This window comes from Rhinolophus sinicus, chromosome X, assembly GCF_036562045.2.
Source record: "Rhinolophus sinicus isolate RSC01 chromosome X, ASM3656204v1, whole genome shotgun sequence".
Taxonomy (NCBI): Eukaryota; Metazoa; Chordata; class Mammalia; order Chiroptera; family Rhinolophidae; genus Rhinolophus; species Rhinolophus sinicus.
This window is the reverse complement of record NC_133768.1, coordinates 114267254-114409613: the sequence shown is the minus strand read 5'-3', so window position 1 is coordinate 114409613 and position 142360 is coordinate 114267254. Positions and strand designations below refer to the sequence as shown.

Genomic DNA, 142360 nt, shown 5'->3' with positions numbered 1-142360 from the left:
TTGCCCACCTTCCACCGTCACAGGGTACCTTGGGCAACTCAATCAGGTAATATGTGTTAAATGATTGTTTAAAAGGGCAGGGACTGTCCAGGTGAAGGACGTGATGCCACAAGGGGTGACTGAGCACCACTGTGTGGCCAGCACGGGGCGGGCACTGGGCTCTAACCAGAACCAGCCATGGCACCCAGGCCAGGGCCAGTGGGGACAGCTAGTCTCCAGCCTGGGCTTTTGGAGACACTGCCACACATGACTCCACAGCACGACAGCTACTCCTCAGGGGCCCCCGGGAACTCCATCCCCCACCAGCACCACCAGGAGGGTGAGGGCTGCTGGTATCCTGGGCTGGGCTGGGGACCACCCAAGGACACTCCGATGGAGAAGTGTGGGAAGGGCTCACCCAAGCCGGGTCAGGCCCCACATCAGTTAGAGACATCAGTGTGGCCTGAAGCAGCCCTGGCTGGAGACCCCCGGCCCAGGCCGGGCCCCACTCTGGGCAGGCAGTCAAGCAACACAGGCCCCATCTGATCCAGGCACTTCCTTTGGTTAATGAGAAACCAAATAAACAGCCTCTGCCCTGGCTGGCTCCCGGAGCACCCCAGCCTCCCCCACGCCCGCCCCGCCCTGCAGGTCCCTGGCTCTCCAAGCGCTTCCACTTCGCTCACAGCCCAGGCTGCTCCTTGGCTGGCTCACTGGGGCTTCCTGCTCTGGATCACTAACCCTCCCCTTCCTTCCTCCTCCTCCTTTCCTCTAGTGCCTTCTTACCCATTTTTAGCTGATGGGATCTCACTTGTCCCCCTCTCCTGACATCTGCCTTAGCCATCTCCACAGGGAGGCCCCCCCACAAGACCTGCAGGCTGTTCTAGGCCGGAACGGGAAGGCCCAGGCCCTGCCAGTCTGCACCTCTGCTGTGCAGCTGAGGCCAAACCCTCTTCGCGGCCCTCACCACACTCTCAGAGCACCAGTCTGTGGGAAGGAGACCCGGTGCTTGGGGCTGCTCTAGCTCAGGGACTTCAGCTGCCAGCCAGAGCCCCGAAGTATGCCTTGGTGAGGTCTCTGAAGACAGGAGATGGAAGATTCTTCTGGGTAAGAAGTGAACTGGGCAGCCTGCAGCAGCCCCAGGACCCAGTGGGCTGCAGCTGACAGCGAGCTCTTAGGAAGTTATTTCTATCCACCTCCGGGCGTCCTGAGGCAGGGCAGGGCTGGGCCTGCCAGCAGGTCCCAGATCTAGCCCCAGCCAGGTGGTGGCAGTACCATGGGCACACCCAGGGCCCCATGGGAACCTCCCCGCGCCCCATTCACCCTGTCTAGTTGAGTCTACTGCCAGACCGGGCAGATGCCCATGAGCTATGCTACAGAGGTGTCAGGATGGAGAAGGGGGAATGGCTGCAGGCTCCAGCAGAACAAGAGGACAGAGAAACTTGGCAGGAGAGCAGGAGGGGCATAGGGCACTTGAAACACCTTGCTGCATTAGGACCGCCACCCTCTTCCCATACCTGCCCAGCTCACTGTGTGTGGGACACAGGAAATTTCTCTCTCTCTCTCTCTCTCTCTCTCTCTCTCTCTCTCTCTCTCTCTCTCTCACACACACACACACACACACACACACACACACACACACTCACTCATACACCCACACTTCAATCCCCAACATCACGACACCATTTTACACCCATTTCTCCTTGTGGTTAATTTTTTTTTTTTTTAGTTCTCATTTTTTCTAAGAAAAAAGCAACAAGAAAATAATTCAGAGTTTATACAAAACATCTTTACATTATTTTTTTCCAAAAAAGACTAGTATTTACACAAATGGCAACAGAAACAAAAACAAAAAACCCTTCCGACTGCCACCTGGAAGGGCTGGCTGTTCTGCTTCCCTCTTCCACCTGGCACTGGGGTAGGCAGCTGGCCAGGCGGCAGCGTGAAGGTGGATGGTGTAAGGCCCAGCTCCTTCCATGACCACTGTGGGAGCGCCTGCAAGGCACACTCAAGTGGCAGTCTGTTAGCAGCCGTGCTGGCAAGGAGCCGGGGTCAAAGTGCACGGCCTCTTCCTCTTTCCAGGCCCCAGCCCAAGACTGGGGGGGGGAGCGAGAGCTGGGTTGTGGGGCACCCACCTGTGCTGGAGCCCAGAAGAGAAGGAGGCCACCTGGCCTTATACCCGCTTAGGTCTCTGCCCTGGGCCTCTGTCTCCCCACCAGGCCAAAGGGGGCCAAAGGTGAGGAGAGAACAGGGTGGAGGGGGAGGGGGGAGCTCCCAGCTCTGCAGGGCAAATAGCCACCTGGGCACTTACCTCCCTCCACCCCCCATGAGGTCATCTGCCTGCAGCAGCTCTCCTGTTCCCCAGGCAACAGCCAATTAAGACGTTAATTACCGTGAGAGTGAGGGAGGCAGGAGATGCCCAAGAATCCCAGAAGGAAGGGGTTTTTTTTTTTTTTTTTGGTGGAAGGGTGGCAGCCACTACCCCACTGCCAAGATCAGCTCTGTAGCAGGAGGGTCAGGAGGGGAGGGTGAGACACCTTGCCCAATGGCACTCTCGTCTTCCCTCATGGGCAAGAACAACCCAGGCCTGCCCTCCCCTCCGCCAAATACCAAGGAGTTTATAAAAGAAATGCCATCCTATGCTTCCCGGCTGGCCACATCCTGCCCCCAGCCCCTTATACTGGGCTCAGCTGGGCTCAGAAAGCCTGGGGAGGGGCTGCCTTTTCCATTTTTCTTCAAAAAACAGATGAAAATGAGTGGACAGCTAAAAAATGAACACAAAAACATTAAAAACAGTGATGATAGCGGACAAGCAGTCCTGGGAAGGGGGAAGGAGACACGGGGGGCAGGGCCAGGGCGACACCTCCCTGCCCACTGTCCATCAGCGTCCAACCCTGCCCTCCAAGAAGGGGCGCCCCCGCAGAGCCCAGAGGCCTGGCCAGAGGGGGAAGGCACAAGAGCATGGGGGCTGGGGGCACAAGCACCCCCTACGAAGCCCAGGGGCAGGGCAAAAGGGGGATTATAAAAGCCAAGAAACTACAAAACTAAATACAAAGGTGGGCACAACTGGCAAGGGGAGGGGCGTGGGGAGAAAGGAGAGGTGCGGTCCCGGCCGATGTCCCTCAGGCCCGAGGCCGCGCCGGGCTCTCAGACCTTGTAGTAGATGTTCGCTGGGCTCTGGGGTGGCATCTCCTGGACGATGTAGACGGGGTGCCCGTAGTCCCCACTCACCTTCTCATAGTGGGGGCAGTAGTTATTCTCTGTAGTCCGTAAGGGGATGATGATGTCGCTGGGCTCGGTGCCCGCTGTACCACTGCCCCCCTTGGGACTGGCCAGGGTACTGAGTGAGAGGGCGGGTGCCCGCTGCTGCGTGTGCTTGCGGTGCCGCTTTCGCAGCTTTAGTAGCAGAACCGTCAGGAAGATGATGATAAGCAGGAAGATGACGCAGCCAGCACCAACAGCCGCGAACAACGCCACCTTGGAGTTGAAGAAGCTGTCTGGGTCCCCACTGCTGCCTCCGCTCCCACCTGGGCCACTCTTCTCTTCCTGGTTCACAGTGTCTGGGGAAGGGAGAGGGAAGGAATAGTCAGCCAGGGGTCTCAGGGACGCATGGCGGATCTCAGGCTGGGCCCCGTCCCGCCTTTTTTCAGACAGAAGCCCCATACACTCACCATGCTTGCCGTCGGAGTCACCCAGAGAGCCCCGACCGCCAGGGGCCTGCGTAGCCATCTTGATAGTATTGTCTGCCTCCTTGCTGGGCCGGCTGGTAGTCAGCTGTTCAGGTGTCACAGCATTGGGGTCTGCGTGTGGGAGACGACAGGTGAGGGGGAGGGACCCCACCAGCATCGGTGCCTCAGTCATCTAGTCTGGGCCAAGAATGGCTTATATACCGGGCCGATATAGAGATACTGTAACCCTGTCGCCCCCTCCTCTGCTCCCAATACACCCACACCCAGTCAGGGACATCTGTTGAAAGGCCTAACTGGGGGCGCCCTCAGGCTGGGCACTCACCTTGCCCGACCTTCATGACAATCTTCATGGTGCGCGTGCGGCACACACCTCCCTCCCGATTCTCCAGTCCCTCCAGGCTCCCATTGGATGTAGCTGCAGCAAGAGGCCAGAGCAGTCAGAGGGAGAGAAAGGCCTTCCCACATTACCCAGAACCCCTACTGCTGCCTTAGCTCATCAGGACAGAACTGGGAGGCGGGGAGTGGCAAGAAGCCCCCACCTACTTCTCTCCTTCCCATGGGAACAGAGTAGCCAGCAGGGCCAGCAACTAGCCCCTCCCCCAAAGATGCCGCTTCTCTCTGTCATGACCAGGCCCTGGCCCTTCTTTCTGAGTGGACATCACATGTGTCTTCTCATTGGGCGATGTTGCTGAGGCAGAACAATCAGAACCTACAGAGACTAGAAGGAATCCTAGACTGGGGGTCAGGAGAACTGGCTTGGAACCCCAATCCTCTCACTGACTCCCTGTGTGATGTAGGCCAAGAAGCCCCTTCCCCTCTTGGGACCACAGAGTCCCAGGAAGACAAAGGCCAAACAGCTGGCTGCTCCCAAAGGTCTCTGCTAACTGCCGTCCCCAAGATTAGATCTTAGGTGGGCAAAGAAAATAAAGAGAGGGAGCATCACACATTGGGGTCCTCTCCCACCCAACTCCCAGAGCCAAGGCAAGCTGTGGCAGCCCCCCCCCGCCCCCCCCCCCCCCGGTGAATGTCAGGGCAGAACTGCAAGGCCAGGCTGGGAGGGGAGTGGATCAGGCAGAGCCTTGGCTGTGTGTGGTCTCCTTGCAGTACTTCGAAGCTGCCGCCTCAGCTACAGGCTAGGAGACAAGCACGTAACGGGCAGGGACTCACAGGTAATGTAGTAATCGTGGTGCTTCTTGAACTCCAGGCCCATGTAGTTGGGGCTGAACTCCTGGAACTTGATGGTGAAGCGGATTTCCTGCTCGGGCCTATTGCAGGTGACCAGCACATTGGGGTCAAGCACGGTGCTGCAGGCAGCTGCCTGCTCAGGCCGCACCAGGTACAGCTTGTAGTACTCGTAGGGCCGCCCTGCTTCTGCTCGGGGACAGATGATGTCCAGCTTGTCTCCAATCTTTGGGTAGATGACCAGGCCCTTCCCACTCAGGAACCTGCCCAGAAGTGAAGTGAGGGTCAGCCTCAGAGCTGGGCTCCCAGGCCATGCCCGCAGCCAGGGGACCAGACAATGAGGGCCAGGCTGGGCCTCCAGAGTGGAGATGGCAAAAACAGGAATTCCATCCTTCCTCTATCTTTGAGTTGGGGGTGGGGAGACAGAAGCACACTGCCAGCAGGGTGTGGAAGGGGTGGCCCCTGGGCAAGGCTGCCAGGCTTTGACTGCTCAGCAGGGTGGGGCACTGCCTAGCTGGGGGAGCCCTTTGTCCTAATGTGGCATTTCCGCAGGGGGCTGACGTGGCGATGGGCTGGGTACCAAGGTGTCAGGCCTGTGCTGCCTGGAGGTGGAAGCCCTGTCCTCCTCCCACCGCCATCACATTCACATTCCTTCACGGCCATTGCTACTACCTCCTCTGTACACATGCGTGTATGCGCGCACGCGCGGACACATACACACACACAAGCCCACACATGCCTTAGCCACCACCTCCGCAGCTCCCAGCCAATGGCTAGGGGAGCTCAACCTGCCTGGGACCCATGCCTTCTCCCCCATCCCGGCTAATCTCAGACATGGAGGAGGAGATAGGAACAAGCATCGCCTAGAGCCCAGGAGTAATGGGCACAGTCTCTGGCTAGCTGCTGCTCCACACATCTCTGCCCACTCTCCTCTCCCACTGTCCGGTGTCCTACCGGGACCTTTCTCAGCCCCTCCATGCAACAGCCTGAATCCCCAAGGCTGACCAGTCTCACTCTTAAGAACAGAATGGGGAGAAGGGGCCAAAGTAGAGACAATAGATCATATAACATATTGCCCCAGAAACCTCCGTCATCTGTGTTCTAATCCCCCCACCGCCACACTGCCTCTGCTCCAGCTCGTGAGAAGGGATGGACAAATGCCTTCTGAGCTGGGGTTGTCTTCCATGCGAGAAGGCCAGGCACTGCGGAAGAGCAGGTGGAGGGCAGCTGCCCAAGGCCATCTATTCATATCACGGTGTCCTTGCCTAGGCACACAGTAAGAAAGTGGTGCTCTCTTGGCCAACCACATCTGAGCCTGGAAGGGCTGGAGCTGGGAGCAAGGCAGTACCATGTAGGAGAAAGCAGAAAGACTTTGGAGTCACACAGGGCCCTTACTAGGTCTGTGACCTTGGATAAGCTGCCTGGTCTCCCTGAGCTTCCACTTCCTCCCGTATAAACTGGGGGGTGATAAGAGCCCTCCCCACCCCTGCATGTACAGCGGAGACGCAGTGGCACATGCAGAACACCTAGCACACAGTAGGCACTCAACATGTTTGATTCCTGCTTAGAAATCGTCTAGTCTGCCAAGAGGCAGGAGACCAGATACTGATACCAAGTACGCATGAGCCCAGTCTTGGAAATAGGAAGAAAAGATGCAGCCCCATCTGCCTGGGGTGGGTCAGAACAGTGAGTGGTCCACGCTCTAGCAATAGACAGCACCAGGATAGCTGTAGGTTATGCGCAGGAGCATGTTTAAAACAGCAAGGCCTGGAGGCAGTGAGAGGAAGCAGTTCATGTGACAGAATGGTCAGAGATGGCTCAACAGAAAGAGTGGGATGAAAGTGGGTCCTGGGTGAGGAATGAGAAGATGACACACAGCAAGAGTGGACAGCAGTGGCTGGGACACAAACTCCAGCCAAACTCCAGTGACAGGCCTGGCAATTGGTAGACTCAGAAGAGGTGGATAAGCTCAGCCAGGGCCAGGCTGAAAGGCCTCGAGGGTCACAACCCGCGCTGTGGGTTTCCTCCCACTGGGGACAGACCTTGTAGCAGAAAGGACAATGAAGGGCTGAAGACAGTGCTTCAAGAGAACAAAGCCGAGAGTGGAAGAGCGTGGCTCCACTTCTGGAGAGACCCTCCCACAGTGGGAACTACTAGGTACGAGGGCCTACTGGGAGCTCAGTGTCCTCATCCAAGGGAGGGAAATGACAGCCCCGAAGGAGGCAAGTTGGGGAACTAGACCAAGTAAAGGACAGCCATGAGGAAAGGCAGCCCTCTTTTCATGTCGAGTGAGATTCCCCAAAGCTGGGGCTTATCACCCTACTGTGCAAGAGGTTAACAGCCACAGTGAGATCCTTTGCTGCCTAACTTGACCACAGCCCGGAGGGCTGGAAAGGAAGCAGACATAGGATGGAGGCCCACATGAACATCTAAGAGGCAATGTCCCCTCCCCATGTACCATAAAAAGCCCAGAAGTTTCAGCAAAGCCTGTATAATTCCAAGGCATTTTCTACCTTCCAATCCTCACACTGGGTCCATCCAGATCAAAGGATTAGACAACTTCTAACATCTTAGAACCAGAAGTAAGCTTCATGAGCCACTGCATCCAGGCTCCTCATGTGAGGGAATGAATAATCAGATAGATGTTTCCATTGAAGAGCGGTGCTTAGAGCCAACCCAAGGACCCTAAACTCACCCAGGATGTTAACCCCTCATGGTCTAAGGTGACCTAAGTCTTTGTACAGCTGCACCTCAACAGGACCGTCTCTGGAGGTGACAGCAGACACATAGAGGGCATACAAGGGGGTATAGGCCAGCTCAGATTTCTAACCACCTGGCCCTGGCTTACTCACCAGGGTGTCCTTCTGCCCTGAGCACAGTCTCCCATTGCCACTCAGGCTCTGGAGCCCTGGAACTGGAACACAGGGCTTTAAGCTACTTGGGATTCTACCTGGAACCCAGAGACATGGAGGAAACAGAGGTCTACATGGTGGGTGGGGATGGGGGAAGGAGAGGACTATTGCCCCCACCACCCCTCAGAATCTCATCAACCTCAGTGAACAGACACATAAATATTCATCAGTTCATTTGCATAGCAGCTGGCAGAGGGAAACTCACCTTCCCCTAAAGTCAGAAGAGAGAGGAGCCTGCCGAGGCCTGCCTTCCTTGACCCTGACCCCCATAATGGCGCCTTCTCAGTGCCTTCCCCTCCACTGGAAAAACTGCTTCTTGGCCTGTAAGAAGCCCAAGAAAGTGGCAAGGGGCCACGAGGGGTGGGTATGCAGCCAGTGAGCGCGAGGCCACTAGTCATACAGGGGACGCTGCAGGTCTGCCTCGCACTCACCAGGTTAAGATAGTGGCAGGCGAGGAGGAGGAAGACATTGCCCCCAACTTAAACTCTTGATCCCCCACTTTTCAAAAACTAATACTGCCCCCATTATCAAGCCAAGCTTTCCTGCCTGGGGTCACCCCCAGACAAAGCCCTTTTCTGGAAACTAAGGGGATTGACATGGCCCAGCAGGAAGCCTGAAGCAGGTCGCCATGGTAACCCCTGAGGCCTTCCCTCCTTAGCCTGGTATTGCCTGGGGACCCCAGCGAGCCACCCCAGGGAGTCAAAAGACTCGGGGGAGGCAGCCTGAGCAGTCCAACGCCTGCCTTGGGGCCTGCCTTTTCCATGCACCCTCACCCAGTGTCTCCCTCAGCCTTCCCACTGAGCTTAGAAGTACCACCATGACTGTCACAAAGAGTCCTGGGATAGGACAAGCCTGAAGGTCTGGGCAGTAGCCTCCAAGGCCCTGAACTGGTCAGAAGCCAAGTGCCCCCTGCTTCTTCGTCCAGCTGAGCCCCTCTCCACCCATACATGCACAATCTCCAGCAGGGAGAGCCTGCAGGGTGGGGGTCATGCCCAGAGAGCTGCCCACATTTGACCAGGTCTACACTTCCTTTCTTCTCACGCTTCCCCCAAGCTCTAGGAACTTGTTGTCGGAGTGGCCAAAGGGAGACCCTGGTCCCAGGCCATACTAGTCCCAAGTTGGTAGAAGACTCTAGCCACAGCCTTGATTGGGTGAGCCCAGCACCACTGTGCCTGCACCCCCAGGGTGGCTGGACCAGTGGAGGATAGACCCTAAGCCAGAGCTCAAGTCTGCTCTCATCCCAGCAAGGGTGGGGAGTCCCCAAATTAAAGGCTCCTCTTTCACTGCCCCAGCTCCACCCAGCCCCGGAGGCAGCAGGAGCAGGCCTGGCGTGTCCCAGCAGTGCCCGCCCAGGCGTGGGTGGGCAGGAACAGCAGCTGGGTCCTGGCACACACACAGCACTGTTGGAGGCAGGGAAGCCAGGAGAGTCCAAGAGGAAGTCACCCTTCCCACCTACACTGGACTAGGTCCTCCCGTCTGTGACACCTGGCCAATGCTAGGACCCACCGGGGCTATAACACTCCCCTCCTCATTGTCTGCTTTCCGTGGGGTCCCCAAGAGGGACATCACTAGCCCAGAGACGAAGGTCGGCAGGGACAGTACCAGGTAGCGAGCAGCCTGCCGCACAGGTAGGCCTAGCAACGTCAAGTGAGGAAGTCAGCACTGCTCATCCCAGGCAGGCAGGGCCTGAGTCACAGGACAGATGCACGCACACCTGTGAGGTGAGAGGGGAACCCAGGGGCAGGGAGCCAGCACCTCTTCCCACAGACCACCTTGAATTCCTGTGTCTCCTAGACTCTGAGGCAGCAGGCTTCCTGGCGGGACAAAACAGCACAGCACAGCTCTCCCCCCATGGGCTGACTGACTTTAGACAAGTCACTGCTTCATCTGGGAAAGGGGGGCGATTCCAACCTTGCCAGGGCTGTTGGGAACATCCAGTGAGTTCACACATGAGGTCGCTTTGTGAATAGCAAGGCGCTGCCTGACTGCTAGTACACCAAGCACAGTACCTTTTGGAAGAAAGAAGCTTCCAGTGCTGGCTGCTGGCACCCCCACCCGAAACGATTACCATACCAACACAGCCAGGAGGGGCTGCTGTAGGGCACAGGGCAAGGAACCCCAAATGTAATGTGGCTGCTGAGTATCCCCCGGCCTCAGCACCCCTAATAATCACAGGGTGGACCCTCTCCCAAACCTGGTGTTCCTATGGCAACCAGCAGCCTCCTGGCTGGCCCACCCTTTCCACAGTCCCAAGGGCAGAAAACCGTGGTGCACAGTGGTATCCAGGGCCTGCCCCGTCATCATCCACTGAGCTGTGAGGCAGTGGAGAGCCTGAGGGGAGAAAGGGAACCCTTGATTCAGCCTCCACCCCAGCCTCACAGGCCCTTCTTGCTCTGGCTTGGCTGCCTGGGATGGGGGTGAGGCAGAGGAACAGGGAACTCTAGGAGCTGCTGGGTTCCCATCACGCTCAGGCCCCCACCTGTGGCCAATCAGCCACAGAGTGGAGGAGGTCAGGTCCCTAGCCGCCCCGGAAAGGGGCCCCCTGAGCTGGCCTCCCCAGGACTGTGAGCTGGAACAGCTGTGAGGGGGCTGGGGACAACACTTTGGCTTGTGGCAGGCAAGCCTGGGTTGGGGTCTGCAGCTGCCCCCACCCATGCTGGATGGAGGCAAGGGTCCTGGACGCCACGCTGAAGCCCCCACCCCCACCCGCTTGTAGGGAAGGTGTAATGTGATCTCAGGCACACCCCCACCCCCTGGAGGTGGGGGAACCTGAGTGGGGGGCAAGAAGGGGTCAGAACAGGACTGAGAGACTGAACTGCAGCAGCTGGACTTGGCTGAGGGCTCAAGTGTGAGGCCTGCCGGCTGCCCCAAGCTCTCAGGGGAAGAGGCTGGGGGAGGGGGTGGCCTGGGACCTTCCATCACATCCCCCGACCCAAGCATGCACGCACTCTGCTTCCCCCCATCCTCCAGTGGGACCAAAGCCCGCTCCCCGCCCTGCACTCGTCTGACAAAGCTGACAAGAGGGGCCAAGGAGGCAGACGCTCTTGCACCCGGGGACCACCGCACCGGGAGGCCCCAGCGCCAGTTGGGAAACAGGCTGGGAACCTTGGGCTGGCCCTCCCAGCGCCCCGCTCCCGGTAGGGCTGGGGTGTGCCCCGGAACCTGGAAACGTACCCCCAGCCCCGGCACTTCTTTATTTTGATTTTTTTTCCCAAGGAGGAAGCAATTAAGCAGGGTTTATAAGCGCTGGGAGATTGGGGAGGGGGGTTGCCAGCTCCTGACAGGGCTGAGGAGAGAGACCAAAAGCCGGGAGGAAGAGGGGAGGGAAGAGAGAAAATGAGCCTGTGAGGGAGAGCATGGGCATGTGCGAGAGACAAAAGGACTTGAGAAAAAGAGGCAGAGAGTGAGTGAGAGTGAGAGGGAGTGTGAGACAGAGCAGGCGAGCCTGGCTGGAGCGGGGAGGTGAGCCTGGCTCAGAGGGCGACACAGCCAAACGACACGGACCTGAGAGGGAGAACTCGGCCGGCCGGAGGCAAAGAGGGAGCCCGGCAGAGCGAGACTGTTTATTGGAAAGGCTGTGGCATCCTGAGGGTTGGGTGCGGTGGCAGAGGCAGCCCCCAGAGCTCCAGTGGAGCAGAGGGCAGTGCCTCCCTCCTGCCCTCCTGCCCTCCTGCCGCCCCCCCCCACCCCCGCGGCTGCTTTCCAGACCCCTGAGAGTGGATGGAACTGGGGGGGGGGGGGAGGACCGTGCAGTAGCACCAGCACCAGTCCCCAATAATTCCCAGGATCTGTTCAATTATGGGATGGAATTTGTGCAGGTCCTATTGAGTTCTCAGCCATCACCCCCTACCCAGAGGTTGCCTGCCCTCAGCTTGAAGTGGATGCAGAGGTGGGGGGTGGTCAGACCTAAAAAACCTGCATACTGGTCCAGAGCACTAAACGCTCAAAAAACAAAAGGGGGGAAGCTCAGAGAGATCTTGTTTCTCCCAGCTGCCCCCACCCCTCAACTCTGCAGGAGGGCTCCCTTCCAGCTGTGGAGCTGCATGCTATCTCTGGTTAGAGACCCCAGAGAGCAATTAGGTCACTCCCATGAGCCCCTATGATGGGCTACCCCAGGCGGCTTTCAGCTCTCCTGGCTCAAGAGGGAGCGTTTCCAGCCTCCACTCTCACGGGGGAACTAGGCACTTCACAACCTTCCCCCCTGGGCTCAGCAGCCTAGGGCCCCCAGACCATTTTGAGTCCCTGCTGTTAGAAAAGCACTGCGCCCAGTTTGGCTTCTGGGTCGGGGAGAAATTCTTGCCAATCCCCTTCCTTGTACAGAAGCGGAGCCCTCTATCCCGACCCTGGTTTGGCCACCCCCACCGAACAGTAAATAGGACCCTACCTTAACCCAAGGAGAAGAGAACTAAAGAAGCCACCTTCTCCCACTCCAGGGCCGAGAGGTGCACTGGCCCTGGGAAGTTAGCGGGGAGCCCAGGAGAGTGGACAGGAAGAGATTCCAGATACTGGACTCGGAGAGCAGACAGAGCAGGCCAAATCCCCCAGTTTCCCACTAAGTGGGGTGTCTGCACACTGCTGGGACCTCCAGAAAACAAGAAGGAAGGACAATTTTGACCCTGGGATCCAACCCGAGTCCTGGATGCCAAAAGAGAAAAGGGTCCAGAGGTCACACAGCCCCAGCTACTCCCCACTAACAGCCCAGAAACCAGTGAGCCACCGCCCTGAAAGGTGTGTGAGTTGCTGGGGGGGTGAAGGGGAAGGATCTCCTCTACATAGCTGCCTCCCTAACCCCTTGGGGAAAGCTAAGCACAGCTCCCCAATCTGAGGGACATAGTGTGAGGGCCAGCGGACGCCTGGGCAGGAATCCTCCACTCCCCACCCACCTCCCTCCGCGGCTGGGCCGCCACTCTCCGCCCTGGCGCCCTCGAATCTCTGCCGCCGGCTCCATAGGACCCCCGACGGGCGCTGGATCGAATCTCCCTTCCACAAACCCCTCTCCCACTCCGCCCCTCTCCACCCGCCGCCTTTGTGAGCTGGGAGCAGCGCCCGCCCTTCCAAGGCCCGGCAGGGAGAAAAGGGGGGCTAGAAGAAACGCCAAAGCGAAAAGCTAGGGAGGCAAACAGGAAGAAAGAGAAATGAAAATGGGAGAAGCCCGAATGGGGATACGGACGCTGCCACCCGCTCCAAACGCGGGGTCCCGCGCCGCGGTCCCTTCAAAGCTAAACAAACGAGGAACCTGTGTTCCAGCCTCACCCCCCGCCCAGGTCAAGCTCGCCCCTCAAGAGGCTCTGGGCGAAAACCGCCACGTTCCCAGGGGCCCCAGAAGGGGCTGCGTCCTCCCCCCAGCCAGCTCTCGGGTGCGCTCCCGAGCGCCGGGACTCCCAGCTCCGCCTGGCGCGACCATCTAGCTCTACTTGATCTGGGACGCGAAGGAGAGGGCCGGCAAGCCGCGGGGTCACAACCCAGCCAAGTGCCCCCACCCCACCCCGCCGCACCCTGCCCCGCCCGCCCGCAGGAAAACACTCGAAAAAGCCAGCGACAAAATGGGGTGCCGCTCCTCTTCCGAACACCTCCCTACTCGCACTCGGGGGCGCGCGGCCTCACCCCGAAGGAGTACCTCCCACCCCCAAGGACCTGAGCGGGTAAGTTACTCACTTGGGGTTGAGGGAGCTCCAGGACACGGGCTCCAGGTTCTTGGCCAGCGGCGTGGCAAGCCGGCACAGCGCCAACACGACCACCGCCACAAGCCACTTGCCGAGCCAACGCTGCCCAGGCCGGGCCATCTTCCCGGGGGCAGGCTGCAGTTCGGGATCCCCTGGCGCCTCCTCAGCAAAGCTCTCCTCGTCTTCCCGTGCCGCGCTGCGCTCCGAGCCGCTCAAGCGCCCATCCTCCGCGACCGCCGGCCTTGAAGTGCTCCCCTCCCGCCGGCTTCTGAGTCGCTCTTCTCCTCCCGGCCGGCCAGGAGGACTCACTGGGCAGCCGCCCCCAACCCGGGCATGGGCTGCGGCCTCCGAGGGCTCGCTCCCTTGGCCTTTCCGCCGCACCGGGCACGACGGGGGCTCTGCGCCCCCGGGTGCTCCTGCCGGATTCCGCTTTACTCCCCGAGACTGTTGGGGACTGCGCGCCCTTTACGCGACGGGGTCTCCCCGCTGGGGACTCGGTAGCCGCCCCGACGCCTCGACCGTCCCAGGATCGGCGCCCCTCGGAAGAAGTCGGAATCTCCCTAAAACCTGAGCACGGTCCGGGGGCTCCCGCCTGGGTCGCCCTGGCACGGGTTCCGTTCTTCCAGGCCACACTGGGACTCCGGGCTGCGCGCCCCCCGACAGCTTCTACTTCAGCGCGGGCCCCGCTCAGCGTACTTAGAAGAGCGGGGAGAAGCGGCCGAGCGAGCCAGTCCCATCAGTTTGCGCCTCTGAAGCCTTGGCCGGGTGGCCCGGCAGCCCGGTCCCCGCGTCCTAGCTCTCCGGCGATTGCGCCCGAGGGTCTGCGGCCAGTGCGAGCCTCACACACCTTCCACTGCTGTTCAGCGCGCATAGACTCCCTCCGCCGCCGCTGAGCTGTCTACTCCCCTGCTCAGGCGAACGCAAGGCCAACCCTACTGCTCTTAGCCAATAGCAAGCTCCGTCACGGGGTCCTTGCCCCGTACCACGCCCCCAGAACAGGAAGGGGGCGGGGCGTCAGGGAGCTCTTAAGGACGCCGCGCTCTCGATGGCACCAATCTGAATGTGCGGCTCGTGCGGTTAGGGTTGGGTCCCGCCTAGTCCTGTTCCCAGAGCGCTCACCCCGTGGGAAGTTGGCGCTCCTCTAGAGCTGTCGGCCTGTTCTCCCCGCACGCCGGGTCCACACTCTGGCCCACGGTCGTGGGCCACACAGGCCCCGTCGCAAGTATCCCGGGAAAGTAGTACTTCCACTCTCTTTTTGCACACACGAGCCCTGAAGTCCTGCTCTGTGCTCAGCTCTGTGGTAAGGATAGCTTGTTTGCTCCTGGGCCCGTCTCACGTAGGGCCCTGGTGGCCTTTCCACCTTCTGCCCTCGCAATGCAGTGTCCGCTTGCACATGGACCTGGAGCCCCACGAACGTACAAACAGATAGCGGTGGGTGATGGAGACACAGGCGTTAAATACGGTCCCGGTGGGGAGGGAGCTGAGTTTTTAGCCCCTAGAGACCAGGCCTCCTTCGGAATTTCAGATTTGGGAGAGAGCCTTATGGGACCCCAGGAGCCCAGATTTAGAGTTCTTGTCCTGTCTGAAGGCGCAGGCAAGGCCTTGGGATAGGCCAGCGGGGATAAGAGGACACCTTGATAAAGAAAGACACCTCGAGGGCAAAGAGGAAAAGGCGCAGGGCAGGCGCCTTCTGAGAAAAGCAAAAGCGGGCGTCTCGGCCCGGAGACACCGGACTCCAGCCCTTCCCGACCTCGCCATCTGGGTCTTTGTCTCCCAGCCCTGGCCAATTCTCCCCGCCCCTCCTCGCTTCCTTGCTTATAACTTTGGCTCCATCCCATAGCTCAGACCCTCCCGGTCCGACCCGCTCTCCTTGGTCGGACCCCAGGAGACACACTCACGTGCTAATGTCTCCCCCTACTGGTCTTTTACAGCACTGCGGGCGCCTGAGACAAACGGTGCTGTCACTGAACAGGAGCGTGGCACACACAACCCTGGCACACGCGCTTGAACACAAGACCTGGGACAGGCGTGGAGGCCTTGGCAAGAACCGCGGCCCAGTATGGGGAGGAAGGGAAAGCACAGGAGGAAGCTCTGGGCTTGGGGTTGGCTTTGGGACTGCCAAGGATTTAAAGTCTCCTTGCTGTTTCTTGATGGAGATGATTGAGGAACATTCCCCAAGTGCTCTACCATTTACACAGTTTCATGCCTTTGTCTCTCTTGAGTGGGAGGCTGAGCCACTGAGTTTCTCACTGGATTCTCTCATGATCTCTCTGGCTGTAGAGTGGACTTCTTTTGGGAGGAACTAACAAAGGAGAAGCTGGGCCCCTCCCACTTTCAGGGACAGGGCTTCCAGAGGGAGAGGGATCTGGGTAGACAGGGAAGAGGAGGAGCTGTCTGGGGTCTCTCAGCTCCCAACTGGACCCCTTATCGAGCATGAGCAAGGAGAGATGAGAAGAAGGTGCAAGGGCATCCTGATACACCAGCTTGGAGACTAGGACCCCCCAATGCATGGCGGGACATCAAAACCTGAGTATGAAAGGCAGTCTGCCACTTACTGGGAGCCTACTCCGTGCCAAGAACTGTTAGATGCACTTCCTTTCACAATCCTTTGAGACAAGTTCCACTATCCCCATTTTATATAAAGGGGAAACTGAGGCTCATGGAGGAGAAGTGACTCATCTGAGGTCACCTAGCTGATCAACAATGGAAGTAGGATTTGACCCCAGGGTTATGTGTCTCCAAAGCCCATGCCCATCCCCCTCTACCATCCTGACTTGCCACATTTCCAGCCCCTTCTGGCTTACTTGCTGACTTAATTCATTCCTGGTTAAAAGCACAGACTTGCTGCCTCGACGTGTGTACCCCACCTACAGGGGCCTCAGTAGCAGGGCTGGGACTACTCCCTGCCATAGCCAGGGCTGGTGACTCTGGGTCCCCACCCTTGCAGGACCTCAGATGTAGTGATTCAGGCCCCTGAGAGAGGGAAAAATTACTCCCCAAGGGAGCCTGAGAGGAAGTCAGGATCTGGGGGGGAGGTGGGCCCTCTCTCATCCAAGCCGATATACTTCTCCTCGCCCTGGTTTCAATCTACCCATGTTTCCTGGGCGCCGACCCTGTGCTAGCCTCTGACCTGGGCCTGCCCTGGTGACACACAGAGGAGCCCCCCCGAACCTTGCCTTTGAGGAGCTCCAAGCAGCCAGAAATTAATATGTGGGGCCTCCCGGGCCCAGGGGTGCAGAAGACCAAGTGGCCGCTGCCAGAGACCTCAGGCATCACGCTCCGGGCTCAGCTCCTCACACCCATGGAAAGCAGGGGGATAAACTTCCGAGGCAGATTCCCTGCTTGTCCCATGTGTTTCCTTGAGCAAGTCACGTCACCTCTGTGTGCTTCAGTTAGCTCGCCTGTAACCTGGAGACCATGCCTGCTTCCGAGCTGTGGTGAGGGATGAATGAGATAACACACATGAAGGGTTAGCATCACGCCTGGCCCACCACGGTGCTTACTAAATGGAAACTATTATTCCTCCACAGAGCCTCCTACAGAGACACCCTCATTCCCGGTCACACCCGTTCTTGCCCGTTCACCCCTGCTTTGTGTGCCACATGCACACTTCCCAGCCCGTCTGCTGTGCTCGCACACGTACATATTCATACACGAACTCTCGGTCTTTGTCACCCACCCACTTATGCAGCACCAGGTGGCAGGTCTGGTTCCTACCCTCGTGGAACACAGAGTCTAGCCCCCCACATTGTTTTTGTGTCACTGTCACACACACATGCATGAACATACACACACACCTTCGATGACTGGGACCCTTGTCCTTGATCTCTCCTTGCCTGCCCTGCACTCTGAAATGAGAGATGTGAACTAACTCACCTAAGGCCACACAGCCATGGAGTGGGAGAGTCAGGATTCAAACCTGGGCCATTTGGCTATACAATATGAGCTTCTACTCATGACTCTATGCTGACATCCTTGAGGCCCAGGGCAGTGCCAACCAAGCAGCCCTGTCTCCTAGCTGCAGTCATGTCCGCCTGCCGTAGGTCTCCTGTCTGTCCCCTAGAAGACCCATCGCCTCTGCCTGCGCCCGCCTCACAGGTACACAAACCCATTCCCTACACGGTGAGGGAGAACTTCTTGAAAACTTACTGGTGTGCCAAGCATTGTAGCTGGGTGCTATATTGTCACCTTTGGTGCTCTATTACCATTTTGTAATTCTCACAACAGCCCTGAAAGTTGATATTGATAGGCCTGTTTTACAGATGCAGAAACTGAGGCTCCAGGCTCAATCTGGCTGCACTCGCTGCCCGCCAACCTCATCCGGCAAAGCCCTCTCTTGCCCAGCTGGCTTATTCCCATCACCCCCTTCGCTCCTGTTCTTCCCTCTGCCCTCACCAGCCCCTAGCTGACTGAGACCAGCTGGGGTCTGTGTTGGGCCCCGGCTATCCCCCTTCCCCATGAATATTTTGCTTTTCAAGTCACTCTATCTCTGGGTCAGGCTCAGGGCAAGCCTAGGGTGGGGCCCGAGCCCTCCCACTCTTCCTTCTCCCCTCCCCTGGCTGCACCACACCCCAGGGCTAGGTCAGATTCAGCCCCAGGGGGGTACGCCCTGCACGTCTAGTTTCACTGCTGCCAGGACAAGTCCCATTGGCTGGGGAAGGAGGGGGTGTTCCCAAAGACCCAAGGTTCAACCAGACTCTCAGCCCCCAGCCCCTGTCTGGTCCCTGCCCCAGCTTCACGTCTGGTTTATGGGTGTTTGCACTGAAATCACTTTGATCTTCCAGGTGTCAGCCTGGCCCTGGCTCAGGCTGTTGGCAGGATGACACCAGGAATAGGAGGAGCCCCTCTCTTCCTGAGATGGCCCTGTCCCCTCCCTCCCTCTCTCTTTATCCCCTCCTTGTACCAAATTGCCCAACTCTGGACTCCACAAAATCTGTCCCAAGCCCTCACACCCCCTACAGGCAAACGGCCTGCCCTCTGCCCCTGAAATGAGTGTAGAACAGGGCATCTGAGGGGCAAAGCATGGCTCAGTGTGGCATAGCAGGTGGCACAAGTCTCTGAACTGTAGTCGGGACCCTGGGCTCCTTAGAGGCTTCATCTTTGGACACCCCTGCCTTCCTGTATGTCAGTGCTCTGGGCTCAGCTTCCTCTCGCTGTCCCTCCTGTTCTCTGCTCTCCAGCTCAGCGTAGGGCAGGCTGCTGGAGGAAATCCCGCAGCACTCAGCCCAACACACCTGTTGCTTCCTCACTCCAGTTACCTGGGGAATGTGCACAGAGGGGCTGGGCCATCCATCACTGTCGGGCTCAGGAATTTGGGGGAGGGGAGCAACAGCTGTCCCCACCTGTCACTGACCCCATCCTGGCACCCCATCTCAGAGGGCCAGGAGACCTGGGGCAGGAGGGTGCTGGCTGCAGAAATGGCATCTTTGCCCAGTCCTATTCCTGCCTTGTTAGTGAACACTCTGGACATGTCAGGCCCCATAAACACAGGGAATCAAGTTCCCCTGGAGGAACACCCCTAAGAGAGCAAACATTTGGACAACCTCAGGAGCAGAACGAAGGGGCAGCTGCTTCCTCAGCTCTCCATCCTGCTAACTCGGACCCTCACCAGCCTATGAGCTAGCTTCCTACCTCCCACCCTACTAGGAAGGCTAAAGGGCCAGGCTCTGCGCTTTCTCAACTAATAAACCCAGGCCTACTGATGGAGAGGCGAGGAGCCCCTGGGGGCATCCTGAGGGCAGGTAAGGGGCTGGACCCAGTTGGCCAGATAACCGTGGCAGAAGTCTGGCACCCCGGCACTCCGCCTCCCAGCCTGGATCTCTGATGTGCATCCCCTTCTGACTCACAACTTAGCCCAGCTTGCTTTGGAGACTCCTTTTCACCTTCAGTAAGGAAGGCCCCAGCACCTGGGCTCAGTGCACCTCCCAATGAGGGACCAGTTCCTTTCTAAGCCTTTAGTCTCCCCAGCGAGCCTCTCCCACCCCACCCTTGCTAGACCTCCACATCCCCAGGTGCTGCCCAAGCAGCGGTGGGAGGGAAAACTCAACTGACAAACTACCCAGCATCTTCCTCACGGGGAAGCCAACCCTCAGAGGAACAGAGATCTTCCTCACCTGATTTGTTTTCCCTTCACAGCCCTTCTCTGGGACACAAAGCAGAGCCTCTGGCAGCCCCAATCTCAGCCATGAGGGGTGGGGGCAGGGGTGTGTGTGGGGGGAATTTTCCTCCTTGTATTGGTGTCCTGAGCAGGGGTGGGGAAGGTGGGAAGCTTGGGGGGCTTCTGAGCTAGGGTATTAGGGCTCTAAAGACAGGGGACAGAGGAGGTGGGATTTCAGACGTGAAGAAATGAGGCAATAGGCAGGTTGTTGAATCAAGGGTAGAGTCCCCAAGGAAACCTTTCCCTCTTCGCCTCTGTATTCATCAATCTCTGTCGACCTCTAGTGGCTGGTCTAGTATTTGTATTCCAAATGGTGACCCAGCACTGAGCCTGGTCCCCGACAGTCCAACAGGACATAGGAGACACTGCCAGCTTCAGGTGTCCAACCTGGGCTGAGCTAAGGCAGGAACACCCTGCCTTATCCTCCCCAACGTCCCTCCAAGCACTGCAAATCTAATGTGTCCAGGCTTACCTTAGCACCCGCCTCCTCTGGGCAGCCTTCCTCCTTTGAGCTCCATATCCTGACTCTACTGCTTGTGGTTGTCACTGGGATTTTCATTATTTGTGTACATTTCCGTTCTCCCACTACAGACTAACCTGGGGGCAGGAACCACTCACTACTTCTCCTTCATCTCCCACATCGAGGGCAAGCATAGCAATGGGCATACAGGAGGTGTGCAGTAAACGCTAATGGTGATGGTGATAATGATGGTGACAGTGGTGACAGCTGCCATTTATTCAGCACCTACTACTTTCCAGGTATTTTGTATCCATTCTCTCATTCAAAAGTCATTTTAGATACAGATGACTGGCATTCTTAGCAGTCAAGTCTCCTAAGTAATGTCTCGTGTCTAGTAAAACCCCAAGGTTTGATGCAGGTACCTCCATCTCCTACGGGCCAGCACTGCCTTTATCCCGGGAGGGGACCCAGGATGACTGTGACTTAGTCTCTGACAGCGTGACATGGTATGGGCCACAGTGAAGACCATATGCCCCACAGAGCACGAGGGACCAGCTCTGCATTGTTCCTCCTTCTTCTCCCTCCTTGTCTCAGGGCTGTCCTTCTCTACTTTGCCCAGCCCAGATGCGCAGTCCCCCAGGTTCCGTCACACAAGGAGGCTGTGGCCAACTGGGAGACTTGTACGGACAATGGGCACAGAAAAAGTCAAGAATCCAGGGCCACAGAGGAAGAGTCCATCAGAGATTGCTACCACTAGAATACCCAGAATGTCCCAGAAACCGACACATCTCAGTTCAGTTCACAGACACTGCTGGGTGTCACCTTGGAGTGTGGCAAGTGCTGGAATCTGAGTCTTAAGGAGTTCAGAGAGATGGGTTATTCCCTCTTGCTCCATGTCATGCCCAGTCAGCTAACAGCCCCAGGCCAGTGAGCACCACTGAGCAGAGGACCCACCGACCTGAGCCTTACTCTTGTCTGTAGCTTCCCTCCGCCATTTTGCCTTTCTCTACCCTGGTGGCCTTAGAGGAAATGGAGCCGTCTCACTTTTGCCCTGCTCCTTCCCCAAGTCAGCCACTCACCTGAGACTGTGTCTCAGTAGTCCTTGGTGCGAAGAGTACCTACTGGGACTTAAAAGGAAGAGCTCATGGGGGTCCAAGGTAGTTCAAGACACCCCTCCCTGGCCCGCACCACTAGGATTCTAACAAGGCCCTGGCTTGGAGTTGACAACCTTGGAAAATAGGGTTGGCTTATGCAATTATGGAGCCTGGCATGTCCAAAATCTGCAGAGCCAGTGCCCAGTTCAAGTCTGGGGGTTAGGAGGCTGCTGTAAAACCAGGAAAGGCTGATGTCCCAGTTCAAACACCTTCAGGCAGGAAGAGGTGATTTCTAGTGTTAAGGTTGTTAGGCTGGAAAATGTTCTCTTACTTGGGGTAAGATCAAGCAACCTTGGAGAATCAGCCCTTTATTCTATTTGGGCCTTCAACTGATTGAATGAGACCCACCCACGTGATGGAGAGCAATCTGCTGTACTCAGTCTACAAATTTAAATGTTAATCTCATCCAAAAACACCCTCATAGACACTCCTAGAGTAATGTTTAACCAAGTGTCTGGGCGCCCCATGGCCCAGTCAAGCTGACACATAAAATTAGGTGTCACAAGTCCATCCTTTGTCAACTTGATATCCATATACAACTTCTTTTTTCCCCCCAGTTAATTGGGGTGACAATTGTTAGTAAAATTACATAGATTTCAGGTGTATAATTCTCTATTACATCATCTATAAATCCCATTGTGTGTTCACCACCCAGAGTCAGTTTTTCTTCCATCACCATCATATACAACTTCTTAAGCCATACTTAATCTCCAAATAAAAAAAAAGAATAAGGTCAGAATTTGACCAACATGATACAAGTCTCCTGCGTACAACCCAAAGCACATTGTACTCCTTCCCCGGAGGAGGGGGTAAAGTCCTTCAGTGATATTTACTCTTCCTTTTGATATTCCATAACTTCAATAATATGGTATAAAGTTAACAATACGTAAATACTGGTACTCAAATCTCTCTCTGCCTCTCTTTTATAAGAACATTCGTCAGATAACCCAGGATGATCTCCCGATCTCAGGATAATTAACTTAATCACATCTGTAAAAATAGATCCTGTTTCCAAATAAGATAACATTCACAGGTTCCAGGTGTTAGGGCGTGGGCATATATTTTTGGTGGCCACTATTCGGCCCAGTACAATGGATAAAGGGGTGGAGTGAATGGGATGAGGAACAAGGTGCAGAGAAGATGCTAGAAGGGGCTGTCATGTTGTGCTTGTCTCAGGCACCATCATCATCATCACAAACATTTACTGAGTGATTACCATGTACCAAGCTCCATGCTAAGCCCTTTATGTACATTACCTCATTAAAGGGGCCGCACCCTCTGAGTTGTTACTATTATTACCCCCATTTGCCAATGAGGAAGCTGCGGTTAAGAAACTTGCCCACACTCACACAGCCAGGAAGTGGTGGTGCCTGCTCACTGGCTGTCTTCAGAACCAGTATTTCTAACCACGACACTCGGCTTCCCCCTCAGACAGGCCTGTGGGTGGGATTCAAGGTGCCCCAGTGGTGTTAGAAGCATCCTGATATGACTGTCCGTTGGGAGTCTGGACTCTGAGGTCAAATAGGCTGGTTTCAATTCTGTCTCTGTCTCTTATGAGTTGTGTAACTTTCCAGAGCTTCTGTTTCCCCTGTGATGAACTGAAGAGAAACCATTCATTCTTTAATAAGTGCCTACTATGTGCCAAGAATATAACGATTACCTATCAAGGTGCTGTGCAGATTGGTTGAACTAATGTATGTAAATCCCCTGGCTCATACTATATGCTTAGCATATAGTGGCTATTGGCATTGTTGTGTAGTTGCAGTTTTGAGAGAGAGAGAGAGAGAGAGAGAGAAGGGAAGATAACCAGGAGGTGTTACCTCTGGAATGACACCCGATGGCAGATGGCAACCCTAAGACCTAGGCTGATTCAAAAGCCAGCGAAGCCATAGCACAGGCAGGCAGACAAAGGCTAGGATCCTTGGTCAGGCTGTGGAGAAAGAAGACTCCATCAGCAGGACCAGAGGCTCTAACCTCAGCCTGAATTTACTTGCAGTGAACACACGGGAGCGTGCACTCCTCACAACAGTCTGGTTCAGGGAGTCACAGAGAAGGCCCAGGCTCAGGCTGCCTGCTTTCCACCTGGAGGGCAGACTACGAAAGAGGCTCAGGGAGGGAGAGGAGGCGTAGGAGATTAACAAGATCTTTTCTGGACACGAAAGATCGACCCACCAAAAAGAGTAAGAGGGGGTGGTGTGTGCATAGAACAGGCTCATCAGATTTATGGGTTGAGGCAGGAGGGAAGAGGTCACAATACAGGAGATTGAAATGACCTCTTAGCATGCGGATCAGGCAAGTAAACTACAGTGCCTAGAAAATGCTGCTTTTGCAGCTATATTTAAGGGAGTCTTGAGAACAAACTTCAGTGGGAAATTGTGGGTATGTTGAGGCAGGATGTCCTACTTGGGGGTAGTAGCCCATTGCTCGGAGAAGAAATCTGTTTAGGATTAGACCTGGACTAGATAACCTTTAGGAAACTTGTACCCCTGAGACTCCATGGTCAGTCAGTCAGCAGATACATATGATATTGCAAGACATGGGAGAGACAGAAAGCGATCCAGAACCTTCTCCAACCACTTAGACTAACAACCTGACAGGAATGCTGTGGGGAGTAGCCTACCTAGCACATGGTAGGTACTCAGAACACACTTATTCTCCTGTCTCCCGTTCTCCTTGATATTTTAAAAGATGAAGTGTCTGTTTTTAATAATACATTGTCATCATAGAAGGCATTGTACAGTAGAACAGAAGAATAACAATCACCCTCACAAAATCCCACAACTCAAAGTTAACAACCACTTGTCAACCTTTTGGTGCATTTCCTTCCAGGGTTTTTTCTAGATTTCTTTCTTTTATTTAAACAGCTTTAGTGAGATATAATTTAACTACCATAAAGTTTACCCTTTTAAAGTGTACAATATAATTTTTAAGCATATTTCCAATGTTGTGTGACCATGATCACTATCTAATTTTAGAACATTTGATCGCCCCAAAAGGAAACTTTGTACCCAGTGGTGGTCACTCCCATTCACCCCCACCTTACCTCCAGCCCTAAGTAACCATTAATCTACTTTCTGTCTCTACAGATTTGCCTACTCTGAGCATTTCATAAAAATGAAGTCATACAATATGTGGCCTTTTGTGTCTGGCTTCACTAGCATGATTTTAAGGTTCATCCATGTTGTAGCAATTACGAGTACTTCATTATTTTTTATGGCCAAAATATATTTCATTGTATGGATGGACCACATTTTGTTTATCTGTTCTTCAGCTGATGGACATTTGGGTTATTTCCATTTGGGGCTATTATGAATAATGCTCCTATGACTCTTCATGTACCAGTTTTTGGGTAGACATATGTTTTCATTTCTCTTGGGTATATACCTAGGAGTGGACCTTATGGCTCATATTGTAACTCTGTGTTTAAAATTTTGAGGAACTACCAAACTATCAACATCTCTTTCTTCATAGTTATGGTGATGTTATAATATAATCACTTGTACTAGCTTTCTGAGACTTTCTTGTTTTTCCCTGGTTTCTTAGTAAATTTTATTTTTTTCAAATGTCCTTTAAAAATGTATTTGATTCAAGAAGGCATGGACTAAGCCCTGGGAATACAAACATGAATAAAAGCTGGTCACTGCCATCAAGGAGCCCACAATCCAGCGGGGGAAGCAGACACATCAATTGAAACCCCGTGTGATCTGTGCCATAGCAGAGAGATGTACAAAATGCTGAGAGAACACAGAGGAAAGACGACAAAACTCTCCTGTGGGGTGATAGGGAAGGCTTCTGGGAGGTGGTGACATTTGCAGAGTGTGGTTCATTAGGGAGAGGAGGGGGAGGAGGAGCAAAAGGAGGAAGAGGAGAAAGCCAAGCATAGACAACAAAATGTGCAAAAGCATGGAAACATGAAAAAATGGCACCCAAGATGCCACAAATAAACTGGTGTGGCTAGAGTCTCAGATACTTTAAGGAAAAGGGCAGTCAGTTATGGCGCTGGTAATGTAGGTCGGGGCCAGATTTTGAAGCACTTTGAGTGACATGTAAAGAAGTAATAATTTAGCCTGTATCATTGAGGGCCTTGGATGGATTTAAGGCCAGGAGTGGACATGGTTATAATTACAGAGATTAAAAAGTATTTTTGAAAAAAAATATTATACATATACATGGTTAAAAATCAAAGAGCAGAAGGGTTGCCCCATCCTTTCATATGCCAGACCCTCTCCCCTTTGATCTATTTCTCCTGGTAATTTGTTCCCTTTCATATGGTACATAAGCTGCTACTTCTTGATCTATCAACTTAAGACACAACCTCTCCTGTTCGTATCTTTGCAATATACATGTTATCTTTCTATATTGTACTCCTGTCTTTCCATGGTGGTTACACCAATTTACATGCCCACCGGCAATATATGAGGGCTCAAATTTCTCCCTTGCTTTTCTGGGTTACTTTACGCAATATACTTGTACCTGTGTTTCTTGTTCTATCAATTCTAGACAGTATCTTGACTCTCCATTCTGTGAGGTAAGGATATCAATGGTCCTGCTTTTCCCTACTGCTCTTTTCTCCTTCCCACTCTCCATTTTCTATCACCTGTATTTTAAATTTTGCATTGTCAGGATTAATGACGTTTGCATTCTGCTCCATACGCATAATTAAATCTTCCATGCTTTCTCTACACATTGATTCAAAAAGCTGAAAATAAACAATGGTTGCATTAATTATTGCGACTATGTACACTGTGTTCCTTTCACAGCTAACTACTTTATTATGCCCCCATTTCCCTTTCTTATACAGTTTTTTGTTTTCCTGAAGCTTTTCTTTCTTTTCTTTTTAAAAAAAATTAAGATAAAATACACATAACATAAATTTCCCATTTTAACCATCATTAAGTGTACAATTCATTGGCAATTAGTACATTCATAATTTTGTGCAAGCATTACCACTATCTACTTTCAGAACATTTTCATCTTACCAGATGGAAGATCTGTACCATTCCGCTCTCCCCTGAGCCCCGGGCAACCACTAATCTACTTTCTGTCTGCATGGATCTACCTATTCCCGAATATTTCATATGAATGACATCAGACAATATATGGCCTTTTGTGTATGGCTTCTTTCACTTAGCATAAGGTTTTCAAGGTTCATCCATGTCATAGCATGTATCAGTCAGTACCTCATTTCTTTTCGTGGTTGGGTAATATTCATTGTATGGATGCACCACACTTTCATTATCCATTCATCATCTTTCTGCTATTATGAATAGTGCTGCTATAAATATTCATGTACAAGTTTTTGTTTGAACACATGTTTTCAATTCTTTGGAGTATATACCTGGGGTGGAATTTCTGGGTCATATGGTAACTCTATGTTTAATTTATTGAGGAACCACAAAATTATTTTCCATCAGTTTACATTCTACCAGCAATGTATGAGGATTGCAATTTCTCCACATCCTCTCCAACACTTGTTAAATTATGGCCAACCTATTAGAAATGAAATAATATCACATTGTGGTTTTTATTTGCATGTCCCTACTGGCTAATGACATTGACTATCTTTTTGTGTACTTATTGACTATTTGTATATCTTCTTTCAGAAATTTCTTTTCAAGCTTTTGCCCACATTTTATTGGACTGTTACTCTTTTCCTTGAGTGTAAGAGTCCCTTGTATATTCTGGATACTAGAGTATTATCAGATATATGATTTGCAAGTATGTTCTCCTACTCCGTGGGCTGTAATTTCGCTCTCTTGACAGTGTCCTTCACTGTACTAAAGTTATATATTTTGATGAAGTCCAACTTATCTTTTTCTTTTATTGCTTGTACTTTTAGTATTATATCTAAAAATCCATTGCCAAATCCAAGGTCGTAAATCTTTACCTCAAAGTTTTCTTCTAAGAGTTTTATAGTTTTAGTGCCTATTTATCTTTTGGATCTAATTTTTAGTTAATTTATGCATATGGTGTCAGGTAAAGTCCAACTTCATTCTTTTGCATTTAGATATCTACCTGTCCTAACACCAGTTTTTGAAGACTATTTTTTTTTCATTGAGTGGTCTTTGTACTCTTATCACAATTGGCCGTACATGCATGGGTTTGTTTCTGGAATTTCAATTTTATTCTATTCTTCTACATGTCTGTACCTATACCAGTACCACATTGTTGTGATTACTATAGCTTTGAGTAACTTTTGAAATCTCCCATTATTGAGTATGACATTAGTTGTGGGGTTTTCATTACTGCTCTTTATCATGTTGAGGAAACTCCCTTCTATTCCTAGTTTGTTAAGGTGTTTTGTTTTGTTTTGTTTTTAGCCATGAAAAGAGGTTGGATTTTGTCAAATTATCTTTCAGCATCAATTGAGATAATCATGTGGATTTTTCCTTCATTCTATTAATATGATGTATTACATTGATTGATTTTTATATATTGAAAGATCTTTTCATTCCTGGGATAAACCACCCTTGGTCTTGGTATATAATACTTTTAATATGTTGCTGAATTTGGTTTTCTTGTATTGTGTTGAGAATTTTTGCATCTATACTTAGAAATGATGTTGATCTGCAGTTTTCTTTTAAAGTGATTTATTTGTCTATCTTTAGTAACAGGGTAATGCTGGCCTCACAGAATGAGTTAGGAAATGTTTTTTCGTCTTCTTTGAGAAGACTTTGGGAAGAATTGGTGTCAGTTTATTTTTAGATGTTTGGCAGAATTAATCAGTGAAGCCATTTGGTCATGAGCTTTTTTCCCTTGGGGGGTTTTTGATTACTGATTCAATCTTTTTACTTGTTATTGTTCTATTCAGATAGTCAATAAGATATAACAACTATGAACATATGTGCATCCAACAACAGATACCCAAATACTGGAGGTACCAAAAATATGTATACACATGACTTGTATTCATCTTTTGTTATCAGTATACATTGAGTATTATAATTTTAATACAGTTTTTTTCCCTTTCTTAAAATGTGTATACATTTTTTGGCACCCTTGGTGTATGAAGAAAACATTGACATAAAGGGAGGAATAAAAAATTCTACAGTAATAGTTGGAGACTCCAATATACCACTTTTAATAATGAAGAGAACAACCAGATGGAAGATCAATAATGAGAGAGAGGACTTGAATAATACTATAAACCACGAGAGCTAATACACATATACAGAATCTTCTACTGAACGACAGCAGAATGCACAGGTTTTTTTCAAGGACAGATGAAGCATTCTCTGCAATAGACCATATGTTAGGCCAGAAAGCAAGTCTCAGTAAATTCAAAAAGATTGAAATCATACAAAGGATATTCTCTGAGCACAATCAAATAGAAGTAGAAATCAATAACAGAAGGAGAACTGGAAAATTCCAAATATATGGAAAGTACACAACAGACTTTAAACAACAAGCTAGTAAAATAAAAACCACAGGGCAAATTAGAAAATACTTTGAGATAAATGAAAATAGAAATACAACATGCCAAAGGTCACAAATAAAATGAAGCAATGCTCAGAGGGAATTTTATAGCTGTGAATGCTACAAACTTAAAAAAGAAAGAATTGATACCAATTCATTACAAACTCTTAAAAAACGTAGAAGAAACAATATGTCCCCACTCATTCTTTGAAGCCTGTCTTACCCTGATATCAAAACCAGACAAAGACATCACAAGAAAGCAAACTACAGACTAATATCTTATATGAATATAGAGGCAAAACTCAACAAAACACTAGAAAACGGAAATCTATAGAACATTCCACTCAACAACAGCAGAATATACATTCTTCCCAAGAGCATTGGCACATTCTCCAGGATAGAACATTTGCTAGGCCATAAAACAAAGCATTAGCAAACCAAATTCAACAACATATAAATAATTTATATACCATAACCAAGTGAGATTTATCACAGAAAAGCAAGGATGGTTTAGCATATGAAAATCAATTAATATATCAATAGAATAAGAAACAAAAATCACAGTCATTTCAAAAGACACAGAAAGCATTGACAAAGTCCAAAACACTTTCTCGATATAAACGCTCAGCAAACTAGGAATAGAAAGGAACTTTGTCAACTATATAAAAGGCATCTAAGAAATGCCTACAACTGAAATCCATAAGATCAGGAGCCAACACAAGGATGTCAGTTGTTGCCCTTTCTTTTCAACATCGTACTATAGGTTCTACCTTGGGCAATTAGGCACAAGAAAGCAATAAAAGGCACCTATATTGGAAAAAAGAAGTAGAACCATCTTTATCTACAGATGACAATATCTTATACATAGAAAATCCTAAGAAATCCACTAAATACCTATCAGAACTAATAAAAAAGTTCAGTAAGGTTGCAGGGTATAGGATCAATAAACCAAAAAAGAAATGTATTTATATATACTTGCAATGAACAATCGGAAAATGAAATTAAGAAAACAATTTCATTCACAATAGTATAAAGAAGAATGAAATATGTAGTAATAAATTTAGCAAAAAAAACTGTAAAACATGCCATGTTTCCCCCAAAATAAGACTGAGTCTTATATTAATTTTTGCTCCAAAAGATGCATTAGGGCTTATGTGCAGGGGATGTCATCCTGAAAAATCATGCTAGGGCTTATTTTCCGGTTAGGTCTTATTTTCAGGGAAACATGGTACATACTCTGAAAACTACAAAACTTTGTTGAAAGAAGTTAAAGAAGATCTACATACATTCCTATCGAAATCCCTGCTGCCTTGTTTGCAAAAATTGACAAGCTGATTCTAACATTCATATGGAAATGCAAGGGATCCAGAACAGCCAAAATAGTCTTGAAAAAGAACAAAGTTAGAGGACCCACACTTTCTGATTTCAAAACTTACTATAAAGCTATAGTAATCAAGACCATGTGGTAAATGGCATAAGGATAGACATATAGATTAATGGACTAGAACTGAGAGTCCAGATATGACTCTCTGTGGTCAAGTGGATTTCTACAAAGGTGCCAAGATCATTTAATGAGGAAAAATACTATTTTCAACAAATGGTACCATGACAACTGGAAAGCCACATGCAAAAGAATGAAATTGAACATTTACCTCATACCATATGCAAAATTAACTCAAAATGGATCAAAGACCTAAATGTAAGAACTAAAGCTATAAAACTCTTAGAAGAAAACATGGGGGTAAATCTGCATGACCCCGGATTTGGCAATGGATTCTCATGTATGACACCGAAACACCAGAAACACAATTAAAAATAGATAAATTCGACTTTGTCAAAATGAAAAGCTTCTATGCTTTAAAGGACACTATCAAAAACATGGGAAAACAATCTCCAGGATGGGAGAAATATTTGCAAATCACAGGGGACTTGTATCTACTAAGTATAAACAACTCTCAAAATTTAATAATAAAGAGACAACCTAATTTTAAAAATGGGTAAAGTACTTGAATAGACATCTCTCCAAAGAAGACACACAAATGGCCAATAAGCACATGAAAAGTTTCTTAAGATCACTAGTCAACAAGGGAATGGATATCAAAACCACAATGAGCTACCACTTCACATCTACTAGGATGGTTATAATAAAAAAGTCAGATAATAACAAGCATTGAGGAGAGTGTGGAGAAATCAGAACCCTCATACACTGCTGGAGGGAATGTAAAATGGTGCAGCACTTTGGAAAAGAGTTTGGCAGTTCTTCACGTGGCTAAACATAGAATTACCATATGACCTGGCAATTCCAATCCTAGATATATACCCAAAACAAATGAAAACCGGTTTCTGGTCAAGATGGTGGAGTACGTAAACACTGTGCTGGCTTCCTCCCACAACCACCTCAAAATTACAACTACAGAACAACCATTATTGAGAACCATCTGAAGTCTAGCTGAACAGAAGTCCTATAACGAAGGATACGTGGAGGCTGGTAGGAGGGGCAGAGATGCGGAACGGGCTAGTTCCACACCCATGTGTGGTGGTTAAAAATCGGAAAGGATATCTTGGCTGTGGAGGTTTCCCCCTGAGGAGCGAGGGGTCCCAGCCCCCCACACTAGGCTCCCCAGCCCAGGGTTCCATGGCCGGAAGAGAAGTCACCACAACTTCTGGCTGTGAAAACCAACCCTATCAACTAATGAATAGATAAATTAAATGTGATATACCCATAAAGTAAAAATTTGTTCCACAATAAAAAGAAATGAAGTACTAACGCATGTTACAACATGGATGCACCTTGAAAACAGTACATTAAGTGAAAGAAGCTAGTCACACAAGACCATGTGTTGTATGATCCCAAGTATATGAAATGTCCATAAATAGGCAAATCCACAGACACAGAAAGTTGATTAGTGGTTGCCAGGAGTCAGAGAGATGGCGGAAGGGGAAATGACTGCTAATATAGGTACCCAATTTCTTTTCAATGTGACGAAAATGTTCTAAAGTCAACTGTGGTAATGGTTGCAATATACTAAAAACCATTGAATTGTATAATTTAAACAGATGAATTGTATGGTATGTGAATTACATCTCAATAAAGCTGTTGTTTTGTGTGTGTGTGTTTTAAAAGCTTCACTTAGACCATTAAAAAAAGCAGATATAATCCACTCAGACCAGCTCAATTAGCAGAGGTTTCATGTACAGAGCAGTAGGGAAAGAAATCGAGGACTTGAAGCGACAGAATTTTAGGATGATGTGGCCTCATGCAGGCTGGGACTGGATCTTGAGCTACTCTAGAGGCCTTAGCAGCAGGAGTTTAAATATGCCTCTCTTCATTCTCTCAGATTAAACTTCCAGCGCTAGCTGCTTGATTTTCTCTAGTTCCCAATTTACAGAATTTGGGACAGAATTTGTCACAGAATCCCCTTTGCCACAGAATTTCCTGCCAGACCACATTCAAGGCACCACCAAGTGGACTGCCTTTTGGTCAGACTGCCAACTTGTTCCAAATAGCCATGCCCACCCTTACCCCACCTCGCCGGATTCAATTACTTCCTCTTCTCTCCCTTGCTCCCTCAGAACTCTGAGCCTCTCTCTATTATAGCCCTGAGACTGTTGGATTCTGGCCAGTAAGTATACATTTCTCTTCCAGAAACCTGGCCTAATTCTTCTTTGCTCCCCACGGCATCTGGCACAGCCAGGCCCAATAAGTACTAAGTAAAAATGCATTCAACAATAATGATAATAGTATTTATCAAGTGTTTACAATGCGGCAGGAGCTGAGCCCTTTTCATGCATTAACTCACTTAACCCTCACATCAACCCTATAGGGTAAATACAATTATTATCCCGATAACACTGATGAGGGAACTGTGGTTTTAGAGAAGTTAAGTGGCTTGCCCAAGATCACACAGCTAGTTAAGTGGCAGAGCGCGGATGCCTGGCTCTGGAGAATTTGCAAGTTACATGAAACTGGAGGGCCAGCAGGTACTTAGGATGACAGCGAAGCAAGCTTCAGAGTTCTCTACAGGCTGGAATGAGGAGTTGAAATTGATAAGGTAAAATATAGCACTAAATGTAATGTGTAATTAGTCCCACCCCTCATTCCCAATCCAATTGCGCAAGTCTAGGAATGGGGGAGATGGAGCTTAGCAGCAGCAAACTTTAAAGCCCCTTTGAACTTTCTGCTTTCTCCTCATCCCCTTTAATCCACCATTTGTCAACTGAGGTTGCAGTCACTCCCATGATATTTTCCCCACCCATGCCCTCTTCTCCATTCTCATGGACTCTGCCCTTGTCTCAGACACCAGCATCCCTTCCCTAGACCACAGTAAATTCTCCTATGTGGCCTTGCCTCCATCCACCTCTTTCTCCACACCGAGGGTGATTCTAAAGCCCTACTTGGCATACTTCCTCTGCAAGATTCCCTATCTCTCCCCATGTGTTTAGTGCAGTGCCAGGTATGATGAATGCTTCTTAAATGCCCAGGGCCTACCTATAATACAAGATTTCAATAACTTTACTGACCACCCCCCATGTCCCTGTGCCCCTGGCCTACCACTACCCCAGGCACCTCTCCGTTACCAGCTGATGAGGCAGTATCCTTTCCCTCCTTGCCCTGGGTCATCAGAACTTCTGTATGACAGATACAGACCCATCCGATCACCAATTAAGTGAAAGCATCCAGAGGTTCATCCAAGGGCCAGACACATGGGGACAGCTAGTGGAGCTAGGTTGTTTCCGCATCTCCAAAAAGACTGTACTAGGGTGGCATCCACTGGGGCCTTTATACATAGTTTTCATCCTTAAGTTTCCTGTAAAGGAGGTAGGGTAGGGGCTTTATATTTCCAATGGGGAAACTAAGGCTCAGAGAGGGAACACAAACTGCCCAGAGTCAGTGAGGATGTTCGTGGAATTCCAAGTCCAACACGCACACACAGTGTCTGGAGCACCCTGTGGATACATCAGTGCCAGTGTCTCTCTCACACTCATTCCTGCTACCCTGAGAGGTGCAGGGACCTGAAACAGCAGATGCGGTCTGCATTGGTCAATCACTTGTTAGTCACACCACCAGACTGCCAGTCGCAGCTGACAGGAAGGAGGGTGTGGCCTGACCCAGTAACCACCAAGAAGCTGTTCTGGACTGAGGGCTGATGCACTGTGTGTCTGTGTGGTGTGGGTGGGGGCTGGAGTGGGAAATGGGAAGAGATGGGATTGCAGGTGCAGTGAAATTCCAGGCCCCGCCCATCTCTCTGGTGCTCATTAAGTCACTGGCTCCTGATTGCAGCCTCCACTTGCAGACCTGGTGGGGAGCCCCTTCTCTCTACAATGCCCTGTGCAGGAGAGGCCTGCAGGCCCATGACCTCCCTACTTATCATTGAAGCATACGCCCTTCTGGCAACTTCTTAGTTCCCTTCCCATCTTAATTTTTCTCCATAGATTGATAATTGCCTAATAGTCTACAAATTTTATTTATTTCATTGATTGCCTGTCTCCCTTCACTAGAATGTGAGCTCCATGAGGAAAGGGATTTTTGCATGTTTTTGTCTCACTGCTGCACTCCTCCATGTCTAGAACAGTTCCTGGCACATTGTGGGTGCTCAGTAAATATTTATGGAATGAATGGGGTCTCACAGCCCAAATAGCCCTTTGCCGGCCACCCAGACTGCAAAACACCACAGCTCCCTGCCAATCTACAGTGTGGCAAGGACAGTGCATTAACATAGAAGTGCCTGGTCCATCAGAAAGGCTAATGCTGCTGTTTTTCCTTCACATCTTCATGTCATGACATGCAGCCCACCCCCACCCACCCCTGCAGCCAGGATAGGCTTCCCCTTTGCTCACCTCACCTAGTTCTTCCCAGCAGAAACTTCACCTTCCAGCTGACACTCTGCTCCATGACCTCCAGCTCTTCCCCTGTCCTACCCAGTTTCTTTGCCATCCCCCTCTCCTGCCTCTTTCCTGGATAGGGAGTCAAGACAATAAACACTGGCTTACTGTGTACAAGGTATCAGGCGGTTTCCAGGGTGTTCATTCGACACACAATTGTCAAGCACCTATAAGATGCCGTACAAGAAAAAAAGACGTGGTCCCGGTCCTCAAGGAGCTCCCAGTCGAGTGAGGGAGTCTAGAATGTAATCAGATAAATGCTAGTCAGTCAGTGTGATCAGCTTTGTGACAAAGAGATACCTCGGAGTAGTGGGCGCCCATAAAAGGAACCCTCAACCCAGACTGGCTCCCAGATGTTGTGTAAGCTGAGGCTCGGAGGATGAGGAGTTTTCCAAGTGATGAAGTAGGAAGAAGGAAGATGTTTCAGGCAGAGGAAGCAGGGTGCGCCAGAGTCTGGACATGCGCACAAGTCGTTTGTGAGACAGGAGTGCTGCCATCTACACAGGAAGTGGAAGGTTGAGGCTGGGGAAGAAGGCAGGCGTGAGCACACGTGGCTTTGTGGGCCATGGTGAGGAGTTTGGGATTTATCTAAAGATCAATGGGAGCCCCTGAAGGGTATGTCAGGGTGTTGAAGGACAAGAGTGAACTCAGGGAAAGTTAGGGGGAGCTCTGGTATTCCAGGTGACTGGTGGAAGATGATGGTGCCCTGGGGGTGGCAGTATGGACTTAGAGGAGGGGACAAACTCAAACTGGAGAGGTAGGGAAGAGAGCAAAACCACTGGGCTGGGCACCCCATAGCTCTTCAGTTGAGTTCCATCTCAACTAAATATCCCTAAGTACATCTGAGTACAATTGTATATTTCTAATTAATGCATTATTCTCTTTCCTGTCAGTCAATTTCTTCCCCATAGTGAATTTTAAATTTCAGATGTGCACACCAACTGTTGACATTTGATCATCTGATCAGAGGCTTTGGACCTGTTAAATGGGAAGGCCCTTAACAATGGGAGGGAGGGAAGGAGGGAAGAAGGGAGAGGGAGAGGGAGAGGGAGAGGGAGACGGAGAGGGAGGGGAGAGAGAGAAAGAGATAGAGATAGAGAGAGAGAGAGCACTCAAGGTCACACAGTGAGTTCACAGCTGAGAGGGGACTAGAACCTGGTACTCTTGTACCCCAAGTTGGTGCTCAAGTACATACAGTGGATTCTTCCTAGCACAAAAAGGGCTGGTTGAGATATTGAGCAAACAGAGAGGGTGCCCTGTTGCCATGAAGACATAGAGAGGAGCTATAAACTATCAGAGTCTCTGTTCAGCTGATTCTGGCTTTCCTGCTTCAAGATAGGGGTTGTACTAGGCTGACCTTTGTCCCCTATGCATTCTCATTGAGGTGACTATCACCTAGCAAGTGATAGGTAAGCTATTGGGACCAGCCCTTGGGAGGAGAATGGAGACAGGTCTTCTAGTCCAACAGTATCCCATTCGAGCAGAGACGTGGGTGCCTTATCGTCCAGTTCAGAGATCATTCGGGAAAACACCCTTGTTTAAACAGTGGCTGCTGATAGCTCGGAGCCCAGCAGAGAGAAATAAAGATTAATTATCCACAAGGACCAGGGTTCATCTTTTCCAGATCCTCCCTATGGAGAAGGAAGGCATCATGATTGGGCTGGAGGACCCTCTGGGGCCTCCAACTCACTTGGTGGCATCTCTGAGACCTGGAATCTGTGCCAGGGTTAATCCAACTGACACAGAATCACCCATAATTATTACCCCGGGGCAGGAGACATGGAGTCAAGTCTCTCCTGCACTACTTAGTAGCTGTGTGATCTCGGGCCCATTACTTAACCTCTCTGAGCCTCATTTGCCAATTCTGTAAAATAGAGGTAATTAGTATCCACTTCACAATGTTGTGGGATGCTCAAAGGAGAATGTAAACATGAAAGAGCTCTACAAACTGTAAGCCACCGCACAAATGGGAAGAAGTTTTATTGCCAGGAATTTTTCTTTCTATCTGACCAGCAGTTCCCCCTCTACCATGGACCTCTCTTGCTATAGTTTCAGCCCATACCATCTTGTTAGTCCTCTTCTTCCAAGTGGGACGAGGTGTCCTCCGAATACTACAATTGCTTTTCTGAATCTTCTGAGGTCCCAGTCTGTTTTGATTTAGAAATAGAGACTCCAGGAGACATGGTCTCTGACTTCAGACCTCGGAGGTATTGTCACAAGCAGAAGTTGTAGATGAGGTCTGGGTGGTACCTGGGGTGGGAGCGTAAGGATCTATGCTCAAAATTTGCTCCTTTCTTTCCCTCAGCAGCTCTTCTTCCAATGCAGACAACCAGCCACATGAAGCCACCTCAGAAGTCTTCATTTTTCTGTAGCTCTCCTGGGTTTGTTGCAATTTAACAGAAGGCAATACCATATCCCAAACTGGGTGCGACACTGGTGGCAGTGAGACACTGGGTGACAGGTGCGAGTGACAGCTGGAGTCCAGCCTCGCCACATCTCTCAGATGGTACTTCATTTGTGTCACCACAAGGGCCCATAAGGTGCAAATCTGTTTTGATCTGTTGACAAGTGAGCTTCGTTTGCCCCCAGCCTCTGCTACATACGATCCTTCCTGGAAGTTGGGGGACTGTGACCATTGTAGGAAGCACAGATAATGGAGAGGCAAAGAGCCAATTTTCATGAGTCTGGGAAGAATACACACAGTGGATTGATGGAGGAAGACAACAGAGAGCCCCTTTCAGAAAACACATAAGAGGAAGAAAGGAGATGGAGCAACCGAGGGAAATGGTCAGAGGGGTTCTGAGCCCAGGAAGCAATTTCAGGGAGGTGTATTTGAGGGGAGACCAATGGGAGTATGTGGTAAAGGACTGTGTAGGGGTGCAGGGGTGATAGGATTTCCAAGCAGCTCAAGAGGAAAGTCGCCTGGTTCCTCCCCTCCATGACTATTATCAGTGACAGCAGAAACTGGTGCCCTGCATGGTACCAATCTCACCAGATGCACACCAGACAAGGAGGCAAGAATCCAAGGTCTGAGTGCCACCGCTACTATAGATGCACATGGGGCAGGAAGAAGGAAGGTATCTGTGAACAGGTTCCAGCTCTGCTTTTGCAACCACTGCTAGGACATTCAGAAACATAGACAATTATGTAGCACTCAGCAGGGATGCTGCACAGAAGTCCCCAGCACAAAATCAGAAGATGCTAAAGTCTCCCTCATCCTTAAGTGTCTGTTTCTGTGTGTGTGTGTGTGTGTGTGTGTGTGTGTGTCTGTCTGTCTGTCTGTCTGTCTATCGCTGCTTAATCCAATCAAGTATGAGAAGATTTTCCAGGTGGGAGATAGTAGTAATAAATCTAACATTGAATGAATACATTATTATATGCTCCTAACTGTTCTGAGCCCCTTATGTTTTGACCCATTAATTCCTTATATCCATACAAGGTTGGGATTTTTATGACCCCAGGTTTACAAAAATAAGGAAACTGAGGTACAGAGAGGTTAAGTAACTTGCTGGTGATTCCTGTTTTAGGCAGCACAGGCCAGGTTATGCTATGATAATAAACAGCACCTAAATCTCAGCGAGTTTACTCTCACTCATCTTCTATATCTTTCATGGGTCAGCAGGAGAGTTCTATGTCCCAGGCTGGGGGAGCAGCCACCATCTTACGACAATGGCACCACCATCTCACCATGGGCTTCCACCATGACCAAAACTGTGGAAGAGAAAGGTGGAGAGTTGAGGACCTGCAATTAAATACTTAGGTCCAGATGTGACCCCCGTTACTTCTGCCCTCACCTCTCTGGCCAGAATTAGTCACATGGCCACGTCTCATGACTTCAAAAGACTGGGGACATATAATCCTCTGTGTACTGGAAATGCAGAGGCCCTGATATTGATGAACGTTGGCGGTGCCTATCACAATCCCACAGCTGGCAAAGACTCAACCCCAGGCTGCCTGGCTCCCAGCCTTCACTCTTTATCACTTTAACTGCTCTTTTCCTGTGCTCCTCAGGAGGAATGCCTGACACAGCCTCCTATGAGATAGCTAGAAATTGGCATGGCTTGGGGAGATTGGGGTGGCAGTGGGAGATTGGGGCCTTTCCCTGTCTACTCAGCGTCTCTCCTGTGACTCTTACCACATAAGCTTCCGGTGAGCCTCACTTCACTATGCCCCTGTCACTAGCCCAGGCTCACATAAATACTTTTCTGGTGAGTTTTCAGTGCTGTGGAAACAGAAAAGCCAGAAGGCAATTAGAAATCCTTGGTCCTGGTGAGTAGAGAACATTAGCAGTTCAACCTGATTCCTGACACTCCTACCACAGCCTACCAAACTGATGTCAGGAAACTGAGGGAGGGCTGGTGTGAAGGACACTGAGATGACATCATCCTGGACTGCAGCAGGAAAGAGGAAAGTGAGATGCTGAGGTTAGATTCCTGATGATAAAGGTAATGGTTTCTCTACTCACTGAGGGAGAAACTTGACTGTCAAATTCATCTCCATATCCTCAGCACCCAGCAGAGGCTTGGCACAGAGGGGGCACTCAGCAAATATTTGGGGGAAGGGAACACAAGAAGCAGAAAGTAGGGCTGGCCCGGTGGCTCAGGCGGTTAGAGCTCCATGCTCCTAACTCCGAAGGCTGCCGGTTCGATTCCCACATGGGCCAGTGGGCTCTCAACCACAAGGTTGCTGGTTCAACTCCTTGATTCCCACAAGGGATGGTGGGCTCTGCCCCCAGCAACTAAGATTGAACACGGCACCTTGAGCTGAGCTGCCGCTGAGCTCCCAGATGGCTCAGTTGGTTGGAGTGTGTCCTCTCAATCACAAGGTTGCCGGTTCGACTCCCACAAGGGATGGTGGGCTGTGCCCCCTGCAACTAGAAAACAGCAACTGGACCTGGAGCTGAGCTGCGCCCTCCACAACTAAGATTGAAAGGACAACAACTTGACTTGGAGAAAAAGTCCTGGAAGTACACACAGTTCCCCAATAAAGTCCTGTTCCCTTTCCCCAATAAAATCTTAAAAAAAAAAAAAAAAAAAAAAGCAGCAGCAGCAGATATTTATATTTAAGAACAAGGTGGAGATAGCCAGGCTGGCTTAGGTCCCTTCCAGGTTAAAGAATGCCCCACTAAGCATTCCTATACCATGATCAGTTGCTTGATAAAAGGCAGAGCTGGGCTCCAGTCTGGGAAGCTTGACAGGCTACTACTGTTCCCATGGGAACCGAGCAGCTGGTTTCCAACCCAGGGTCTCACTCCTCCTTTCAAATGGAGCCCACAGTCCCTGGCCCTTGGGTACCTGGAGGGGATTAGGAAGCAACAAACCTGCAGGATAGCTCCATCTCTTTGCTGGAGTCATTCGTCTCCTTTCAATTCTTTAAGAATTCTAATCCCTTCCCTATCCTGAGGCCTGAGCTTGTAGTAGTCTCTGTATTTGGAACACCGTGCCCTTCATTCTGGATTTGGCTAACTCATTCTCATCCTTTAGGTCTCATTTTAGGATCTTTTTCCCATAAAGGATTTCCTTGACACTTCCCTCTGTCCTTCCAAGCTGAATTGGTCTCCCCTTGCTATACATACATTCTCAAATCCTCTTTCTCCTTTTTTCCAGAGCATGGATCACACTTAATAATTCAAGGTCAATTTGGGGAATGGTTTGCTCTATGTATCTCTCCCAGTAGACTACAGTTTCATGAGGTCAGAGACAGTGGTTTTTGACTATTGTATCCCTAGTATGTAACACAATGCCTGACACATAATAAATGTTTGTTAAATAAATGGATAAAATTATGTATGAATGAATGTCTAACTCTAAAGTCTTTGTTCTTTCCATTAATGCGTGCTTCCTTTGGTGCTTAGCACAGTGCCTGGCACATACTGTGTTTCCCCGAAAATAAGACCTAGCCAGATAATCAGCTCTAATGCGTCTTTTGGAGCAAAAATTAATATAAGACCTGGTATTATATTATATTATATTATGACCCAGTCTTATAGTAAAATAAGACCGGATCTCATATTAATTTTTGCTCCAAAAGACACATTAGAGCTGATGGTATGGCTAGGTCTTATTTTCAGGGAAACACGATAGGTGAAGTTAGATGGAAGTTTTCTCCTCCTTCCCTCCCTTCTTCCTTCCTTCCCTCACTAGCCCATTCCCTGGGAAACTCCTGCATAGATATGTATCTTCTACTGAGAACTTCAGACACTAAGACTCCAGATGAGTCAGCAGGAAACAAGGAAAAGGAACCCAAAAAGGCAGTCCAAAGATGCATGGCATGGTGGGTAGAACACTGAGTAAAAGCATCAGTTAGGGGTGGAGGCTACAACTCTGGCCCTTAATAGCTATATAACCATGGAAAATTGAGCTTACTTTTCTGGGCCTCGGTTTCTTCATCTGCCAAATGGGGATAGTCATAGGACCTTTGTGTAGGGATGGTATGAGGATTTGATGAGGTAACACATATAGAGCTCTTAAACTATTATCCAGCTCAAAGTAGACATCTCAATAAAAAGAAATCACTACTACTATTTAATACAAGCGGGAAAGATCAAGTTGGGAAGGTGGGTTGGGGCCAGATCATAGATAATCAAGGATGCCCACTGGCTAAATTTGGACATTCTCCTGTAGGTAACCATTGATGGTTCTTGAGTCAAGTAGTGTCATTGATGGGGAAACTGACCTTAAAATTGTTCCCTGCCTCATGGAACTGAGCTAAAATGGTGGCCCCAGTGGAGAGAGAAGTCCCCAGCCTAAGCCCCAGCCCACTTCCGCATAACCCCCTCCAAGCCACACCTTGAGCCAATCACCAGATGACACCTACCCCTTCCCCAACTCAAGGAAGTTCCCAACCCATAAAAACCTGCTCAAAACCTTGCTGGGGGCTCAGTCTTTTGGGAAGGATCCTGCTGAGCCAGCCGGCGTAATAAAGCTGTGTTCTCCCTGGTCTCTGTGTGCCGCTTGAGTTTCTCGGTCCTTGTCATTTTTCTGCAACATCATGAGCCAGAGCTGTGTTCTAGGAAGATCAGGTTAGCAGAGTCATAGTACAGACTCTCCTAGAGAGGACTGAGAATTCTGGCATTTTCCTGAGGTCCAAAAGTACAATTAGTACTTTGGGGATTTGGTGAGGAGGAAGCAGTAGTAGCCTGAGAATGTGAAACCTCTGCTCTAGGATTTGGTCGCATGGGAATGTGACAGCCTATGAGTGGAGGCTTCTTGGCAGTCTGCACCCTAATCCTGTCACTCCCTCTCTGACCACCAGACATTTAGGGAGGCTCATCCCTGGGAGACAGGTCACTAGAAATGTCCTGATGTTTGGTTGTAGGGAGTTGCAATGACTTTGTCCACCTAGCTAAGGCCACCAGCATTCCTTACCTGAATGGCAATACCAGCACTGATGGAAGACTTGAGGGCAAGAGGAAGCAGGTCTCTCTCTCTCTACCTCTGGTTCTGCCTTGGGTGGTGGCTCTGGCAGCAGCTTTGTCTCCTCTGCATTCCATTTCTCACTAGGCAACCCTCTGTCGTTCTGGCTGCCACTGGATTGACTCAGCTTTTACCAGTAACACAACCTTTTCCCATTGTTTCTCCATCCTCTGGGTGACAATGGCCTCCTGCTGCTCCTAAACCTTGGGCTGCCTCTCCTTTCCCTCGTGTGGCTTCTTAGCTCTTTTGTCTGCTGTGTAACCCAGTCCCCATGGTAAATTCCTTCTGTTTGGAACACATAGAGTGGGTTCTGTTTTCTTAACTGGACTCTGCCTGATAAACCTTCCTTATCGGTCTCTCTGAGTTGATGCTTGCCTTCTTTCAATGCATCCTTCCCACAGAAACCAGAATGACCTAAGACGCAAATCAAACCACGCTAGTTCCATGCACAAAACCCTCCAATGGCTTCCTATTGCCCTTAGAATCAAGTCCAGTCTTCACTATGGCTTCCGCAAGCTCTGACGTCTGCTTGCCTTCTCCCTTGTCAAATGTCAACCCGTACCACTCTCTTCTGCTCTTGCATACTACACCCTAACCACACTGGACTTCTCAAACCCTCCCAAATGTTTCCAGCCTCAGGGCCTTTACCCATGCTGTTTCTACTACTTGAAACACACTTCTCCGTCCACCACCACCACCTTTGCCTAATAAAATCCTATTCATTCTTCAGATCTCAGTTTAATTGTCACTTCCTCAGGAAAGCTTCCCTGAGCCTTTGTGATGCTTTGATTTATAAGAAATATATGTTTAGTCTTTGTCCCCTTTTCTGGCACAGAGCTCTTGGAAATTCCTAAGTGATGAGGGTAATAAAGGTGTCTTTTGTTATGTTAATCAGGCAACTTTTGGAAAAGCTGATACATCCTGTAAGAATGGGGGCTTGTCACCAGAGGAACCAACCATATGATTAGAGGTTTGAGACTTTCAGTACCACCACCCTGACATTCCGGGAGGGGAGAGGGTCTACCGCAGGGGTGTCCAAACTTTTCTCAATGTTTTTCACCAAGGGCCATATGCGGTAAAATACACAAACAGCCGGGCCACTCACTCGAGGTAAAGTACTATTGCCTCACCTGCTTTATTTAAATAAACTAAATATATTTTTGGAATTTGCTGCAGGCCAGTTAACAATGGATCATGGACCGCAGTTGGCCTGTGGGCTGCAGTTTGGACACCCCTGGTCTAGAGGTTGAACAGATTGGCCAAAGGCCAATGATGTCCCAATCATGCCTATGTAATAAAGCCTCCATACAAACCTAAAAGGACAGGCTTTGGAGAACTTCCAGATTGGTGAACATGCAGAGGTGCTGGGAGAATGGTGTCTGGAGAGGGCGTGGATGATCCTCAGCCCTTCCCACATACCTGGCCCTATGCATCTCTTCCATCTGGCTGTTCCTGACTTTATCCCTTAATAATTACCTGGTGATCTGGTAAGTGAAATGTTTCTCTGAGTTCTGGGAGCTGCTCTAGCAAATTAATGGAACCCGAGGAGGAGGTGGTGGGGCCTCAGATTTATAGCCAGTTATCAGAAGCACAAGTGACAACCTGGACTTGCAGCTGGCATCTGAAGGGAGGTGTTGAGCTTGTGAGAATGAGCCCTTAACCTGTGGGATCTGATGCTATCTCCAGGTAGATATTGTCAGAACTGAGTTGACTTAAAGAATTACCAGGTGGTGTCCCAAGAATTGCTTGTTGGTGTGGAAACCCCACCACGCACATTGGAATACGCACCAGAACCTATTTACCTTCCAAAACAGGTTAATTTCCCCATGGATGCTCTCATTATGCCCTTTACTTTCCCATCATACAGCTCATCACAAATCACTGTAATTAATGATTGGTCACAAATTTGCAATCTGTCTCACCCTGTACTGTAAACTTCACAAGGCGGAATGGCCATATCTCTATTGTTCATTACTGTATCCCCTGCACCTAGCACATAATAGACACTCAAAAATATTTGTTGGATGGAAAAAACGATCTCCCACCTCCAACTCCCCTAGTGAGGTACAGATGGGGTGGTGAGGGGAGGGGCCAGCTGTTTGACTGACTGCCCTGCCTGCTGAGGCCTGGGGCAGACAGGGTGAGTGCCTGGCACCTGACAGCAGGAAAGGCTTCTGATACCTCTTCCTCCCTCTTGGAGGGTAACTGCTTCCTGACTCTTGAGGGGACAAAGCTGACAGGGTCCTGGGGCTCAGCTAAGACTTCAGGGTCCTAGCTAGGCTTGGATCCCACGTTCCTCTCCCAGGCTGGGGAGGCATCTTCGAGTACATGGGGAAGGACAAAGAAGAAAGTTGGGCTTTCAGAGCAATTCAGACAGGGCTGCTGAGTGTGTGTGTGTGTGTGTGTGTGTGTGTGTGTGTGTGTGTGTGTGTGTGTGAGAGAGAGAGAGAGAGAGAGAGACCATGTGAGTGTGTGCATGTGTGACTGTCGGGACAGAGCCCCAGAGAGCAGTTTCCAGGCTCTCGGCCTCACATAGAAAGGTGCTGGCTCAGGTAGTAAATGGCCATCAACTGTGATTGCATGGCCATCAGCTGTGGCTACTTGGCCGTCAGCTATAACCAGTGAGCCATTGGCCACTAATATAACTGCTGTGGCTACGCTAGCAGAAAATGGGGGCTAGCAAGAAGATGGTGGCTGAGCTAGCAAGAGCGGATTGCAGACAGGCAGATGCCACCAGCGAGAATGTAGTGGTATGACTCCCCTACCTATGGCTCCGTGGGTGTTCCTTTTTGGCCTCACCATGTCCTGCGTTCTTATGTGGGGAGCGGGAGCTGAGACCCCGCAGGCCGCCCCGCACAACAGTGACTGTGTAAAAAGAGCAAAGGATTAGGGAGGGAGGAGGGTGAAGGAGAAAGGGAAGAAGGGAGAGCTTAGCCTACCCCAGCCAGTTAAGAGACCTGTCGTGCAGGGCGGCCTGCGGGGTCTCAGCTCCTGCTCCCCACACAAGAACGCAGGATGTGGCTAGGCCATAAAGGAACACTGACAGAACCATAGATAGGGGAGTCATACCACTATAGTCTCGCTGGCGACTGGGTTGGAGATACAGGAAGCAGGAACCACACTATCCACAACCTGCCATCCACCTCTCTCTACCAACCAACCTCACTTGCTAGCTGCAATCCGCCGTGCCAACTGCAATCTGCTCCTGCTAGCTCAGCCACCATCCTCTTGCTAGCCCCCATTCGCTGCTAGCATAGCCACAGCAGTTATATTAGTGGCCAATGGCTCACTGGTTACAGCTGACGGCCATTCAATCACAGTTGATGGCCATTTACTACCTGAGCCAGCACCTTTCTATGTGAAGTCGAGAGCCTGGAAACTGCTCTCTGGGGCTCTGTCCCCACAGGCCCTCAGAAATAAGTCAAGTTCCTAGAGATTCCCTTCCCCCTGTGCTTGCACTCCTAATAACAGCATTCCTAATAATGTGTACTCCTAAGAACATCGCCCGCGAGTTCCTAGCCCTCTTCCAAGCTTTTTCCAGTAACTGCCTGCTCAGGGCATTTCTGCTGTCCTGCCCCCAGCCCCAGGGGAACAGCGAGGGTGTGGTTTCTATAGGCCACACCCCCAGAAAGGCGGTACCCAGTAATCAGGTAGATGGGTGTGTGAGTCTGGTCTACTTGCTGTCCCAGAGAATTTGAGTCATGGAAGGGTGGCCACCAACAGGAGGGGTGGTTTTGTCAAAAGAACCTGCTGCCACATGAGAGAAGAGGAGAACAAATATCTTGACCGCTCTACTCCCCGCCCACCCCCTGCAGGTGTCTCTCATTGACTGAATCCAATGAGAAGCCAGAGGGCGAGAGAAACCAGGTGATGTAGTCCTTAGGGGTCAGCTACCCCCCCCCCCCGCCCCCTGAGGTAAAGAGCAGGGAAGAGAAGGGGAAAGGATGAAGCTGCGGGAAGGGGCGAGAAGAAAATGGAGTTCGTTAAGGAAGGCTCTCCGTAAGAAGTGAGCTTCAAGGGAGAGGCGAGGGAGCCCAGCCTCCGAAGGCCTAGCAGGCAGGTTCAAACTAGGTTACCTGGAAGTATAGAGTGCAGGCCTCTAGTCTCGTTCAGGGAAGGATGGCCTGGAGGTCACTAAATGAGACTGTGTAGTCATATCCTTCTTGGGGAAAGTCCTGCTCACTTTGTAGAGTGGGGACATTCAGGACGGCACATGGAGCTGTGAGACTGTGTGGGGCAGCTCGTTCCATCCGGGTGGACTGAGCCTCGATCTTTCCTGAGAAGCCAGCATTCTGGAGTCCTCACACCAGACCATCTGGGGTGCGGACTGCCAAGTTCCACGGGGATTGCTCTCCCTCTGAATAAGAGTGTTCTCAGGAGGGTCTTAGCAAGACCCCTGGAATGCCAGCTAAAGGGGGGCACACAGTTTCTCTTCCTTGCCCTGGCACTGAGATCGCTTCAGGATCACCCCACTTGCCTCCCCACCGCTTCTTCCCTCTGTGCCTTCAGGGAAAACACATGGCCTCACTGGGAAGATATCCTCTGAAACCTCAGGTGCTCTATGGTGACAGGACCAGTGGGGCTGGACTGCACATGACAGCTGCAGGGACTGGGCTCAGACGTTAGAAAAAGACAACAGTTGGTGAGGGGTATTCAGACACTGAGACATCCGCCCATGACAGGGTGTAGAAGACTACCTGGAAAAGGCGGCCTGGTGCCGTGGCGTCCACACAGAACCAGCAGTCAGGGGACCTGGGCTCTAGTACTGCTTTAGCCACTGACTCTGACCTTGAGTCCATTCTGGTATTTGAGCTTCAGTTTCCCCATTTGTAACAGTCAAGTCACTAGGTGTCATGTGGGAGACCCTGCTCACTGCGCCATTTGTCATGCAGGGAGGCCTGCGGGGTCTCTGCTCCCGCTCCCCATACAAGAACGCAGGATATGGTGAGGCCAAAAAGGAACACCCATGGAGCCATAGGTAGGGGAGTCGTACCACTATATTCTCTCTGGCGGCACTATACTCTCACTGGAGGCTGGATCCACACTGTCCGCAAACCGCCATCCACACTTGCCAGCCCAGCCGCCATCTTCTTGCTAGCCCCCATTCTTTCTCCTCTCTCTCCCTTCTAGCATAGCCACAGCAGTTATATTAGCGGCTAATTGGCTAGAGGCCGAGAGCCTGTAAACTACTTTCTGGGGCTCTGTCCCCACACTAGGTCTACCTCAAACAGGCTGTACAAAGAGGAAAAGATAAAATGGCTGAGAAAGCCTTTTCCAAATTTTGAATCACCAAGTAAACATTGTCGTGCGGGGCGGCCTGTGGGGTCTCTGCTCCCTCTCCCCTCATAAGAATGCAGGATATGGTGAGGCCGAAAAGGAACACCCACGGAGCCATAGGTAGGGGAGTCATACCACTATATTCTCTCTGGCGGCACTATACTCTCACTGGAGGCTGGATCCACACTGTCCGCAAACCGCCATCCACGCTTGCCAGCCCAGCCGCCATCTTCCCGCTAGCCGCCATTTTTCTCCTTCTCTCTTCTCCCTTCTCCTCTGCTAGTGTAGCCACAGCAGTTATATTAGTGGCCAATGGCTCACTGGTTACAGCTGACGGCCAACTAGCCACAGCTGATGGCCATGCAATCACAGTTGATGGCCATTTACTACCTGAGCCAGCACCTGTCTATGTGAGGCCGCGAGCCTGGAAACTTCTTTCTGGGGCTCTGCCCCCACAACATGAAGTATGGTGAGGGATAGTAACCATGCTACCAGGGGACCCCAAGGTCTCAAGGCACATATTTGCTGACTGGACGAATGAATGTCTTTATATAGACGCACATTTCCATGTGTACCTAAACCTGCAGTATGGGGCTGCTCTCTGTGCCCCTAGCAGGGCCCTGGGAATGTCCTCATCTTGCCCCGTGAGGGGAGGAAGGCAGCCTGTCTGGGAGACGGAGGGGGCCTGGTGCTGGTCAGCGGGGGCTATGCAGAGGCAGCAGACAGGAAGGCGGTGGTCTCCAGGCTGAAGTGATGTGTTGGCCCAAACGGCTCCCCAGGCCAGGCCTTCTAAGCAAAACACTCCCAGCACAGGGCGAGGGGCATGTGTTCTCCCTTCACTCCGGCAGGCTGGGCCGGGTCAGCTGGGCAGATGAACTCTTCTTCCTGGAGCTCAAATGTCTTCACACAAGACCCTTCCTTCCACAGCCCTTCCTCTCCCACTCAGAGGCCAAGCTGGCTGTGCAGCTGGATGTGACTGGCGTGGTACAGGGCCCTGTCTCACCCCACCCCACTCTCCCAACACGCACCTGCACACACATGCCCTGTCGACCCGATTGGTGGGGCTTACCACGTATGTGACTCAGGCCCAGGCAGGGCTGCAGAAGGTGGTCAGTAGCTGGGCCCAAGCCCGGGTGGCTGATGCTCCTTCAGCTCCCCCAGGTCCTGGACAAGCGGTTCATCCAGTGCCCACATTTTGAAGGGCTGGAAGTGCCTGCGTGTCTCTGCCCTGACCCTGTGAGTGTGAGCCTGTGGTATGACCACCTCACAGCCCGGTGCCAGCAGAGGCTGGGTCACCTGGACACCCCATGCACAACCAATTAATGAGAAGGGGACAGGAGATGTGTAGACACTCCTGTGTGTCTTTGTGCCTGGCTTATCTGTGCCACAGTGTGGGCATATGCCCTGCATCTCCATGCACGACCACAATCAGCACATGTTACCAGAACATTCTGAGGACCACTGTGCTGGAGCCATTGCACATGCTGTACCCAGATGGCTGTGTCACCACATCACAGCAGCGCATTTTTATTGTCAGGTAATGAACGGGCTCCTCCGACCTCCCTCACTCCTCCACCAGTCAGGTCAAGTGGTGAGGTGACCATGTCCTTTCCAGACAACACTTCATAATAGTCTTTTTATTTTTAAGCTGAAAGGTTAATGGCTTAATTTCAGGCCTTGTAAAATTTCCTTGTGTCCAATCCACCCCATTAAAGCAGCAGAACAAAATGTTCCTGGTTTCCAAATGGATGCATCAAAACACCCGTAGCAAAATGTCATGCAGCCTCATGTGTGGGTGTGCGTCTGTGAGTACACAAGGGTCACCGACTATGTGTTTCCTTTTATGAACATTTGGACCAGCCCAGGCACCTATAGGTCCAGCTACCTGTAGGCCCAGGGGCCTTGTTCTGCGTCCATGTGGGAAAGGTGCCCATCAGCATTGCCCACAGAAATAGCCTGTCAGGGTGTTTCAACCTGTGACCTTGACTCCACACTTGGCCAGGATGAGGAAGTGAGGCTGATGCATGGGGAGAAGAGTTCCTATTTGCATCTCCCTTCTCACTCTGTCCGGTCTCTGGGACTGTCCCCACAGGTATCCTTATTGCTAACATGCACCTCCTTTACCCCATCTTTCTCATGGGACATAGTACTCAGCAGAACCAAGTTTGGGAAACACTGGCCTGATGTGGCATGTGTGACTCTCTCAAACTGGGCAGCTAAATGCACATCCAGCACTCTTCTCTTTACTCATGCTGTTCCCTTTCTTGGCCCTTCCCATTGCCTGTATAATTCCTACTTACTTTTCAAGACTTTTAGACTGTGCCTCCTCCAGGAAGCCTACCTGGCTTCCCCCACCCACTGCCCATCATCCGTCACTCTCCAGGCTGTGCCTATCTCTGACTTGTCAGTTAGCATGTATTGAAACAATTTTCATATTTGCTGCCCACATGGGATTTTGAGCTCCTTATAGGCAGGGTTTGGGCCTTATTCAACTCTGGGTCCAGAGCCCAGCACGGGGCATGCCAGTTCTCAGTGAATGCTGGTTGGAGAGAAGGGACAGAAAGACCAGCAAAGAAAGAAATGGAGAGAGTTTAACAAAGAGACGGATGGAAAGAAAGAGGCAATGAGAGTAAAAGCAAGTATATGGACACTTTTGTCAAGAAGCCCTCAGAATGCCCCAAGTTCTATGTGTCAAGCTAATGGACTTGCAATTGAACAGCTGCACATTATATAAGCTGCTCTATGCCACTTCAGTATGAATGGCAAATCGTTCTTGGCTTATGGGCATCCAGTGAAGCTGCAACCCACACACAGCAGTACGTTGGGCCAATCCAGCCTACTAATTCAGCAGTACTCACTAATTTGACTTAAAAATGTCTGCTAAAAAGCTCAGGTGGGCCATCCCCAGGTCAGCTGGACCCCATTTGGCCCTCAGGCAGCAAGCATGACTCAGTGTCAGGTTCTGCCTCCACGGAGGTGAACTGGGAAGAAAGGCCTGAATATTCACCCATGTCCATAGGGGGGCGCTGGTGTGCCCTGGCACCTGGTCTACCTGCACCCTGGTGATGGATGACGTACCTCTCCTCTCTGGGTCTGTTTCCCTCTGAGGCTCAGACTTAGGAAGTGGAGAAAAGAAAGAAACCTGGAAGGAAGGCCCACATTAGGGATTGGATGGGCTTCCTTGAGGGCAGAACCCTGGTATTCTGCCCAGAACCTGGCATAAAATACTTGTTGAATATATGAGCTTGGGGGCTGGAGTGCAACTGAAGGGGTGCCTCCAGCCCCACTTGTTCCAAAAGAGTGGCTCTTTGAACCAGCCTCAGACCTGGAGTTTCCACCACTGCAGGGTCATCCTTGGGGTTACCAGGGGACCCTTTGAAGTATCAACATTTTACCGGGGAGGAGTAACCAGTATTTGATCACCTCATATGTACCTACCAATTTGCCCTAGTGTCTGTTCATCGAACAAACACTGGGCACCCAGGAAGTGCCAGATCCTGTATCAGGTGGGCACAGTCCCTGCCCTGTTGGACTCACAGCCCCATGTTGAAGATTCTCTTACCTGGGCACCAGCCAGAATGAAGAGGGGCATGACAGCATGGGACACAGTGAGGCACCCCAGCCCCTTTCTCTGCTCACAGCTTCCTTTTTTTTTTTTTAATTTTATTAAATTTATTGGGGTGACAATTGTTAGTAAAATTACATAGATTTCAGGTGTACAATTCTGTATTACATCATCTATAAATTTTGACACCTCAGTTCACTCCATCACTCCCAAGGCTTTCAAAGGCTGTCTCAAATGAGAAAGTGGTGAGTGCCAGGTTTCCTGGAAGGAACCTGGGGTGGGTGGTTAGGAAGAAAAGATGGCGCTGAGGCCTTGAGAGCTAAAGAAAGTTGGGAGTGCTCAGCTTTTCAGCTGGGGAGGACATATCGGGCCATTTACCAAAGAACCAATAGATGTTGGTAGAAGAGGCAGCCAACTCAGAGGAAACTTGGGTTTTAGGTGGCCTTGGCATTTTCTTTGGAGCCCATGCCTGCTGGCCAGTGGCCATCGGCCCTGGGTGGGGCGGGAAGGGGGCATATTCAGCCCCGAGTTGTAAATGACCCTGTGTCCTAGAGTTACACTTGTCTGTGATCCTAGGGATCACTGGTCAGGCCTGGAGAGACATCTGTCACCTCTCCCCGCCCCAGATCTTACCAAGTCCTTCCTTAACAAAGATCACCAAGACTTTAGTCTCCACTTTTGATCGAAGGACCAGGACAATGAGTTGTGTGTCCAGCAAGTGTTTGTGCTGCACAGAACCATCGCCACTCTGTCACCTACTCCCTGGCAACCCCGGGCCTTGGTGAGCTGGCTGGCCCCTTTGGAGAAGCTGTTCTTATAAGGAGGGGGTAGGACAAGGCAAAAGGAACCTTTAGAAACATGTATCTTCTACAGAAGGAGTCACCAGAGAAAGAGGTCTGTGCCTTTCACAGCTAACTAGGAGTTTACCATATATTTCGCTTTTAAATCAGTCACTCTTCAGGGCTTGCTTTACCACTCAAGCCAGCCCTCCTGGGCCCTTTAGCACACCCACTGCCCAGGTAAGCCCCTGCTCAGCCCTGCCCAGCCCTGCCCTTGCCCCCAACTCTGCTCTGTCATTTGAGGGGGCTCTCCCCAGCTCTTTCAGGACTTTTTGCCAGAATGTCTGAGTGGTTTCTTTCCTTTTAGGGATGGGAGGATGATGGAGGGCAGTCAGGAAAAGCTCTGTGAGTGATGGGAAGGGCAGTGTCCTGCAGTCTTCCCCCTCCCACTCTCCCCCCACCCCCACAGGGTCATGGACTTGGAACTTGTGCTGGCCTTATGGCCTTGTGAGGGACTGTCTCTCCTTGTTCTTTGGCTTCATGTGAGCTTTGTTCTGCTTAAGCTTGCACAGCAATGGAATGCCTCCAGCTTTCTGTATTTCAGACCCTACAGGGGAGGGGGTGGGGTCCTTCCACTACAGCACCGAGTAGGGTGCCTGCAGTCATGTGGGGAGTTGGCTGGGGAACAGATGTGCTGGCCATGGGGGACTGACACACCATAGGGGCCGGAGATGGTGTATCGTCTTTGTCCTGTCTTGCTATAAGTAAGCACTATAGCCCTTGAACCTGGCAAGTGTGTTGTCTGTTCTCAGTGACCTGGAATCCTACACTTGTCCCTTCCCTGAGTGGCACTCTCTACCTTTTCACCTAGGCCACACAGCCTGACTACCCTTGTGAGCAGTGAAACAGTGAACCGGTTCAGTCAGCGGTAGCTGTGTCACCCCTTGTGTTTGCACAAACAGGGACAACGTGAGGCTGAGGGCCTGGCAAGGCCCACCCTCAGAAGGAGGGTTCACCTCAACTATTCACCAACGTCTTGGCCCCATTGTGGGGGCAACTCTGGGAAACTTTCCTGGAGGCTGACCACAATGAGGGAAATGGGGAGGGGGGGAGAACAGGCAAAGTGGAAGCCCTGCCTCTGGCCTCCTGCCTGGGCAGCACCCATGTGCTGCAGCCCCTTGCTGAGCTTCCCCCCCTGTCGGGATGCTGGACACCAATAACCTCATCCTGCTGCTCCTGGGCGCCTTCCTGGGGCTGAGATCCTTGTATTTTCCGAAAGTTCTTGATTCTGTCCTCCGTGTTCCCCACATTTGCTCCAGCCAGGGAGCAAAGAATCTGGTGTGTGTGTGTGTGTGTGTGTGTGTGTGTGTGTGTGTGTGTGTGTGTGTGTGTGTGAGACGTTTCATGGGACTGGTGGGGGGTGTGGAGCACTGAGCCTGGTGCAGCTCCCTAGACCGTGCCTCCCCTTTACGTGGTGGGCTTGGAGGAAGACCTGGGTTTAGAGGTCTTGCTCAAGGTCACATAGTTGAGAAGCAGCAGAGCTGAGAAGAGACCCCACACACCTGATTCTCAGAGCAGTGTGTTTTCTACTGCCCAGAGCAGAGAGAATTTTTGTTCTGCCAATCCCGTGCAGTATTTGTGGGGCCCGCGGGAGCCAAAGGACAGAGCAATGCTTGGTGGGGTGTAAAGTGCTGTGGGACTGTGACAGGTGACTCTTAAGCATTGTGTCCCCCTGCAGTGTCCGGCACAGTACAGAGCCCCTGAAGGACACTCAGTCCTGTCCACTTACATGCCACCTAGGCACCTGCTGAAGAATTCTGTCTGCTACATGCCCACCCATCTATGTGGACCCAGACACCTATGCTGAGCTGGCTGCGAGGGGCCCTCCTTCAGAGCTGATGGACTCGGTTCCCTATAGCCCTCCTTGTCTTCTGCCCAGTGTATTTTATTGCAGGCAGTGCAGAGACTGACTGGCTCCCCAGACAAGGGAAACCACAAGAAAATGCTCTCGTGCCTCACTCACCCACTACCTCTCCACTGCCACCTGACTGACTTACGCCCCACCCACCCAACACTGAGTCACATCCATCCAATTTGTTCCAATCTAGCTGCCTAGCTGAGTATAGTTGGGCAAGTACCTTCCTTCACCTTTCTGAGCCTCAGTTTCTGCACCTCTAAAATGGAGATAACAATTGTACCTACTGTTAGGGTTTTCTGAGTATCCAATGAGAAACCAGGTGGGTGAGATGTGTCAACCACATTGGGAAGGGGTTGGTTTTTCATTTCCGTGGGTCCTCTTCCTTTCCCTGGGCCCTTCTTAGTACCCTGCCCCCTCACCCTCCATCTCATTTTCCCCCATGTCCTTGGCTTTACCTCCTCATAAAGCTGTCACAGGTCAGGACGTGGCCATTTCCTTGGCCTCCACAAGCAGTATACTTGTTTATGTTGGCCTTTTTCGGTGGCCTGGACAACATGTCCCAGTCCATGCACAAGCTGGAGCCACTGATTCAGCTGCCCCCAGGGGGCTGGTTGGAAGTAGGCCAGCTCAGGCCGGGCCCAGCTCTTCCCCTCCCCTCAGAGGAAAGGAGGCTGGCAACAAGCAAGGAGCTTGTCCACAAGAGGCCATAAGAGCCAAGTGGAGGCCTTGAGAGGAACCTGCTTACCTCTCTGCCCAAGGAAGCATGGCTGGACTGAGCTAGGCGAAGAGAACATGTGTGTGCACCCCAACAAGGGTACACCCGAAGTGTACAGACAGGTGTCCAACTGTCCAGGCCTCAGTCAGTACCTCTCCCCCCGGGGCAGCAATGTTTTCACTGTTTTCTAGACTGTGCTGACCTCTGCCAGGGCCAACTTACTGTTAGGCATAGTAGGCCCAGCACTGAGGGTCCACGAAAATATTTTTATTTTAATTTATTCTAACATCAGAAGAAAGAAAATGCACATAATAGCAAGGAGTGTAAAGTTATTAGTCCAGCCTGCATAATAGTTGTCTTTATACCAATGCACTCATAAAAATACATATTTTAATATTGTTTATGAAGGAAGTACCCATGAAGGCGAAAGGAGCCCATGAAAGCCCAGATGTGGCCCTGCTCTCTACTCAATCCTAGGCCCTCTCCCTCAGCTTGAGGCACCACCATCTTCCTGTCTTAGAGACCACGGCATCCCAGGGCCACCCGAGGGCCCTTCCTTACCACAGCCAGAATCCTGGAGGCAGGCCAACTCCCAGCAAGCTGTGGGGGTGTGCTGGAAGCAGAGGACAGCAGTGTCTACACCACTATGAATGCCTGTATCCCTGCCTCTCTTCCCTCCCTCCTGGTGTCACTTCTCTTCAGCCAGCTTTCCTCAAACGCATTTCCTGCTTTGTTCAACAGGTCTTACACCTACCACTTCCGATTTCCTCCCCACTGTCCCCCTCCTCCCCGCACACACGGAAGCCACCAGTGGGAGGTAGCAGTGTCCTCTTCCTTTGCATAGGGCTACAGTGGAAAGACGGCAGGCTTGGGAGTCTGGGCAGAAGTCCCAGTTCAGCTGCTTACTTGCTCTGTACCCCAGGGCAAGTCTCATTGCCTCTCACACTCTCAGATCTCCATCCTGTAAAAGGGGATGCTAGCACATCACAGGGGACTTTGGAGGTTGAAAGGATATCCTGTGTGGGAAAATGCATGGCATGGTGCCTCGTATACAGTAGGAGCTCCTTACCCACGAGTTCCCTCCTGGGCAGTGGAACAGTTTGATGCTGTCCTCACCTACCCTTCCCCCGGTTCCTTCAAGCTCCAGTGTCTCCTCCCATCACACATACCCTCTTACCTCCCTGCTTTCACACACAAATATTTAACTGAATTCAACACACACTCCCTGAGCTCCCTGCACACTGGCTCTTCTAGACCAGACCCTGTGCTGGACATGGGGCCACAGAGATGACTCTCACCTGGTCCCTGTCCTTGATGTCATGGCCTAGGCAAGGAGACTGGTTTGCATATTTGAGTTTAGTTTTATGTGACAAAAGTCCACTCAAAAAGGGGTTGGTTGGTTAGGAAAGGCTGGCTGAGTCTGGAAGGCCGTGAACAGCTAGAGAGGATAAAGGGGGGCGAGCCCAGTGGAGAGGGACCTTATAGAGCAATGACTTGGCATGAACAAGCCAACACAATACAGGGACACCTTGGAAATATTGTAGATTTGGTACTAAACCACTGTAATAAAGCAAATATTGCAAGTTAGTCACACAAAATTTTTGGTTTCCCAATGCATATAAAAGTTATGTCTACACTACACTGTAGTCTATAAAGTGTGCAATGGCGTTATGTCTCGAAAAAAGCAATATGTATACCTCACTTAAAATACTTTATTGCTGAAAAATCCTAACCATTATCTGAGCCTTCAATGAGTCATAATCTTTTTGGTGGTAGATGGTCTGGTCTGGATGTTGATGAAAATACAGCATCTGTGTTACGCCTGGAAACATTGATGAATCACTCCCTTTGTACCCATGACTCTATTGGGCACTGTGCTGGGTACAAGGGCTCCTCTCAACACCCTAGCAAGACAGGCATTCTTGTACCCATTTTACAGATGACAGAACTGAGGCTCAGAGAGCAAAGTGGTTTGCTCAAGGTCACACTGCTAAGAAGTGGCAGAGCCAGGACTTGAATCCTCCTCTGTGTGTCTCCAGATGTCTTTCACTAGGCCTCCCTCCCTACCTACCAGAACAGGGCACTGTGAAGCACTCAGAGTTGAACCCCACGGGATGCTCCCAGGCTAATGGGGAGACTGATAATATGACTGGTGCCCAAACAACCCTAGAAGGAGGGCAGATGCAAATGGCAATGATGACTCAGAGGGGGGAAAGAGCAAACCTTGCTGGAAACTTCAGGGATGACCTCATCATAGACATATTGGAGTTGAGTGTTGCAAGACTGGTGAGGTTTCAAGGTGACAGCATTTTGTGATAATCAACCTACATTGCTAAGGAATCCACACATCTCTCTGAGCGTCATTTTATAAATGGGAAAACTGGGGCCCCAAATGGTTAAATAACTTGCCCACAGCCCTACACCTAAAAACTGGCAGAGGTGACACTTGAAGCTGGGTCCTTTGTGTCCCAGACAGTCCTATATCCACTCCTAGCAGAGGCAACTAAAGGAGCGTACCTGGGACATGGCTGGAGAAGGGAGGTAAAAGAGAAGAGAAACTTGGGGGACAGGATGAGGCTGCATTGTGGGGTCCTGACTGCCAGTTTGGAAGTCAACTGTAGAGGAGGTAGAGGCATTGACCATTTTTGAGCCAGAAAAACATACGATGATACTTGGCTTTAGAAAGATTCGCCTGGTACCAGGCATAGGTGGAAATAGGCAGGAGGAAAGGACGTGAGAGACCGTTCCCTTACAGGTGAAAAGGAATGCAATATGACCTGGGGTGCCCTGGACACTGGGGTGGGATACAGGAGACGCTGTGAAGGTAGGATAGACAGGACACACTTAGTTCCCTTTCAGGCCCACGTGACCTAGCCCCTATAACCCCATCTCTTCCCACTGTCGCCTGGCTTCCTACACCCCAGCAACTCTGACCAGCTGCTCATCCTGGAAAACACCAACTTTGTCCACACACCAGGGCTGTTGTACTTGCTATTTCCTCTGCTGAGAACTCTTCACCCTAGATCTGTGTGTGGTTCGTTCCTTCTCCTCCCTCAGGTCTTGGCTTCAATGTCACCTCCCCAGAGAGGCTCTCCCTGAGCACCCTATCAAAGTAACTGCCCAGTTACTACCACCTCATCCTGCTTTATTGCCTGCATCACCCTCATCATAGCTGGTTAGCTTGTGTATTTGTCTACCGCCTACTTCCTTCCACTCACCCACCTATCAGAATGTGTGCTGAAGGCAGGTGGGAACCTTGTTGGTTTTGTTCACGCCGTATTCTCTGTGCCTCAACAGTCTGGCATGTAGTAGAGTCTATAACTACTTATTGAATGGCAGAATGAATGAGTGGCTGGGTGGATGGATGGATGGATGCACGGATGGATGGGTGGATGGATGCATGGGTTATGGAGGAAGTTCAGATGGAGGGAGGGGTTATGCTTGATTTGGGGAACTGAACTGGACAGCCAGGATGATAAGAGTGCCACCAACAGAGACAAAACAGGCAGCAGGAAACAGTGTGTGTGGGAAGATGATGAGTGTGACTATGGCCTGTTGAGTTTGACATGCACGTGAGGCCTCTAGGTAGGAAGGTCCACTCACGAAGTAGGAAATAATGGTCTGAGTTCAAGGATAGGGGCCCTGGGTAATGACGAGGGTATAAACTGAAATAATGGATGTCAACGAGGCAAGGAGGAGAAGGATAAGGAAGAACTTGGAGGAATGCTTGAGGTTGGGTGGGGAAGACAGAGGAGAGAGTGGGAGGGGCAAGGAAAGGCCAGGAGCTGTGGTCAAAGAAGTGGGAAGAGATCTCCTTGCCTAGAGGAAGGAGGGCTCAAGAAGGAAGATATGGCCATGGAACCACATTTTCAAGGAGGAGTGGAATGAAAGCCAATCAATCAGTAGTTAAGATGCAAAGAGTTCACTGGGATGTTTTGTCTGGTAAGGAGGTAGGTGTGTCCAGAATGGTGGGAGCTGAAGCTGCGGGGATCTGGGAACCAAGCAGGAAATAATACCCATGCACCCAACCACTCACCCAAGCCCTTCCACAGAGCCTGACTGGTAGGGAGGAGGAGACTACCATTTACTCGTGTCCGCTATCTGCTAGCCACTGCACAGCGACATTCACATTCACTGGCTGATTTAACCTTGATGACAACCTTGCAAGATACAAAGACTTATTATCTTCTGTGAGGAAAAAGGAATCAGAAAGGTCACACAACCAGGCAACGATGCAGCTAGATCTGAACCTGGCTCTGTCTACCTGTTGCAACAGGGCACTGGAGACTAGAAAATAACAGATCAAAACTTGCAGATAGATTGTTCAGTTCCCATGTGGGATTCACCACAGCACAATTTCTTTGAGGTACCAGGTCAGTGGGAGCATAAGAGGAGAAAGAAGAGGTGACGGGGTTGGGAATTTGAGGATGAGAGTTCTCCGACACCAGCGAAAGGAAAAGGCCAACTCAGGGTGGGTGGAGGTATGACTGGGGCTAGAAGTGGCCATGGGACCTGCCCACCATGTTTGTGGGAGTGAGGGCTGGGCCTCAATCCCATGTCCACTGGCCATGGCGGTGCATTCATGGACTGCACGGTGGGCCAGGCAGAGAGGCAGGCTTTATGGGAGCCTCTGCTTTATGCAGGGGGCTGACACTAAGGCTCACAGAAGCTCCCCTGTTTGGACCACGTCTCCCAGAATGCCAGATACAGGGGAACCACACAGGGCAGCTGGCCTGGAGCAGCCGAGTCCAGAGCCGAAGGGCTGAAGGGATCCTCTGGCCTTCCAAGAGCCCCCCTCATACGTCTTTATCTGTCTCCTAGCAACCATCACCTGGGTGGTCATTTTCATACCACCCACTAACAGCTTGCTCAACCCCATCCTCTGTGCCATCAGCCAGAAGGCCCCGTGGCTGCTTGCCTCAAAAACTGCTGGCCCAAGCTTCACACTGCCATGCCTAACACCAGTGCTATTTGAGCCATCTCCCCTCACTGCCACACACACACGTGGGATGCCTCCACTGTTTTCCCAAAGGCAAGGGGCTGACAGGCCCTCTGCTCACCTTGCTCCTCTCCAGGGCTACAAGCCGAGACCCCCAGGCAGCAGCAATGAGGAAAGGCCAAAGCCGTGTAGGGATGGCTGAACCCAGAAGAGACTAGAACAATGTGACAGGGAAGTGGGACTTAACAGACACCCCAGCCTGTTTAGGCTGGGTGGGAGAGCACACTTACTTGTGACGAGGTACCCCTGACTGCTATGCTCCACGCTACTCGACAGCACTGAAAAAATGCAAACACAGACTCGATTGCAAAGCCTGTACTCTCTCTAGCTGCCCCTCAGAGGTTGGGAATTTTCTGGCTACAGTAACAGGGGGAGGCAACCCCCTTCCACCAGGAAGTCAAAATCAGGGGGCCCCTTGAGTCGCCTGGTTTTTGCAGGCCACAGGAGCTGCCATAGAGCACGCAGACTTTTCATAAGCTGACTTATGGGTGCAACAGCTTCTGCAAGCCTCCTGGGGTTAGGTCTCCACTCTTTGTCCTTCAGCTTGGGCTATGTGTATTGTAGCAGGGCAAGAAAGGGCAGTGTAGCCAGGGGCAGCTCCCCTACGGCTGTGTTCAGGATGCCTGAGGTCATGCTTGTGGGCCGCTCAGACGGGGGACCCTGGCCAAGTCAGGCGATGGGGTCTGCAGCTTCTGCCCAAGCCCTGGCTTCTTGGAATCCCACCCTCCCCACCACCAGATCACCTCCCAAAGAGCTGAGGCCTTGCCCCGTTCCTCCTGTGACTTCCGAGTCCTGGGCCAGTAATGCTCACAACCTCTGGACCCCAACACCGAGCCTATGTCGTAACCCACACCCAGTCCTTAGCCCATTACCTCAGCAAAGACAGCCACACAGCATCTCTAGCAATGAGCGCTTTATTGTTCTGCCGATGGGGTCACGTGGCTTCTGCTCACCACCTCCCCCGTCTCATGTTAAGTGCCCTGCCCGCCACCCCACTCCCACCCACAGATTACACTACACTCATGATAGGACATATCTGTGTGTATATAGATGTGTGTATGTATATCTATCTATATATACACAAATACATATACATATTTGGACTGTACAGTATTTATAGGTACAAATAAAATAGGCTTAAAAATTACAATGTTGACTAGGACCCATCCCACGGTCCAGTTTATTTGGTCAACAGAAAGAAGTATGAATTAGCATTTGAATGGAATTGAACTTCCATAGGAACCAAGATGGCCGATGCATGGGCTAGACCAGGTTTGGATCCACACCCAGCTGACCGGCCGGCTGGCCGTCTGAGCCGGGCTCTCTGCTTGAGGAAGGGGTTGTGGTGCTGGCCTGCTACAGCAGGGACGGAAAGTAGAAGGGAAACGGACACAGACATGTGTCTCCTCATCATCATCTGCTTCTGCTTGGCCTGTGTGGTGGGAGCAAGCCTGTTTACTCTCCACACGTGGCCAAAGGCTGATCAAGTGTGCAGATCAAGTGTGCGGCCAAAGCCAGGGGAGACTGGTTCATTGGTCTCTTGAGACCTGAGAAAGAAAGGTCCCCGCCTCCTCTCATGTCCCAAGTTATCCCAACTCATCATGTCACTTACTAGGGGCTCATCAGTGCCCAGTCTTTAAATCAGCCTTATAAAAAGCAGCATCATATTTACACAAATAAAACAGCTCATGGTGGTTGGGACTGCCCTGGGCTCTGCCCCTGTGTCTATCCACTCCAGTCCAATTTCTCCGGAAAAGCCAGTGTAGGGCCAATGTTGGGCCCAAAGGCAGGACCAGAACCTCCTGTCCAACCTCAGAGGGACCCTAGCAGCAAACAGGATGGCTCGGAGTCTGAGAAGGGCACTGAGCTGGGAGCACACACCGCTCTCTCTCCTTCCCCCACAGTTTGGGGGGCCTGGAGGGTAGCAGTGATCTTGCTCCTAAAATGGGAGTGGGGGAGGGGGTGGAGTGGAGACGGGACACCGAAATTCTCTTTTCCTCCCGTGCATGTGTAGAGGAGGTTCAGGCGGTAAGAGGGACAGGCAGCAGGGGTGCACGGGCCTGGCTCTGCCCCTGGCAGCAGCATCCAGGGGCTGCTCTGCTCTCATTCTCCCTTACTCCTCTGGTGCCAAAGGGGCTGGGTGGTGACACCCTGGAACGAGACTGAAGTTCACAACTTTGTCTCAGGACCAGCTGCCCACAAGGTGGGGAAAGAGTCCCGGATCTTTGCCACTTCCATGGCACACAGGTGCCCGAAGACTTTGTTGTACCAGTCAGGAGAACGGCCCCTGGGGAGGAGAAGAAGGCTGGCATGAGCTGTGGCTTCTTCCCAGGAGCCCTTCCCAGGGAAAGGAAGAAAGGACTTGCCCCCACGGAGGGTGCCAGGGTGCAGGGGCCTGGTACCTGAGGTCAGCACGGCAGATGTGGGTGAGCCGGGAGCGGCCCAGGCCGCAAGGCTCCATGAGGTACTGGGAAGTGAGCATCAGGGCCCGGACCCCCGACTCTGGAACGGGCTGCTCAGGGTCCAGGGACTGGGACACAAGCAGGCAACCCCCGCGGGGCAGGTCAGAGCGCCACATCCTGTGCGGAGGGGACACACACCACATTCAGGTTTCTGATGCTGCCTCCCACCCCCTCCCCAGTCCCCTAGGCACAGAAGGGTGACAGCTGGAGCCCCTCACCGAAGCACCACGAAGTCACGGCACGGATGGGGTGCCATGCTGTCGGTGACATAGTGGTACAGCTCCACACCCGGCATCAGGGCCTCTAGCACCTGGGCCCGCAGCAGGTCCTCGTCCCAGAGGGCCCTCTCCCGCAGAATACGGTGTAGCACCACAGCTGGAGGGGCTGCCACCTCCGTGGACGCCTTCCACACACGCAGGGGGTGCCCATCTGGTGCCTGCAAACCATGGCAGTGGGGACAGGAGGCAGCGTCAGGGCTGGAGAACGCCCACTCACCCTCCAGCCCCTGAGGAAGGAAGGCTAACCCTGTGTCCCCTGGACTCTCTCTCCTTGCAGATGTCTGCTTCTGCGCCTGCTCAAGAGCACAAGCAGATGACAGACACATATTGTCTGGGGCCTCCTATGTTCTACCAGGAAATAGGCACAGTGCTTGGAATTTCTGGAAGTGAACAGGAAGAGAAGATGCTGATGGTCCTTTTGTATGTCCCAGGCGCTGTGCTGGCTTCTCACCCCGACCCTATAAGGGAGGTTTCGCTGTGGCCGGTTTATACATGGCAAACCTCAGGGGGTACAGTCTTACTCGTAATAAGAATCCAAGGAAGGACACGGCTAGCGCCAAGACAAGGACAGAAAGAAGTCACCTCTAGCCGGCAGCATGACAGCAGGCTCTGAATGGAGGACGGGCCTGGGGAATGTAGTGCTTGGGGCAGGTCAGTCAGGTAGCGGGACAGCAGGGGCGGAAACACAGCATGACCGTGTTGCAGGGAGCGACGGGATGTGAGGCTCTAAAAGCAGTGACATGTCTGGAGTGGGGCTCTGAGAAGGTAATTGTGGCAGATGATGCCCAAGAGAGATCCTTGGTCTCATTTGGCTCTTGCTCTGCTGGCTGACATTCTCCAAGTATCAGGCTGACACAAAGCAACAGTGGATGGGCAGCTCCTTCCTTTGGGATCCCTGACCCCCTGCCTGTACTATGCCCTCTCCCAGACCCGTGGCAAGCACGGGCAGTGCAGCAGTCACCTTCCTGCATGCCAGCTCCGTGTGCTGGGGCCCCGGCACAGTCATCCAGCCCTTGAAGCGCTCAGCAGCATCGCGCAGCAGCTCCTGCACGCTCTCCTCCATGTAGAGACTCAGGCTCACTCCAGCAGCTTGGGCCTGCCGCAGCTCAGCCAGGGCTGGGCCAGGAGGGCTGAGCTCGGCGGCGCTGTAGGAGCCACACAGTTGCACGACCATATCCTGGGGCACCTGGCACGGCACACATACACACCTGGCTGGGGCAGACCCTCAGTCCCAGAGCCCATGGGGTGTGGCAAGTTCACGTTAAGCAGGTAGACATGCCTGGCTACTGAGGTGGGGTACAGGAGAAAACTGGCCGGGAACAGTTGGAAGTAGGAAGTTGAGATGTATGTGTCAAGTTGGGTCCTATTCCTGACTTGGGGTACAAAGGTCAGGCCTGAGGGTTCCCTAAGGTCTGCAAAGTAGGCACCATGGCCTGGAGTTACTCACCTGGAAAAGTTTCTTGCAGTCACTGATCATATGTGATAAGCCCTGGGTAGCAGCCATGTTGTCACTCAGGTCCCTAGGGCCTGGCCGGCCAACCAGGCTGCGTTTGCTCTTGATCCTGGAGGGAGGGGCCAAGAGGAGAGGATGGCACAAGGGCATGAGACAAGATGGCTGATAGGCTCCCCAGAAGTCAGCTTGCCAGTCCTGAACACAAAACAACCTGCTGTCCTTCAAAAGGCTGGGCTTCACAGCATCCAACCATTCCCTTGGCCCCTGAGGACTCAGGCTGACCCCTTGTGGTGATACCTGATAACTGCAGGGCCAGCCATCAAGGGCCAAAAGTCCAAGGGGGGTGGTTGTTTGGGGGTCGAGGGGTGGGAGGCCAAACCATCCCTGCCTGGCCCAGTCACACGCTACCCTGTTACCCTGTTTCACCTGGGTGAGGGGCTATCCTTCTTGGAGACGTTGAGGTGGAAGATGGAGGGCGCCAGGCACACTGCCAGGTTGCCGGCTGTCATCTGGTTTTCCTCGGCAGAGGCAATGTCACTTAGGAAATAGAGGAGGGTCTGCAGCACCTCTCGGTTCTCATCGGGGAGCAGCAATGTGGCAGCTTGCGCTGCTGCCAACCACTGATCCTTGGGGAGGACTGTGGGGAAGGAATGGCAGAAGGGCTTCCTTATTCCCCTAGAGCCTCCGGCAGGCAGCAAGCCTCCTGCTTGCAGGAACACAGAAGAAACGGGTCCCAAAGGAAGCCAGGGAGACAGAAGGGCAAAGGTGGGCTGAGGGAGGTCTCTGAGTGCTAGATCAAGCTGTGCTCACATGCGCAGTGGAACCTTAGGTAAGGGCCTGGCTTTCCTCGGAGCCTCAGTACATCCTTCCATAGAGTGGATTTGGGGGACTCAAACATGGTTTCTCCCAACTCTACATAGTAACTCTACCAATGAACACTTGGGTGTGGCTCCATTTGCCTGCACCGTGTTTAGCATCCACAAACCCTAGGACCTGGGGCGGCTGAGAACGGGGCAGGTTGTGAGGAGCAGGTAAAGGCAACTCACGCTGGTAGATCTGCAGGAAAGTGGTGGTGAGCTTGCTAGTGAAGATTGGCTCAGGCAGGTCTCGGAAGTACTGCTTCAGCAGGTCAGCCACATCGTAGGCCGACTGGCCCTCATAGCAGACATTGTCAGGGGAGGTCTCGTTCATTTGGCGCAGGTTCTGGATCCTAGACTTCACCCCAGACTTGCGAAAGATGCCCACCTGGCCAGGTCAGGGAGGGACGGAGACATGGAGGGAGGAGACCGTGAGGCCAGGCCTGCGCTGGGAGTCCTGAGGCTAGGGAAGATCTCTGGTGGGCCAGCCTGACCCAAGGGGAAGGAGCAGAGCAGAGCGGCTCCCCACCCCAGTTTCTCAGCGTTGGAGTTCCTCCCCAGGGCCATCTCTCCGCAGGCACCCCGGGAGGGCTCACCTGGTCCAGGCATTGGCTACGTAAGTAACGCATGGCTTGCTGAATGCTCTGGGGCAGTGGTTGGCCTGTGCGCTGCACGTGGATGAGGGGCGGCACCCCAAACACGTGCTGGCCCCGGTAGTCTGGGGTCTTGTTCCTTTTCATGAACTTGGGCACTGACCTGTTTAGAGGAGTGATAAGGAATCAGGAAGGGGTGTGGGATAGGCCAAAACACAGCTGGGAGACTCTGTCGGCACTCTTGGGGGGCTCAGGCAGGGGTGAGCAGGGGTACGAAACACACCATATCCTCAAAGCCAACATTCACTAAACACCTGCTCTGGGTAGGGAGTCACTGGAACACAGGGAACTCTCCGTCTGGTTAAGGACATAATTGTGTCAAGAGGCAGTGACAATACATGTGACCAGGAACTTAGTGGAAGACCCATGAGGGAGGGGAGCTCTTCCCAGGATCTCAGGAAAGGCTTCAGACAGGAGGGGAAAATTCAGCAGGCTCTTGAAGGATAAGTAGGTATTGTCCCAGCAGAGAAATGGGGAAAGGCCTTCCAGGCCAAAAGAACAGCATGGACAAAGGCAAAGAAGCAGGAAAAAGAGCATGGCACATTCAGGGAAGGGCGACTGGTCCACTGGCCTGTATATGAAAGGATCATGATGCAAGAAAACCGGGCCTCGTACTTTGGCAATGGGAGCCACGGAAGGGAAGGGTGCTTATCAGGAGAGTGAGCACCAAAGCTGCATTTTAGGACAGGCTTGCTGGTGCAGCATGGAGGTGAGGGTGGAAAAGGACCTTGGGTCCCCCAGCACCAGCGCCACTCCTCATCACATGCAGCATACATACTCCCATGCATGCCATGTACAGCCCCTGCAGACATACGCAAGCCACCCAGAGCCACGCTGGCCTCTCAGGCCACACCCCTCCAGCCTCCTGTGGGCTCCGCCCATCTGTGTCCGCCGTCTGGGGCTGACGCTCCCCGGTTCCTGGAGCCGGCACAGGGAGGGGCGCAAGCACACTCACCAGCCCCAGCCCTGTTTGTGGGGCACAGTGTACTTCTCCATGAAGGCCGTGAGCCGCAGCAGGGAGCCCTTGTGCAGCAGGTGGATCTGGCTGGCAAACTGCCGGTTGATCTCCAGGGACTCGGAGTTGAGGCTGGGCCGGTGGGAATTCTGGAAACTGTGCCAACGGAGCTTCCTGAGGAGCGGGGAGTGGTGGAGAAGGCCAGAGGAGCAGGTTTGGGTCAACCTTAGAAAGGGTCCTGTTCTCCTGGTCCCGCTTTACTCCCAAAAGAAAGAAAATGCAGGGAGATGGGCTCACTGTCCCCATTATTGCTGGGCTCAAGGGGGAGAAAACAGCCTCTCAGCTTCCAGGGCTTTCCAGTGGCCCAGATGCTGTCAGGGAGGCAGGTGGCACAGACTTCAGGCCCATCTAGTGCCAGCGAGTAGGAGCAGCCCCTACCCTTCCAGGACTGCAGTGGAAGGGCTGCTCTGAGAAACCCAGAATGGCAAAGCTGGGCTCAGAGACAATTTCCTCTAATGCCCTCAATTGACACATGGGGAAAGTAAGGCCCAAAGAGGAGCTGGGATTTCCTCAAGGCCACAGCAGAGGCAGGTCCAGAACCTAACATTCTGGATTGTTGAGTCCTGCACTCGTGCTATTTCCCTCCTGTGACGGGCTGCCTACAGTCAACCACCCAGTCCTCCAAGAACCTGCTCCTGGGCCTCATAACGAAGAAACTGGCTTGGGGTGGGGGCCAAAGATGGAGGGAGGGCGGAGAGGGGAAGAAAGGGGGGAGGAGAAATGACAGAGACAACAGAGCCCCTGCCCCCACCCCTACCCTGAACTCCCACCTGCAGGGTCTGGTAAGTGAGGCCCCAACGCCTGAATCTCGTCGTTCGCGGGGTGCTGATGCCTGCAGTCCAGCCAGGGACCCTGCGGCCTCAGCCTCGTTCATGGAGTTCCCGCTACTGTCCAGTTCGCTGGAGGAGGCCACGGTGTCAGAAATGGACTGTCCTTCTTCCACAGACAGGCTGGACGCAGAGGTGGGTTCCCCGCCTGAAGTCGCCTCTTGCTCATTACCCTGGGCCAGGCCCGGGGCCGTGACCTCAGCGTGTCCCTGGGGCTCAGCTTTGGCTGGGCTCACTGCCTGGACATGAGCCTGGTCCGGGGCTGAGGACTCTCTGTGGGCTGGAGCCTCAGACTGACTTTCGACCTCAATTGTGGCTATTTCTACTGATGAAGCAGCTTCCTCCTCTTCTTCCTCCTCTTCTTCCTCTTCCTTATCTCCAGGCCCCAGGTCTGGGTACATGGCCTGAGACCAAAGCTCTACCCTTTGCTGCAGGCCCCAGACGTGCTGCAGGATGTCGTCTAGGTGAGCATAGCTGCCCCCAGCCTCCTCCTCCTCTTCGGCCTCGGCCTGAGCCAGTACAGGCTCAGCTGAGTACAGCTCGGGCATGTTGTCATAGGTGCTGGCATGGCTGCCTGTGGAGCCACAGGAGCCCCGGCGCCCTTCGCAGCCCCAGCGCCTACCTGGTTGCCAATCGGCCAGACGGTGTCCATCCTGAGGACACAGGCTCTCAATGGACAGGGAGCGAGGGAATGTGCCTGGTTTGTGGTCCCTGGGCACATGCACCAGACAGTCACCCCTGTGTGCCCGTGGAGGATGCCGGAATGTGGCCACAGGCCAGGCTTCCCAGGCCCGCCGAGTCTCAGTGCCACCACCACTGGCTGAGGTGTCTGCCCGGTTCTTGGCCCTGTAGAATCCAGCTGAGAAGAAGGAACGGCGGCTGCGGAAAGATGAGGCTTTGGTGGCCTTCTCCGAACTGGCTGGGCTATGCTCCGGCTCCGCTTGCCGGCTGCCACCCTTTTCCTTCCGCCTCAGAGACTCAAGGTGCTTGAGGAAACTACGGGAACGGTGCTTCTTGGCTTTGTCCTGGGGACCCTCTGGGCCCTGGGTGGGTCTGAGGAGGGACCGGTCACATGGGCTGAGGGTATGGCTTAGCAAGGGCAGGTCCGCTGGCTCGGGTGGTAGGCTCACTGTGATGGCTGGCAGGGAGATGGCACTAAGCTCAGTGAGGACGCTCTCACAACTGGAGGTCACTGGCAGTCCAGGGCTCGGCGGAGCCAGCAGGTCAGAGGAGCCCATGCGAGACCAGTGCTGACTTTCTCGCTGCAAGGCCCAGGGGTTGCTGATGGTACACTGCTCCTCCTCGTCAGAGTCGTCATTCTGGGAAGGATGCCACACGGATGGGTCAGAGAAGTCCACCCACAGCCCTCGCTTGTGCTCCACTCTCTGCCTCCAAACTCTTGTGGGGCTTGGAGGCAAAGAACCCTGCTTTCTGGTTGAGCACATGTCCTAGAGGAGGGAGCTGGCTCTGGGAGTGTCGGAGGAAGAAGCCCAGATGGATGGTAACAGTCATCTGATTCATCTAATCCCTCCCCATTTACAGATAGGGAAACCCTGACCCACAAGTGAGATGCTACTTGCCCAAGGTCATACAATGTCAGACAGGAAGTGAGTGGCAGAGCCAGGCTAGAGTCCAGGCGTCTGGACCTCCTGTCCTCAGCAGCCTCCCAAGTCTAGACTATAGTCTTAGATCAGCATCACAGCATGCCAGAGCTGGCAGCAGGAGATTTTAGATTTTGTCATTTTCTAATTTGCAAGGTGGAAAAACTGAGGTCCAGAGAGGGCAAGAGGCTTGCCCAAGGTCACTGAGCAGTCAGTGGCAGAGCTGTGACCAGGTCCCCGGGGTTTTCTGCTTCTCAGGCCAGGTTTCTGGCAACTTGGCTGATGCACTGAGCTGCAGGCCTCTGGGGGAGAAAGCCCCAGAGGAAACCCACAAAGCCTGACCCCGGGGAGGGATGGGGTAATCAGGTTCACATTCCAGGGCTACATGAAGACCGACAGTCCTTGTGGCTTCCGCAATCCCAGATTGGGAGAGTCAGAAAGAACTTTGGAGGCTATTAATACCCCCCCCGCCCCCGCCACACCATTCATTATAGAAACGAGGATAATGAGGCTCAGAGGGAAAGGACTTTATGTGGTTGGGGTTGAGGACCCTAACTTCTAAAACCATGCAGGCCATGATTTTTCTATCACATTATTCTGTCTCTACCCCCTACTCAAGGAATTTTTGCCATCACAGAGCAGGGAGGAGAGGCAGATGGATTTCCCTGAGGAGGGGCCATCTCTAGGTCAAGTTGTTAGCAAACCCAGGAGGGAGAGGTGGGCTGAGGTGGGCGCGTGAGGCCACGGGCCAGGGTACTTATCACACTTCAGCAACTAGATCAGGCCAAAACCCAGAGGCATCATACAGCCCCCTACACCCCATTCCCAGTCTGGAACAAGGCACTGCTCTGGATGCCCCAGACTCCCAGGACACTGGAGCTACTTTCCAAGTGGTTTGTGCATGTCTTGGGTTCCCCACTGTTGCCATGCCTCACCTGTTTGCATTGAAAATGAACCTCCAGTTTCATCGAGGCACAATTGTTCAAGGTCATCAGCCTCCTGCAAGAAAATGAGGCAGTGTTCACCCAAGCATGCTAACCCCCAAAGCCTGCAGGGCATAGCCTACCAAGACACTCCAAAGGTGTCATCCACTACTTCACACGCGCAGCCATCGAAACTTCTCCCAAGCCCCAGTGTTCAGGAAGGTTTCAGTGCCAGACATGATATTGGGGAGATTGTGGCCGCTGGACTCTGAGAGCTTTTACATGTAGAAAGCAACCACTCCAGAGATGGGACAGGAAGCAAACCACCACACAGCAGGACAGAATGCACAGCAGGCACACAGAGGCTGGGACAAGGCAGTTCCATGACCAGAGGGGGGTATAGTCAGAGAAGGCTTCCTGGAAGACAGAAATGGGATGCTGAGGGAGACAGATACAGGGACTCATGTGCCAGGCTTCCAGAGGAGCCTGGGACAAGGTAGACGGGGAAACAGCCAATAAACACACCAGTGTGAGTATGAGACCAGGGACTGAGGCAGATAAGGTCAGTCAAAACCAGACTGCGAAGGGCCTCAGCTGTCACACTAAAAACACTTTGCATTTTTCCCTTCAGGCACTAACACAGTTTAAGCGGAGGCGTGCCCGCCTGGAAACTGACTCTAGTGGCCGTTGGGAGGCTGGCCCAGGACGAGGAGGAGGATGCAGAGATGGAAGGCAGGAAGGCTAGTTAGGAGGCAGTAATGGATCCAAGAAGTCATGATTTGGCCGCAAACAAGGGCCAAGCTGGTGTAAGTAGAGAGGGAACAGATCAGAGGATGGTCTGGGGGATCTAACTGAAGGGAGAAAAGAACCAAGGCCAGATCCTAGCTTTCCAGCTCGAGTGCCTGGGTGGCTGAGGGTGTCACAGACCCAGAAGACAGTGAGTGGAGTGACTGCCGTAGATGAGCTTTGTTAACAGGCGGGGCCTCTCCTCTGTTAGGGCGAACGGGATTGCTTGTTTTCCACAAGGAAGCCCCAAGCCAGGCCCCGACCTCCCAGACCTGGCCCTCAGCCCCCCTACCTGCAAAGGGCCCCCAAAGAGTCCTCGTCCAGAAAACCGTGGTCCTTCTTCACAGAGCCAAGATCCAGGGGAAACGAACCTTCTGTGTGGCAGAGAAGGCAAGATGAGTTGAGGGCGGTAGGTCAGAATCTCTGCCAGCGGCCCTTGGGCTGGAAGGGGGAAGCTGGGGAAGCAGGGAGGCAGGCCAGGAGAAACAGAGCAGAGGAAGCCTGGAGGAAAGAAGGGCCCAGGGAGCTCAAGTAGGCCGTCAGGGGAAAGGTGGATGAGAGGCCCCATAAGTCACTGAAGCAGATCCATGGGCAACTGCAGACCTGAGGCCCTCGGTGGCTGCATAGAGCCAACATGCCCCCCTCCCAGTCCCTTTTGAAATCTGGGCTGCTCAGACAGGGAACCTCCTCTCTGGTGCAAGGTGAGCTGGGGGAGCAGAGAAAGAGTGAGGACAGAAGAAACACTTCCCACTGCTACCCAGAGCAGGGGGGCCCAGTCCCTGGGATTTCAGGAGGGGAGGGGAGAGAGTAAGGAGCAGGGGAGGAGAAGAGAGCAGCCAGGAATTCTCACACCTCTCTGCCTTATTGGTAAAAAGAGCCGATTTATTCATTTGCTAATGTTCATTGAGCACCTCCTTTGTGCCAGACATGGGACACAACAGTGAATGAAACAGAAATGGTCCCAGCCTTCTGGACTTTTCACTCTCCTGGGGATAACAGACAATAAACAATATGTGACACAAACAAGAGAATGCAGGAATAAATGCTACAAAAGACATCAGCCAAGGTGATGGGGTAAAGAGAGGCTGGGCGGGGGCTCCTCATAGGGAGGCGGTCAGCAGAGGCCTTTGGGGGCAGTGACCTCTGGGCTGACTCCTGAAGAATGAAAAGGGGCCCACGGTGCAAAGAACCTGGAAAGAGTTCGTGGCAGCAGTCACATGAAGCTTCTGAAGATGGAAAGGGCCCGGAGTGAGCTCATGATGGAAAGGAGCCTGGGGCATGGTGAGCACAGGGGAGAGGAGTAAAGGGCCATCTTTCTAAGTGTGACGGAAGCCAGCGGAGAAGGGCCACAGTCAGAGCACAGGAGGGACACAGTGAGGTGCTCCAGCTTCTGTGCATTCACAGCAAGGAGGTGGTACTGTAGGCCAGCCGAGGGGTGACGCACGTCACATTGATGTGGCAGTGAAGGTGGTAGGAAGTGGATCGATTCAAGATATAGTCTGGAGGGAGAAGGAACCTGCTGAAAGGTTAGCTACAGGGGCAAAGGAAAAGAGGAATTGAGGATGATTTCCGGATGTGGGGCTTGCATGGGTGGTGATGCCATCAGGGGTTCAGATTTAGAGCCAACTGACATCTGAGTTGAGATACTTAATTGGCAGTTGAATAGATAAACCTGGACAGACAGACATTTGGGAGTCACCAGAATATAGACGGTGCCTGGACAAGCATCTCCTGGGAAAGAAATGTTGAGAGAGCAGAGGGGCCAGCATATAGCCCTGGGACACCTCAATGTTTGGCTATCATTTAGAGGAATGGCACTCAACTAAGGAGGCTGAGAGCAGCGGCCGGAGAGACAGTCAGAGGGAGGGTCTCTAGAAGCTGAAGTGAGCGGCCAAGTACACTGAACGCTTTTGAGAGAAGTGTAGTGGGGATGTGGGCACAAGAGGGCAAGTGGAGACAAGCAAGTAGGAACGATGCTAAAGAAAAAGGAAGATGAAGAAGGCCGGCGGAGAAATGAGGCCATGGGGGAGGGGAGGTGAGGGCAGGGCCACATCCATGCAACTGGCGCCTGCAGAAGCGGTACGAAGCAGTGGTTGTGGTCAAGACCAGGTATTTTAACACCTGGGAGACGCCAGAGCTTGTGAGAGCTGATGAGAGCCAGCTAGTAGGGACAGTGATGTAGGTGGAACTACAAACAGGGCAGTCAGAGAATCTGGTGTGCCCCATCGTACAGGTGAAAAAACACGGAGGGATGAGGAAAGTTTGGGGGCGGGGGAAGAGAAGCCTTACCCTCAAAAAGCTGAGCATACTGAGAGAATCCTGTTGCTCGGAGCCACTCGCATGCTTTTTTGGCCTCAGCTTCTAAAACAGAACAGGGGGAGAATAAGGTGGAGAAGTGGGGTTAGCGGGGTGATGGGTGCATGCGGTGTCACGTCCAACAGGCAGGCACCTCTAGTTCTCATCATCCGGAAATGGCAAGAGAAGCTCAGAGGGCTGGTGTATTGCCTTCATGCTCCAGCCAGGTAGGACTTACCCTCAGCTCCCCAAGACCCACTTCCCGTCCATACTGAGCCCCCTTTCTGGAGCCTCAGTCCTTGCCTATCCCAAGCCTCTGCCACTCTCCCGCCCCTGCCCAAGAACAGAACCCACCAACAGCAGCAACTGCCAGGACCCTCTGGGGTCAAGGAGTGCTGCTGGGGAGGAAACGCACAACTGTGTCTTCACCCCTGTTCCTCGGGGAGCCATCGCCTTCTGTGATCTGTGTAGACTGACTAGGCCAGCTAGGGACACGAAATGTTCAGCAATTATGGTTCTCTTTCACCCTCATCATACCTAACATTCTCCAGCACTTTGACAACCAAATCGCATTTAATGCACACAACAAGCTCTGAAGAAGGCTTTACTTTCCCCGTTTCACGGATCTCCAAACCGGCTCAGAAAGGAAGGGCTGGTCTATGGTGTCACAGTTGATGATCTCACAGTTGACAGGGTAGCAGTGCTGGGGCCAGTCTGACTCCCGCTCAGGGTTCCTACCCTTCGGACATGGTGGCTGCCCCAGGGCTCTTCCTCCCCTACCACTCATCAAGTTCCCAGCTCCCTTGCCCTGGGAAGCTCCCAGGATGGCCCCAGCTCTCCTCAGTGGCTGGCCTATTTGCAGCATTACCCAGTGCTGCCTGTCATGCTGACACACTGCTGACCTGTGGGCGTCTTGGAGGGCGACGGCTGGGTCAGCCTCCCGCCTCTGCTCTGGGAGTGCCTGCCAGCAGGGCATCCCTGCCAGCCTCAGTGGAGACACGAAGTTGGACTGAAGCACAGAGGAGGCCCTCTTGGCCCAGCGTAAGCTGAGTACCAGCAGCGAAGCCCTGGGACTGCCCAGGCAGCTATTTGTTCCCTACCCAGGTGGTGCCTGGGAGCAGTGGGGCTGGGACCCTGCGGCCTAGCATGGGGGCAGGGCAGCTGCTGGCTCAGCAGAGCTGCTTTGTCACACAGTCTGGGCCCCATTTCCTTCATTTTCTCAGCACATGTGACCAGGCCACTCCAAGGAGACTGGTGGGGTTTTTCCAAGACGGGAAGTGCTCTCTCTTCCCAGTACTCTCCCACAGAGAAATTCAGGATGAGATCCTGGCAGCCGGAACTGGTAACTTAAAGGACAAATCAGTATTTCAGACATGCTGTGTGGGTAGAGGAGGAAGGAAAGTATGTGGGAACGTGGAAGTTGGTCAGAAAAAGTAATAGGCTCCTTAAGGGTCACACACTAATGAGGATTTGACAGGGACAATGGAAGGCTCTGCAGCCACGGGAGCCCAGGAGGGCTTTGGGGGCAGACAGGGATGGGGCGGGGATGCACACCTGTGCATTTCTGGGAGTGTGCCGCCCCAGCATCTGTAGCCATTTCCTTATGTCCACGATCCACATGGCTTGGCATGGGCTCATACACTTGCATACCCTTAAGGAGCCTTCACGCCCACCCAGGGAGCATTTGAGGGACATGGTTTCGCTGGCAGGGCAGCTCAGCTGGCTGCTATGACCACACCCCAGTCTCCTACTCCTGCCACACACCTGGGAGAAGGCCCTTCCCCATCCTCAGAGCTCTTCCCAACAGCCAGCTCTGCTTTCCTATCATTAAGGCAACGTGGAGGTGCCAAAGGAGGGGCCAGATTGAACCTGCCAAAAGGAGGGCACAGAAGGGAACAGTGAGAGCTAAAGACACATGAGCCTGGTATGGCCACCCCAGGCAGGGGAACCCCAGGACGAACAAAGAGGAGGAGAGGGAAGGCGAGAGAAGGCACCTGCCTGTCCATCAGTCCCATGCTCCTTCCTAAGCCTGAGAGGGCTGGGAGAGCACCGTGATGAAGTCCTGTACCTTGCACCATGTGCCCAAGCCACATAGCCTATGGGAGAGTGGCGGGCTGCCTGCTCCCCTAATGCTAGGCGTGAAGGAGACCAGCTCACTCAGGTGGGTGCCACTTTGTTTCATTCCTACCTAGGGCTCTATCACCCCTGCTATTCCGAGTGTGCTCCCTGGACCAGCAGCGGCAGCATCACCTGGGAGCTTGTTAGACACGCAGAGTCCCAGGCCTACTGATCTGAACTACCATTGAACCTGATACTCAGGTGATTTGCATGCAAATGAAAGTTTGAGAAGCGCTGGCCTAAATCACTCAGCTCAAGGATTCTCACCATTGGAAACACGTTACAATCAGCTAAGAAGTTTGTACACCACCAATTCCCCAGGGCCCCATCCCCAGAGGCTGGTTTAATTGGTCTGTGGTAGGACACTCCAAAAGAGTATTTTTAAAACGCTACAGTAGGGGCATACTGAGGCCCAGGGGACTTTTCCAAGCCACACAATTAAGTTTCACAACTGAGACTGAGACCCTGATCTCAAAATTCCATGTCCAGCCCTCTTTTCCATCACATTATGCCCATCCACCCTCAGATGCCAGGTAAACACGGGCTTAGACTCAAAGGAATCAACTCCAGGTCCCCAAACATTTCTTTCTGCCCTTTCTGGTCTAGTGGAGTGACAAGCCTGAGTTCAAATCCTGGGGCCATCACTCACTCGCTCTCTGACTTTGGGCAAGTTGTTTAACCTCTCTAAGACTCAGTTTCCTCCTCTGTAAAATAAGGGCGATGGAATCCACTTCTAATAGCTACTAAGAGCATTCAATAAAATACTGGAGAGACACAAAGACCCTGACACTACTACCAAGCACTCACCAGACGAGTCCCCTCCCCCCTCTGCCCAAAGCCTCCCAAAAGAAAAAAAGGAAATGGGAGAAAGAAGCCCACCTAGCGTCCCCTTCTGGGTCTGGTAAGTGGCCACATCCAAATCCCTTTCACAATTGGAGCCAAATGGCTCAGGGAAGTGGGTTAGGAGGCAGAAGTCTCGGAGGCCACAACAGCTCCAAAAGACAAAAGAGTGGAGGAGCTTACGGCAGGGCTCCAGACTGAATCCCCAGCAGCCCTCATGGCAGGAATCTGGAGAATGTAATAGGTTATTGCCCAACAGGATGTCAGGGACATTGGCTCCGGACAACACACCACCCCATGGAGAGCTGGGAGGCCCCGAGGCTACCTCCCAGATGAAGCAGTCTGGGACATATGTCTTAGTGATTAAGGGCTAAGCTACGGCAAAATGGCATTTTGCCTTCGTCCCTCCCACCCGTCCCAGCCTGCCCAGGCTGGGGCCAGGAGTGACCACCCACCCCCAGAAGAATCAACTCCCCTGGGGCTGGGGCCCAGGCGGCCTGATGAGGATTGCCTTATGTGCCTGGCGGGAGAGTGACACCGGGCAGGCTGAGGCGAGTGATGTAGGAATGTCTGTGGCCCCTGGTCCTGCCTCTGTCCAGATGTGCAGATTCCAACAGTTTCCACTGCCATATTCCACAAGCTGTGCTCTGGCCAAGAACAGGGTGATATGCCAGGACAGGTCAGAGATAGCACTCAGCTGGCACAAGCTGGATTCCACTGAGATTTAAGCCCAGACTCTAGCCCTTGGGAGGGACCCAGCAGATCTGAGCCATAGATTTGGGGGAGAGAGCATAGTAGAGAGCTCTGGAGTCAAATCAGGTCCCAGGGCCACACTCACAGGTCTCCTGAAGGGAGCATGGAAGGACTGGCTGAGCAGTGGACGGTTTCCGAGGTCAGTGATGGTGTCCGCACGTACACTTACACAGGCCATGGCCCAGGGGTCTCTTAGCATGGAGCACTTTGCTACTCAGAGAAGGATGGCATGAGGACAAAAGCAGGGCTTCTGTGCTTGAGCTGCTCTATGTACGTGAGGGTAGAGTTCACATACCCAGGAGAAATGCAGCAACATTCCCCACGGAGGAAATGCAGTCATGGCCAACCGTGATAACTGAGCTGGAGAAAAACCTTTCTCCAATCACGCCGCTCCCTACTTGCTGCCTAAGTCATCTTAGGCAACTTGCTTCATCTGCCGAGCTTTGCTTTCCAAATCTACACAGTGAGGACTAAAACCGTTCCAGCCGACCTTCCTGGTTACTGTCTGGTTTTGCAAATGTCTGTCTGAAAGTTGTCATTACAGAGGGCTGCTTTTGTGAGCACTAGTTGAACTGTGTTCGCAGTCTTTTAGGCTCAGTTCCGATACCATGTCCTAGTTGTGAAGAAGTGAGAAAGAAAGCTAGGAGGAAAAGACAACGCACTAGACAGCTAAGCTTTGGGAAACCAGGACTCCCCCTGCCATTGTCACCAGACCCACTCTCTTCACGTCCCTATTGGGGAACTTGAGTCCTTAAGCCTTGTGGTCGGTCACTCAGTGGGCCGTCATAAGCAATGGGTGGATGTCATGAAGACCCAGATCATAGTGTCTTTCCTAGGGCCACAGTCGTAACCTCTCGATTCAGGCTGGACATTAGAATCCGGGGAGCTTTTAAAAATGCCAGTGCCAGCGCCCCAGTCACGATCGATTAAATTAGAATCTCTAGGGAGAGGATTGCTTCTGTTTGTTTTTGAGAACTCTCCAGGTGATTCTAAAGTGCAGCCAAGATAGAGAACCACTGAGCTAAACAGATGTGGCCTGCTGAAAAGCCACAGCATAGGTCTCTGGAAAGATTCTAGCCAGAGACAAACTCAGGCTGTTCTAATCACTGGCCCACGTTCCCTCCAGGTCCGAGAGCAGGAGCAGGAGAGGGCAATTAGCAGAAATATGAATCCATGTGGTAGGACCAGAGGGCAGGTCTATGGGTGTTTGTGGGAGTAATTGATTCAAACAGCTGACCTGCTCCTTAAGGCAGCTCCCAACCAACGGGTGGGGTTCCTTTACCGTACTTAGCGCCTTATCTGGAAAGGCATCTCATCCGTGGCCCTCACAGCAGGATGACTGTCCCTGAAACAGATCTGGTATCAGCATGGACTCTCCCACCTTCAGTGAGCACAGGCGGAAAGCATTCCAAGGCGGTGGACAAACACCTGCAATACTGCTGTCTATGTACCAACCCAAGTTCTCAAGGTGGGCTCAGCTGGTACCCAAGACAGGCAAAGGGGCCGCCTACCACTCTAGGCCCCGCTGCTGCCCCTGAGAAATGCTACGTCCTGACAGATAGCTCCTCTGACCACTTGTCTTGGTTGATGCAAGGCCTGTTTCCTTTGCCTGCCTCCATTCCTAGAGACGGACCTCCTTGAGGAGATGCTGGCCTTCTGGGAGAGGGCTTACACCTCACTTGGCTGCAAGTGCTTATGACCAGCCCATCTCACCCTCCCATAAGTGGCCTACACCAAAAGAAGTGGGCCCGTCCAGCCTCAAGTCTTGGATCCATCAGTGGTGGAGCTTCATTTGAACTTGCACAAAGGGGCTCTCTGGGTTGGCAGTGACCCTGGTAGAGATGCTGCAACAGGTGATTGCCTGGCTATGCCACATCTCTCTCTGTGGGACCAAGGGACAGGGGCCTTCACAAGGGCCCATACTAAGAGCTGTCATGGGATTCCAGGACGGCTAGGACTTCCCCTCCCAACCCGGGAGCGGACATTCGGGGGGGTCTGCAATATCCCATCCACTGGGAGGTCGGGTACACTCGTGTCCCTGCTCTGGCTGCTCTTGGCTGGAATCACAACTCTGACTAGATACTTACAGGGGAGGGAGGCAGAGGGAGGGAGACAAGCCCAAAATAGCTCTCACCCCACATTCCAAACCTCACAGGAGGCGCACCACAGCAAGGGCCGCCGGGCTTCCAGCGGCCTGGCTTGGCAGTACTAGACACTGGCTGGCCTTCGGCTTGTTAGGTCAGCGGGCAGAACGCGGGGCCCCTACTACATCTGTTCAGAAGCCAAGCTCCTGGGTCCATGTGAGCAACACTTTTGGAGTTTCCCTGTCACAACTGAGGCACAAAGGCAAATGGCCCAGGAGGGTACAAGGCTATGGGACTGGGTGACAATGAATGAAGCCACTGAATCTTCTTGCTGGCCAGTGGCAGGCCTTAACATCTGCATCCAAGGCCACAGGGCCACAGGGATTCTTCAGCCGGGGACAATTTATGCCCCTCTCCCCTCGGGGAGCTTTGGCAATGTGTGGAGACATTTTTGGTTGTCACAACGGGGGAGGGATGCGACTAGCATCTACTGAGTAGATGCCAGGGATGCTGCTAAACATCCTACAATGAGCAGGACAGTCCCCCACTGATTCCAGGCCTGAAGTGTGAGACCTTACCTGAGGGCCTCAGGCACTTCCAGGCAGCTCCACCCCACCTTGGGGATGTCCCGGGGGGTGAGGCGAAGAATGGACACAATATTCAATGGAGATCCCTTGTCTTTAGACACTGCAGACCCCTTGCAGAGTCAGCTAAGGAGACCTGGCAGTTCTAGTTTGGAGTTTTTATAAATATGGAAGTTACACAAGGAACCACCAACCGTGCCCCTCCCCCCATGAAGCTGTGGCCTGAGCTCCAGTACACAGCTGTACGTGAGGGAGGGTCATAAGGGTGTGGTGGCTAAACAGATCCTTGGCCTCCTGGGGCTGCTTGAGAATCTGGGTCCAGGGTTGGCCAGGCCTGTGGTCACCTAGGCTAGCACTAGATACAGCAGGGCCAAAGCAGGCAGCTGACATTCCTGCCTGGCCCAGGGCTTCCCTGTGACAGCGAAGGTCAAAGCTGCCACCTGTTCTGCTGCACGCTCTCCATTAGCTTTCTTGCCCCCAGGGGATCCTGCCCCCAGCCCAGTCCCAGGTGCTCAGACAAGGTCATAGTGACAAGGAAAGACAGGTGTTTTCATAAGCCACATGCTACTTCATTCCCTCCAGTCCCCAGTCTGGAGGCAAGAGATGACAGCCTAACCAGTCTGGGGCAGATGTTAAACCAGTGGGAACTGGTCTCCACTGCGGTATGGAAGAGTAGTGGATAGAAGGTCAGGAGAACCACATTCTGGCCTTAGCTCCACTAGGAACTTGTCAGGTGACCTTGGACAAGCTCCTACCTCTACCTGAGCCTCAGTTTCCCTGTCTTCTAATGGCCATTCACCAAAATCTAGATCCAGAGCAGAGGTAGAGGTGACTGGCAGTGGCTACACATTCTCTTCTGGGAGACTCAAGTTAGGGTCCTCAGTGAGGATCAAGACCAAAGCCATCTTCCCCTCCCAAGCTGGCTCTCCTAATTTCCTGCCTCCAAAGACACCAAACATCTAGGCAGATCTCCAGTCATCCTGGTCTGTCCTCTCTCCACTCATGTATTTAGTCACCAAGTTCTATCCACTTTTCCACTGAATGGTCATGGTTTCCCACACGCAGCCGTGCTCCAGGTTCTCATGCCTGGATTATTTCAGTCCTCCAAGTTCCCAGCCTCAAGTCTCTCCTTTCAACAGGTCGTCCTGCCAGCTTCTCCTTCCAAGAGCCCAGTCCTGACCTGGCCACTTTCCTAGTCTGCGACCTAACAGGCTCCCCACTGCCCACAGCCCATGACAGATATCTTAGACTGCTTTCTACCTGGCACTTAACCCAGCCTGACTTGAAGCTACAAACTCCTATTATGCCTCAGGATGGAGGCCAAACATCCCCTCCCGTGAAGACTTCCTTCCCTGACCTCTCACCACCCCCTAGCACCCAATGGCTGAGTTAAATTAAACGGCCCCCTACACATTTCCACTACCTTCTCAGCAGCACTCGAGTCTGTCTCCCTCATTCAATCAGAGCTCCACTGCATTGGGTCCCACTGGTCTCAGCATCCTCAGTGCAATGTGGTAAGGGCTACTGAATGTTCTGGCAACACCTACACAGGAAGTCCTGCTTCCCAACTAAACAGTGTGTGGGCCTCTGACCCCACGCCCTCCTTTGGTATCCCCACAGCAAGGATGCAGACGTGAGCACACACCTGCAACTCAGCGCACGGCCAGAACACCTTGTTCCAGGGCAGAAAGCACTGCCAGGAACTACAACCCACAGGTGTGAGAAGGGAAGATAAACTCGCCCTGAGGGTGGAGGCACTCTGGCCTCAATAGCACTTCACTTTCCTATCCCAAGCTCCTGCAAGGACATCCCAGCTGACTGGAGAGAAAGGACATGCGCCATCTCCTGCTTCCCTCTCTTGGCCTGCAAAGTCTTGGCGCTCTCCCTGACCCGGTGCCACCACTTCTACATCCCCCGCCCCTTGCCTGCTTCCTTTTCCTTTTTCTGAGGCCAAATATAAACTCCGGGACAGGAAATGCCTTGAAGGAGCCTGTCCCCACCCTGAGATCCAGAGAAAACTGTCTCTGACACAAAGGAAATGGGCTTGAGAGAAGTAGCCTGCTCAGCTGGCGCCCCTTCTCCCTCTGGAAGCCAGTGGACACAAGCTGTCCCCTGAGCCCTGTGGCTGGCCGACCAGACAGCCAAGCAGACCCTGTGACCTGAGCACAAAGGAGAGGGCAGGAGGTGACAACATGCATGCTCAGGCCATGGTGGGGCAAAGGGGAAACATTTATGTGGCTTCTATCATAGACTTCACAACCACCCTGTGAGGCAAGTGCTCTGATAACCTCTCCATTTGGCAGATGAGAAAACTGAGGCCCAGTGACAGCAAGGAACTTGCCCAAGGTCAGCAGCTAAGAAGTGGTGGATCAAGTGCAAAGCCAGGCAGTCTGGCTCCAGACTCAGAACCACCAAGCGAGAATCCTCCTCATTAATGACGAGAAATTGCCTAGGCCATAGACACAAAAACATATGCCGGGCTTTTCCCAGTATGAGCCCTTAGTCTGAAGTAAATTCCCATAGTGGACAAAGCACCTGATCATCCCACATATCATCTGGTCCCCACAATAGCCCTGTCCAAAGCAGGCCTACTGCACAAGGAGGGGGACCTGAGCCTATGGAAGGGTCACGGGGCTTCTGTTGGACACGGATGGGGCCAGGAGCCCGCCAAAATGTTCCCCGCCCTCCTGTTGATCTGTTACCATGTCAGCCTCCCTAGGCCTCCCCTCCGAATCCAGTCCCCCGTGGCTATGCACTTTAGTCAACTAATAGGATTGAGCACCTACTCCGTGCCAGGCCCCACGTTGGCACCAAGGTCTGAAAACTGAATAAAAGCTGAACTCTCCTGGAGTACTTGGCCAGAGCGGCTACCAGGCCCATCCTTGCCAGGGAGGAAGAGGCTAAGACGGACTCCCCTTTGTAGCACCCTCTGGGGCTTGTTTGCAGACAAGATAAAAGCTAATGAGCTCAAAAGCAGTGGAGCTGGCAGATGGTACAGCCCTATAGAAGGAAGCTTGCAGCACTCAAGGGCCCTGAGGCTAGAGCTTCTGGACAAAAGCCCCCCCCGCCCCCCGCCACATGCCCAATTCCAGCATGGACCACAGCAGCTGGAGGAATCACAGAGTGGATGCGGCCTCCTGCCTGCCTCTAACCACCCACACCTTCTAAAAACTGCAGCCTGGTTGTCAAGACAGCTCATTAAAGCGTCTCTTCTTCCCCAATGCCACTCGCACCCTCGTCTGCACCCCACAGTGCTGGAAGGTGCTAATCACATGGGCCTGCTGTCAGAACCACCCCCCAACTCCCTCTTGCAACCCTCCCCCGCACCCCAATGCAGCTGTGCTTTAGAGCATCAATACCTGGCCCTTCCAGTTTTCTTTCCTGTCCCTCTGTCCACCTGGGGGTGCGGGAGAATCTAGAAGAGTTCACTATTCTCATCGGTGTTCTCGTCGTTACTACAGCCTGGAACAGTGTCATAAAGGCCAGTAATGGAGGCTAGAGGACGGGAGCTCTGGAGGTGGGCATAGCCAGGGACAGCTTTTCTGGAGGAGGCGGACGCTGAAGTGACAGAAAAGCGCAGACTTAATACCCAGGAGGTGGCATGCTTGGGCACTGCACATCCCCAGTCAGTGAAAAAGAGCAGTGACAAGGTGGCAGAAAGTACCACTAAACAATATAATAAGAATTCTGTTTGTACTATTGGCTCTAAAACCCAACAACCCCATGAGGTAGGTACATATCTCCATGTTATAGCTGAAAAATGGAGGTTCACAGGGGTTAAGTAATTTGCCCCAAGTCACCCAGCACTGTGTATACCAGACTCCCCTGCTCTTCACCTGACACTCTCTTGCCCCAGGCACCGTGTGTACAGTTCAGCCCCTTCCCACATGCCCCTTTTTGTTCTTCTCATCTCGAAGGCTCTGCTCAGGTGGGGGCCACTCAGGACAGACGTCTGGGGCCAAGGGCTTCCCAAGCTCCCTGCCCCTCCCCCAGCCTGACCTGACCGCAGCCTGGAGCAGAAAAGCTGGCTCCAAGCACCTATTTCACACCTCAGACAGGCCAGCCTTTGGCCAGCCCAGATAAAGGACAGGAAATCCTCAGCCACCTCCGCAGGAGGTCGTTCCCTCAACCATGGGAACCGAGTTGCAGCCTGGGCAGAGGTTGCTCTGTGGTGGGGAAGCTGCCGAGTCAGCCCCAGCTGCCTGAGCTGCCAGCTGTGGTTTGGGGGAAACAGGGAGGGCCGAGCATCAGGAGACCTGGGTTCTGAATGGTCCTGCCCTTCTCCTGCCCGGGTCTCAGGTGGAGGTCCCCAAGGACCACCGTGGAGGCAGCACACTATCTATCTTACCCGGCAGCTCTGAGAACAGAGTGGCATCACGGAAGCGAAAGTGCCTTGGAAACTTGAAAGCAATGGGACGACGCATGGTTGTCATCGCCACTGACGGCTGGAAGAGGAACGGCTGAGTTGGTGTTCCTCCCTGTCTGATTCACCCTTCTAAGCGCCACTGTGGGCATGGCTCATATTCATTTCCGGCTTCAGTGCTCCTTAAAATATCCCCTCCCCCACCCCCACAACTCGAGAGGAAAGCAAGCGGCAGGAAAGCAGGATACATGGCAGCCCCCACATACAACACTGCCGCCAACTCACCAAGGTGAGCGCCTCCTCTTACAATTGCCCTCTGCTGTGGGGGCACAAGAAGGTGGCCCTACCCTCTAAGGGCTCCCCAGTCATGGGAGCTGGCTGGGCCTGAATGCCGAACAAATCAGAGAGAGCTGTGTGAGGGGCTTGGACCCAGGATTCTGGGGTTCCGAATCGACCTGCTGGAATCACCAGAAAAAGATATGGGGGGGGGGGCTCCTCTGGAAAAGCTCAGGACAGAAGTAAACAGGAGAGTGAGGACCTTCTACACAGCCATTTCCCACCCCAAGTGCCGCAAGCAGTAGCATGTGCAGAGGACAGTAATGAGGCTGGGAAGGGAACTGGTCTCAGGTCCCGGGAGCAACACCTGGAGAAGCTGAGGCTATTCGGCCCGGAGAAGACACAGAGGGACTCAGGTTTTCTCCTCAGACCCCAGAAGGTCAGAGAGAGCAGACGGGGTCCAGATGGTCCCCGGAAACAGAGCTGGGGCCCAGAGGTAGAAGTCACAGGGAGACAGAGTTTAGCTCGACGTAAAAAAAAAACTTTGGGGCATTCCATGGATGAAAGCAACTGCCTTGCAGCACTGCTTCAGGTACTGAAGATGGATGCACAGGAAGTGAATGAGTAATTGGCTGGAAGACCCCTGCTTCAGGAGCATTGGACCGCTGAGCAAGGTCTGCTTCCTAACTCCAGGGTATCATGGGAGAAAGCGTAAAGGTGACTGGAGCTGCCTACACTCTTGGCTGGTTCCCACAGAGATCTGGGATCCCAGCAGCACCTTGGGCTGGTACTACCCAGGGGGAGCAGGTCACTCATTAACTTGTGGCTGAATGGGTCAGATGGTGGCCAGCTAGGACAGATGCAAACATGGGGAGGGGCTAGACAGCAAACTGCACAAAAGCCCATGCTCAATGGAAAACCCAAGCTCTGGCAGTACAGGATGCAGCCAGCCCAAACTGACGAGCCAGCTCACAACACTTAGTGAGTGGGTCTGGCAGAATGCGGTGGCAGCTCAGCTTCACCTTGTGGATAAGAAAGAGGCTTTGACTAGGAATGCATACGTTCACAGCTGGAAGGGAACCTGAGAGACCACTGAGTCTGTGACACCTGCCCTGCCCCTTTTAAAGATGTGGAAACTGAGGCCCAGAGAAAGCAAATGTCTTCTCTAAAGTCACTCATGGAGTGGTGGCTATGGAGAGGCCACCTAGAAGCCAGGTTTCCTGACTATAGTAGGGCCCACAGCGTTCACGAAATGTTGGTTCCTTCTTGTCTCACCGAAACTGCAGAAACCTGCTTGTGGTCTAGAGCTTTCTAAATTGGACCTGGGTCTTATCCTGACCCTTCCCAAGTCACACGGCTTGTTAAGATACAGGCTCTCTGAGGAAGGCCTCCTCTTTCAGCCATACACACAGGTAGTGTAACTGGCAGTCACATCCTGGCCTGGGGTGGACGGATCCACAGCTGTGCTGAAAAGACACACACAGCTCCATCCCACCCCAAGGAATGGCACACCCTTTGGGTGGGCCTTTCTTGCTGTTTTAGACTTTCAGATTGAGATCACGGGGTCAACTGCTCCTGGAAACACCCCTACCCCATCTGGCTCTGATGCCTACAAAGACCCTCACCCCACTGGCCATCTGAATCCCTGTCACCTCAGCCCCCTCACCCCCTAAGTTCAACGTGTGCCCTTGAAGCAATGTGAATAACTGCTTCTGTTTGCCGACGTGAAGACAGAGGGGCAGGAGTTTAATTGGCCCCAGAAGTTCCCATGACTGAATGTTAATGTCCCCTTGGGGTAAGGTGAAGGTTCAGGATGGGGTCCCTTTAAGGCCTGAAGTGGACAGGGAGTTAGTTAATGGCCACCACCAAGAGGTGACTTTCCAAGGTGGTTATTATGTGGCTCAATCATTAACCAAGCAGTGGCAGGACCCCAGGCTTGTTGGAAAGGAGCCACTTCTTTCCCAAGGACAGCCCAAGGGTAGGAGGCTGCAGGCAGGGCGATCACTTGTGGGGTCTTTCCCTCCCTCTCACAGCCTGTTCTGGGGCGGTGGGAAGAAGCCTGGATGAGGGTGGGAGGGCTGGCCCGGATATGGAGGAAGTCAGCACACCCTCACTGGAGCTGGAGGGAAAAGCGAGACAGTGAGGGTTTTTATCGTGAATGAGAGAGGAAGCTCCAAGCGGGGCCCTGCGATTAGATGACAAGTTGGGAAAGACGCTCATCCTGAATGCATCCTGTTTTGCTCCAAACTGGCCTCAGGGGCCAGGGCCAGGGCCAGGGGAGGGGCAGGAGGATAGCAGCCTCCCAGGAACTCTCCCAGGCCTGCCCACCCCAGGCTCCTGGGTGGCCCTAGAACTGGAGAGGCCAGTGGGAGAGTTAGAACTCCCCTTTACCTCTAGGGAACCAGGGCATAGGGTTTCCACAAGTGGCCTCAAGCTTCGACTGGGACCTTCCCTGAGCCTCTCTTCCAAGGTTCAGGTCACTGCCTCTGTCATTCATCTTCCCCTTAATCAAAAGCACTTGCTCCCTGGTCAGGCCTCTCAGGGCAAAATGTCCTCTTTAACCACTGGAAATCTGAACAGTGCCAGGATGTCTGGTGATATTAAGGGACTATTTTAGGTGTGATAGTAGCACCGTGGCTATTTTTTATGAGTCCCTATCATTTAGAGCTATATATTGAATTATTTCTAGATAAATTGAGGTCTCTGGGACTCATTTCAAAATAACAAGATGAAGGTGTAACTAGGGAAGGATTGAGTGCCCATTGCCTACTGGTTGTTGGAGTTGGGTGAGGAGCACATGGGGGCTTATTACACTAACCATCTCTACTTTTGTGTGTTTGAGATTCTTCACAGTAATTCGTTTTTAAAAGCCCTCGCTAAGGTAAAGACTTGGTGTGTCATGTATTATTTACGCCACTAACTTCCAAACTAGATGGTAGAGTCGCTGAAGGTGGGGTCACACTCTGTGTCCACCACAAGACCGAGCACTGAACATGCACTTAACCATTTGTGTGGCAATTGGTAGTTTACGAAGCACTTGGCCATGGATCCCCTCGCTTAATCCGGGGAAGTGAAAAAGGTAGGGGAAAACGGAGAGTCTGAGAGGCCAAGGGCACAGGAGAGGCAGAGCCTGGATTTAAACTTCCCTGTGTCCGGCTCCTTCCCAACCCCCTGTTCTTTGCCGAATGCCACCCTGAGCCCCTGAGGAACTTAACATCCAGTTCTACAGTCCCTGCCAGTTGGGGAAACAGGTACAGCAACCAGCAGCATGCCCGTTCCCAAGGTGGAGGGCTGGGCAAGAAGAGACTCAACACAAACACAGCACTTCAGACCGTTGCCTCTAGTCCACTAATTCAAGCTCACCAGGACCAACACACACACACCCCGCCCTCCCACACAAACCAAGACCCCAAGTCACAGATGAATAGAGACTTAAACACTTCACACTGACAACTGTGTACCCAGCCCTCTGTTCAACTACTCTGCTTAGGGCTGTGGGGTGGAGTAGCTCACGCTTCTCATCCTACAGGCCTCACAGATTTCAGATCCCCTACCTGTATTTTACCTGACAACAGCCTCGCAGAGGCTCAGGGCTGTGACACTTGATCCTCCCCAAACTGAGAACCCGAGGAAAAAGTTCTCCCTGTTCTATTCAAGCTAGAGGCAACTCCTTCTTCTAGCCAGAGGCTCCTCACCCCACCTTCCGCTCAAAGGTGGGGGCACAGCCTGCCTTTGGTAAGCCTGCCAGCACTGAACCTGAACTTTCCCTGGCTGCAACAGGGAGCTCCAGAAGTCTCCTGGCAGAAGAGCATTGACAGCTGTGACAGCATCCCGATCAGAGACGCTATCTTCTCTTCCCTTTGGGACCTTCTTGTTTTTGTGTCGCTGCTGTTATGCCTGGCGCCAGGGGTCCTCTGCTCCCTCTCCAATCCGTAGCCCTAAGAATGGAATTTTAAAACTCTAACAAGACAGAAAGTGTCAAAGTTCGGGGCTCTATGTGCCACTTTCTTTGCTCCTCTGCTCAGACTCAGAAGGTGCTTTAATAAGGAAGCCGCGCCCCAACACTCACGCAGGGTACACAGCCCCTCTGCACACCTTTGGCCCCTCTTCTTGCTCTAAACACCTACAGATGTCACTTCCCAACAGCAGCTTCTCTCCAGGTGCGTCTCTCCATGCCGGGGGACGGGACGGGAGCCGCAGATGCTCAGAGAGGTTTCACATACTTCTCTAAGAGTCGCGTGAGGGGAAGAGAGCAGGCGAGCCAACAGGGGAGACTTAGTGAATTCCATCCATGCGGCACTCTCTAGCCCTACCTACAGAGGTCCAGGGAACAGAAATCCCAAACCCCAAATCCAGAACAGAGTTGCACAAAAGCTAAAGCCCAGCAACGAGGGCCAGCCCAGGAGGACCAGCGCTATGGTAGCTGTAGCTTTAGAGTAAGAGGCCCCCGCCCCCATCCTCCTCCCTGCCACATTCTTCCCACTTGCTCCATCAACCACTCAGAAACCACCTGCAACCCCCACCTTCTTTGCGCCCTTGGGCTGCCTGCCCTCTTATCCTCAGACAAGAACTGCCTCTCCTCCATTCCAGGAGGATGAAAGTGAAGGGAAAATTCAGAGAGCAGTAAGACAGATGGTGGGTGGGGACAGCAACCCCTAAAGTGGGGGTGGGAACAGGTCCCACAGTAGGAGTCAGGGTTTGAAAATAGCCCTGGGTGTGATTCATCACCCTCTCCTCTGGATGGAGACAAGCCAGGGCCCTCCAGCCCAACCTCTGGGACCCAGGGTTCTGCATTGGCCCCAGCCCTCCCCACCACCACTACTTTTCCAGCTGGCTTAGCAGCGTAATCACCACAATGCTCTCCATCTGTGTAGCTCCTCTGGTCCCACACGTCTCAGAGAAAACCCTTTACCTGCCAGCCAGGAGCAGCAGGGATCCATGCACCAAGTCACCAAATATCAGGGCGGAAGAGACTGGCCTTTTAGATACTGAAATCCAGCCCACCACCTGAATTGCAGTTGAAAACACTGGGGTTCACAGAAGTCGCATGCCTCTCCTAAAGTCACATGAATTAGTGGCTGAACCTCGGTTTCCTGAGTCATAATTCAGAGTCTTGGGAGAAGAGAAATGGAGAGAACCCCAGACTACTCAATTTGGAAATCCCAAAAATGTCCACTAAAAGCCTCAGAAGTTCTCCAATCCAAAACCATTTTGGACTTCATGGGGAAACTGAGCCCTGAAAGATACAACTTATCCAAAGGTTTTCGCTTGATCCCCACAGCTACCCTAATACCAGGAAAGTCCGGGGCGTTTCTCAGAAGGGAAGGCAGTGGCTGAGGGAAAGCCCACACGGCCCGACCAAGGGCTTCCTGGAAATGCCCTCAAAAACAGAGAAAGGAGAGGGCAGGAGAAGCGGCGTGACCCAGCCACAGAGCCCACAGCCACGCCGCCCCCGCCCAGCTCAGGCCCCCCTCCTAAGCCCCAGAGCTACGGCTCCCGACTCCAGACAGGCCCGGGGATAACGCGCGGGCAGCTGCTTTCCGCCACCTCACTTGCGGGGCTTTCCTGGGAGAAGCACGGCCCCCCGGCGAGCTCACGGATGCCCCTAGCTTAGGCGACTCCGACCCCAAATCACGGTGGCTAAAGTGGCTTAGCTCGCTCCCCCCCGCGTGGGTCCGGGTCTCCCCCTGCTGTCACCCCAACTCCTACCTGGAGGCCGCGTTCACCGCATGGGGTTCGAGACCCCGACACAGCTGCCAGCGGGCAAGAGGCGAGCGCAGGCGGGACTGCTCCGTCCGGGGCACGCGCGGAGCCCGGGGTCGGGTGGGGGTAACGGTGCCAGCCAGAGCAACAGCTGCCGCGGCTGCTTAGCTGTTGTCAACCGGAGGCCACTCTTGGCGCAGGTGGGGAGGGAGAGACGGCGAGCTGGCTGTAGGGACACCCCGCCCACATATAGGTCCCTCGACCAATGAGGAAGCAGTCCGGCCCACCGGACTCCCCAGAAAGTCGCACAAATTGTGCTGGGCGGGGCTCTTGCCTTCTAGTTCCTCCAATCGCTGCGCCGCTGCCTCTCCCCTCAGGTCACACTGCTGGGGGTGGGGGGAGAGAAGGCGAAAGCCAAGAGCCAGGGACCCAGAGTGAAGGAGCGAGTTGGCCAGGGACACAGACTAATATTTATTGAGCGCTGAATGTGTCTGGCACCGTGTGGGGGGTTTGAGTACACGTGCCACGTGCACGGGAAGGTTCAGTGGCTTGCTGAGGATAATTTACCGGGATATACAACTCTGGTGAGATCTCGGGTTAGTAGAGGCAACCAAGAGAGAACCGAAACATTAGATATTTGAGCAGGAGGTTGCCATTCCCAGCATCCTGCAACTTCCCCACTACTCCCAACTCTGCCTCAAGTCCAAATTCTTCTGCAGCGAAATGCATGGAAAACTTGGGGGCATCTCCATTGATCATGGCAGGAGAGCTCCCAAGAGTTGTGACATCATGTACCACCAGAAAGCCCGTTTAAATTCAGTAAGAAACAGTGTTAAGATTTTATTTCTCTCTCGCCTTTCCTCACAAGGGTTCAACACAAGTTCACAACCTTAATTTCTCTGTTGCACTGGGGACTCTATTAGCCTGGGATGGCAGGACCCATGAGCCCATGCGTCCAGCCACCCATCCTCCACATTTACAAGTACAGAAACCGAGAAGAGATGACTCACTCAAGTTTACCCAGGAAATCCATGGCAGGGACAGTATCTGCACACCGGTTACTTTCTCCCTACCTAATAGATGGAGAAGGGAAGCGGAGGTTCCTAGAAAGCAGGGATTGCTTTCATCTAACTTGTTTGCCAGAGTATCCAACACAGATGAGAGCAAAAATGAGTGATTCTTAGAATAGCAACTTTCTTAAGGTCACCCGAGGCAATGGAAGTGGCAGAACCAGAAATGTAGCCCCACGTGCCCCCCTCCTGTCTGGCCTTCAACCCACTAGACCAAACTAGAATTCTCCCACCTTCCTTCCCTGCTGGCCCTGCTGAGTATCAGAGGAGAAAAGATGAAACAAGGCACCGCTCATTCCTTTCAATGGCAAGACTGCAGGTGGCACTTGGTTCAATGTGAGCCATGTCCCTGTGGGTCTTGGATGTGGATGAGGCCTGTACGCCAGAACTCACACCTGGGTACAAAATCCTACCCAGTGTCAGGAACCCTTCTGATGGGTGGGGAGGGAGATGACCTCCTTCCTGAAGCTGGGCTGTTACATCGGTAAGCATCCCTAAGGCTCTCAGTTGGAGCCAAACTTATCTTGCTTCTGGAAAATTCTAGAAGGACATAAAAGGGTGGGTCCTGCAATGATCCTAGAGCTTCCCTAAGGGCAGGAAATCATGTCAGAGCTGATTCCTTCCACCCCACGGCACCAAGCACAGTTCCTACAGCAATTTCTCAAGTGATGTTTGCTGATGGCTGAATGAACGTCAAATGATTTTCAAGGCACAACCGTGAAGAAACTACAATCATATCAATGATAAGCAAACCCAACTTGTCTTTTTGTAGATACCTTTAAGTGAATTAGATACGATGGGCTCTGAGATACTCAGCTCTTAAAACAAAACGAGACAACCCAGAAAACTACAACAGGGAAAACTGCAGAAAGCACAAACACTACAAAAAGAGTACAAAAACTACTAAAAAAGTACAAAAACTGAAAGAAAAAGAGCAATTACCATAAATAACTAGAACAAGAGCTCCACAGTGCCTGGCATGGAGTAAGGTACTCAATAAAAACATCTGTTGAATGACTGAGTGAATACAATAGTCAGGGAAACCTATAATCCTAATATTTGCCATGTGCATTGTGACATTTGAAATGGCCCAAGTGATGTCTGGGCTATTTCTTTGCGTCTTGTTTGATCTCCTTCCCTTACCCCATGAGCTTCAGAAAGGCGAGAAGAGCTCAGCCTCTTCAGAAGGACAAAGATACCGTAGCTCATCTTTTCAATCGCACCACTCTCTCTTGCTCCCCAAGCCACCCCCAGCCCTCATGTAAGCTGACGTCTTGCATAGAACAGATATTCAGTGATGGTGCCTGGATCGGATGAGGAGGTGGTACCTTTTCACAGGCTCCTTTCTGGGCACTGTTCCTTGGCGTCACTTTTCCCACAAGCCCCAGTCTTACCTGTGTCCTATAGTGCTGCCGCTGCTGTCCTGGCTGCCTACTCAGCCAGCAGGCAGGAAAACCTAAGTGCATGAGGGCTGGCTGAGGGCAGGTAAAAGGCCTTGGGGTGCGTGCATGCACCGAGGCACGGGCTTCCCTCACTTTACCACGACCACAGCCCAGCTGCATCGTGCAAAAGGCAGGACAGTAGCTTCTGGAGCCAGACGGCCTGGGTACAAAGTCCAACTTTACCACTAACTAGCTGTGTGACCTTGGGCAAATTACTCTCCAACTTTCTGTGCCTCAGTTTCCTCATCTGTCAAGTGTGGATGATGATCACAGCCCTGACCTTGGATGGCTGTTGAACAGATCCACTGGGCTAAGTCACACTTAGAATGATGGCTGGCACATAGAAAGTGCTTCTATTACACGTGGCGACAGAGGCCCCGAGCAATGGTGGAATGAGCCCTGGATCGGGAAGTGGGGCAGCTGGGCGCCAGTCTCAGCTCTACCACGTTATGGCTGTATTACCCAGGGCAAGTCACTGTGTGAGCCAATCATCGCTTTCTTCACCTGTCAAATGAGGTTAGAGCACAATCTGTAGCAGGTGGAGTAGAGACAACGGATGTGAGGGTAGATTGTCAAGGGCGGTGACAGGAGCAGGACCGCACTAACCACGTTGCAGAGCTAAGCTTTTTTCCAGGGCAGAGAGAAACTCCATACGTACGCTGTTACCCTGAGCCTCACTCCACAACACCTGGGTCCCAATAAGTGCTTATCTGAGGATTTACAGCAGTCCCTACACTTCCCTCCTCCTGCCCCCACCTAGGAATGGGGGTTCTTCAGGCTGTTGTAAGCAGACCCATAAGCCCACTCTGGAATGGCTGCGGGTAACGCCAGGAAGGAACCAGACAGACTCGTCTATGACCCTTTTCTATGGCGCTAAAGGAGCAGCAGCAAATAATTCCAGGAAACTCAGCTGGGGGGAAAGAAAGGGGAGTCGAAGCGTGAGGGGAAAATGAATTACACCCGGACAGGCAGGTCCAGCACATGACCGTGGGTGCCCTCACACACATTCCTGCATGCCTCATCGAAAGCCCACCAGCCAGGCCTGTGAGGGTAAGCGCCTGCTCCCTGGTGCTTTGGGGCCCCCACCCAGCCTCATGAAAGGGGGCTATTGAGCAGGCTCCCACAACGTGGGATACTTAGTTACAGCTCATAAAACAATCCTGAGGAGCTGTGGCCATGGCAGGGGTTTGCACTAAGAGGGGTAGCCAGAGGAGGGCCAGACGTGGGGAGGTGAGGAAGCGGTGGTGAGAGGGGCTTGCAAAGGTGAGGGGCACACAGGCACCTCACTGAGCATTGCTGAGTGGGGGTGGGGCACAGACAGCTAGGTCCTGGGAGGAGTTCAGCTCACAGCCCAGGGGACCACTGTGGCTGTGCTCACCCCATATGCCAGAAACGCTGGAACGGGGAGCCCTGTGCTGGGCTGGAAGTCCTGAGCTGCCTGTGAGGGGGAGTCAGGCACAGGCCAGGGGAGTTTCAGGGATCACCTACCTCTCTGGGCTCCCCCTCAAGCTACAACACACAGACCTTCATTCCCTCCCACCTGCCTCCGGGAGCCATGGAGAAGAAAGCGCTGGGCTGGCTCATGAGGTCTCCAGGCACTTGTACTCGACAGCTGGAGGCAAAGAACCCAGGGCTACTCTGTTCCTATCCCTGGCTCTTCCCCAGACACCCAAAAGCCTGTCCCCTTTTCCCCAACAAACACCAAAGTGTCAGCCTGATGAAGGCTGGCCCCCTCACATCCACATAATAGACCCACCAGGCCATGACAATGAGGTGGGCCCCTGGCCGGGCTTTACTGGCCCATCTCAAAGGGCCAAGAGGTTTTCTGCTGTAGGCAGGTGAGCCCCCAACCCCCGCTCCCTCAGGGAGGTCTGCCTGCCTTTGGCCCAAATGAATAGGTGAGGTCACCCTGGGCAGAGCACTTGGTGACTGCGGCACAGACACCCAGAGCAGGATGTCCACCCTCGGCACCCCACCCATTCCTGTCCTTCACAGGAAGGTCACAGCGTGCTGAGGGCAGATGAGTAAAGGCAAGCCCACCTCCAACACAAGCCCCCTCGCATCCTCCCCGTGTGCACATACAAGCAGCTGAGCCCAGAGGAACCTTCCCTCCTCTCCCTCCCCCACAGTCCCCTGTGCCTGGTTTACTTTAAACCTTTAAGCTTGCTCCTTCCTGGCTAGGCTGTTTCCTCATCTGGAAAAGCAGGGCTGAGCCCTAGTTTCTCGAGTCCCTTCTTTCCAGTGCATTCTCTGCTTCCGTGAGCTTCTCTGTGTGTTCCCGTGTGGGTGGGGCTCCCAGAAAGCCAGCATTAATGGGGCTTCTGCAGAGGAGGGGGGTGGTGGGGTGTGAGGGACTTCTGAGGATGGGGAGTAGCTGGGCTCCAGGCCAGAAAGAGCAGAGGAAAGAGAAAAAGGAAGGGGGTTGCCGAGGCCCAGCCAGCCTAGAAGGCTGGAGATCTGGCCTCTGCCTCCAGCACTGCCCTCAGCTCACCCCACAACAGTGGGTACCCAGAGCCCTTGAGCAGAGCTCAGTATCCTGCTCCCTTGCCTGGGAACCTTCTACATGGCCCTCCCTCTGGGGAAGGAGCTCCCAAGACAAAACCTGGGAGGGTGAGGAGGAGATAGAAAAGGAGGAAAGAGGGAGCTCTTCCTTCCCACCCACAGGCCCCACCATCAATCAGCCTGACCGCATGTGCAACCAGATCCAGTGCCGATGAAGTTGGAGGGCTCCTCGGGCGGGGGTGGAGGGAGTAGCTTTTACAGGCTCTGCACAGAGCCTAGCACAATCCAACCCTGTGATTATGGGTCTCTAGAGCTTGGCAAACTCAATTCAAGCAGACAGAGCGGTCCCCTGGACACCTACCCACCCTGGCTCCTTTCCCCGAAGGACAGCCCTCAGAGGCCTCAGGATGACATCAGAGAGAGCCTAGGATGTGTTGTGAGGCCCGAGGGCTACTCTACAAAGGGTCTGGGCTCTTCCTGGCCCAGGAGTCCCTATCCTTACTCAATGGGCTCTTCTCCAAGTACAGGTCTCCTCCACCACCACCTTCCAATTTTCCCTCTCTCTCACTCTCTCGCGCTCTCTCTCTCTCTAAATAAATAAAAGCTCTGATCTGACCCTCACCCAGGCTGGGGCTTCCCTATGCATATGAGGTGAGACAATTAAGTTCACGAACTCATCCTAGAAAAAGTGCTACATACCTCATTGCTGAATCTCACTAGGGTCACCTTTGAAGTACTCCCCTTGGGAAGCTATGCACTGACACCAGCACCTACTCTACCTTTCAAAGCAATTTTGGGACTCTTTTTCTGGAATGGCCATCAGAGCTGTCGTCATATTACCCTTGATGTCCTGAGTGTCATCAGCATGTCTTCCTTTCAATATTTCCTTTATTTTCAGGTAAAGAAAGAAGTCATTGGGGGCCAGATCAGGTGAGTAGGGAGGGTGTTCCAATCCAGTTATTTGTTTACTGGCTAAAAACTCCCTCACAGACAGTGCCCTGAGAGCTGGTGCATTGTCGTGATACAAGAACCATGAATTGTTGGCGAAAAATTCAGGTTGTTTTCATCTAACTTTTTCACACAGCATTTTCAGCACATCTAAATAGTAAACTTGGTTAACTGTTTGTCCAGTTGGTACAAATTCATAATGAATAATCCCTCTGATATCAAAAAAGTTTAGCAACATTGTTCGAGAACTTAATTGTCAGACCTCGTATGTATCAACCTGTCAGTCAACATGGGCACCTGGGCACCCGCACATGGCTGGGGCAGAGAACACAGCAGATGGGCCTGACAGCTGGGGTCCCTATCTTCGTGGAGCTCCTGTGCCAGTGGGGGAGGCAACAGCAACCCCAGAGGGAGAATGCCCAACTCAGACAGGTGAGCAGTCAGGTGAGGTCCGGAGGACTGGGAGAGAGGGGGGCAGCAAGGCTCCCAGGTTGGACACCTGATGTCTCTGAATCAACAGACCCCTAGGAAACACCAGGGAAGTGAATCCTGGGTCCAACTCCCACCAAGGCTCCTGGATCAGGGGCAGGACACTGCAACTCTGGCTTCTACCCTGCTTCTAGCACAGAGATGCTGTGTGACCTTGCTGAGAGTCTTGCTCTCTCTGGGCCTCGATGTCCACATATGTACAGCCAGAGGGTCTGATCTGAGCATCTCTGCAGGCCCTGTCCTTCAGTGTGTGCATGTTCCATGACAAATCTATGTCGAGAAACCCAATCCAGTTTGCTATTTCCTCCCTGCCATTTGGGTGGGAGCAAGGGAGAATTTACTGGGGAAAACGAATGGGCAGAGCATGGAAAAGTTTTTAAGTGCTCAAAGAAATATATATTTTTTTCAATTTTTCAAAAGACAAAGTGCCAGGAACTCTGAGACCCACTGGAGTGAAAACAGGCCCCGGGATGGAGCTTTTAGTCATTTCGAACTGACTGAAAATGTGCTTGGGGGGGGGGGCTCAGCTGTGTCATGCAACTGGGGAATAGAGTTAGGCAGTAAAGGGCCCTTGGAGGGATGGTGGGGGGGGTGTAGGGAGCTACTGAATAGGTAGTGAGACCTAAGGATACGGAGACAAAAAGAGAGCTAGAAGGGCAGACAATGGAATAAATAGTAAAAATACAGGCCGAGGGTCAGATGTACAGTGGGACAGGAAGACAGACAGGAGGGTGGAAGTGCGACACCAGAGGCAGAGAAACAATGAATAGGAATAAAGGGAAAAGAGCATACTGTTTATTAAGCGCCTACTGTGTGTTGGTAACTAAAATAACGTTCTTTTTGAGCGGAGGCTGAAGGCAGAGGTAGAGAGGTGGGGAGGGACGAAACCAGACGGACAGTTGGGATAAAAGGACGGGGCACCTTGAGACAGAGCAAGAGTGGGCGAAGAATTAGAAGAAAGCAGGCGCGCTGGGGTGGAAGGTCTGAAAAGGGGGACTGCCAGCCAGGGGTGGGGTTTAGACAAACGGACGTAGGACTAATAGATGAAAACGGGACTGGAACCAAGGACGAGCGGGCCGGGAGCTTGGCGGAGCCTCCGGGACGGCAGCGCCAAGGCTCTCGGCCAAGTGCAGCAGAGCCCTGACCTCCCGCAGGTCCGCCCAGCTCTGTTCACCTGGTTTCCAGCGCAGCGGGTCGCCCCGGGTGCCCTTCACACCCCACAGCGTCCTCGGCGTCCACGTCCGGGGCTTCGGAAGCCGCTGGGCCGGCCCCCAGCCCCGCGCCTGGGCCATGCGTTGGCCGCGGCTCCGGAGCGCGCAGGCAGGCAGCGAGCCGGCTCGCCGGATCGCTGGCGCCTCGGGTGGTTGCACCCGAACTGAGCCCACAGCCCGGGAAACATCGAGGGAGGGAGGGGCTGAGAGAGCCACTGTCGACTGGCCCCGCCCCTCATAGCGACTAGAAAGTTCCACGCCCCCACCTAGGGCAGGAACCCCCCTTTCTCTATATCCTATGCTGGCCTCAAGTCATTTAGCTGCGATACCCTGATTCCCCGTTGCCATCGGCCCCCTCTCCGGTTGGAGTCACCTTCCGACCCTTTCCACCCCGCCCCTATTTGAGAGGTGTTTTACTACTAATCCCACTCTTTCCTGCCCTCCCACCTCAGTGCGAGAGTGAGGGTCTTCTTAGTCCCCAGGGCAGCCCCTCCGCCACCTGTCTACCCCAAATCTCACCCACCACGTGAAATGGCAGAAGACCTTGTGCATAGGTCCAATGCGGAGGGGAACCGTGGCTCCCACAATCTTGGCAGGCTGACACTCACTCCTCACCACCCACTGCCACCTCACCCCCACCCCCCACCCCCATTTTCCATCTAACCAGAGCAACGGGAGCCTGACTTCCAACAAGAACACCTGAAATGCTTCTAGTACCAAGAACCCCTGGACCTTCTGAGCAGAAGCGTGCCTTATAGACTCATGTTATAGACGCAACACTGAGGCCCAAGAATGCAAAGACGCAGCGACCATCTAAACGGGGGGGGGGGGGGGCATTAATTATGTCCACGTTGCAGGACTGTTTTGAGGACCCAAAGGGGCTGAGCGTGGTGCCCGGCTCAGAGTACAGTCTCTGTAAAGAAAGATTCACTTTTGTTCTCAGAGATCGGCCCTGGGGGTCTACAAAAACAGCCCGGATCCAAGACCCTAAGTTATATATCTTCAATTCCCTTACCCCTAACCTCCACCCACAGCAAGCAAACTTGCCTTACCTGATCTGCCTTTGTTTACAATGCAAGGAACACAGAAAGCTGCTGGCTCTCAGACCTGTTCATTTGCACCCCACTTCTAGTGGTGGCCAGTAAGCGGGGGCAAGATTCTAATAGTGGCTCTGCACTAACTGGGCACAGCCTGGGCCGTATTTCCTCTCTGAGCCTGTTTCCTCATCTGTAATGTGAGGATAATAATCCCATGACACAATGGGAATCATGATAAGGGAATGCGCAGGTGAAGTTCACAGCCCCTCCCTCCACCCTCTCCATACCTTGTGCCACAAGACTAGGGCTAAGCAACCTCATTTGGGAGGGACAGGCTAGGAAAAGAAAGAGGAGTTTGTGAATTGAGGTGGGCTTATCTGCAGATTTGCACCCACTTTTCATAGACCCAATGTCAGGGCTGGTAGGGAATGAGAGATTAACATAGTGATTGCCATGCCATTTATCCTTTTCCACAGGCCAGTGCTGGCACACAGTAGGTGTTCACGAAATATTTATTGAATGCATTCTTCACATGGGGTACAGGACTTGCCCAAGGTCACATAGTGAGTCCATTTCAGAATCAAGACAGACCTCCTGTGTACTCCTCCTTCTACTAGGCCAGGCTGCTTCATGGAATTCTTTTTGGCTTTCTTCATATGATCATAAATCAGCCCTCTGACCTCTCAGCAATCCCCACTCCGGACCAGCTCCGCCAGGATGAACAGCCATTGGGAGGCCCCTCTCTGTGCCCAGCTTGGTGCTGCCACGCCTTTGACTTCTGTTTCCAGCAGCCCCTGCACTGCTCCTGCCACAGGGGCAAGTTACCTAACCTCTGAGGAAAAGGAGGCCCCAGTCAGCTTCCTCCAAACACAGGAGTTTCCCTTTTGCTCTCTGGTGGGGATGGAGTGCGGGACAGCCCTGGGCGGCAGCAGCCTAGAAGGAAGGGCGGCAGCAGCCATTTCCTACCCTGCTAAGGCATCTCCCTCCCTGGCCAGTCCCTCCCCTACTTCCTGAGTTCTGCTGCCTCGGCCCCAGCCAGAACGGTGATGTGAAAGCGCTCCAAAGCTGAACTTGAATCACAGAACCTGGGAACTGGAAAGGACCCCACAGGGCATTTATTTCTACCCCGTCCCCACTGCAGGAGTGTCCTCTGTTAGAAAATCTGATCTCACCTTTTACAGCTTCAATTTCCTTCTTCATAAAAGGACAGGATGACACCCACCTGACAATGTTGTTGTAGGAAGAAATGTGAGAAGGGATTTAATAAAAGCTAATGTGTATTGAGTGCTAACTCTATGCCCAGCATGGTTCTTACCACAACCCTCTAAAGCAGATACTGTCATCATCACCATCATTATCATCATCCCCATTTTACAGATGGAGAAACTGAGGGATGACAAATCTAGTGTAATTTGCTAAGTTCACACAGCTAGTAAGTAGCGATGGCAGAATTTGAACCCCAAGGCTCTCCTTTCACCCATATCATGGCAGTCATCATCCTTACGCCACCGTCAAGTCCCATGAGCTCACATGTGTCTGTGTGCCTGGAACTTTTGTGCCCAAGTATCCCGAAGGGCCAAGGGGGACAAATGTGGAGAAACCCTGGGGACTGAAGATGAACCCTGAAGCTTCGGCTCCAAGCAGGAAATGTCTTTGGAGTCGCTACCTTTATCTTAAACATCTACTTGAACTTGCCAATTAACTCTAGGATACACCCATGTTGCTTTCATATAAAAATTAGTGTTTTTTTCTCCTTTAGGCCTCTGCCTTTTACCCCAGGGGTACCAGATACGTGGCACACGGCAGGCCCTTAGTCCCTGAGAAGAGTTAACATTTCTGAAGCCCATGGTGCATGAGCCAGCATTCTAAGCACTTTCCATGTGTGATTTAATCATTGAGACAACTCTATGAGGAGACCGAATTATTACCATTGTTCTCATTTTTAGTGGGAAAACTGTAGCAGAGGAGTTAAGCCATTTGCCCATGGTCGAAGGTTTGGAAGTGACACTGGGATGGAAACCCAGACAGCCTGTCGGCCTTGGCTAGTGACCATTATACATACTGCCTCTCAGAAAGCAAAAGAATCTCTTACCCAAGCATCCCCACCTCTTTGCACCAAGATGATTGAGTAGGTTCTTGGCAGAAGCAAGCCTTATTCTAATGAGGTGAGCGGCTCCTTGAGGACTGAGATGTAGCGCCTCTCCCCCAACTCACCCTTCCCCAGATCGATGCATAGGGCTGGTGACCTCCATTCGAATGTGGTGACTGACTGCTTCTGGCTTGTGGCAATCTCTGGGACCTAGCACTTCACACAGGAGTCCTCTGGCACCCTCCATGGACAAGATCTAGCTTCAGAAATGGCTGTCCATCCATGTACAGGGACAAGTCCACACTTCTAAGGTTGACATTCAAAGTGCTGCACAAGGTCACCCAGCCAAATCAGCCTGCATTCCTGAGACTTCATTAACTTAACTTTATTACCTTCCGAATGTGTTACATATGTTCTTCTCTCTCACAGAAATGCTCATCCTTATTTCCTCAGACCTATTTCACAAACACTTACATGGTGCCTTCAGTGTGTCTGGCAATGTTCTAAGCTCTTTGCACGTTTGAAATTATAGACTTCTTCCAGAAACCCTGGAGGTACTATTACTCTCCCGTTTTACAGATGAGGAAACTGAGGCACAAAGAGGCTAAGCTATTCACCCAATCTCCTGCACCTGGCAAAGTCCTACATACCCTTGTAGGCCCTCCTATGAACAGCATAAGCCACTCCCTTTCTGGGGGGCTCCCACAGCTGTTACATCAGCAATGATTCCATATTGAGTTTAGTTACCTATATGTCTTCCTACCCAATCAGAGTTTGAATTCTTTCAGGGCGGGGACTGTTTTATTACTGATGGCGTATCCATTGTTCAGGAAGCAGTTTGCCACAGAGCTGCACTTAGGGAATATCTATTAAAGGACTGAGTGAAGAGTGAGTGAGTGAGTGAGCGAGTGACCAGAAGCAGCCTTGACCAAACCAAGTGGAGGTTGAGAGATTTAGGGTTTTCTTTCCCCAATGCCACTGGAGTGGAGGAATGTAAAGATGACTCAATGACCCAGAATGACACGCAACCACAGGTGGTGAGGGAAAGAGAGAGAAGGGCCCACGAAAGTCACGGGCTCTGGGGTCCACTCTGGGGTCCGTTCTGGAGAACGGAGCTAACTGGCTTGTCTTGTCCCCTCAAAGGCCCCATGAGTGTATCTGCAATGCAGGGGGTTGTATGGAAAAGAGCGAAGGACTTAAATGTCACCCTCGGGAGCTGGGGTTTGCTTCTTTTGGCCTTGAACGTTATGCTTCAGTAAACTTGCTCTGTCCTTCCCTTGCTGGCCAAGTGCTCTTGGTGAAAAAGTAGAGGGGATTTGGGCTCAGTTCTGGTCTCAAGTTCTGGTTCCACCACTCAGTAAGAGAGAGAGAGAGAGAGAGAGAGAGAGAGAAAGAAAGCTGTGCAACATTTGGAAAGTTATTGACCCTCAGTTTCTTCACTTAGAAAATGGAAATCTTTTTTCTGCCCTGCAAACCTTGAGATGATGGATGTGAGGACACATTGTAAGTGGGAATGAGCAGCTGCAGACAGAACAGCTGTGGGGTCTACACCTTTCCAACCGAAGGCAGAAAGCTCTGGAAGCTGAGCATTGACCTGGCTGTGTACGGCTATGGCCAGTCACCAGCCTCTTCTGGGCCATGGGAAAATGGGAAGTCCTGGGCCCTTGCAGCCACGTCTTCGGAGGGCTGCTGGGTGCACAGCAACAATGTCCATGCATGTGGATTCTCTGAGCTCCAAGGAAGGGGCCCCTAACCGTCGAAGCAGCCTTGGCTTTGAGCACCCATTTCCACACTTAGATGCCAAACAGCACTTCTCTGGGCTTCCGTTTCCTCACTTCTTACATGGAGACCATAACACCTACCTCCCTAAGCCATTATGGACCTGGATAGATAACAAAAGCTTGGAAAAGACGTGCTTGTCACGGCCAACGTGCCCACCTTAGCCCTTCGTCCTGCCTGACCGCTTCCTTCTTGTCCTTGCATCATGTTCTTGCCTCTTGTCCCTGCTCAGCTCTGATCGCCACTGATTCTGCCTTTATCTGGGAAGCAGTTACAGCATCGACCCACAGCCGCCCCTTACCCCCACCCCCTGGCCTCAGTACACACACCTGCACCCCAGTCAGAACTGGCGGAAGCCTCTCCTCCTCTTGCCATCACCTGTGTGGGTATAGCATGTACCCTGCAGTCTGGCCCAGGGGTCCAGGGCTCTGTCCATTTGAGCCGCTGGCCTTGCCATGAACAAAAGCTGCTTTTGTGTCAGAGGGGCAGTTTGCAGCTTGGGGGGCAGTAATCTGCCCCTTGTATCTCCACCGACTGGTGACTAGCAAGGAGGGCCAGAGAGATACGGCAGTGGGCAGGCTTTCTTTGCATCAGTCACTTGGTATGTTCCCCCGGGATTCCAGGCCAGTCCCAAGAGAGCCCCCAGTGGCCCGGCCTCCAGGGCAGCCCAGCCTGCAGATGGAGGGTTCCCAGGGGACATCTGCTCCATCCCTCCGTGGTACAGTTGGAGGTCTGAGGCCCATCCAGGCACCTGGACTTTGCCCTCCACTATTTGTCCCTACCTTGCCCTGCCCTGGACAGTCTGTCTCCCAGAGTTCTCTCTCATGGGGCCTGAATGGCTCAAGTGATCAGATCCGAACAAGGGCTTCTAGAGAAGTCCCAAAGTTCTCTGGGGGAAAACTCCTGTCATTTCTCCTCCAAGGGGTGTCCTTAGGTAACCCAGGCCAAAGTCAGTCTGGAAACAAAAGGTGGCGAGGCACAGATTCTAAGATAAACAGTGGCATGCCTTGAGCACATAGGGGCACCGACCAGAGCTGTGAAAGGGGCAGAGCACCAGGCCAGGCCCCTGCACTTCCTCAGCAACAATGGCTTGGAAGCCAGACTGCCGTCCAGGAACCTGGAGAAGGAAAAGCCCTGTGGAAATGCTCACTGGGGCCCATCTCAAAGCGGATTTAACCCAGGTCAGAGACAGGGGACTACATTCCTTGTCAAAAGATAACCCCAAGCCCTGTGCAGACAGAGGTGGCATGAGGACAGGCCTTGTCTTATTCTCTTGAAGTTTGAGGTGGTCCCAGCAGGACAGAAGGGTCCAAAGGGGCTGGTGACACTCAGGGCCTGTGGGCAGGGCCTCTGGGTCAGCTGTCCCTCCCTCCTGCTCGCCCTCCTTTCCTAGCTGTTCTCTTTCCAAGCCTGGGTGCTGTGTGTTCTAGTTTAACCAAGGACCAGTTATTGTCCTCCGCCTGGTGGTGCCACCTGGACCCCACTCTGCCTTTTACTTGCTCGGTAACCTTGGGCATGGTACTTGCCCTTCCAGACTCAATTCCTTCACCTGAGCATAAAAACGTTAGACACACTATGAGGATAGGCTTGCAGACGGTGCCTCACAGTGGCCGGGGCGGGGGGAGGGGGGCGGGGGGGCAGCCTCAAGGCCCGCCTTGGGGATGTTGGGGGAGGGGAGAATAAGGGACAGCCGAGCCTGGTGGCTCCAGGCCCCATCCCTACCCAACTTTGCTGAAATCAGAGCCATGCTCCTTGTTTTGTTTTATCTATTGAGGTTCCACATTGGATTCAGTTTTGGGGGGAAATCTTCACCTAAGACGAATATAAAAGCCAACAGACTAGATATGTTCCCTTTACATCTAGGCCTCAGTTACCTTCTGAATGATCATTACAGGCCATAAATACGAGTAAAATGTTGAGAACAGTGCCCAGCATGTAGCGATGGTGAGAGTAATAGCTGTCATTTATTGAGCATCAACTGTGCCAGGCCTTGTTCAAAGGCTGTCCCTGAGTCAACTCATTTGATCCTTCCAACTCTTTTCAAGAAGACACTATTATTATCCTCATTTTACAGATAAGGACACTGAGGCCCAGAGAAGTTAAGCAAGTTGTCCAAGATCACACAGCACAATGAAGAGTGCAACTGGGATTTGCATGCAGACACTTTGGCTCTAGGACCCTTAATCAGTACAACTATTGGCTCTCAGTACATCTTTACTTATTTCTATTATTCCTGTGCTAGTTGTTATTTTCATTGCCACATTATGTCACTGTCACCTGTAAAATGGGCTGAGCTCGCCTTGCACTGTGACTGTATACCTAAAATCAGATTACGGCTGCAGCGCGGGTGCGCTCCTGCTCCAGCAGCCAGCCCAGGCTGCACAGTGCTGCTGGGAACTTACAAGGTGACTGGATGTCCCGCACGAGACAAGACTACTGATATGCCACATCCAGCACTTACTGACTATAAATGTCACCCTAGCACTATAAATGTCCTGCTTTCACCTGTCTTAGCCTGCCTTCTTCCCTTTTTTCTGCTTTTCTGGCCCCCTCGATTTCTCTCTTCCTCTCTCCCCTCTCCCCTTGCTCAGCAAGACTCGTTATAACTTGCTAAACCACAACCCTCGGATTTCTTCTATTTCCACTTTCCAGGGGAATTTTGCAGCTGGTCCCAACGGCTTCTCCAGATTGCCCACCCCCTCTGGTCATGTTCATCTCTTCCAGGACCCCACCCACCTTCCCAGGATACTTCCCTTAACTTGAACGCTCTCAGCCCAGAGGCTTGCAGCTTCCGCCCTTTACTTGGCTGTTAGAGCCAGTCAATTCCTGGGCAAGTTCCTTCCCTTTTCTGGATCTCAGTTTCTCTCAGTTTCCCCGTCTGTTAAAGGTTGAAGAGGAGTGACTGGACTAAATGATAGTTGAGGAGTCCCAGCTGTAAGTTCCCACCAGTTTACACCCGGTCTGTTGAGAAAATGAATTTTACTGGGCAGTTCCTCCTTCTCTCTCTCTCTCTCTCTCTCTCTCTCTCTCTCTCTCTCTCTCTCTCTTTCTCTACACACACACACACACACACACACACACACACACATACACACACACACACGTATGCACAGGGAACTCTGAAAGCATTAGTTGGGGCCAGAATCTGAGAAAATAGGAGCTGAGGGGGGTAGAGGGTGGGAGCAGTAGTTGCAGAATTTTCAAAGTGGAGCAGCATTTTGATAGCCAAGTAACTTTTCTAAAGGAAGGTCAGGGAACTGTGTGCCCAGAACCAGGGCAGCAACAAAGCATCGGCCCCTCCACGTGTGGCACACCCCTGGGAATCAGCTCCACGTCCCCCGGGCAGCATTCACTTCCCCCCACTTGCCTGCTCTGGACAAGTCATCAGGACTAGGGGCAATGGGGACTGACCCAGGTGTGCCATGTTTCTGTTCTCGACGTGCTTCCAGTCAAGTCACAGAGACAAGCATGGAAATACATAGGGCACCCACTGCGGTTTCCAACGCTCTTTCATTTCTTTCTTTGGTCCTTACCACAACCCTGTGAGATGGCAGGAGCAGAACTGTCACCCCATTGTACAGAACACAGGACTGACAGTCACAGAGGAGATAATTCACCCAAGCTGATCTGAGCAGTAAATGGCTGAGACACAAACCCAAACGTTTAGCTTCCGGAGCCAGCGCTCTGTCCAAAGCATCTCGCTTTCCTGCATTTTCAACAGCTTGGACAACACAAGCCTTCTGGAAAGCTACAAAAAGTCCTCCTAACAGTGGCTCATTCAGGACAGTGGGAGTGAGGGGTTGTGGGACTTGGGCTCCTACAACCTGACATTTTTTCTTAGAAAATGCATGTTATTTTTCATCTATATGTGAAAGGAAAAAGCTCCAACACAAAGCAGAATGTGATCCACGCTATAAGACAGACACAGTATCTTGGGGACTGGAAGAGGGGAGGAGATGGTATTTGAACTGAGCTTCGAAGAATGGGAAAGGTCCAAACAGCCTGCGATGGGGGCAGGGGCCTCCCAGCCTCCCAGAGCCTGCAGCAGTCAGCTTTGCAACTCAGCAGCTGTTGCTGACTTCTGAGGCCTGCCTAGAAGGAATTCTTCCTGAACAATTAGGTGCATGGAGTGGGCAGGATTTCCTGTTTTCTTTCCTTTCCTCTTTTATATTGTGAGCTACCTGGGCCAGAGCCCGGGGCTTGGGAAACACCTGCTTCATTCACCCGCCCCTCACCTGGACTGTGAGCATGGATTGCTTTGGAGATGTCCAGCTGGGCCAGTCCAGCCAGACACGGGCAGTAGAAGCCATAGGAACCAGCACACTTACGTAGAAGCAGGCCCTGGCCAGGCCCTCCCCACACCGCTTTCCACTGTTTTACTAGGGTCCAGGATTCAGTATCAGACAATCAGAGGACCAGAATGACCACATTTTTGAAACACCACATTTTTGGAAAATCAGTGTCAAACCCCTTTCCAATTAAGAGTCACATTACCATCCTGTGTAGGAGCTTGAAGGGCCATAGAGACCACCCTATCCAACCCCTTCATTTTAATGATGGGGAAGTCGGGGCCCAGAAGGAGAAGACACTTGCTCAAGGTCACAGAGTGTGTTCCCATCCACATAAGTCATCATGCCTGGTTGTACTTTGGCCTTTGCTGACAAATGACCCTTGCTGAGAGCCAGGCCTCCAAGGGGCTCGTGGCAGACACGAGAAAGCAAGTACATCTGATCCTTCCATAACTCCTCCAGAATTTGCCCTCTGGCCTGCACACTGCCTCCCTGGAGTGCGGGTGGGGCTCCAGAGTCACAATTCAACATGGGCTCTCCCCGTCCCAGATGCCCAAGGGCTCATTCCTGAAGCCTCAGCTCCTGCCTTAATCTCAAATCAGATTTTTGGACTCGAGAAAACATGTCCCCCTGGGCTAGGCATGGTGGTCATTTTATACTCATTTAATAACTATAATTTGGGTATTACCTGGGAGCTTATAGAGCACTGTCCCTCCTCCTGTCACACTTAGTCCCCACAATAAGCCAGGAGAAAATTGAGAACACTGAACCTCACAGAGGTGATCACACAGCTAATAAGGGACAGACTCAGAATTCAGACCCAGGCCTGTCTGCCTTGTCCAGAAACTGAGCTCTTTCCACCAGTTTAAAGCCACCTTTTTTGCTTCTTTCTTGGTAGTGGATGGGTGGATGGGTGGAGGGAAGGATGAACCAGTCCCTGAGCATGCTCTCTGTGGCTGGCTCTTTGACAATACAGAGAGAAATGAGACACAGTTTGTACCTCAGGGAGCCCAATGTGTCAGTGGTGCCTCTGAAACTTCTGCAGCAATGTACCCCCGAATGGCCCCATATCCCCCCCGCCACAGCCTCCAGGGGCTGGAGAAGCCCATGCGGCTGGCCACAGTGAGAAATTTCTTTGAAGTCTCCACTTTTAGCTTCCAATTCATGTGAATGTAGCATGCTCTTGCATAGCTATCTGTGCTTGCTGTAATGTAAAAATGATGTTTCGCCCGCACATCCTTCAGGGGAAATGGGCCGTTACAAGCAGATTCCTTTGAAAGCATCTTCCAGGAAGAAGTTCTGCTTACCTCTGGCCCAGGGGGCACACATAGCCCCCTTTGAGAAGCAAGAGACAGTGGTAAGTTTTTGTGTGGTGCAGGTGTTATTCTGCAAAACTAACAGTTTGGTAAAGAGGCTATGAGCATGTTTCCTTCAAGACCATGTTCCTTTGGCACCCTAATGATCCACATCTCTGCCCTGCCAACTAGCTCTGAATTAGCCCTGTTCTGCAGCCCAGAAACCAGAACTGGAAAGGACCGATGGAGTTCTGGAACACGTTTTTATCTAAAAGGCCTTTGGCATTGGCCCTTTGGGTAACTGTGGTTGGGAAACAAGATGGCATCCACCTCCCAGTGACAGAGAGATGAGAGGAGAGAAAGCCAAGACATCTCACAGCAGCTCATGTGGGGCGATGGAGTAATTACCCCGAGAGATATTTGGGGACTGGGAAAGTGCTGCCCTGCTTTTGCTGGCTTTCTTCAGACAAGAAGCGTGTACTCTGTGAAGCCTGAATGTTGTTCTGACATTTGCATGTCCTGTAATTAATTTATGTCTGTATTTTTTTCCTGATTTGAAAGGAAGGTTCTGAGTGCCAGCTTACTTAGACGATCCTCACAGAGACAAGAAAAGTGGCTTGGCCCTCCTCTTGGGCCATAGGTTAAAGGGAGCAGGGCATCTCTGGGGACCAGATGTGGTGATAATAGCATGAGATCAAGGGATGGCAGCCACAAATGGACAAGTGGTGCACAGGGGGAGAGGGTTGGAGATTCTCAAAGGACTGCCCGTCCCTCCTTAAGAGTCTCCTTTTGGCCTTTTTCTCTTTCCAAACCTTAGAGGGCTTTGTGTTTTGTTTTTCATAATAAGGCCGTTCCCTTCCCCTGTGGAATGTACTCCCTGAAACCTCCTGCTTCAGGGGCATGTGGACACAGACTTGGAAGCCTCTGTTCTCAGGAGCTCCACTTCCTATGTTTTCATTTTCCTTCTCAAAACGCAAACTAAACCAGCTCTTCCTGTTTCTGGGTTTGGGATGTGGAAGGTCACACAGCAGGGCCTCTCTAGCAAATAGGTCAGAAGGGGCCTTTGAAAGCTGCCCCTTGGCTGCCCTGCATGGGAGGAGGGCTGTCTGAATGGAACTTAGTTCTATGGAAAGAGGAGGAGGACACAGAGAAAGGCTGTGGGGAGGGAGCAGCTCCGCTCCTAATACCAGTTTGCTCCCCTTGACCTTTGCCCTTACCCCGGCTGACCAAAGCCAGGCGCCATGGAGCTTCCAGTGGCTGAGCTACTGATATTCAGCCATTGGTGACTTCCAGTTGGGAGTAAGTTTAGGGAAGAGCCATGAGGACTGTAAAAAATCATTTTAGGAACTGAGGCTGTTGTGCACTCTAGGGAAGGACAAATTCTGGGGAGGACATTATAGATTACTGGGGACTTGGGTTCTAGTCTCAGTGTCACCACCAACGAGCTGTCTGCTGTTGTGCAGATAGTTCACCTACCTTCTCTGGGTTTCAGGTTCCCCAACTGCAATGAGCATTGGACTGTATGAGCTACCAGGTCCCTTCCATCTCAGACTCTGGAAAATTCTAAATGCCAACAGATTAGTTCTAGGGAAGAAGGAACATGTGACTTCCATGAGACACCAAGGGGTGAAAATGGGGCCGGTGAGTGCAAGTTGTGAGGCAAATTCTGGCTCAACATAAAGAAGAACTTTCGACTGAGTATAGAATGAAAAGGGATGCTTGACCTCACTTGGAGGGTTTGATCCGAGCCTGAGTGGGCACAGATCAAAACCTCAGTACCGGGTTTGAAAACCACTGACCAATATCATCCTTAGGTGCCCTCCTGCCTTGAGAAGTAGGGCAATGTCCACGTTTCAAAGATTTGGTGGAAATGCATTTTACATGGATCTGCACCATTGGCTGGAACTACCGGACCCTCAAGGTTCTGTCTCAAAACAGTTTGCCATCTGGAATGAGTAGGGGCTCTGTATCAATTTGTAATCGCTAGTTCAGAGCTGAAATGATAGGGAAGAAAGTCTACTGAGAGGAAGAAGTTGCTAATCTGATTACCAGAATCTCTTTTGCTATGCCATCAAACCTAAAAGACAATCCTTGGCAGATTCGTTGTTTATATGAGGCCCGGTGCTTACTGTCTATGGCAGATACAGGAAAGAAAAAGGCAAATTCACAAGAGTCTGATGTGTTATAGTAGAAATATGGATAAGATGGGATGGGAGGCCAGAGGACACCTTGACAGGCCAAGCAGAAGGCTAGCAGAAACACACCCAGTGGAGAGCCCAATATGAGTTCATTATACATATAAAAAATAGTCAGTTGTCCCATGAGACTCAGAAATGTGGGGATGTATTGGGAGATGAAGCAAGAAAAAGATAGGTTGTCTAAGCTGTGAAGGACCTGGCATGCCATTGTAAAGAAGTTGTACTTTTACCAAAGGTAAGGAACCATCAAAGGTGTTGGATCATGGTCGGTTTTTTTCTCTTAAAGAGAGAACTCTGGCAGCAGTATGGGAGGTAGACTGGAAGGGAAAGCATGGTGGCAGGAAGACGAGTTTGGAAGCCATTGCAAACATCCATGCCAGAGCTGCTAAGGGCCAAGATGGAGGGCAGATTTAGGAAACATGACAGAGACGTTTCATGGGATGGCAGCAAATGAGAGAGATGGAGGAATCCAGGTGATTCCCACAATTCTTGCTTGAGTGATTAGGTGGCTGATGGTACATCAACCAAGAAATAGAGTCCTGGAGAAGGGGAAGGTTTCCAGGGGAATGATGAAGAATTATGATCTGTGGTGTCGAGTTGGAAATATTCATGGGACCTTCTGGTGGAAGTGTCTTACAGCACTTCCCAGGTCTTTTCCAGGCCTGTCACTCCAACTGCAATTCCCATTCCCTCCCCTGCCCCTGGGTCACTATCCCATTCAAGCCAGGTCTTGCTCTGGTCTTCTGGATTGGCCCATGCTATGAAAATGGCCCACCGGGCTGTGCCTCAGAACACTTACCTGATGTGCATCTACAGGTCTGGAAATATTTTCCCCATCCCAGAGAACATCTTGAAATTGCCCTTTGCAATGACCGTATCCCCACCTCTCCCTCCTTTCAATTCGACTCTGGCACGGGTGGGGGTGGAGGATGACACAGAGTCAGAGTACAGAGGACCTTGTTACCTTCTAGTTCAACCTTCTCATTTTTCAGACAAGGAAACTGAGGCTCAGGGAGGGGAGACAACTAACTCAAGGTCACAGAAGGAGTTAATGTCAGAGCTGGGACTAAGTCTCAGAGTTCTCAACTCACAGTCCAGTGTGTTTTTGTCTTGTTGGAATTCATGGTAGATTATGGTTGAAAGATTTCCTGTCTCAAATGATAATCAATTCCAGATACCCACTAACTAAGTAGATCTTTCTACCTACCATTCTAAGTTTGCCGGGTAAAATATGTGTCAAATGCTAGATAAGCTGTGCCCTGCAAATGTTCTTCATACAACTGCAAATGCTAAATGACCAGATCTGTCAAGAATCAGTTACAAGAATTATTTCAGCACTTTTGAAACAAAGGAAGTAAACTGCATTATTATCCTGATGGTTTTCATAGCTCAGTATTTCAGTCTACTGCCCTCCTAAGCATTCAAAGTGATGTCCAGTAGCAACTGAAATAAATGCATTTAAATAAATATATTTGTTTCTACTTTCTCCCTTTTAAATTGGTCTCCCTGCCCGTCAGAGCTGGAGGGAGGGGTCTGGGGCAGCTGATAGACGAGACTGGTGCTGAGGCCAAGCGTGCAGCCAGGCTGGAGCCAGTTGGGTTGGGGAGCCGGGGCTCTTGTTACAGACCAGCTACTACCCCCCAGGTTGCCTCAGCCACTTCGGCAGGAGCCTGGAGAGAAGCCGTGACCGGCTCCAGGCAACAAAAGGAGCTTTGTGAACTGGGAGCAAGGGGCCTCGGTAGGATTTGGTGCAAGGGAGGTGGGAGGGAAGGTCAGCAGCTTCCTCACCTCTGTGGTCTGCTGGGAAGGGGAGCTAATGGGTTCAGTAGAAGTGTGGGGTTTGGAAATCAGGGAACCATTGAATTCCAGAGCTGCAACATACCTTAGAGGTCATGTAGACCAAACCATTCATTTTATAGTTGGGGACACTAAGGCCCAGAGAGGGGAAGGGACAGGGTGAAGGCCATACAGCTGGCAAAGGCAGGGCCAGAACTGAAAGCTAGAGCCTCTGGTTCCCCAGTCAATGTTCTCACTTCAGTACCTGCACTTAAGCAACATGGTGTGAGGACTTCGAAAAAGTATGAAGTGATGTGGGGTGCCCGAGAGCAACTAGTGAGTGTTGGAGTGAGCCCCGAATGCCTCAACCTCCTTCTGACCTGCTGGTTTGTGTTTTCCAATGCTTGGTATTATTATATGCACGATATATGGAGCGACACACTGACATTTCGAATTGTGATAGACATATATTGGATTCAGTATGTATTGGGAAAGATGTAACTAGTATCACAAAGCTGGTTTCACAGGTATTACAGCTTAGAGGGAGGTTATTGTTCAATATCAGGTTGACTTAAAGAAAAACAGTAAGCATATAATGGCATCGGATGAAGCGATGGCAAAAATTGTGAAATTGGTTCACAAATAAGGGAAATTTGGAAAACACTGTGCTAGCAGATTCTTGCACCATGACAGCAAGACCGTCAAAGGTCATTCAGGTCATGCCCTGGGCCTAGGTGGACATTGCTCACGTTCTCCTCTGAGAACAGTGCTACAGATTTGCTCTGTCAATGAGACCGGTTAGGACGAAAGCAGCAGCATGTCAGAGAAACCTTTGATTGACTGATCTTAATAGGAAGAAGATCACATATGCAAATCACATGTCAGCTTTGAGTCAGTGTCACAGCTTTCTCTTCTCTAAGAAGTCCACCACGTCTGTTCTACTGTTCTGGAACTTGTAAAAATAGCACACACGAAAGCAACAGGCTCGAGGGGCACGTGGTGCAGTTTCTTAAGATCATTCAACCATGAGTGGCACAGTCAAAATTGGATCCCAGGCCTCTTGCCCCCTCAACTAATGCTTCTTCCACCGCCGCCCCACAGCAACTTCTCCGTTGCCCTTTCTGCACGCTCCCCTCAATGCTCCCCCACCCCAAATCAGGCAGCTCCAGCCTCCACTGAAGTGCTGTCTGGCACAGCTCACTTTCTTTAGACCTTCTGAACTCATCAAGGACCCAAGAAGCTGGTAACTTCGGTCACCAGTCACCTCCAAGAGGATGGCTGGGTGAGTGAGAGACGGGAGTGACACTTTATTTCTGTACCTTTTGAATTTTGAAATACGTGAATGCATTACGTAGTCCACAAATAAATAACAAAACAAACCCAGAGTTCTGCTCCCTCCCTGAGCTAAATCTCAGAACTAAGCACAGTTGTTCAGCACTTTGTTTTTAACATATTGACTCTTATGATTGAATTCCAGAGCAGCAACATACCTTAGAGGTCATGTAGAACAAACCATTCATTTTATAGTTGGGGACACTAAGGCCCAGAGAGGGGAAGGGACAGGGTGAAGGCCATACACTTGATAAATGTGGACACTGATCCAGAGAGAGGACGTTCCTTGCCTGGATTCACACTGTGAATCATTAGTAAAATTTGGGCTAAAATCCAAGCCCCCTTATCCCCAGTGCCTTGCTGCTTCCATTGCCACATCCATAAAACTCCTAATTTGTGCCTCATGGGCCTTGGGTCGGCCTGAAACAATTTTTTTGCCCTTAAATAGACATTTTCAAAATTTAACCTAAAGAATTAGCACAAAAACCTGTCCCAGCTCAGCCCTGTAGGTGGCAACATCTTCTGCCTGGCCCCAGACCCTAAAAGACATTCCTCTAGGCACTGGAAACCACAGACCACTCAGCCACCTGGTGCCCACCCTCCCAGGATTGAGCTCTGGCGACTCAGCCTGGCACAGATCGTCTAATGAGGCAACTTGGCAGCTGCAAATGCATTCGTCTGGTGGGGGTTGGGGGGGTCACTATTTCAGGGCCTTAGGGGTTTCTCTTTAGCCTTTGCAGCTGGTGTCTCTGAAATGGAGAAGTTTGTCCTTCCCCCAGGATGGGCAACCCACAGATCTTGTGCCCCCAGAAGTCTCTGTTGCAAAGCAGGAACTGTGCTCAGCAAGAAGCCCTGGAATGGTGGTGGGGGGAGGAGGCGGAGGGTGGAGAAGCAGATGTATGCTGTGTGCTGATCAAAGCAGTGTTCCTGCTTCAAAATAGGTCCCCTCTCATCTGCTGTCATGGCAATGCAAATAAACGCCTCGCCCCACTGGCGCTTCTTCTTTTTTAGCAGCCACCACCCAAGAACTCAAGGGCCTAGGGTGGAAAAGTCCTTGGGAGGTCACCAGATCCCCTCTCTGCCTCCTGGTAAGAAGGCCCAAACCAGCTCCAACTACTTGGGGACCTTGCATAGGTCCTTAGCATGTCACTTGTCAATTGGTGCCTTTCTGTTTCCACATGACCCCGAACCTTAACTACCACCTAGGAATCATGCTCATTCAAGTCATGAGCTCATCCTGATGAAAAACTAGAGCCAATGGGAATGGCTGAGGTCGGGCTGGAGCAAGGAGGATGGCCTAGATGACCTCAGCCAAGCCTGGCCGATGCCCGCAGTCAGGCTCTGGCAGTAAATTCGTTCCTGGCCAGTATCCTTTCCTCTCCCTCCCCAAAGCAGCCGTCTTCCTCTAGACAACTGGGTCCTCCTCGACAGAAGGGAGCTGCCCCCGGAATGCCATCCACTGGGCAGAAAGCAGACAAGCTCAAAGAAACTTGTCAGAGAGAAAAAAGAGGGCAATTTTTCCCCTCAAGGCTACATATATCCCCTCAATCCTAACTAAGCCTCTTGGAAGCCTTCCAGATAAAGCAAATGGTGGAAATACCACTGGCCCCGACTCTCAAATGTCAAGTCTCTTTTCCTCCACTTACCTGTCCCGTTTCCCAGCATACCTCCCACCCCTGGTATACTTCCCAGTGGAAAAAAGGCCTCCGAGAACAACGGAAGCATATGGATAGCTGCCACTTGCTGATAGCTCTTCAGGGACATCCTCCCCTGGCTCCCGGAGCAGAGAAAACCCTCCCTGGGAGAAATAAACAAACTGTGCATGCTCACTCACTTCCAAAAGGCAAAGACCTAGGAGTCCACTAGAGGGAGATAGAGAGTGTCTTCAGATTCTGCATCTAGGCCACTGGCTGTACCGCCCAGAAATCTAATGGGCCACCCAACAGGAGCACTGAGAAACTGGTCCCATTGCATGCCACCGGTGTGCCCCACTTCACACACTTACCGGCATTCTTCCTCCCCCGCTGCAACGGGAAGCACTGCAAAGGAAACAGAGGAGAATCTCATCAGACAGTGCAGAGACCCCTGCAAAGTTGAAAATGGACGGAATCTTTGAAGTCGGCATGTTCAATCAATCCATTTTACAGAAAGACACACTGAGGCCCACAGCAAAGGAAAATGAAATACAAGTAGGGAGCAAGTGGGATCTAGAAGCCCAGACGCCTGACTGCCTGCTCCATAATACTTTCTTCCACTCCATTGGCAGATTCCTCTGGTTTACTTCACTCTCACTAAATAGGGAGCACCCCCAAGTCAGGGGATTGGAGAGTCTGCACAGTTCATAGAACTGTTCCAAGACCTGCCAATAAGGATTATCAAAAAATCGGTCAGCATTGGCTTGGCACATACCATCCTTGGCATAGCATCAACCAGGTTAGAAGCACGGTGTGTTGGTGGAATGAGCAGTATTTAGAATTGGAAAAGTCAAGTTCAGGTCACCTTCCTCTGCTTACTGATGATACGATATTGGACATAACCTCTTGAACCTCAGTTTCTGCATCCATAAGACTAAGATAGTAATAATCCCAACGTCACAGGCTTTGTGAGAAATTAATGTACCTGACAGTATCTTTTAAAATGATAAAGCACATTGTAAATTCATTCATTCAACAAATATTTATAGAGCACCAACGGTCTTCAAAGCACTATGCTAGATGCTAAGGAAATAGCAGTGATCAAGACAAGGTCCTTGTCCTCATGGAGCAGGGACAAACAATAAACAGCTAAACAAATAAATAAGGACATTTCACACATCACTAAGAACCAATAGGAGAAACTCTGTTTCACTTATGTAGATCTTTCCTTCTTTCCTTACTTGCTTTTTTAGTTTTTAACATATAGATTCTATATACGCTTTGTAATATTTCTAAGTATTTCAATGCTTGAAGGTTGTTGTTTTTATGGTATTTTCTTCAAAATCATTTGTATATTCTAAGTTTACATAGCTAGTACATAGAAATAAGATTCATTCTCCACGTGTTGATATTGACCTTGTAACTTAGGACCTTGTTAAACTCATTAGTTCTAAAAACTGCTTTACAGACTCTTTGGGATTTTGTACATAGATGATCATGTTGTCTGTGAGTTGGGGCAGTTTTATTTCTTCTTCCCTCCCGCATCAAAATGCTTTTCATTTCTCTTTTTGGCTATTGCCCTAGCTAAGGCCAGGAGTACATTTTGTAAAACAATGTATTTGAACTTCCATTTCCAGAACAACATTGAGTGGATATACTTTTCCCTATTCTTCCCACTAAGTACAACTAAAATCTAAGAACAATGTAAATATAAAACAAACATAATAAGACTCTGAAAGGGCAGCTGCTTAGTTCAGTTGGTTAGAGCATGAGCTCTTAACAACAAGGTCACCGGTTCGATCCCCACATGGGCCACTATGAGCTGCGCCCTCCACAACTAGATTGAAACAGCTACTTGACTTGGAGCTGATGGGTCCTGGAAAAACACACTTAAATAAATAAAATGTTAAAAGAAGAAGGAGAAGGAGAAGGAGAAAAAGAAGAAGAAGACTCTGAAAAGTAGGGAGAAAGTAGTTCAGGACCTTGAACCTGAAGAATGACCTGGCAGTGGATTTCCTGGGCTTTTTGTCTAAGACATCCTAGACTATACGCTGGAAAAACTGGAAACACAAATAGGCACAAACAAAGCTTCAGGGATAGCCTGCTCTCTCTAGCCAAAGGGCCAGGAAAGGGGAAAGCCTAACAAGACAGAAAACTTGTAGACCATCGTTGACCCACAATTGTCAAATACCATGGACTCCGTTCTCACCCCCCATCAGAAAAGGCCAGGTAGGGAGCACAGATCTTTATCCTTGTCATACTACAGCTGCCATCTCACTCCTTCCTTCAGGGTGATTGTAAAAGGCCCAGAGGAGAGGCAAGACTTTCATCCCAGTCTGGAGGTCCAAACCCCACCCCTGATACACACACCATGGTGTTAGTGGAGAGCGTGTGAGAAGCTGTAATGAGGCGTCCTTCCCAGCTCAGTGGTGTAGGCAGAGGCCTCGTGGGAAGCCTGGATTTCCACCTCTGCACGTTTGCCCCTAGGAGACCAACTCAAAGGAGGCTAAGTCAGTAACTGGACATCCACCTCACCTGGGAGGAAGGCTGTCACACCGCCTCGCTTGCTCAGGCTGGAATGTCACAAGGTGTCTGGACACAGTCTGAGGTTTTGTATCTGGTTCTCTCATTTGTAACATTCTTTTTTTTTTTTTTTTTTTTTGGTTTTTTTTTTTTTAATTAAATTTATTGCGGTGACAATTGTCAGTAAAATTACATAGATTTCAGGTGTACAATTCTGCATCACATCATCTATAAATCCCATTGTGTGTTCTTCACCCAGATTCAGTTCTCCTTCCATCACCATATATTCGATCCCCCCCATCCTCATATCCCACCCCCCACCCCCCACCGCCGTTACCCTCTGGCAACCACCAAACTATTGTCCGTGCCCATGAGTTTCTCTTTCCCATTTGTTTGTCCTGTTCCCTTGCTGCCTTTGGTTTATATACCACATATCAGTGAAATCATACGGTTCTCTGCTTTTTCTGTCTGACTTGTTTCGCTCAGCATTACTCTCTCAAGATCCATCCATGTTGTCACAAATGTTCCTATATCATCTTTTCTTACCGCCGAATAGTATTCCATTGTGTATATATACCACAACTTCTTTATCCATTCATCTATCGAAGGACGGTGGCCAAGACATGGAAACAACCAAAATGTAACATTCTTTTGTCTCTTCATTTTGCTTGACTCTCTGCCTTGGTTTCTGTGCATTAGATGAGACTAGCTCTGCCAGTCTTGTGAAGGAGTGGCCTCATGTAGGAGGTGAACCTTGTCATTCAACCCTGCCCTAGCTCTTGGTTGTCCCTCAACCCTTTGGGATTGTCCTAGCAGCCTATTGTATTTTCAATAGCTCCCAGAAGAACGAGAAGGATCTCAGTCAGCACCTAGATGCAGGCTGATTGGAGGCCAGACGCTTGGGCAGCAGCTTTTAAAGTATGCAGATACCTACAGTCCTGTGGGCCCACCCTGGGGTAAACCAGATGGTCTGGAAGTGTCCCCTAGGTACCTGAGGCAGTTGAAAAAATCAGGGCTCCAGACCAGTATACAAAGATGCCATCCCCAAAAGGGACAACTCGAAAAAATCAGGATGAGGTAGAGTGCTAGGGCAGGAGAAACAGGGGGATTGCTTTAGAAGGAGTGGTCAGAAGGGGTCTCTCAGAGGAGCGGAACGTTGAGCAGAGGCCTGAATCACAAGAAGGGCCAGCAATGTGACAATAGGGGTGTAGAACCTTCCAGGCAGAGGTTGAAGAGAAAGGCAGGGGCCAAATTCTGCAGGGCTTTGAAGGCCAGGGTGAGGGTTTTGGCTTTGATTCAAGTGACAGTAAGTTGCCAGCGGAGGGTGCAGTGCAGGAGAATGACAAGATCTGATTTCCACCTTAGGAAGCTCACTCTGGCTGCTGTGTGGGGGATGGGCTGTGGCGCTGGAGTAGAAGCAGGAGTCTCTTAGGAGGCTTTTGCAGTAGTTCAGATAAGCAAAGTCGGTCGCTTGGGCTAAAGTAGTAGTGGTAGAAACGTTAATTCAACAGTTAAGAAGGAAAGAAAGGGTTCTTCTTAGAGATAGAAGGGTCTTCACGCCTATTCTCCTGCCTTTATGCGGCCAGCTTCTAAACCAACAGAAAGGTTATCAGGAAAAGAGTTTGCCACAGTTTTTGTAATTAATCTCTCTTACCCCATGAACAATGATTGCCACACCAGGTGCAGACAACAATGATTTTTAATCCTAGGAGATTAGGTTCAGTCCTAGATCACCCTCAAATGACTAAAGGTCAGAGCCACCCTTGTAGACCACAAGACGACATGGTGAATGTTCAACCTACAATTGGCTCCAGGAGAGAGGAGGGGTAGGATGTGACCCCCGGGTGTTCATTGACAAGGCCCTTGAGAGATGTTAGTGTGGGGGAAATGGAAAATTCTGGAATGAGATTGATGTGAAAATAGGAGAAAGACCAATCAAGAGAGACAGCTGTGAAATTACAGCTGTCTACAGAGTTACAAAGTGGACCTATTTTGAATTAAGCAAGTCAATATAATTCTCCGTGGTCAACAAAAGGGGAGTAAAAAGAAAGGACGAGGTAGTGGGAGAGAAGAAGGAAGCAGGCCGCTGTGTGGTCGTGGAAATTAGGAGATGAACTGACAGGTGGGACAGACTGCCACTCTGCAGTCCTCTTCCATTGATATTAAATTCCCTCCTCTCCCACCCTACCCCCCAACCCATCATAGGTATAACAGAATTAAAGATAGTTCAGGAGCTAGTTAGGCTTTAAATTGACACAGGGATTTACAGGTTACAAATAAGTGACTTTATTTGACTGTCACAAACAGTCTGCATGATAGGTTTTATTATCCTCATGTGACACATGAAGGAAATGAGGCCCGGAGAAGTGAAAAGACTTATCCTAGGTCACACAGTTAGTAAATGTCAGAACCAACTTTACACTTTAGGCCTATGAGGCTCCCATTTTTATGGCTTCCTATTCTTTTCTCTCTGTGGTCCAGGATTCCTTTGGACCCTGCTCCTGGCACTCTTTCAGTAACTGAGAGGGTCACAGGGAAAAATGAGGCATGATGTTTTGCATCGGACAGTTCTGCTACCAAGTAAGGGCTCTTTGTGTTTCCTAGTTGTAGAACATATTCTTGTTACGTGGGGGTTCTGAACCCAGGAGCCAGGAGTCCGACACTTACAGAGACAGCCATTCTGGAAGAAGACCAGGATTAGTGGTGACAGTCTTCCCATCCAGTGGGTCATTCATTCAGTCACTATCACCTTCCTCAGGGTCATTCCCTGTGTTGGATACTCAGGGGTTCCGCGAAATCAGGCATGTCCCCTGCCCTGGAGAAACTCACAACGGAGTTGGCGGTAGGGGTAGGCCACATGCAGAAAGCATCACAATTGCATGTAAGTGCTATGGGAAAGCATAAAGCCTTGGGGAACTGAGTGGGGGGAGTAAGTAGTTACTGGGCGTGCAGGTGTATTGTCACGAGGGCGTTCGTGAAGGAAGCAGCATTGGGACCAGGCCTTGAAGGATGTGTAGCATGGCAGGCAGAAGGAAGAGCAGAGAAAAGGGCAAGGAGGTGTGGACACGTGTGCTTTGAGGAACGGTGCATAGTCTGGCTACAGACAGAATACCAGACAGACAGGAAGAAATGAGTCTGGAGCAGCAGGTAGGGGCCAGATCACGAAGGACCCTGTTGGTCACATGAAGGAACTTGAACCTTATCCAGAGCTCAGTAGGGAGCCACTGAAGAGGCCTAAACAGAGGAGTAACAGAGTCAGATTTATATTTCAGACTGTTCCTCTGTGTGTTGAGTAAGGGGGGTGGGGGGTGGGAGATGAGGGTAAGGGGGATCGAATATATGGTGATGGAAGGAGAACTGACTCTGGGTGGTGAGCACACAATGGGATTTATAGATGATGTAATACAGAATTGTACACCTGAAATCTATGTAATTTTACTAACAATTGTCACCCCAATAAATTTTTAAAAATATTGTGAGGCACAAATTGTCCAGAGCATAACACTCTGAGTCTCTTTTCTGGCCTGTAAAGTCAACAGTTATGGTGCTGAAGTTTAATCAATCCCATAAAATGTTACTCAGAAAGTGGAAAAAAAAAAGAATAGATTGGGAATGGGGGTTGGAGAGGTTAGGCAAAACTAGAGATGGGGAGGCCAGAGCAGATCTGGGTGTGGTGGAGGGGGCAGGGACCGCAGGGGGTGGGGGGGCGGGTCTTCCTTTTGTAATGAATGTCGTGTGGACCTGTCGGGCTTGAGGGATTTGCGGAGCACCCACCCAGAGCAGTGGAGTAGGTGCTATGGTGGATCCCCACGAGCAGAGCTGCACGGAAGCACATCCCTGCCCTTCGGGAGCCTGGAGTCTAGGGGCAGATACAGTGGTCAGACAGAAAAAGACAGATCAGGAATTTCTGAGAGAAAAAGGGAATCATCTTGAAAGAGCGCAAAAGAGAGAGCCACAGCCAAAAGGGGGATGGCGACAGAAAGCTGCTTGCTGCGTGAGAAGTTGGGAGGTCTGAGAGGGGTGTCTCTGAGAGAAGCTGCAACTGCTACTGACAGGTTTTGTCCAGGCCTGAGGAGTCCCCGGCCATGCTTGCTGGATGGAGCTCGTTCTCCCCAGCATCCTCTCTGCTCAGCCTGCAGCCTGTCCGTGCAGCCCTTGGCCCTGCTATCTGTGGGCAAGCCTACAGAGATTTTCCTCCCTTCCTTGCCTACTTTCTCTGCTTTCCCCTTAGCTCCTGACCAGTGCATGGCCACAGGCCCAAGCCTGGGGCCAGTCACGAGAGCACGTTCTTCACATTCCTGCCTCCCCCAGCCCTCTCAGTTGAGCTACACACAGCCCTATTCAGTGCCTGACCCTCCCTTCCTCCAGAGTGGGCTCTCACCACCCCCAGGCCGAGCCCATGTTTTGCCAACACAGACTATGGCCACTGTGGGAAACGGGCTCCCTGGCCCCTCAAAAGCTGGCTCTTCTGTCTCTTGGGGTCTCTCTGCTGGGTGGGGGTGCAGTGGGTGTGGCCACTTGTGTGCGAACGAGTATGTGTGTGTGTTCTATGCACTCAGCCAGCCCCTCTAGGCTAGGCCTAGAATAGGGGCTGTGTTAGGCTGAACACACGGGTACACGAGACACAGGGTGGGTCTCTAGAGGAGCTCACAGCCCAAGGTAGAGACAGCCGGGTACATGGAGGCCAGTTTGTGGACTGGGGTTGGATTGAGCCTGCCACCAGGCCCTAAATTGGAGCACTGTGTCATGGTACCACTCTGAAGGCCCATGCCAGTGGCTTGCTGATAGTAGCATGCTGCGGCCCTGAGGGACACCAGTCTGTTCCCTGGAAAGGGCAGAGGACACCTGGTTTAGAGGAGGACCGGGTACACCACAGGCTGGGGCTTGACCGTGTACCTTTGACCAACTCTTTGCTGGGCTTCACACTTGTTTCTATAATCATAGGTGGGTCCCTGGCAATTCTCAACCTTCCATCACAAGGAAAAGGGGGAGGGACAGCCCCAGCCAGGAAAGGGTCATGGAAGAAAGGCCTTCTGCAAGATCTTTATAGAATGCAGAGTCTGGGAGCGCCTTTTCAGGAATCCCCAGAGGGTCTATCTCCTTTGTCCCCTCTCTGACAGTATGAGCTGTCCCTACTGGCTTGGAGAGTGGGGCCTCTCAGAAGGCCCGACCCCCTGCCTACCCACCAGGACTACCATGGTCTAATACCCACTCACCCACCCCGAAACACTATGTGACCTGCAGCCTCAGGAATGCTGATCTGCGTATCACTTTATAACTCACCTCAGAACAGAAAGTCCTGCTGCCTTGGACCCTTGGCACCTTAATTCCCTCCTGCCAGCCCTGGCATAGCCTTCTTTCCACCTCCCCCACTCCTCACTCCTCACCAGGCCCACAGGGCCGCTCCAGGCCCCACTCCTTGCCTTTGGGCCCACTGTCCTCCCCGCCTCCACAGCAGGGCCTCGGAGGAGGGCCAGGGAGCAGCTGCAAGCCCCAGGGGTTCTCCGGATAATCTCAGGAATGTCCTATCCCAAAGACGTGACTTTCCCACTGGCCCACAGGGACCCTCCTTCCTGCCCAGAGCTTGGGAGTCCTTCCAGGAGAGGGGCCTTGGACGGGTGAGCGCAGGAAGGGACTGGAGGGGAGCGAGACAGTGGCTCCAGGGTAGAATGGCACTCTTCTCCAGACTCTGAGCTGGTTTGGCCAGGGGAGAAGAGAGCAGGATAGGAGGAGTGACAACCACTCCCTGAGCCTCTGGGTCGTGACATCCATGTTTCCTACTGTCTTTTTACTTCCACAGGATGTCTCCAATTCTAGGCGCTCCCAGGCAGGTAAAATTTCTCTTTATGTTGGATGAGGAAACTGAGGGCACAAGCCATGGGCCCAGACTCACGCAGAGCAAGCCATCAGCCCTCCTCAAATGTAACTCACATGGTACCGAGCACCTACTGTGTGGCAGGTCCTTTCACATGTCAGTGTTTCCATCAATTATGAAGTACGGAATACTGTCCCTGTGTCCTGGATGAGGAAACTGAGGCCCAGAGAGGGAAAGAAGAGGCAGGAGCTGGGCTAGTAGATCAGGGTTCTACTTCCCGAAGCTCCTGTGCTATATCATTGTACCAGATTCTTCTCTCAAGCTCCCAGGGTGACCCAGGCCGGGGAGAGAGGAAAGGCCAGGGAAAGTCAGCTCACACCCATTTCCAGGGCCTCAAGCCCCATTCCCCAAGCGCAGGACTTCCTTTCCTCTGCCCCTTGGCAGACCCAGCCTTGGAACAACTGGTCCAACTGGACTCCAAGGTCCCTGGCCACAGCAGCAGCTCAGAGGTGGGCCAGAGGGGCGGGCTCAAGGAGTTCCACTGCCCCACGCCACTGTGAGACCTCTGACCCCACATGCCAGCCCAGGCCACCGGGCCTGCCGCTCCCTGTGATTGTTACTAGGGACTTGGCCTGGCTTCCAGAACTTTCCAAGCGTCCGGCTGTTCTCAGGCCCTAGGGGCCGCTGGGAGGACTGGCGTCCATCACAGGCTTGTTTCCCTGAGCCTAGGCGCCCCTCCCCTCCCCAAGGACCTTGAGTGGAAATCACTGACATTTTGGGAGCAGTTTTTTTTTTCACTTGGCCTGAAAGTTCAAAGAAGTATATATGAAATATAATAAGAGAAAAACCAGTCTAGCCCCCTCATTTTATAGGTGGAGAAACTGAGGCACAGATCACACAAACACAGTGATTAGAACATGGATTTTAGACCTAGATGACCTCAGTTTAAAATCCCAACTTTATCACTTAAGAGCTGTGTGACCTTGGATAAGTTTCCAAACCTTTCTGTGCTTTAGTAAAATGCGGATGATGGGAATAGTAGTACTTGCCTTGCAGAGTTATTACATGGGAAGGGCTTGGAGCAGTGTCTACCACATAGTCTGTGCTCTATGAATGCTAGCTAATATTAGTTCTAACTCTCTCTAGTGCTTTGGGGGGAAAAACAAGCCTGCTGTTTCCCATCTGCAGCCTCTCCCACCAGCCATATTGTCAGGTGCGTCCTCCGCCCTCCAGCAATCCCCACTCACATTGCTTTTGGCACCAAAGAAGGTAAAGGGAAAGTCACAATTTGTGTTCAAGACATAGGTCAGAGTCAAAGCTTGCTTCCCACTCCCATCTCACCTCCCCAGCTCTCCCAGTCCCCACAACAAACAGTGTCCACGCTCAGAGGATTCGAGCATACCGTACCTATTTTGCCAAGATGCACAACAGGGGGAGAGGGGCAAGCAAGCATCATGAGTAAACTCAGATCAGGCAAATTCTGGAGGTCCCCAGCCCCATCCCCAGGCTGGGCCTTGTCAAGAGAGCTCTAGCTGTGCTCCTACAGGAAGTGCCCTGGAGCCCAGTTTAGCCATCCTTTACGTGTAGGTCCTAGTTAGACTAAAATTGTTAACCTATCGGGACAGTTCCATACCCTGACACTTTCTGGACTGGGTTAGTCATACCCACGCACAGAGCATTGGGGGTTGTGAGTGTGAAAAATTTACGTTCTATCCACTAGATAGAAAGCTCCCACAGCCATTTGCTAGCCATTATCAACCCCAGGGCCTAACGCAATGCCGCTCATTCAGGAGGCCCTGAATGCATACGGCTTGCTTGAAGGAGTGAAGGGAGACACTCCTGAAGGCTATTCTCAGCCTAAGGAAACTCGCCATCGCCACTTCAGCCAAGATCAAAACGAATGAAGATCTCAACAGGCCTTGCCATCATTAGTTCAGCCTCATGAGGTAGGAATTCTAAGTTTCCCCAGTGTACAAGTAATAACAATGGTTAATGCTTGCTAACTATGTACCAGGTACTTTTCTAAGCCGTTTATACTCCTTTAAGCCTCGTCACAACTTTATTTAGCTCCATTTTACAGAGCAGGAAACTAAACCTCAGAGGACTGAAGGAACTTTCTCGGAAACACACAGCTAGCATGTTGTGGCTCAGATAGTAAAGGACTTGATGTCATGTCTTCTTACTCTAGAGATCCTAGTCTTTACACTGCATCAGGAGCTCCAAGGTTGAACTCCCACACAAAAATTCACAAGTCTCTCATTTTGGCCCATTCTCCCATCACCATCCACACACAATCTCAACATCCAGGGCAAGTCCCCTGACTCTGTGCCTCCTCCATCTCCTGTCCCAACCTTAGTCTTCCTCGAAGAAGCCTCCCTTCTCTTTCCCTCCATGGATAGTCCCTTCAGATTTCGATCCAACTGTACATCTGCTGTTGTCAGACTCGTACATACAGCATTTCATTGCCAACTCCACTAACTGTCATCCATCAGGAGAGGTGGCTTGCTCAAGACCGCTCAGCCTAGATGTGGCAGAGGGGGATATTGTGTCCAGGTCAGTCTGACTCCATGTCCAGTGCTCTTTCTGCCACACCAAGCTGCCCTCTGTTCTGAGCTGGAAACTCCTCCCAGAAACCTCCCTGGATCCCCCAGAAACTGACTGACCACTCTCTTTAAGTCCATCTGTGCCAATAACCTTATCACCAATGTTTGGTCATCATCTTGGTAGAGAGGACTTGCACATGGAATGTGGGAAGGGTATGCAGAGTATCTGAGGGTTTCTGTGTATTCCCACACGGCCCTGAATTCTCCATGTTCCCTCCTGCCTCTCCCACGGCAAACACACATTGCTGGGCAACAAGGGCAGAGGTCTGGAAAAGTGGAGATGTCCTGGAGGCTGGGAGTGGGGCTGCGGAATCACCGGTCATTGTCACAGTCTCACCCCATATCCTGCCAGGTTGATTCCGGGCAAAGACTGGGAAGCTGCGAGCTGGCCTGGGGCAGAGAGGGCCCAGGGTGTGAACAAACAGACATGAGGCTGTGTGCGGAGCGCATGCATGCACATGAATGAGCCTGTGGAGGGGATGCAAAAGCATGCACCTGTGTGCCCAGGTACCCAGGCAGCCACCTGAAAGTCCGACGCATGCTGTGGAAGCTCATGAACAGGAGAGAGTGCTGAGAATGTGTCCTTGGGTGAACGCAGGACAGCCCGCATGCACATACCTACTCGCTTGCGTGACTAAGTTTGTGAGGACAGTGACTCGGGACAAGCGTAGTGTCCCTGTGGGACCTCTAAAAGGCCAACCTTCCAGTTTACGAGGGACTTTTCCGTCCATAATTTCATTATCACGTGCGTGGATATGTGCACATGTGTGGCATGTGTCTAGATGCCCTACCTGAGTTTGCTTTTAGATTCTACCAGAGACAAGTGTGCGCAGATTTTACCACAGAACAAGTAGGGAGATTACGGTCCATTACCCAGACTGTGTGCAGATCCGGTTGTGTCCTGACTCCCTGTGTGACCTTGGGCACATCTTTTCCCCTCTTTGGGTCTTAGTTTGCTCATTGATAGTTTGGAGGGAGGAACACATGGCCTTTCCATCTCTGGTATTGTATGACTATCTACCTGTTAAAAGAGGAAAGAACTGAGGGAGTCATCTAGAGGTCATGGCAGAGATGGAGCTCCAGCCACATTCTCCACCTCCCAGGCCAATGCCCCCCAAGAACTGATATGCCCACCTGATAGAAGTGCTGGGAGGGGGCAAAAGGGCACATGGAAGAAATAGTCCTGTGTGTGTGTGTGTGTGTGTGTGTGTGTGTGTGTAAGGGTGAGGCTGGGGGCTGGGGACTCACCCATGTGTGTGGTTATACTGAGACACTACAGATGATACCTTCCTAGCCTGCTGGCCTCCAGAAGATACATCAGACACGTATGGAACTATTTACACGGGCTTCATCTCACATCCAAGCATCCTGTCCCTTGGCTGCCCCTAACCCACACCGCAGCTCAAAGCGGGCCTGGCCCCTGGCCTGGCCCTGTGCCACCATCCCAGTATCTATGGCTTCTGAGGAGTCACTCTTCAGCTCCCAAATGGGTCGCTCTGGTCCTAGTCTCAGGCAGGGCCAGAGTAGAGGGCTGTGACAAAAGAGCAGACATGACCTGAGATTTTAACCCTGGAGTAGCCAAACACTGCATAACCTTTATTCTTTGCTTTGGTGCCTTTGGTATACAATAAGGAAATCTGCTCCCAGCAAGTCATGTGTGTTGACCACCTACTCCATTGCATGCCCTTTAAAGACAAAGCCTCCCCAGATCCTCATGGCATCTCTGTGAGGCAGACACTGATTTTGCAGACAAGGAAACTGAGGCTCAGAGAGGACTCGCTCAAAGCATACAGCTAGTGTGCATGCATGCGTGTTGGGAGGGCGTGGGGTGGGATTTAGACCAAAGTTTCTCTGCTTCCTGCTCCATATGCTGTGGGAGGGCAGGGGCTCAGTTTCCTAGCAGGACCCCAGGAAGGTCGAATGAGGTGAGGTCAAAAGGCCCTTTCAGCCATGTCAGGCTCTGCCACAGCCATGCAACTGCTCACAAGAGATGACCTGGCTCAGAGAGGACAGGCAGCTCAGAGCAGCCCATGCCTTTCACAGAGCTTGCAAGCCCAGAAGGCCTGCCTGTCTGATGGGCCTGTCTGACGGGCCTGTCTGATGGTCCTCCTTGGAAAAGGAGACATGAAACCCAAGTGTGTGCGTGGGTCTGGCAGGCTGCCTCCTAGCCCCGAGATCTAGCCACGTGTTCATTCGCATCCACCACAGCCCTGTGTCCACATGCATGCTTCTGTATGACTACATAACTTTGTGTATGTGCCTGGGTCTGAGTACACCTGCTTGCTTGTGCGTGGGAGGGTATGCATTTGTGTGCATGTGTGCCTACTTCTCTATGCGCATGCAGGTATATGTGAGGCTCTATGCTTGTGGCTGTACACTGTCTGCGTGTGCATATGCATTTGCATGTGTGTGTGTGTAGCTGAGCGTGTGCACAAATACGTGTACATTCTGTGTTTGTGGACACGTACATGAGTGAATGAGTGTGTATGTGTGCTGGTGTCTGGGACCTGGGATAGACGTCTCTGGCCTTTCTTGTGGCTTTCCTACCCCAACAAGTTCTAAAGGGTTGGCATGGGCTGGGAGTGTTTGCTGGCAGTCTGAAAGATTGGGGTAATTCTCACAAAGGGATTTAAATCCATGCCAGGCTCCCAGAGTGGTTCGCCAGGTAGTGGACAGGAGTGCTAAATAGGTGTCAAACTTCTCCGGCACTTTCACGTCCCCCTTTCCCTGTCCTCACCCTTAGCTCCATCTCTCAGCATCTCCTCCCCACCGTCCTGGCCTCCACCTCACCATGTGGACCCTTCCCCACTGCCCCCACCTGAGACTGCTGGGATGCTTAGAAAAATCCATTTCATTACATCCTTCCTTTACTAAAATCCCCCCACCCCCTGACACAACAGCCTCCAGACTTTGGAATTTCGTGGATGAGGAAGACGATATTTAGATAAATAGAGGACCAGTCAGTGTTTATTTCCCTGAAGACAGATATTTTTTAAATCTCTCACTCTTATTTCATAAAAGAAAGAGTACTTGAACCCCACCTCCTCACAAAGGACATAATAATCTGTAAATAAAGAATAGTCTTTTGAGTTGAATTAACTTAACTTTCTGAAAACTGCACTCTATTATCCCCACTTTTCTCTCATTTCACTGCAAATGAGTGAAAATCTCATTTGGGACCCCCTCCATGTGAGGACCACGAACCTGCGGATCAATTCCAAACCCTCTGGGTTCTTCTCTCCCCTTAAACCCTGCGCTTGATGCCGACATGAAACCAGCCCTTTTCCCAACTCACCACCACTTAGAAAAACAATGGCTTATGAGATTATCACCAGAGTTAATGAAAGTGCCTACGTCTGGTACACAGAGGATATTAAATAAATATCATTTCCTTGATTCTTGAGAGCAGAAGTCGTGCCCTACACAGATTGTAGGTCCTGCTATACCCCTGTACTCATGTCCGTGACATAGTAGGTATGCAACAAATATTTAGTAAGCAACCAACTATCTAGCATGGTGTCTGCCATATACATGTAGTAGGTGATTGATAAAGATTTGTCACTCTTCTTACCTCCTCTTTGAAGACAGAAACCATGTCCCTTTTTGCCTTTGTGTAACTCCTATGGTGCTAGCACAGAGTAGGTGCTTGTATGTTAATGGAAATTAGCAATAATAATCATAGTAATAGTTATCATCATACTATGGATGCTACACGTACACGCTGGGAATTTGACACACATTATCTGTTATATTTGCAAACATTGAATATACAAATAAATAACACCAACCCCATTACCCTATGAAGTTACTGTCACTATTGTTTTCATTGTAAAGCTGAGGAAACTGGGGCTTTAAGAACTTTGCCTTGGTGGCAAGGCCGTGGAAGCAACAGAGGCAAGCTTTATGAAAAGGAGCCAGTTAGCCTACTTAATTTCATGGGAAAGCAGCGGAAAGTCACAGTGCTAGTTAAATGACAAAGGTGGGACTCAAACCCAAGCCTAGCTAGTGCCAAGGCGGTCTCAGAAGACCATCTGCATTGCAGCTAACATGCAGTGGTCCCCAGCTGCCTCCCTTCCCCCTGAGCAGTGGGGTGGGCTGAGTCTGGACAGCCACTTACCTTCACTTTCCTGAAGCAAGCCCAGAAAACGTCCAGCAGAGGCATGGTGGGGCACAGGGAGCTGGCAGGGCCCTGCACAGCTCTGCTGGGCACAGGACTCTCCCTGTCTAGGGACTAGGATAGAGGGGACCCGGCAGCCCCGGTCCTGCACTCCATCAGCCGGCACTGCACTGAGAGGGGAGAGGCAGAAAGCAGCGGCTGTCCCAGGCTCCGCTCTCTCCACTCCAGGCGCCTCCCGGAGGGCCGGCCAAGGGAGGGAAGGAGGGAGGGAGGGAGAGAGGGAGAGGCTAGCTAAGGAGGAGGGACAGGAGGCGGGTCACTGATTCAAACTCAGCACCGTTAACCAGTTGGCTGGGACTGGACAGCGGTGCCAATTGAAATTCTCTGAACATTACAGTTCCCAAGCTTCAAGTGTCCGGCCTGCCTGCTTGCTCACCCGCCAGTCCTGCCACCTGCATGCTGGCAAGCCTCCTGCTGAATGACACACCAGCTCTCCCTGGGGGCCTCTGGGTACAACGAAGACCACACAGAGGCTGTGGAAAGAGTGCCAAGAAAAAACGCCCGGAGAGGAGAGTCCTCAACCCAGGCAAGCCCCAGGCAGGTGTGAAGGCAGTCAGCAGACTGGAAAGCCGTGGCCTGAGGAAACCTTCTCAGACCGGAAGCTCTGGGCCCTGGGTCATGGGGCCATTCCTCAACCCTGCTCTAAAGTCAGGGATCGTGAGTCACTCTGGCACCTCGGGGAGTCCCCTTCCTTTCTGGGGCTCACTTTTCCTGGCTGTATACAGAGAGGCAGGGTTACAGGGCTCTAAGTTTCAAGTCTATTGTATGACTCCTGTTCGGGACTAAGGACAGGGCAAGTCTGGAGAATTCTCCACTCTGGACAACAATCGGAACTCCTCTCAGAAGTCCTGGGCTGCTCTGAGAATCCATAGAAGTGTGAGCCATCGAAGAGCGTTTCATCCATTCCTGTCTCAGGGCATCACGGCTCTCTCCCACCTCACATAGTACATGTCCATTTCTGAACACCTTCTGAGGAGATGATGTGTGCCCTCCTTTATCCACTCCCGTACTCAGAACCCTCCATATCCAGAAGTTTCGCCTAGTATCCGAAGCTGGACCTTCTGAGTGCACTGAAGGCAGTTCTTCCAGTGGAAACAGAACTAGCACTAGGCAGTTCTGGAGACTTTCTGGGCAGGAAGCCATTAAGAAGCAGTGACACAAGAAACAGCCATTAAGAAGCTCCTGTCCCAAGCCTCAGCAGGCAGGGTGCCATGGCTGGAGGCCAGAAGGCTCCCAGAGACTCCATGGCAAAAGGCCAGGCTTGGGTCTCTGGGGACATATGTCATCACAAGGCCCAGAATAACTTACTCCCCCTGGCCTCACTTCCCTTTCAGAGACCCAAGCTGGTTGGCAAAGGGCCAAATCCTGGGACCCTGGAAACTCCTAAGCCTGCTTTGAGCAAGCTTCTGCCTGTCTCTCAGGACTTTCCTCATCAGTGGTTTGGTCCAGTGATTTTTCCTGAAGTTCTGTAGGGATCCCTCCAGCTTGGCTTACAACTTTCTCTGTGGCCCTGAGTTTCCCCATTTGGATCGTGGGAGGTTGCGACTACTGATCTCTCCCCCTCTCCTTAGCCATTTTGCTGGGCTTTGTCAGGATGGTAGTCAGCCTGAGGCAAGACACTGTCTCCTTCACAACCACCTCCAAGTGCACACAGGTTTATAAGGGGACTAATACAAAGACCCAGAACCAAGCAGTGTTCCCTCCTTTGAGCATACGAACGCCCTCTTCCCCCACAGTCAGAGGCCTGGGGATGGAGAACAGCGGAGGAGAGGCTGCAGGGCAGGAGCACAGGCCTCTTAGCATGGCCACATGGCCCACTGCTCCCTGGAATCACCCCTTTCTTTGGATCCAGACCCCCAGGAGGAGGTACACTAGCTATGGCTTTGGGCATCCAATCGGAGAGACCAGGTGACTTCTGTTTCAGTTCCAGGCCTCTCGGGCCACTTTAGCCCTGAGGACATTATAGTGCAGTGGATAAGCCAATGAACTTTGCAGATGGACAGCCTGGATTCAAATCCCAGTTCTTTTACGTTCCAACTGGGTGACCTTGGCCCTGTTACTGCCTTAGTTTCCCCATCTGTAAAATGGAGGATAATCATAGCACCTACCTGGTGGGGAAGTTTAAATTAAACAAGTTAAAGCATTTAGTACAATGCCTGGCATAAAGTAAGTACTAAGAAAATGTTATTTTTTATTATTGAAGAAGCTTTGGGACCAGACAGACTTAGATTTGAATGTTGATTCTGCTACCTCCTAGCCGTGTGCTCTTACAAAAGCCACTTCACTTCTCGAAGCCTGTTTCTTCATCTGTAAACTCTGAGTTCACTACTTACGTAAGGGGACTACTTTAAGAGATGCCTAATCACTGTTCTGTACACCTGAAGCTGAAGCTGAACAATAATGAATGTCAACTACAATTATATATATGTAGTTACAAGAAGCGGAGTACAGCGTTAGGAACAGAGACAGTGGAAATGCAATGGCTGTGTGCAATGTCAGAGGGGTAGTGGATGGGGGGAGGGGTTGTCACTGTGTTAGGGATATAAATGATAAATATGTAACTATTACATTGTTTTGTACACCTGAAACTAATAATAAAAAAAGTTTTAAAAAAAGAGTCCACAATGTGATTTATAGATGTAATACAGAATTGTACACCTGAAAGCTATGTAATTTTACTAACAATTGTCACCCCAATAAATTTAATAAAATAAAAAAATTAAAAAAAATTAAAAAGAGTCAATGAGATAACATTCATTTGCACTTACCGTGCTTGGCACACACCATGTTTCCCCAAAAATAAGAGCTAGCTGGACCAACAGCTCTAATGCATCATTTGGAACAAAAATTAATATAAGATCCGGTATTATATTATATTACATTATTATATGATATGATATATGATATGATATGATACGATATGATATTCCCGGTCTTATACCATAGTAAAATAAGACTGGGTCTTACATTAATTTTTGCTCCAAAAGACACATTAGGTCCAGCTAGGTCTTATTTTTGGGAAAACACGGTAGTTAAGTGTTCAATAGATGTTAGTCCCTTGCTCCCTCTTACTGTCCTGGGTACCCATGACTCTTTCTGCTTCTGATAAAGCAGAAGGAGGATTGATTTGGCATCATCTAGACCTGAGTTCAAATCCAAGGTCAGCTACTTTTGGGCGGTGTAACCACTTTAGGCAAGACTCTATCTCTGGCACCCTCAGTTTCCCTGGCTGTAATGTGTGCATGAAGATAAAGTGACGGGTAGTGGGTCCTCTCAGTTAACATGAGTCCTCCTCCTCGCTTTCCCCCTTGTGTCCCCCACACCCCATGCGGGCTCTGAATCTGGGAGGCCCTCCCTTGCCTCATACCCAAGACCTCCCACAATCGGCATAGCAGGCATGCAGCCTGCTTTCTCCAGTGGTGGCAGTCGGGTAGACGCTGGGGGGCTGGGGTGTTGGGGGTATGGAGAGTGTAACGATTAGGGCAGGTGGAAGCAGAAGGGACTGGAAACCTGTGGGCAGACGAGCAAGGAGGCTATCACATTGACCCTCACCAGACCAGCTGCTTTATTTCCCCACCTAGGAGCTGGCACTGCCTGAGATGGGCTGTCCTGTCTAAAGTCCCAGCCCCCGTCTATACCAAGGAACCCAGGGGAAGGAGGAGAGAAGCCTGGTACTGCTGAGATCCGTGAGTTAGGAAGAACAGCCGCCCTCCCAAGGTCATTGCGTCCATCTGTGTGCCACATATTGAACAGATCACCTTTGGGACCACAGTAAGGCTGTACAGAATGAGACAGGAAGTCAGAGACCTCCAAGAACAGCAGTTCTCAAAATTTTTGCTCTCAGGACCCCTTTACACTATTAAAAGTTGTTAAAGACCAAAGAGTTTTTATTTATGTGGGTTACATCTGTGGACATTTACTGTATTAGAAATGAAGACCAAGACATTTAAAGAGTATTGGTGGATTCGTTCATTCGTTTTAGTGTAATGCTGAGCGAAATAAGTCAGACAGAAAAAGCAGAGAACCATGTGATTTCACTGATATGTGGTATATAAACCAAAAACAACAAAAGAACAAGACAAACAAATGAGAAACAAAAACTCATAGACACAGACAATAGTTTAGTGGTTACCAGAGGGTAAAGGGGGTGGGGGGTGGGAGATGAGGGTAAGGGGGATCGAATATATGGTGATGGAAGGAGAACTGACTCTGGGTGATGAACACACAATGGGATTGATAGATGATGTAATGCAGAATTGTACACCTGAAATGTATGTAATTTTACTAACAATTGTCACCCCAATAAATTTAATTTTTTAAAAAAGCGCATGCTAAAAAAAAAAAGTGCATGCTTAAAAATTAGACATATTAACATAAATGACACATAGAGAGCATATTTTAAATACATTTTATAAAGAATAACAATATTTTCTATAACAAAAATAAATTTCCTGAGAGGAGTGGCATGCTTTTACATTTTTTGCAATTCTCTATAATGGTGGGCTTAACAGAAGCTGGATTCTCGTAGCCACTCCTGTACTGTTGTGACACGCAGTTTTGGTTGAAGTAGTATATGAAGAAAATCCTGCCTCCCACAAGTATGTAGTGTGAAAAGGGTCTAAGGGAGCCCTAGGGATTCTTGGGCCAAACTTTGAGAACCACTGTATTTCAAAATCTTAATTAGACCTCACTAGAGAATTCTGGAACATATGAGCTGGAAGAATCTTGCAAAGCATCCAATTTGAAACCCCTCATTGTGCAAAAAGGGAAACATAAGGAAAGGGATAACCCAACTGCACACAGCAAGTCAATGGCAGAGCTCAGACTTGGACCCAGGTCTACTGCTTCCTAGGAAAGCTCTTTTCCCAACACCTTTGAATAAGTACAGCTTTATACTTCCAAGGGTAGTCCAGCGAGGACTACCGTTGTCTGGGTGATAGAGAGGTTTGGGTTCTAGTATCTAGTATCTAGATCTGTCATTGATGCAACCGAGATTTTAGAGCACAGATTAAGAGCATCACAAAGATTATAAAGTAGTGAGCTCCCTGTCACTAGGTGTATGCAAGGAGAAAGTTGGTTCAACTAACCTTTCATGTCCTTATGAACCTCAAGAGCCCAACAGAGGTGATTAATGAGTGGTACTTGCACCAAGGTTCAGGCAGGGTTCCCGTGGCACAGCCTACCTAATTAGCCACTTCTCCAGATTGAACCAGGAACATGGTAGGCAAAAAGAAGGGGTAGAAAAATTATTCCACATTTATTGAAGGAAAACAATTTATATGTGTATTTTTATATACTGTACCTTTCCTTCAACAATATCCAGTCACTCAACAAATATTGATTTGACACCTACTATATGACAGGCACTATGCTGGGTGGCTTGTTCCAAAAAAAGCTGTGACTTCAGATGAGAATAATACATCCCATGACACTAGAAAACCGCCTGTCTCTTTCATTTCAATCTCTACCTGTTCACTTCATGCTCATTTTAATGAATGTCATGGACCCCACAAACCCTGGCATTGGTTGGGCAGACAGGGGCACGGAAGCAACAGTGAGGAATCAGAAAAGTAAACTGAAATAGAACTTGGCATTTGTAATTTGTTTTTTCTTTTCTTTTTATTGAGGTAACATTGGTTTATAACATTATGTAAGTTTCAAATGTAGAAAATAATTTGTATCTGTATACACGACAGCATGGTCACCGCCAAAAATCGTTTCCATCAGTCACCATACATTTGACCCCCTTTACTCATTTTGCCCTCCCGCCACCCCATCCCCTCTGGTAACCACCAATCTGTTGTCTGTCATCTTGTTTTTTTTTTTTCATCTTTTTCTTGGTCTCCAAGTATTTACCAATCTTTCAATCAACTCCACTGTAACAGAGGGAAAGAACAAAGCCCAGTGGAAATCAAGTTTCTTCGCAGTCACAGGAGGGCAGGGGCAAAGTGAAAGGTCTAGATTTCCACTTCCAAAAGTGACTGTTGAGAATAAAATCACAGAAGTGCTTCTCTAAGACAAACATTTGTGTAGCAATTGCCGAACAGCAATTTAGTCCCCTAGAGAGGAATAATGTATTATACCACAGCTCCTTGAGGGCAGAAACTCTCTCCCCATGGAGCATGTATTTTTCAATGCAAAGTTGCTCATATGGCCATCTAGCACTTTGTCAATAGGGCACAGGATCTTACATCTAGGCCTTTAACTTTTACTCACGTATTCATCCATGTATTCATCCATCCATCCATCATCCATCCACCCATCCATCCATCCCTCCATCCACCCACCCATCCATCCCTCCATCCACCCACCCATCCATCCCATCCATCCATCCATCCATCCATCCATCCATCCATCCATCTATCCACTCATTCACTGAAAAGACTTTACTGATCAGTACACTCTGCTTGGCCCTGAGGATACAGAGATGATGATTTATAACAATAGCGAACATTTACTGAGTACTTTATATATACTTACTGTATTCTAAACACTCTTAAAGCTTTATCTCATTTACTTTTCACCACAAATCTATGCAGAAAATACTCTCATAATCCCCATTTTACAGACGAGGAAACTCGAGTCCCAAGGAAGTGGAAAATCTTGCCCAAAGTCACATAGCTGGCTCAGTAGAAGAGATGAAATCAAGCAAAACTCATGTGACTCCAGAGCCTAAGCTTTTTACACATTACTTTCTACTCAGACAGGGTCCCTGCCTTGCTCACCGGAGAGTTAAGCCAAATAGATAAAGAACTCTGATCCCAGATAGAGCACAAGGAAGTGGAAGTACAGAAACAAAGAAAGTGTTATCGGAGGCTTCAGTAAGGTCAGCTCAAAGGATAAGAAAGCTTAAGAAGAGAGATGGCATTCAGGTTGAAGAATGGGCAGGATTTGGGGAAATAATGGGATGATTATTTCAGAGGGAACAACATAAGTAAAGGCCTAAAAGTAGGAATTCCGATATTACAGGTGACAAAGTTCATTCAGGTGGTCTGCAGTGTACGGTGCATAGAGTTGCCAGATCGAGCAAATATAATAAGTACAGGACGCTCAGTTAAATTTGAATTTCAGATAAACAATGAATCTTTTTTTCAGTATACATATGTCTAAAATTCAAATTTAGCTGGTATCCTGTGTTTTACATAGCAACCATAAGGGTGCATAAATGAGATGTTAGAATGGGAAAACAAATGTAGACTAGATCCAGACCATGTCAAGTTAGGTTGTTGCCATATGACCTTGCAAACTTGCCTCTCTGAGTCTTAGTTGCCCCCATATATAACGTGAGGGCATTGAACTAGATGAGCAGTTCCTACCTGGCTGTACATCTATATTTAAAAATATAGATTGTCAGCCCCCTCCCCAGATATCCTGAATCAGACCCTTACGGGGTAGGGTCTGGTTCTCTGGCATATCTGATGAACAGCTGGGTTTCAAAACCAATGGGCCAGGTGGGTCCTTTAGCTCCCATGTTCTTTGTGACCAATCCAAAAATTGATTATGCTTGAGACGCAGGATATACCTTTATACCTTCAAATCCCTGAGCCCCTCTGTGCCCCGAGATTCCTCAACAGGGAGGCCCAACACAAAAGACTTTGGAATTCCCCTTCCATTCCTCTCCCAGTGACAGAAGACTACTGTTTAAAAGGCCACACTATGGAGAGTTCCGGCAGATGGGAGACAGCTAATCATTTCTTTGCTGCAAAATGCCCCCTACCTTGGCGGGAATTTCTTCCTGCCCAAGAGGGGCCCAGGGATGGCTGGGAGATGGGATTGAGACTGGGCTTCTGTGTGTCACAGGGCCACGAAAGCGAGCAGCCCGAGGCTGAGGAAGGCCTGAATGTGAGCTCTAGAAAGGACATTAGATGCCCAGCAAGAAGTGAAATTCCTGCTGTTGGAAAGCCTCGTCTCCCAGCAGGAACAAAGAGTCTCTGCCCATAAGTAGGTCAGCTCAGCACCTCCTAACTCCTGGGCACCTACCCCCACCAGCTTGGCGCACTGAGAGTTATAGGCAATGCAGGGGACATGGCACCCCCAAAGGCCAAGCTCCACTATGTCTTCTAGCCAGGCCCAGCAGCCCCCACCTTGCGCCAACCTCTTCCACCTCTCCTGGGAGGCCTCAGCCTCCAGTCTTAAGTGTGAGGGCCTCTCACGGCCCCAGCTGACTTGATAGGAAGTGGTGACAACAGAGGCTGAATCTCATGAGCATCTAATTATCAGCAGGATTGGCGGTTATTATCAGTCCAGCACATGAGCAATTTTCTGCAGAAAGTGGTAGCTCCCTATCGTCTGGAAGCAGGGCTACTGTCTTGGCTCACAGGTCAGATGGGGCTTGGCAAGGCTGAGCACGGAGGCGGGGGATGCCGGCCAGTGAGGGAGGAGAGGAAAAGGCAGAAGGTGCCAGAGATAGGGGCAGGGAAGCTGAGAAACAGGGCAAAGAAAGGAAGAAACTGGCTCAGAACAAGGTCTGGGCCAATGACACAGTGGGGACCTCATCCCAGGGCCTCAGGATAGCCCGTGGCCATGTCTCAGAGCCTAACAGAGCTCAGGGAGACCCTGGGTTAGTGGTGGCTAAGGCTTGGGAACTTCCTCGCCAGGCTTGGTGGGTGAGGCCAGATTCCGTCTCATGGGATCATGGGCACAGTTTGCCAAAGCCAACCTGAATGCCCTGAGAGATGACCAGACCTGGGCAGTAAGGCAGGCAGAAGAGGCTCTCTGGAGAGAGGAGGTGACAGCCAGAAGTGGGCCAGCTGGGGAGCAGTAGAGGTCTTCAGTCTCACAAAATGTCTTGGGGGAGGGCATGGCAACTGACAAAAAGTACTGGGGCAGGTGACGCCAAGCACTCCAGGGGGCAGCTGGGTACGTGGCAGCAGGAGGGTGTCTGTCTGCAGGCAGCAGGATTTCAGCACGGGCAAAGGACCAGACTGTAGTCCGTGAAGTAACCAGTGAAGGTAAGGCAGGGCTCAGCTCGCAGGTCACCATGGATAGAACCGGGATCAGAGCTGGGTGGGCGAAGTGGACACTTGGTCAGTTACCAGTCGAAGCCCAATGACTTGACCCAGGGCCCAGGGCCAGGGCCAGGCCACAGCAAGGGTATGATGATGACAGCAGCAGGTGGGTCTGGGGCCCCCCAGTATCAGCACAATGCCAGGCATGGGGCTGGGACTGCGAGTGGGATCAGAAGGTCTCAGTTATGGGGAGGGGGGTCTCAGGCAACTTCAGATAACAGACTCATCACAGTGTTAAGCCCAGAAGTGTCTGCCTCCCTGCACTTGACACAGCTCAGCTCTTGCAGCGTGACTCAGACCCTGCCGTAGTGGCAAGAAGGCGTCCCAATGGGTCCAGGCTTACAAATGCAAGCCGTGAGCTGGGGCGCTGGGGCTTCACGGTGACTTGGTGAACTATGAGACCCAGGACAAGCCGCCGTTGGCCTCTGTGCCTCCATTTCCGCACCTACCATCAATCCTTAGGGCAGGTGGGGAAAATGCATAGACTGTATGGAAGAAGAAAGCTAACTAAGAGTCATAGTCACAGTGATGAGGATGGTGAAATAAAATAAATAACAGAGCAATAAGAAGAAAAAAGTCTAATAATGAGTTCTGACAGAATAACCACAATCACGGCTCACATGCATTAAGCACTTACTTTGGGCCAGACACCCCTCTAACGCTTTTCATGGGTTGTCTCTTAACCCTCCCAGTAGCCTGTGGTAGGTAGACATGAGGAAACGGAGGCAGTTCAGAGATGTCTGCCTGAGGTCATCCAGTTGCTAAGAGGTAGAGCCGGCTTTCCGATCCTGGCCGACTGGCTCCTGTGCCTGAATCAGCAACTCTCGTGCTCTACGGTCTCCCACAAGGATACTCATGGGGAGACTCATAAAAAACAAGCCCCACCCAATCCCCTGGTCCACTGGGAGGTGCTGTCTGGCCAAGCCAGGGGCTGGGTTTATGGCTAAAGCCAGAGCTTTCCTCTGTATAAGGCAAACCGGCCATCTTGCTTTCCCCATCTATAGATTCCATTTACTCATTCAACAAACAATTGACTGAGCTCTCATCATATGCCAGACACTCTTCTAACCATGGGGGTTCAATAGTGAATGAGACGGCCATAGTCCCTGCCCTCCTGAAGCTTACATCCTCATGGGGAAGACAAACAATAAACGAATAATCAAGTAAATATGCAATAAAAATAAAAGAAAACACCAAGCAAGTGATAAGAGCTATAAAAACATAGCAGGGGAAGATGAAAAATAATGGGGGCCGTATTTTAGTTAGGGTGGTCAGGAAGGCATGGCCTGGAGAACCGGGACAACGGTCTCTAACTCCGAGGGCTGCTGTTGCCGCTCAGAATATAAAGTGGTTCATGCCTGTGGAAGCACTTTGCAAATCGTACAAGTGCCCCAATGGACAGTGGTCCCTACTCCTATCCTTAGTGTGGGGGTGTCTATCTGCTCTTTGCCTTTCAGTTTTGTGTCAGCAAACCCGTTTCTCCCAGCTCCTGGCTCATGGACATTCCCCTTCCCCTGCCAGTCCTCTGATGGTTCCTTCCAGAGGCCCTGAAGCTCCCTTTAATATAAGGGACAGTTCCCTTCCCTTGAGAAGACGCCAGGGCAGAGCCACCTCATGAAGATTCGGTCTCGGGCCTGTAGTAGGTCTGCTGTGGGGGCATTTCGAAATAAGCTCCTCAGATTCTGCTGATAAGCAGGTCTGCTTAGGAACTGACACTAACCTCTCATGTAACAGGTAGGGAAACTGAGGAGACTTAAAAGTGTCTGCCTGCTGTCACACGGCAGGTCAAAGCACCAGGGCTGGAACTGGTACTGTGCTCTCTCTGCGCCAGCCAGCCCAGGCTTCCTTCCAACTGCCCTACTGTGTCGCCTCACCCTCTAGCGCACATCTCACCAAGCCCTGGGTTCTGGCACTAGCCATTGGGAACAGAAACAAGTTTGCTTTTGTGTTTCCTCCCTGCTCCCCACTGCCCTTCGCGTTGTGTTCATGGGCGTTGGGCTGACCCCTGGTGGCAAGGCCAAGCAATGGAGCATCAGCCACTGTGGGCTTATCCCAGATGAAAAAGACACCATCGGTCGTGCCCTCAAATTTCCTCTGAGGAACACTTGTATTGGAAGGGAAGGGGCCTGAGGCTGAGAGGCAGTGGATGTACGTTGTACTCCCAGCTCAGGCTTTTATAGCTGAATGATCTTGGGCAAACCTCTCCATCACTCCTCAGTTTCCCCTTCTGAAAAAGCTGGATAACAATCTCTGTCCTGCCTACTGCTAGGGTTATTTTTAAGACTTAATGATAGGATGGATGTGAAAGTACTGGGGATCTTTAGAGGCGTGCCATGCAGACGGAAGGGGGTGTTTATTGTGCTCTGAGCAGCTAAGCTGGCTACGGCGCATATTGAGACAAGGAGTATTCTACTTTTTATCTCATTTACACTTTTTTCATACAAATGGAACCCTTTATGAAAGTAGCCTGGCTTTAACATCAACCTCTGCTAAGTTAAACACTGAAATCAAATGCAAAACTCCCATATGACTTTTAAATACACAAACGTTTAGATACAATTGCATGGTTTTCTTAGTGCACTTCAGCTGTTCTTAATTGTGAGGGTTAAAGAAGTTAATGTGGTGACAATTGTTAGTAAAATTACATAGATTTCAGGTGTACAATTCTGTATTACATCATCTATAAATCCCATTGTGTGTTCATCACCCAGAGTCAGTTGTCACCCCAATAAATTTAATTAAAAAAAAAATATTACCATCAAAAAAGAAAAAAAAAGAAGCTAATGTGTGTGGAATGTTCTATCAAATATAGACCCCATTACATTTCCTTTGAGAATCCTCTAACCTGGAATTAGGCATTCCAATAGCTTCTAAAGTGGTCAGGCCACTTTAACATGAAATGTGAGTGCATCTTGTCACAGTGTTGGGGTGAATGGCTTCCTTGGGCCCACATGAGGCCCACAGAGAAGGAGACCAAGCTGCAGGAGGCTGGGCCCTAGTGAGGACGGGGACAGAGAGCAGACCTCAGCAGGAGAGGGACTTCATCTGGCAGCATAAATAGAAGTCATTGAGTCCCCCTCCTTGGTGTTTGGAGTATAGACACTGAAGGGTAGATACAGGGGTGAAGACCAGACCAGCAGCTCATAGAAGACACCACATGGCGTCCTGTGTCTACGTCTGTGTGCAGACGTGTCTCCATTGGGAAAAGGATGGGGGAGAAGCAGGAGACAGGTGAAAGCTCAGGAGCTCAGAGACTCCAGGAACAGCCCATAGTCTCTCATGCTCAGTGCTTTGCCATCTCGGCAACTGTCATGCGGGGTCTCTGGTCCCACTCCCCACATAAGAATGCAGGATATGGTGAGGCCAAAAAGGAACACCCACGGAGCCATAGATAGGGGAGTCATATCCACTGTATTCTCGCTGGCAGCTGGGTTGGAGACACAGGAGGCAGGAGCCACACTATCTGCAATCCATCGTCCGCTTCTCTGCCAACCAACCTCACTTGCTAGCTGCAATCCGTGCTTCTCTGCCAACCAACAACCGCCTAGCATAGCCACGGCAGTTATATTAGTGGCTAACTGGTAACAGCTGATGGCCATCTGATTACAGCTGATGGCTATCAAATAACCAAGCCAGCACCTTTCCACGTGAGGCCGAGAGCCTGGAAACTGCTCTCTGGGACTCTGTCCCCACTTGTTCTGAGAAACGCTCCACCCTCCATCTTTAAATGAAACCTGTCATATTCCTACACACCCAGTACTACCACTGCCTCCCAAAACACACTTCCTGACCAGAGCTCATCTACCCAGAGGTGAGTTCAAGGCTGGCTGGCTGACCTAAGCCTGGACCATGGAGTTCTACCCTTCGACTTTTCTAAGTGGAGCTTAGCAAAGGGATTCAGCCACTGGTTATAGAGGCAAGAGGCCCTGCTGTCATGTGAAGAGGGCCAATCTGCAGTAGGAGACACTGAAGATGACACGCAGAGACAAGCTGATCAGTGAGATGCAGCCAGATTCCAGTCCTGGCAGTCAGTGTTCGAGGCCTTGGTGCCCGTGGTTCTCCAGCCCCAGCTGTATCCTTGCATCTCCTAAGGTTTGGTTGTTCAAGTCTAC

The 142360-nt window shown here is 51.3% G+C and overlaps 2 protein-coding genes across 6 annotated transcripts; both read right to left on the bottom strand.

Annotated features, from left to right (window-relative positions):
- Positions 1–1738: 1738 nt before the first annotated feature.
- Positions 1739–14330, bottom strand: EFNB1 (ephrin B1). Its single transcript, XM_019753612.2, has 5 exons — positions 13415–14330; positions 4833–5110; positions 3988–4080; positions 3648–3776; positions 1739–3536 (listed from the first exon to the last, which is right to left on the bottom strand). The coding sequence occupies exons 1-5, from the start codon at positions 13540–13542 to the stop codon at positions 3124–3126; spliced, it is 1041 nt and encodes a 346-aa protein (XP_019609171.1). The 5' UTR covers positions 13543–14330; the 3' UTR covers positions 1739–3123.
- Positions 14331–60058: 45728 nt separating this feature from the next.
- Positions 60059–129410, bottom strand: STARD8 (StAR related lipid transfer domain containing 8). 5 transcript variants are annotated; one of them, XM_019753600.2, is made up of 15 exons: positions 129181–129410; positions 114494–114527; positions 72305–72376; positions 70308–70389; positions 69242–69305; positions 66649–68024; positions 65819–65992; positions 64807–64966; positions 64400–64598; positions 63780–63990; positions 63348–63462; positions 62862–63086; positions 61841–62058; positions 61563–61739; positions 60059–61447 (listed from the first exon to the last, which is right to left on the bottom strand). In XM_019753600.2, exons 1-15 carry the CDS (start codon positions 129223–129225, stop codon positions 61330–61332), a joined length of 3270 nt encoding a protein of 1089 aa, XP_019609159.2. In that variant the 5' UTR covers positions 129226–129410; the 3' UTR covers positions 60059–61329. The 5 variants fall into 5 exon arrangements, with proteins under 5 accessions (XP_019609159.2, XP_019609158.2, XP_019609160.2 ...); XM_019753599.2 differs by lacking the exons at positions 114494–114527; positions 129181–129410 and adding an exon at positions 96657–96863; XM_019753601.2 differs by lacking the exons at positions 114494–114527; positions 129181–129410 and adding an exon at positions 89038–89229.
- Between the last annotated feature and the right edge of the window lie 12950 nt (positions 129411–142360).

Bases quoted from the DNA above. Each gene is read 5' to 3' on its own strand.
- EFNB1 (XM_019753612.2), bottom strand. From the start codon at position 13,542: ATGGCCCGGCCTGGGCAGCGTTGGCTCGGCAAGTGGCTTGTGGCGGTG. The intron at 4,081-4,832 runs GTGAGTCCCTGC...CTCTTGCTGCAG, and splicing joins CCACGATTACTACATTACCT to CTACATCCAATGGGAGCCTG. The intron at 3,537-3,647 runs GTGAGTGTATGG...TCCCTTCCCCAG, and splicing joins TGACTCCGACGGCAAGCATG to ACACTGTGAACCAGGAAGAG.
- STARD8 (XM_019753599.2), bottom strand. From the start codon at position 96,774: ATGGCCCAGGCGCGGGGCTGGGGGCCGGCCCAGCGGCTTCCGAAGCCC. The intron at 63,991-64,399 runs GTGAGTTGCCTT...CCTTCCCCACAG, and splicing joins TTTCCTGCAGATCTACCAGC to TCCTCCCCAAGGATCAGTGG. The intron at 63,463-63,779 runs GTGAAACAGGGT...CCCTCCCTCCAG, and splicing joins AAGGATAGCCCCTCACCCAG to GATCAAGAGCAAACGCAGCC.